The sequence below is a fragment of the Pelmatolapia mariae genome, linkage group LG7, assembly GCF_036321145.2.
Source record: "Pelmatolapia mariae isolate MD_Pm_ZW linkage group LG7, Pm_UMD_F_2, whole genome shotgun sequence".
NCBI lineage: Eukaryota > Metazoa > Chordata > Actinopteri > Cichliformes > Cichlidae > Pelmatolapia > Pelmatolapia mariae.
Window position 1 is genome coordinate 36,748,113 of NC_086233.1, and position 140,586 is coordinate 36,888,698.

At 44.2% G+C, this 140,586-nt stretch overlaps 10 protein-coding genes across 11 annotated transcripts; 6 read left to right on the forward strand and 4 right to left on the reverse strand.

The window, feature by feature from the left end:
• Positions 1-4,418: 4,418 nt before the first annotated feature.
• Positions 4,419-9,930, reverse strand: atp6v1b2 (ATPase H+ transporting V1 subunit B2). Its single transcript, XM_063480882.1, has 14 exons — positions 9,743-9,930; positions 8,878-8,933; positions 8,566-8,664; positions 8,389-8,482; positions 8,199-8,276; positions 7,319-7,458; positions 7,096-7,197; positions 6,861-6,958; positions 6,325-6,448; positions 6,092-6,242; positions 5,905-5,987; positions 5,648-5,752; positions 5,439-5,568; positions 4,419-5,146 (listed from the first exon to the last, which is right to left on the reverse strand). The coding sequence occupies exons 1-14, from the start codon at positions 9,906-9,908 to the stop codon at positions 5,010-5,012; spliced, it is 1,563 nt and encodes a 520-aa protein (XP_063336952.1). The 5' UTR covers positions 9,909-9,930; the 3' UTR covers positions 4,419-5,009.
• A 19,076-nt stretch (positions 9,931-29,006) lies between these two features.
• LOC134631033 (transcription factor 7-like 1-B) lies at positions 29,007-41,494 on the forward strand. The gene is made up of 12 exons (XM_063478935.1): positions 29,007-30,098; positions 30,189-30,258; positions 31,424-31,563; positions 37,049-37,126; positions 37,792-37,909; positions 37,994-38,075; positions 38,717-38,791; positions 39,503-39,646; positions 39,749-39,914; positions 40,610-40,717; positions 40,792-40,840; positions 40,923-41,494. The coding sequence occupies exons 1-12, from the start codon at positions 29,922-29,924 to the stop codon at positions 41,453-41,455; spliced, it is 1,740 nt and encodes a 579-aa protein (XP_063335005.1). The 5' UTR covers positions 29,007-29,921; the 3' UTR covers positions 41,456-41,494.
• Positions 41,495-45,788: 4,294 nt separating this feature from the next.
• On the forward strand, positions 45,789-50,666 carry LOC134631755 (caspase-7-like). The gene is made up of 4 exons (XM_063480308.1): positions 45,789-45,984; positions 48,512-48,675; positions 48,785-48,911; positions 50,410-50,666. The coding sequence occupies exons 1-4, from the start codon at positions 45,789-45,791 to the stop codon at positions 50,664-50,666; spliced, it is 744 nt and encodes a 247-aa protein (XP_063336378.1).
• Positions 50,667-52,636: 1,970 nt separating this feature from the next.
• On the reverse strand, positions 52,637-55,054 carry LOC134632229 (caspase-3-like). Its single transcript, XM_063480883.1, has 4 exons — positions 54,838-55,054; positions 53,808-53,971; positions 53,571-53,697; positions 52,637-52,950 (listed from the first exon to the last, which is right to left on the reverse strand). The coding sequence occupies exons 1-4, from the start codon at positions 55,052-55,054 to the stop codon at positions 52,637-52,639; spliced, it is 822 nt and encodes a 273-aa protein (XP_063336953.1).
• Positions 55,055-59,741: 4,687 nt separating this feature from the next.
• Positions 59,742-65,446, forward strand: dusp11 (dual specificity phosphatase 11 (RNA/RNP complex 1-interacting)). Its single transcript, XM_063478936.2, has 9 exons — positions 59,742-60,026; positions 60,618-60,693; positions 60,783-60,914; positions 61,224-61,347; positions 61,805-61,865; positions 61,944-61,990; positions 63,041-63,116; positions 64,346-64,477; positions 64,780-65,446. The coding sequence occupies exons 1-9, from the start codon at positions 59,989-59,991 to the stop codon at positions 65,126-65,128; spliced, it is 1,035 nt and encodes a 344-aa protein (XP_063335006.2). The 5' UTR covers positions 59,742-59,988; the 3' UTR covers positions 65,129-65,446.
• A 109-nt stretch (positions 65,447-65,555) lies between these two features.
• Positions 65,556-76,296, forward strand: LOC134631035 (drebrin-like protein B). The gene is made up of 15 exons (XM_063478937.2): positions 65,556-66,274; positions 66,349-66,404; positions 67,522-67,634; positions 68,180-68,254; positions 68,324-68,467; positions 68,711-68,788; positions 68,881-69,032; positions 69,105-69,159; positions 69,723-69,788; positions 70,325-70,430; positions 70,505-70,705; positions 71,136-71,198; positions 72,337-72,431; positions 75,170-75,239; positions 76,060-76,296. Exons 1-15 carry the CDS (start codon positions 66,192-66,194, stop codon positions 76,194-76,196), a joined length of 1,494 nt encoding a protein of 497 aa, XP_063335007.1. The 5' UTR covers positions 65,556-66,191; the 3' UTR covers positions 76,197-76,296.
• A 719-nt stretch (positions 76,297-77,015) lies between these two features.
• On the forward strand, positions 77,016-79,149 carry LOC134632230 (cytochrome c oxidase subunit 5B, mitochondrial). Its single transcript, XM_063480884.1, has 4 exons — positions 77,016-77,157; positions 77,961-78,031; positions 78,657-78,756; positions 78,933-79,149. Exons 1-4 carry the CDS (start codon positions 77,061-77,063, stop codon positions 79,043-79,045), a joined length of 381 nt encoding a protein of 126 aa, XP_063336954.1. The 5' UTR covers positions 77,016-77,060; the 3' UTR covers positions 79,046-79,149.
• Positions 79,150-82,188: 3,039 nt separating this feature from the next.
• On the reverse strand, positions 82,189-83,352 carry LOC135933332 (E3 ubiquitin-protein ligase TRIM21-like). Its single transcript, XM_065471487.1, has one exon. The coding sequence runs from the start codon at positions 83,350-83,352 to the stop codon at positions 82,189-82,191; it is 1,164 nt and encodes a 387-aa protein (XP_065327559.1).
• A 7,362-nt stretch (positions 83,353-90,714) lies between these two features.
• On the forward strand, positions 90,715-93,587 carry LOC134632232 (cytochrome c oxidase subunit 5B, mitochondrial-like). The gene is made up of 4 exons (XM_063480885.1): positions 90,715-90,844; positions 92,131-92,201; positions 93,099-93,198; positions 93,369-93,587. The coding sequence occupies exons 1-4, from the start codon at positions 90,748-90,750 to the stop codon at positions 93,479-93,481; spliced, it is 381 nt and encodes a 126-aa protein (XP_063336955.1). The 5' UTR covers positions 90,715-90,747; the 3' UTR covers positions 93,482-93,587.
• An 11,150-nt stretch (positions 93,588-104,737) lies between these two features.
• Positions 104,738-124,975, reverse strand: npy8ar (neuropeptide Y receptor Y8a). 2 transcript variants are annotated; one of them, XM_063480887.1, is made up of 6 exons: positions 124,796-124,975; positions 122,644-122,669; positions 110,454-110,980; positions 109,353-109,594; positions 107,797-107,943; positions 104,738-107,579 (listed from the first exon to the last, which is right to left on the reverse strand). In XM_063480887.1, exons 3-6 carry the CDS (start codon positions 110,760-110,762, stop codon positions 107,129-107,131), a joined length of 1,149 nt encoding a protein of 382 aa, XP_063336957.1. In that variant the 5' UTR covers positions 110,763-110,980; positions 122,644-122,669; positions 124,796-124,975; the 3' UTR covers positions 104,738-107,128. The 2 variants fall into 2 exon arrangements, with proteins under 2 accessions (XP_063336957.1, XP_063336956.1); XM_063480886.1 differs by lacking the exon at positions 122,644-122,669.
• Positions 124,976-140,586: the final 15,611 nt, after the last annotated feature.

Genomic DNA, 140,586 nt, shown 5'->3' on the forward strand with positions numbered 1-140,586 from the left:
CACACACACACAGTGACAGGGTGGCAGGGTTACCAGTCACTGTGAGCAATCAGAGCAGTGTGCAGAGACAGAGATGCCACATACCTGCCACCATCCATCAACATCACAGCCCCACACTCGTCCAATTAAATTCATGTCAACAGCAGCGAGAAGAGAAGAGAAGAGAAGAGAAGAGAAGAGAAGAGAAGAGAAGAGTCAAACTGAAACCATGAAGCAGTTTAATAAAAATGTGGTAATTTAAACAGGAGCTCATGTAGCAAAATCTGATATTGTAGTGGAAAAATAATAAACCCAGTTTTGTTAAAAGCACCAGGATTACAAGCAGGCCTCATTCTGTGCTGGAAATCACTGCAGGTGCTCAGAAATGCTTTTTAAAACCATCGACAGTGAACGCAGCTCATTACTGCATCCACACAGGAAGTTCAAACCCCACCATGCAAAGAACAAACAGACCCCCAGAAACGCTGCCCCCTTTCTCTGAGGTCGTGTCAGATGAGGCTGAGTGGAGACCGTCCCACACTCTTCAGGCTAAATAGAGCAGGAACCATCCAGCCTGGTGTAAGCACACAGGTCAAAACGCTCTGTTAGTACAGTAACCTCACAGCAGCCATAGTGCTGGTCACATGACGTCATTTAAAAATGCTCCAAAAGGCTCCAGAGGTCCAGTTCAGGTGAAGCTAGCAGACAGCTAGCAGCAACAGCTGCCTGTGTCAGCATCCACCTGTCAGTCACAGAGGGCACGCCCCTAATGATGCAACCTCTAAGCATTAATGCAATTTAAACAGGTGAGTTATAAAAACATCCTCCCTCCATAGCACTGTTATGAAGGAGGAAACATTAATTTGACAAAGAAGAATATAATTCATAAGTAAATAAAAAGGAGAGGATTTAAAATAGAGCCCTGTGGGACACCACAATGCCCCATACTAGTTTTTGTTACTCTTGTGATCTCTGATGGTTACTGCTTCCAGGAAAACTCTGGTTTGGGTGTAAAATACTCAGGACGGACTTTTAGAAGCCCTTAATAAACTGTACTGTTGTACTGTACTGTTGTGTTTAACACAAAATCCCCACTGTTTCCATTACTAATACATACAGCAGGTCTGGGGCTCATTGATCCACAACACTTTTGTTTCTCTGTGTGAAACTGAAAAGTGTCTTTAGTATTTTTATCTGACTCTGAACCATATCAAATATCCAGATATTTTACCACAGTTAAAGTACTTATACTACAATGCACTTTAAACAAGTAAGTCATAAAAAACGTTCTCTCCTCCTACAGGTGTTATGAAGGTTTAAATTATCCACAGAGACCAAACAGTTTGTTTATCAGGCTGTAAACATGTTTATTTCTGCTGTAAAGATTTAAAATGGTAGTCTATGGGCACTGACTTCCTGCTGTTTAACGTGTGCTCTGTATTTTCACAGAGAGATAAATGCAGCGCTGACAGAGATGATATTTTATGTCTCTGCCTGCAGTTATTTGCATGTCTCTTTGTCAAAGCAAAGACTCGACTGACCTCAGGGACGAGGAAGCCGGCCTGTTAAAATGTCAGCCCAAAGACTCAGGCTTATTTACATGCAGCTCCCCGTGGGACTAAGCTGACACCTCCCAGTGCCGCAGACAGACGGGTGGAGTTTCTCCAGCCTCTGCCCCCCCCCTCCGCCTGGACTTCCTCCTCCTGTAACCCTCAGTTTGAATATTCTGTTAAATTAAAACATGTGAAGTAACAGAAGATAACAGCGAGTTCCTTTTATCAGAACAAAGCTGGTTTGTGCCTGGAGGGTGGGAAACTGAAGATATGCAGCGGTCATGCAAAGGCACGCTTGAGTCTGCATAAAGAAAAAACCCTACCCTCTAACCCTCTGCTCAGGCTGTCCTCCTGGACATCTGCAGACCTGCAGGGCCACAAACACGCCTACAAACACACAAGCTGATTTTAAATTCCCAAACTTCTAAAGACATGATTATTTCTCACTGATTTGGTGGTAAACATATAAAACAAGGAGATGGAGCAGAGCAGCAGGAAACTTCAGGCGGAAAAAAAAGACAAAGATGTTTTTATAAAAGCCTTAAAGCCACTCACAGGAACTAACGCAGGAGCAATGGTTGCCATCATGTTGATGTTAATGACTGTTTGTCCTGTGAGAGCTGAGAGAGCGCACAGGTGTTGGAGGAAAACACAAACCACTCTCTGTCTGGCTGCAGGAGGATGGAGAAAGATGGAGACCGAGGACAAGAAGGATGATTGACTCAGATTTAAATATACTAAAGGGGCAGGGCCAAGAGATGGCCACTATAGACTGTATATGAAAGATATGTATATGTAGGTAGCTTCCAGGTGCCTGAAACGTTTTCTAATGACCATCAGGGGGCGCCTCCTCTGAAGTCTGACGTTGTAGAGGTCTGTTAACCATCATGTCCAGCTTCCTAACCCCAACACGCAGCAGTTGAAGTGCTAACTGATTGGTGATGTCACAGTGCCGTCTTTTATATACAGTCTGTGTATATTACTTTCTCTCCATGCTGAACGTGAGAAATACAGTCACTGCTCTCTGTCGCCTGCATATTTCCCCATTCGGACAAATGTCAGCATGTGTGCTGTAATGTGAGGTGATTGGTCAGTTAGGACGCCCGTTTCTTCACCGCAGGAAGTGCAGTGTGGTCAGAAGCAGCAGCAGCTTGTGGTGGTTGAAGGTGATGCTCTCAGAGGGATGCAGGCAGTGATACTGGAGGATCACGCACAGGCCAACAGCACCTCCCTGTGGACCCCTGAAGAACTGCAGGGACTGAGTGGAGCACCCGCAGTTGATTCGTGTCTGTCACTGTTTTTAACGTGAGTGTTTGCTGCCGTGACGTCATCCACTTCTCCTGTAGCTGGTCGGCGTCCACAGGGACTCGGTGTGGATTTTTTTAGGCTTTAACTGGAATCTTCTGCTCTGACTCTTTTACAATTTTGCAGCACTTTTGTTCCTGCACTTCAAGCTGTGTGTCTGTCGTGCACGTGCTCACAGAGCTCTGCATGAAGCTCCAGCTGTTCCCCACGCAGTCCTCCACGGCAGCTTCAAGCAGTGCAAAGCATAAAGTTCCTGTTCAGGCTGTGCTGAGACTGAGGTTTAAGTTCAATAAACCATCTGGGCGCTTTGATAAAATCCTAAATTATAATGAAATAAGCAGCACAGCAGGTGATTCTCATTCATTAAGAGAGAGAAATTAACTTTTATGGATTCATAACTTTCCCAGACACTTCCAATAACAGGTTCAAGCATCTGTTGGACTCCTTTAATTAAAGGAGTTCACCTGTTGCCTCCCTAGGTAACCCCGTGTGCCCACACCTGTGTGACATGAAGGAGCCAAGCTTGATTTCATCAGAGTGACTTATTGTGAGCTCATTGATGGATATTTATTAGTGAATAAGTGATGTGATGATGAGTCTCAGGAGCTTCGGTTCATCAGTAAGATGTAAAAACAGTTTGATGGATGTTGATGGAGCTCTGCTTTGGTGGAGGTCTGGGCTCAGAGCTGCTGCTATGCCCTTTGTGTTTTCATGCACTTTACAGGTTTCTGTGAATCTGCAGCATTAATAATGTGCAGCTGTGTGGACCCATGAGTGACGCATCCATAGTAAAGGTGACTCAGGTGTCTCAGCAGACTGAGCTATAATTCTGCTGCTTGTGGTTAAATGCTAGCTCAGTCCTTATAAAACCCACCAAATCAACAAGAAGCTCCTCCCTGCACTCCAGAATCAGCTGATTTTTTTTCTTCTGTAACTTTATTATATTTAATGAAGACATTCAAAGTTTTACTTTCATAGTATGAATAATTTGAGAGCTACAGGAAGTACATGGGGGGGGGGGGGGGGGGGGGGGGGGCATTTTTACTGATTTTTCCAGCATTTGGCCCTCAGAGCTTTCGTTCAGCAGATCTTCACATGAAACTTTGAAAGTCAATCCACCAAAAAAAACAAAAAAAGTTCCACAACAATTTAGGGAAAAACACAAATTACTTCATGAACACAGCAAGACACGCAATGAAGGTGAGTCCACATTATTTTATCCTGCTCTCACTCTGGCTGCAGCTGACACAGGTATGTGGGAAACAGACTCACCTGGGGAGCAGCTGGTAGCAGCACTGGGCTGTCCTCGTGTAAACGTCCTCCCAGCTACTACCTGTGCTCACCCGGTGGTTGAGCTGAGCTGCGTTTGTGTGGATACTGGAACACATATGTAGTGAGAGGAGTTTTCTGGAAGCAGATTCATGAGTTTAAGGATATTTTTAAGAGGATGTAGGTGTTTCCGTGTCACACCATCCTGTGTTCCAGCCGTCCATCCACCACAACCTTCTCGCTGCTCAGACTCCTTCATGTTAACCCACAGCTGTGTTCATACATGGCATTAAACACACGACCGCTCAGGAATGATGACACAGCAGCTTTTATTTCAGACTGCACTTCAGGCACCAACAGGAAACATTCAGCGGCAACGCATGCAGTTTTTACATCCAGCAATGAGCACGCAGCGCCTACAAAGAACACACACATTCATCGTCACGTCAAGCTTTTGGCATGAGAAGAAAAAGAAGAGAACACTGAATCTAAAGGAACCACAAGAACCGCACAGAACCTCACACCTGATTTAAAGACACAATAAAAATGGAATTTACACTTTTCTTTGGACGTGTTTGAATTATTATTTTGACCTTGATCAGAAGACATCAGCATTTCTAATGCAGCATGAAATGAGCATGACAGAACATCTGGATTCAACATCTGTCTCTGATGAAGTTCTGCAGGTCCTCATAAAATAACCTCTGACGTTAAACTGACCACAGAGTGCAAATCATCATCATCATCATCATGAACACGCTGATGTGCAGGCTCCTCCTCCTCGTCTCCTTCCTCTCTGAGTGGAAGCAGGACATGAAGGTCATGAGTGTGAGGACATCACAGCGTCACATCACTACACTGTACGAACACAGCGAGGGCAGGAAGCAGTGTGTGTGTGTCTAGTTAGTGTTTGGCCTCTCGGGGGTAGAACTCGGCCAGTGTGCTCTGGGGGATCCTCTTCAGCATCTCTTTGGGGAAGATCCTCATGAGCTGCCAGCCAATGTCCAGAGTCTCAAACACGCTGCGGTTCTCATAGGCACCTAAACACAAACACAGGGACAGGTGAACATGGTGTCTGACATCACAGCGGTCTGATGTGGGTATCGGGCGGACGAAGAGTCACATGACCCGTGAAATGCTCCTCCTTATGTGAGGGCACTCAGAGCCTGAAGCAGATAACCCGGGTTAACAGAGAAAGCTAATAACCATCATCATCGTACCTGTCATCTCTGACTGGGAGTTTATTAAAGCAAATAACTCAAAGAAAGCTGGATCTGTTCAACGTAGTTACATAAAGGTGAACAAACAAGCAAACAAAGAGTCCAATGGCACCTTGAGAGATGAAGTTTTTCTCAAACTTGGTGAGGAACTCCAGGTACAGCAGATCATCGGCCGTCAGAGCCTCCTCTCCCACCACTGCCTTCATGGCCTGGACATCCTTCCCTATAGCATAACAGGCATACTGCACACACACAGAAACACACACACTTAGATTAAGCAGGAAGACAGGAGCGTGCAGCCTGGAGCAGGTGTATACGTACGAGCTGGTTGGAGACGTCAGAGTGGTCTCTGCGGGTCATTCCCTCCCCGATGGCGGACTTCATGAGACGGGAGAGAGACGGAAGCACGTTGATGGGAGGATAGATCTGAGTGGAGGAAGACGGGAAGGACAGGTCAGGGTCACCTGATGGCTCTGACGTATGCGAGGATGACTGACAGAGCCTGGCATTCCTCTACCTGAGGCCGGCTACAGAGCTCAGAGCTCCACAGGTGACATCTGAAGGCGGAGCTTTGTTACCTGTCTGTTGTGAAGCTGTCTGTCCACGTAGATCTGTCCCTCAGTGATGTACCCGGTCAGGTCAGGGATGGGATGGGTGATGTCTGCGAGAGATGAGAACTCGCTGTGAAATCCACAAAATCCCAATCCTTTGTATGTGAGATGAGCACGTGTGTGTCTGTGTGTGTGTGTGTGTGTGTGTGTGTACCGTCGTTGGGCATGGTGAGGATGGGGATCTGGGTGATGGAGCCGCTGCGTCCCTCAACCCTGCCGGCTCTCTCGTAGATGGTTGCCAGGTCGGTGTACATGTATCCGGGGAAACCTCGGCGTCCTGGCACTTCCTCTCTGGCTGCGGACACCTGGCGGCGGGGAGCAATCACATGATCATTTCCAGTTTCCTGCAGCGATTTGGGGTTAAGTGAGAGTGAAAGAGCAACTGACCTCTCTGAGCGCCTCTGCGTACGAGCTCATATCGGTGAGGATGACAAGCACGTGCTTCTCACACTGATAGGCCAAGTACTCGGCCGCCGTCAGTGCCAAGCGGGGGGTGATGATCCGCTCGATTCTGCAACACAATGGCCCGATAACCTGTGAGTGTGGGCCGACCCCCGGTGCAGGTTAGCCTTAGCCATCACTAACTCTTAGAAGAACACAGCTCGACCTGCAGAGCACACCTGTCTGCACCTGTAACATTACAAAACTGCTGTTTGAGCGCCTGAAGGTGAACCCCCAAACACTTGACCCGCTCCCACGGCCCATACAGCAAATCTGACATCATCTATGAAACACCTGGAAATCTGCCTTCAGCTCTGTCTGTTTGTCTGTGTGTGTGTAAATGTCAGCGTGCCTGTGTGCCTGTGTGTCTGTGTGTGTATGCAAATGTGTGTTTCTGTGTGCACGTGCTTGTGTGTGTGTGTGTGTGTGTGTGTGTGTGTGTGTGTGTGTGTGTGTGTGTGTGTGTGTGAGCTTTGTTCTACGTCGGGTCGTTGGCCAGGTTGAGGAACAAGCAGACATTGTCCATGGAGCCGTTCTCCTCGAAGTCCGACTTGAAGAACCTGGCTGTCTCCATGTTCACCTGAGGGTGGAGAGAAGATCACTGAGCACTGTGAGTGGGAGTTTGCAGGTGCTGAGTGTGTGGGGCAGCTTTAAGACATCAATAAACTCGCTCTCATATTCAGAGGCTTCTGATGAGGAAGCATCTGAAGAACTCACCCCCATGGCGGCAAAAACAATGGCAAAGTTGTCCTCGCTGTAGTCCATCACGTCCTTTGACTTCTTCACCAAACCGGCCTGCCGGCAGATCTGAGCTGCAATCTGAGACAGAAGAAGAAGAAGAAGAGGGATCTGATTTCCTTTTCAGTCATTACATCCCAATAATGAAGAGGAGGTGATGTGTTTACCGACCCTGCCCCCTCTCGGAGTAGGGTGCGAGTACCTCGTTGTGCGGCAGCCCGGCAGCAGAGAAGATGGGGATCTTCTGCCCTCTGGCGATGCTGTTCATGCCATCGATGGCAGAGATGCCAGTCTGGATCATCTCCTCAGGGTAAATGCGGCACTGAGGGTTTATGGGCTGGCCTGAGGAGAACATGGTTACAAACACATGTATGAAGGAACAGAACACGTGATCCACTGCAGCAGATAATAATAACTCCAAGAAGTCAAAGACAAGTACACCGAGATTCACAGGTGCAGTTTATGAGGACTCGAGGAAGTCAGCATGAAAGCTGAAAACTGAATCTATTTTTCTATTTCAAAACTACAATTTTTAGCAAAATAAAGTTCCTAAAGATAAACTCATCATGACCCGCAGCACAAGAGACTCTGCCCACAACTCTACGTCCTAAAACGCATCCTTTAAATTTATTCCAATCACATTTTACTTAAAAACTCATAGAAAGCTGTTTTTATCGTTTCCCTCCTTCTGAAATCTGATTTTTCTCCAATTAATCCTCCAAACTTTTGATTCTGTGGGTCGTTCTTTGACCTGAACCGCAGGTGAGTCCACGCGATCGAGCCCAGCTCGAACCCTGAGTGACGTCAGTGTGTAACCACATGTTCCACACTGAGGTGAGGTTTTAATGAGAAGGTGAGCGTTACTGTGACTGCGAGTCAAACATACAGACAGAGCCTGATTGACCACGTGTGTCTCTATAAAACATTAAAACCGAGATCAGGTTAAATCTGCTGTGTTTTCTCTCATTTCTGACGTTTGTCCTCCAAACAAGTCGAAGAAACTTTACTGCCTGTTTCAGATGTTTGCATCAGACTGCTGCACCAATCAGATCATGGCAAGTCTCCTCGAAGCAGAGACATACCCATGATGTCCAGGAAGTCTTCGGCCAGGACAGCAGGTCCTCGGTCGATGGGTTTACCCGACCCGTTAAACACACGACCTGCAAACACATAAACACGCCTCAGCACACATCTGGGGACCTCATCACACATTCAACAGCGGACGGGGATTTATGAGGACCTTTGTGAACCTCACTCTGTCACGTGACGTACCCAGCATGTCCTCTGAGACCGGCGTCCGTAATATGTCACCTGTGAACTCGCAGCTGGTCTTCTTGGCATCGATGCCTGCAGTCCCCTCAAACACCTGCAGAAGGCAGAGCGGAGGAGGAAACAGTTCATCGGGGTCCTTCTGGAAGTGCCCACATTGTGTCAGACTGATGTGAATACCTGCACCACAGCTTTGGAGCCGGTGACTTCCAGCACCTGGCCGCTCCTCCTGGTTCCATCCGGCAGCGTGAGGTGGACGATCTCGGCGTACCTCGGGAACTGTCGGTGTGAAGGGAGACCACAAGAGTTACCAACCTCCACTATACACGTGTCAGAAAACATAGCACAGTTCACCATTTATTTGAGGGAAACTACATAAACGGATTTAAACGTGGTGTGAGGACGCTCCGACTGCAGGATCTGCTGGTTTTATTGAGAGACGCTTAGTAAAGAGGACGCTGAGACAAACAGCTGAGGAGGTTTTCCTCTTACCTTAACCTGGTCTAGGATCACCAGCGGCCCGTTGACTCCAGACACAGTTTTGTAGGCTGAGGAGACAAAAACAGCATAAGTCAGTACAGCGTGGGTGGAGCACAGGTTGAGCGCTGCACGGCTGCAGATCTCCACATGACAGCACCGTTTCTCCAACATGTGAAATCTTCTTTTATAAGCTCAAAGTCTCCACCTGCTGGAAGTCACATGAACCACAGTCTGACGGGAGATACGAGCCTTAGAGACTCTGCAGTGTGCAGAACCTAAATATGAATAAAAAAGTCTGGATGTTTCTGTTCAACACGAGCCTCTGAAGACCGTTTCCCTCTCACTTTAAATCACATCACACTGAAAGAACGGGCGTAACGAGCTCGCACATGTTCACCTGTGCAGGTGAGCCTCATCGCTAACACTTTAATCCTGCTCTAAACACTCAGTTTATCACGTCTGTGCTCCTCTCAGGTCTATGTGATGTCACAGAGAGGAGGCCCAGGATCAGACACAGGAGCATTATTCTGAACTGTGACTGTGAACTGCTGTGAAAGAGTGCAGAAATAGATATATAGGTGAGCTGTCAGGAACATTTTTAATGCTCAGCATGTAATTTACAAACCGACAAAAGTAACAGATTACAACGCCAGCACCTGAGAGTACTCTGACATTAAACCCATCAATAAATAAAATGCAGTTTTACTGAACAGCTCCATCGATAATCAGCATAATCAGCCTCCATCATCTTTTTTTTTTTTTTTTCAGCCTCCATCATCGCCTGGTTTATTCCATTAACCCTCATCCTCCTCCTCCTGCTGCGGACCTCAGTCTGCCTGATAATGATGATGATGGTGGTGGCGGTGGTGGGACTCACTGAGGCGCGGTTGGGAGATGTAATCCCGTTTCACGGCCATCACATGTTCCCGGGCGGCAGCGGTGGCGGAGGTGGGAGCGGCGGCCGGGGCTCTGCTCCCGCTGACGGCCGAGGACAGCTCGCTCATCGCCCCGTTCACCATCCCTCTGAGCGCCTTCATCGCCATGTTTCCCCGCAGCGGCGTCCGAGTCGTGACAGCAGCGGCGCATGCGCACGAAACTTCAGCTGCATCAGAAAGGACGCCGAGGAGTGTGTCTATGGAACCTCAGTGATGCTAAAACAACATCATTATTATTATTATTATTATTATTATTATTATTATTATTATTATTATTATTATTATTATACAATAATATAACAATGTGAATGAATAAAAGACAAGCTGATGTTTAAAAATATTTCATTTAACTGAGCTTTTTTGTCAATAAATCATTTTTGTAATAATATTACACTTTTGTAATCTAAACTTCTCATTAGAATAAAAAAAATAATGTTATAATTCTAATACATATAAATGTATGAATTTATAAGTTGAATTTGTTGTGGATGTTCTCTGATCCACACAAGCTCAAATATACACACACACACACCTAAATCTTTAATAAGTGGTGCAGAAGGTTCTTACAGTAGCTTTAATTTGACATGGCCTGTTAACTTCTCGTTAGTGATCACCATTGATGCTGGTAGTTTCTGTTTTTTGGAGCATGAAAGGATTTTTTTTGCGCACTGATTGGAGGGACCAACACTCAGACCAACACTGTGGCTGCCCACAAGGACGAGCCAAACACCTTCTGTACAATGTCTGATGATCAGACGAGACAAAGACTGAGCTGTTTGGACACGATGATAAGAGATATATTTGGAGGCGTAAAGGTGAGGCTTCCAAACCTAAGAGCACTGAACCATCTGTCAAGCATGGTGTTGGTAGCATCATGCTCTGGGCTGTTTCGCAGTCAGTGGCTGGAATAATGAAGGAGGAGGACTGCCTTCAAATTCATCAACTTCACCTCAAATCAGCAGCTAGACGTTTAAAACTTGGACACTAAGGGTGTCCAAATTCATAGGCTGCATCCTCCTGAGGCCACATTTGTAGGCCGATTATGTTACAGCGACGTGACGAAGGCTGTCCAAATTCATAGACTCCTCCAAATGCGGCCGATAAATGCGTCCTCCTGTTCCCCAGATTTGAAGGATGGGTCGGGTGTATCCTTCCTGGTCCACCATATCCCAGAATTCATAGCACAGCCCAGCCAATTCCAGTTTCCAACAATGGTGTCAGTTACTTAGTTTTAATATTACTCTTATTACTTTTTCTGGGTCACAAAATAAACTTTTAAGGCGAGAATGTATGTGTGTAAACTTCAAATATCTGCTTGGTTTATCAAGACATCACATATTTGCAAAAGTCCTCCGACTTTTTCTGAGACATCTGTTACCCACCCGCTCGATAGCTAGCCGGGGTGAGAACAGCAAACTCCTGTCACATTGTTTTCAGCCACCACCCCCGCGGTCTTTCGCTACTCAGGTTAAACATGATACATAAGTCACTTAGATAACTTAAAAATGTTTTTGTTTGGCTTTTTTCTGTGTTTTATTTGTTCGTGAGTAAATCAGTTTGGCTGAGATTATAGTTATAGTTTTCACACAGCTGAATAAACGTCAAACAGAAAACTGATTAAACAGAAGTGTGACATGATCGAGAATTTACGCCAGTGTCCTGTTATATTTTACATAGCAAGGAGCAGACGGCTGAGTTTTTATTAAACTCTACCAAGACACAAAACTGAAGGCTAGACTATGAATTTGGACACCCCCACTGTGTTCCAGCAGAACAATGATCCCAAACGCACATCAGAACTGGTTTTGGATAAAGCAGGATAACATTAAGCTTCTGGAATGTTCTTCCCAAAGCTCTGACCTCAACCCTGTGGAAAGTTTGTGGACTCTGGTTAAAAGCTAGGTCTGTGCCATGAAACTAAACAATTATCTTTGTCCTGTCTTCCTCCCCTCACTCCCAACCAGTCGGAGCTTAGCCTAATTCCCTTCCTGTCGAAAAGGGGGTTTTCTTTCCCACTGTCACCAAAGCGCTTGCTCATATAAAGTGCCTTCGGGTGACTGTTGCTGTGATTTCATGCTAAATATATCATTAAAACTGAATTGAAATGAACTCTGCCAAGTATGGTCAGTATGGTCAGATATAAGCCAGAAAGTGTTTGGTCGACATGTAACTCGCTAAGAGACAAAGATATGTGTGCAGGTGGATCTCTGTGTGGATCAGTGAAAATCCAAAATAAAGTCAAACTTGTTCTTTAAAGTCAGTAAAGATGTTGGACAATCATTCCAACCTGGAAACATAGCCACTCAAAGAAATCATTAAAAGCCCAAAATGACCCTGATGTTGATGAGTGAATGGAAACTTTGACCTCAGAACAGCTTCAGACTGTCTCACCCCGCTTTAAAAGTTAGCCTAAACTACGTTTTGTCCAGTTTTACAGTCTTCACTCAGAATTTTAACATGATCACACAGACAGACATTTCTCCATCAGACAGATGGATTATTACACAACAGATTCTTAAATGAGTTTATTTAAAGTGTGACACAATAAATGTTTCGGCACACACTGACAGCTTTCTTCTTCACAGACAGATGCACAGATTTCTTCTACTTGTTCGGGTGCTACAGCCACAGATGTCATGGAACTGACTGGTTATGCACATGTTTGGCCACCAGGGGGAGCTGGAGCATCAGTGATGTAACCTGATGTCTTGACCTGTTGCTGTGGGAATCAAACCATCAACTTTGACATTTCCTGTGCTGTGTCTGCGTCTCTGAGCTCAGAACCCAGCGTATCCTCTGAACGCCTGAAACATGTCTGATGTCACTTCCTGAAAAACTGCTCTGTGGTGAACAGACCAGACGCGCAGCTGCCGGCGACTATTTTAGGTGGCGGGTGTAGATGGGTCTCTTGGGGCAGGCGGTCAGAGTATGTAAGAGTGTTTCCTGTGTGTGACAGCACAGTGGTGCTCACATCGCGGGGCAGAGTCTGACTGCCAGGTGAATAATCCCAGCTAACGTCAGCTTGCTGTGTCTGAGTCTCGCTCGCACAGCCCGCTCACAGCGTGTGCTTAGGGATGAAAAACGACGCGCTTAAACGTTTTCCAGTCTGACTGAAGGAAACATGAAATTGACTCGAGTCCAAATTTGAACCTTTTTAATGTTCAAATTTTGTAAAACATTAAATTTAATGGAATTAGATGAGTACTAAATGTTCAGTTTAATGTGAGCACATTTTTCTTAATGATTGATTATTTGGACAAATTCAGTTCAATTTTAATTCAATTCAATTTTATTTATGCAGCACCAAATCACAACAACAGTCACCTCAAGGCACTTTATATTGTAAGGTAGACCATACAATAATACATACAGACAAAAACCCAACAATCATATGACCCCCTATGAGCAAGTACTCTGGTGACGGTGGAGAGAAAAAACTCCCTTTTAACAGGAAGAAACCTCCGGTAGAACCAGGCTCAGGGAGGAGCGGCCATCTGCTGCAACCGGTTGGGGTGAAAGAAGGAAGACAGGATAAAAGACACGCTGTGGAAGAGAGACAGAGATTAATAACAAGTATAATTCAATGCAGAGAGGTCTATTAACACATAGTGAGTGAGAAAGGTGACTGAAAAAGAAATAGCCAGTGCATCATGGGAATACCCCAGCAGCCTACAACTATTGCAGCATAACTAAGGGAGGATTAAGGGAGGGTCACCTTATCCAGCCCTAACTATATGGTTTAGCAAAAAGTAATCTTAAAAGTAGAGATAGTGTCTGTCTCCTGAATCCAAACTGGAAGCTGGTTCATATAAGAGGGGCCTGAAAACTGAAGGCTCCCCCTCCCATTCTACTTTTAAATACTCTAGGAACAACAAGTAAGCCTGCAGCGTAAGAGCGAAGCGCTCTAATAGGGTGATATGGTACTTTAAGGTCATTAAGACCTTAAGACTTTTAGGTCATTAAGATAAGATGGGGCCTGATTATTTAAGACCTTGTATGTGAGGAGCAGGATTTTGAATTCAATTCTGGATTTAACAGGAAGCCAATGAAGGGAAGCCAATATAGGAGAAATCTGCTCTCTCTTTCTAGTGCCTGTCAGTACTCTTGCTGCAGCATTTTGGATTAACTGAAGGCTTTTCAGGGAGTTTTTACGACATCCTGATAATAATGAATTACAGTAGTCCAGCCTGGAAGTAATAAATGCATGAACTAGTTTTTCAGCGTCACTCTGAGACAGGATATTTCTAATTTTAGAGATATTGCACAAATGGAAGAAAGCAGTCCTACATATTTGTTTAGTATGTGCATTGAAGGACATATCCTGGTCAAAAATGACTCCAAGGTTCCTCACAGTGTTACTGGAGGCCAAGGTAATGCCATCCAGAGTAAGAATCTGATTAGATACCATATTTCTAAGATTTTCTGGGCCGAGTAAAATAACCTCAGTTTTATCTGAATTTAGAAGCAGAAAATTAGAGGTCATCCAGGTCTTTAAAACTTTCCTGAAGTTTAACTAACTGGTGTGTGTTATCTGGCTTCATGGACAGATAGAGCTGGGTGTCATCTGCATAGCAGTGAAAATGTATGTTAGACCTTCTGATGATACTGCCTAAGGGAAGCATGCATAATGTAAACAGAATTGGTCCTAGCACTGAACCATGTGGAACTCCATCATTAACCTTAGTGTGTGAAGAAGACTCTCCATTTACATGAACAAATTGGAGTCTATTAGATAGATATGATACAAACCACTGCATTGCAGTACCTGAAATACCTACAGCGTGCTTTAATCGCACTAATAGAATATTATGGTCAACAGTATCGAACGCTACACTGAGGTCTAGCAGGACAAGCACAGAGATGAGTCCACTGTCAGAGGCCATAAGAAGATCATTTGTAACCTTCACTAAAGCTGTTTCTGTGCTGTGATTAGCTCTGAAACCTGACTGAAACTCTTCAAATAAGAAAGTCTGCAGGTCTCCATGTAATCGGTTTACTGTTCCAATACTTTTAGCCCTCACTGTACTTCCATCTGTGACTTCATCAAACATGTAAGAATAACCAGGAAGTGTGAGTACGCCACCTGTAATAGTGTGGTGAGCACACGAGCAGAGATTTCCTCCTCTTTGTGTGTCCTTGAATTGCATCTGCAGATGATCTGTTAGCTGTTTGACAGCTACTCTTTCAAGAATTTTTGATATGAAAGGAAGGTGAGAGAATGGCCTGTAATTAGCTACAGCTGGCTACAGCTACAGATGGCTTTTTAAGTAACTACTGCCAGCTTGAAGGCCTGTGGTACGTAGCCGATTATTAGAGAGAGGTTGATCATATTTAAGATTGAAGCATTAATTAATGGCAGCATTTCTTTGAGTCAAGTAATTACTGAAGTTACTCAGAGAGATCAATTGGAGAAAAAGACTAGAGCCTCATAAATAAACCTTTAATTTTACATATTTCAGTTTAGTTTCTCTCAGATTTACTGCTTCATGTTTTTCAGTGTCCTCGTGTGTGAAAAATGAGTATTCTTAGAATAAACCACTGGTTCAGTTTCTTTGTGGTCGTCTCCTTCATGGTCACTAAATCCTGCAGAGCCATAAACTGTCCCTGATGCTCACGGAGGATTTATGCTTCAGCAGGAAAACTGTAATCTTATCTTTCACCTCCTGGGAATGCAGTGACACGTCAGGCCGACACAGCTGCAGCTGCTGTGATTGGTCTGTTCAGCATGGTGAATTCCTGTTTTTGAATGTATCAATGAAAATAACATCATCATGTGAGTATGCGGAACAATAATCACAGCATGAACAGAAGGACTCCCAGACTCTTGAGGTCACTGAAACCATGCTGAGAGCATGTTTGTCCTCCTGTTTCATTCAAGCAGATCCAGATGTGATTATCATGTGTCGATGCTGCAGGGTCAGAGGTCAAATGATGGACAACTTTATGCTCATTAGCTGGATTGACCGGCAGCTGGAAAGGCTCTCATTAGAGGAGTTAGAAGGACAAGAACACGTCAGATGATGCATGACCTCACAGAGTCGTCATGTGACATCTCTGAAGCACAAGGTCAACAACACGCTCAGCTGCATGCAGCACTGTGTTCCTCCTCGTCTTCATTACAAAGCTGCTGAGTCCACACAAATAGGTTGTTGTGGTTTGTTCCTCTTCCTGTGCTCTGATTGGACGCTCAGAGCGTTAAAACTATCTGAGGTCACAAATCCGTGAACTATGTTCAGAAATAAAGGCGCTTTTCTCACACTGGCTCACAGCTTTCACTTTCAGCAAGCATCTCTCACACTCACAGATACCTGCTAATCAGTGACATCCAATCAAAACTCTCATTTTTCACTCAGCAAATCTGAAGCTTTGCCTTATTGGACGGTGTGTTAATACAGTAACCTCACAGCAGCCATTTTATTGGTCATATGATGTAATTAAAAATGCTCCAAAAGGCTCCGAGAGCACAAACACGGTCCACAGGTCCAGTTCAGCTAGCAGTGAAGCTAGCAGACAGCTAGCAGCTACAGCCACCTAGGTAATCATCCACCTGTCAGTCACAGAGGCCACGCCCCTAATAATGGAAACAGGTGAGTTATAGAAACATCCTTCCCCCATAAAGGTGTTATGAAGGTTTAAATTAACCACAGGGACCAATCAGTTTGTGTATCAGGCTGTAAACATGTTTATTTCTGCTGTAAGGTTGTAGCATGGGGCTAACTCGCTGCTGCCTCTGCTGGATGTCACAGGAACTGCAGGTTCTTCACTGTCCCAAAGACAGCTGAGAACATTAGCTTTATGTTACAAATATCAGACCTGTCTCTTCATATCTGCTGCTGAGGAACATCATGAGACTCAATCCAAACTTGCCCCCTTTAATCCTTTATATCAGATTTAAACCTAGCTTTAAGCCTGATATAATATTAAACCCAGCTTTAAACCTGATGTGATATTAAAGCCAGCTTTAAGCCTGGGTCATTCATTGTTTAGCACAGCACTCAGATTAGAGCTGCTGCGCTCGTGTCAAAGTTTGAGAAGAGGAGCTGAACTCTGAGATAAGCGCTCTTTTTTGCTCCTTCACGAGGTGCTGAGGTATGGACTCCCGTGTTGGACGAGGGTCTCGTCTTTACTTCGAGCTCCTCAAAAACTCTTTCCTGGTTGCTTTTTATCAGCTTTTTATCAGCTTTGCTTAGGATCAAGAGTTCTTCCAGATGATGGGTCATGATACCTGAAGAGCAGAGGTGTGAGGAAGGCTGCTGAGTCTATGTCTGACTCCAGAGAGGAGCAGAAGAGGCAGGCGGGGATGGGACAGGATGCAGTGATGGGGGTGGCAGCTCATTGCCCCAGGGGCAGGTTGGTCTTCAGTCCATCAATCATTCATTCATTCCTCAGAGGAGAGCCTGCTGGGCCGTCACATTGCCGGGATCAGTGTGTTCATGTTAGATCACATGATGGCGCTCACTTCCTCTGTGTCCAGTTTAAACTTTGTGGATCATTTAGGATAGCATGTTAGTGCGGTGGGTTGGCCTGTGAAAACGGAGCTGTTATCACCTGGTGAAGCTGCGGTGAGGCATCACTAAACTGTTCATGAGCCCCGGCTGGGAACCAGTGAGCCGTCCTGGGTTTCTGTGGGAGTCCCGGGACCTGACGCCCTGTCTCATGGGAAATGTCCTCTAAGAGAGCCAAATGAAACCTTGCTGTACTCACAGCTGACTGATTCTTTATATATATATATATATATATATATATATATATCATATTTTTATTTATTTTTTCCTTTATACAAAATAAAACAAACAAAAAAAACCCAACTACCACAACAATAACAAAAAGAGAAAAAAACAAAAACAAAAACAAAAAATAACACAATAAGCAGTCTGAGACATGTAAACGGAAAACTAATACAGTATAGATAATTCGGTCTACCACGCATTACACATTTGTCCTGACAGACTCAACACGCCATTGGAGTGGGGCTGCCCCTCTCACTATGGTTTTCTTCAGATCATTAGGTAAGTAATCCAATAGCGGGCGCCATATATCCGAAAAAATATCATCATTGCCACTTAATTTTGCACTCAGTCTTTCCATTGGTAAAACTCTAAAGATTTCTTTATACCACTGAGTTATTGTTGGTGGTTTTTCATTAATCCAATTGAAAAGAATACATTTTCTTGCCAAAAACAATAATTTACATAATAGTTTATATTTGTTTTTATCTGGAAATTTGTTCAGAATTGGCAGCCCCAATAAATACTAAGCTGGATCTTTTTGTATTCTGCTTTTAAATATACCTTTTAATTCTTTTGTTACACAGAGCCAGAATTTTGTAATTTTTGAGCAAGTCCGAAGACAGTGCAAGTAGGACCCCGCCGCAGATTTACATTTAGTACATTGTGCTGACCTGCTCGGATCAGTTTTATTCAAAAAAATAGGCGTTCTATACTGTCTATGTAAAATTTTATATTGTATTTCTTTAAATCTGTTACTAAGAAATAAAGAATGCACAGATTGTATGCACTCGCTCCAGGCATGATCATCACAATGACACTGGAGGTCACCCTCCCAACTCCTAATCAGTTTTCCAATATTATATTTGTTTTAACCTTGTAGTGTATTGTAAAACGGTCTTATACTACTATTATCTGCATTTAAGTGTAAAAAGCAATTTTCCATGGGTCCCAGTTGCATTGTATTGTGCAAAGTATCAAAACTTGAAGTAATTAGGTGACGAGCCTGTAAAAATGAAAAAAAAAATTCATTTGATGTATTCCATATTTCTTTTGGACCTGTTAAAAAGACATACAAACATTCCCATTAAACAGATCACCCACCACACGTATTCCTGCACCAAACCATCTCTGAAATACTGCACTTTTCATTCCCAGTGTAAAGTGCTGATTATTTATAAAAGGTGTTAAATAACTCAGTATAGGATTACTTTCAGTGCATTTGTTCATATCACGCCATGTTTTTAAGTAAGTATCAATCATTACTTTGTTATGTTTTTTAGTATATTTACTCACTAGTTCGCTTAGGAGATTAAATGGCGAACATGTCCAGGCTTCTAGGAGATTCTCTGTCTCTTTTAGATATGCGTGGATCCATTCATGTATAACTGTACTATGGCATGACCAGTTATACAGCAAAATGTTAGGAAAGGCAAGACCCCCTTTATCTTTGGGCAGCTGTAACGTTTTCATACTTAATCTGGGTTTCTTACCCCTCCAAATAAGCCTTGACAGATCTTTTTCAATTTCTTTTACAATTTTTTTGGTAAGAGTTATCGGGAGCATTTGTAAGGGATATAAAAGCCGTGGCAACGAATTTATTCTCCCCATCCAGGAGACCGGGAGATCCATCCATCTAGAAAGATCTTGTTTGACGCTTTTATGAACTATGTCTATGTTCTGTTTCAATATACTTTTTATATTAGGTGAAATGTGTATCCCCAAGTACTTAAATCCAGAACCCGACCAGGTAAATGGGATATTGCATGTCATAGGCAAATTTCCCAGTGGCATAGCAATAGTTGGTTCATATTAACCTTATACCCGGACAAATATCCAAAAGTTTCTATAGTAGATAATACAGAGGGTATAGAATCCTGGGGATTGGTGACAAACAGCAAAACATCGTTTGCGTATAGTAAAATTTAAAATTCAAATCCTTGAATTTGGTATCCAGATATACTTTGATTATTTCTAATGGCCTCAGCCAGTGGTTCAATTACTAAAGCGAAAATTAATGGGGAAATCGGGTCCCCCTGTCTTGTTGATCTCTGTAAACAGAATTCTGATGATTTAATACCATTAACTACAACACATGCTCTTGGGGTGACATAACAATCTGATCATGTCTATAAAGCCCCTGCCCAAGCCAAATTTCTCCATTACAGCAAACATATAAGTCCACTCAATGCGGTCAAAAGCTTTTTCCGCATCAAGTGATACAACAAGTCCTTGTGTTTTGGTTACAATGGAGTGTTCTATAATATTCAGTAATTTTCTCATGTTTGTAATTGATTCTCTATTCTTGATAAAGCCCGTCTGATCTGCGTTAATAAGCTTAGGTATAGAATTCTCTAGTCTGCTAGACAATATTTTAGAAAAGATTTTGCTGTCAACATTTATTAAACTAGCTGACTGATTCTGATTCTTGGACCTCACTGGAGCAGCTTTGCATGATTTAGCGTCGAGAATAATCGTTCTTTATGATCCTCTGTCTAAAACAAGCTCCTGAGCAAGGAGTCAGCTTCCTTTTCATGCTGACAGGCTTTTTTTAAATGCTCTTTTTTTCTAGAGTGAATATTGGCCTTGAAAACAATGAACACCTGACAGCAAACATTCAGACAGGAGGCCAACACAGTCACCTGATGATATGGCTGCTGTCCTGTTAACTGCACTATCAGAGCCTCCAAGCTGGCTTAGCTCCAGGTTTGGTGTGCTGTTAAATTCGAGGACTGTGATCGGATGTTATTGATCAGCAGGTCTGTGGGTGCAGATTCTCATGTAAACACCTCCAAAAACAAGAATGAGCTTGTTTCTGGGCAGAACGCTAACACCAAGGCTCAAAGATACTTCCAAAACCAGTGAGTGGAGTCAGGAGAGAAGTCACTGAGAGTTGAGCTCACTGTATCTGTCATTTAAAAGTTATGTGCTTCAACCCTGAACTCTGACCTCTGACCTTCAGCATGGCTGCAGTCACTGGGGAGCCTGATCTGGGGTCCAGCAGAACGGAGGAAAGAAACAGCTCCAGCTGCAGACTCGACCGGCAGCTGTTTCCTCCTCTGCGTCCAGCTGTCGATGACATCATTTCTCAGACACTTCATATATACGCGCACACACACACACACACACACACACACACACACAAATTCTGCTCAGCGTGGTGTCTGAGGCTTCCATGCAGCCACTTACAGAAACCCTCAGAGAGGAAGTTTCTGACTTTCACAGTAAATTAGTCCGGGGGGTGATGGAACGGCTGGAGTTCGGCTGTTACGATTCCTCTGTTTCTGGGCTGTGACGAGCTCAGAGCAGCACAAACACTCACAGATGAGCTGATAAACTCACCTGAGCTCTGCCAGACGTCCTCGCTCTGCTGCAGTTTAATCTGCAGACGGCTGACAGAGGGAACGGGAGCCCACTTACCCCCTGAGTCCGAGGGAGGAAGTGTAGATGTTTAGACTTAAACTTTGGAAAAATTTCAAAGCCCTCAGCTGTGAATTTAAAGAGCTGTGTAATAAATAGGATGAAGCTAAATCTCCACGTGTTGATGTTCTCCAGCTGTTTTTAATCTGCTCCCTGCGAGGCAGACACTCAGGGTTCAGGTGTTTTTTCTACTCTTGGCTCTGTATGATGTCACACAGACAGGATATCCCTATATAAAGTGAGGTTTCCCCTCGCCTGCTACACCTGCTTTATGCCAGCGGCCTCACAAACGCCAGAAGTGACATCACAGCTGAAGATAGGGATCTACGGTTGTGTCTGTCTTGCCACCATCTCGGCGGTACGTGAGGAGCTCAGAGGTTACAGAGGTTCTGCCCTGCTGGAAACCTTCTGCAGAAAACTTCCATAGAAACTTTACATTCAGTTTCTCTCTCGTTTTCTTCTCCTGGATCAATGCTGCTTCACTTATTGTGACATGCTCACAGCCATGAAGCCCCACCAACCTGCAGTCCAACGCTCTGTTTGTGAGGGGGAACCAGTCAAAAGATAGGGGGAGGAGCTAAAACAGCTAGTGTAAGACAGGCTGCACTGAGGCCCAGGATCACATAAAAAAGAATGATTTTGAGCTGCGATCATGCAAAGCTGCCCTGAGGAGCCTGAGAGCAAACATGCATTCTGCTGTCAGTGATGAACGCTGTGGCTGCTTGAGGTTTAGGAAAACATATTTGCAGTACCAAATTCCACGTCTTTGACCTTTTTCAGTTTCACTTCTGTATTTTCACCCACATGCACACTCAGACTTCCCAAATTAAACATTTGTCCTCAGAGCACCAGCAGGATGAGCTCATCTCTGTGTGAGAAACCTTTAGCTTTATTTGTGGGTTTGTATCATGACACTCCACACTGTTCTTTTTCTGGCTTTCAGTAAAAGTCAAAATGTGCTGCTTCCACATTTGACCTCAAATGTCTGGAAAGTTTTATTCATTTATTTAAAGTGACTGTCAGATTAAAGTACACAGCTCCAGACTCTCTCACAGAGCAGCTGTGAATCATGCACACCTCAAATCTGTCATTCTGGCTCTTGGTGTAGCTCTAGTTTAAAACAAGCTGTTTAGACTCCACCCTCTTAAACTCAACTTTCTTCTGATTGGCCGCCACTCACAAACGGAAACCATGAGCTGCATGTGGGCAGAGCCTCTCCCTCTCCTAACAGCTGTGCCTTCCAGCTGTGGGCTGCTCTCTGAAGCTGCTGGTTTGTCTTGTGGTTGAGTTAAACTTCAGCTCTGTTTGTCAGAGTAATCTGTAATCTGGAGTTTTTGGGCTCTCTGCTGAAAGCTGCAGCTGGTAAAACAATGACTTTGAGTGAGAAACCTCAGCAGATGTTTTCAGCCTGTTAGGATCCATTATGTCTGCTCTGTGGATCTGATCGAGAGCTTTAGTTTGAAATAGCAGCAGACACTTCCTTCACTGCATGTCCTCACTAAGCTCCAACACTTTCAGAGTCTTCTTTCTCTGAGGAAGAAGTCAGAGAGCATGAGCACATCTGGAGGGGGGAGGATACACCGGGGTGTCTGCTTTCATCAGCAGGAAGTGGGGTTACGGACCTGAAGCCCTGTAAGGGTTCAGGTCTGATTCCCGGGCCTGTTTGGCTGTAGCAGCTGAAACTCGAGCAGCTGTGCATCAGCAGGAGGATCACAGAGAGGCTCCCCAGGGCTCTGCAGGCCCGCATACCGCCGCTCAGTCGTAACCACAGAGGCTGCCTCCCACTGCAGCCCGCGTCGTGAACCCGGTGACCCCGGGGACCGGGACCAGACACATATGTCTAACTCTACACGGTTGTGGGTGTGTGCTGAGCTTCCAGAGCGTCTCGGTGAGGAGGAAATCCCTCTTTTGTTTCCAAGGAAGTGGAGTGTGTGCTGTGTGTGAAGGAGGGTGAAGTGTGGCTGAGAGACGCTCAATAACGAGCTGCGCTCTGAGAAAGCAGCCACTTCCGCTGGCACAAGCAGGCACACTCAGTGAGGACGAGAGGCTTAATCTGAGTTATGCTAGATGATGAACACATGTTCATTACTGTGTTAGCACATCCTCACGAGCACAGCTTTAACACACACACACACGAGGACTCTTAAATATTTATCAATTATTTATTGAACATTCGATGAATCGGTGTGATTCTGTCAGCAGGCTCAGGACCAGCTGTGAGTGTATGTGTGTGTGCGCGTGTGTGTCTATGTGAGTATGTGTGTGTGTGTGTGTGTGTGTGCGCGTATGTCTATGTGACTGTGTATCCGTGTGTGTGTGAGTGTGTGCATGTGTGTGTGTCTGTGTCTGTGTGAGTGTGTATCCGTGTGTGTGTGTGTCTGTGAGTGTCTGTGTGTCTGTCTGTGTGTGTGTGAGTGTCTGCCTGTGTGTGCGTGTGTGACTGTGAGTGTCTGTCTGTGTGTGTGTGTGACTGTGAGTGTCTGCCTGTGTGTGAGTGTGTGTGTGTGTGTCTGTCTGCTAAGTGATTAAATTATTATTAAAATAATCCAGTGATTAAGAAAAAGATGAAATCAAAAACAACAGGAGCTGCTCAGCTTTGCATGATTCACAGTCCAAAATAATTCTTCTTTGCGTTATTCTGCACCTTCAAACAAGAAGCAACAATTCTGAGTGAAATGCAAAGTCATAGATTATTAATTCATTCATGCATGCTTCATGTAAACTGAATGTATACAAGCCAACATTAAATGTATGGTTTCACTACTACAGGTAATTTTACATGCTGAGCATCTCTGTGATAAGCTGAGTGTTTGGATCACTGCAGCCTCATTGGGACTCCTGAACACACACTGAAGTCAGTATTCGACACTCTGCTCGTGGTTAACGTCACACAGTATTAACGTGTCCAGTCAGAGTCAGGCGTTTTGAGCGATTCGCCTGTAGTCAAAAGGATGCAGATGGAGGGATATGTGTGGTTCAGAGTCCTGTTTGGGAGTTTAAACTATTTAAAGAAGAGAAGAATCCCAGCATGCGTTGTTAAGTCTCCTCAGTGTGTGTGTGTGTGTGTGTGTGTGTGTGTGTGTCCCCAGACTCAGGGATGTGTTTATGATGGAAACAGGCTCTTTGTCTTTAATGAGAGCTGATTTAACAGAGCCAGCCTGTCATTTACGTGAAGGTAGTCTCTGTGAGGCCTCTGTGTCACTCACGTACTCAGTGTGTCTCTGCTTGGTCCTCAGACTTCTGCAGAGAGCTGCTGTAATCTCAACATGCATGACTGTAATCTGCATGGTGCGAGGAGGGGGGACAAAGAGAGCCTAGAAAATGAGGAAAAAACAAACAAAAAGACAGAGGGGGGAGGGGGAGGGGTGGGGGCAGTGGGGCAATACTGCCTAATTGCCACCATGCTGCTCTCCACAGGGAGCACAGCACAACTGTGAGTGGGCAGTAATGAGTGTGTTCAGTGTTTCTGGGAGGGGATAGTACATGCCTCCTGCTCTGCTTCATCAGCACAGACAGACAGGCTGGAAACAATAATCAGCTCCTCAGCCCGGCTCTGCTGATGATAGCTTATTTTCTTTTTCCCATCAAACTCGAAGCTCCAAACCGGCCCTAAACGCATCCCAATGTTTCACAAACACACACGCAGCGCTCGGGCCAAAACGGTTCTGCCTTCTACAACCACAACCCATCACTGTGCTCCTGTGCAGCAGAAACTGATACCGGACAGACGGTATCGGTGTGCCAGCTGTTTTTACCTCGTTTCCACCAATCCAGAGGCAGATCCACACGCTCCCACTGAAACAGAGACCTGTGAGCTGCAGTTCCTCTTCCGTCCAGCAGAGACAGGAGTGAATCCGTCCCAATAGACTCCTAATTTTAAAGCATTTATACAACTTGCGCCATTCACCAATGTATTGTAGCAGGCCAGGGCTGTTCGGGGATTTGTTATTGTCATTTATGTTCTGTTTTGCAGTTATGTTTTGTTGTCATGTTGCCATGGTGACAGGTGACGCCCTCTCGCTGCGACGAGGTGGCCTTCCGGGGTCAGAGGGCGCCCTGTGTGTTGTTGTTGTGCTGTTGCCGCGCTGAGCGTGTGCTCGCGGCAGTGTTCTTGGGGCTAATAAACGGCTGTGCTCCCTGGCTAGCTCGCGGGAAGCAAGACCAAACGAAACCTCTGTCTCCTCCTTGTCTGAGCTCGCCACATTGGTGTCAGAAGTGGGATAGCTCACCCTCGCCGGAATGGAGAGAGACACTCAGAGGCTGGAGCAAGCCGTCGAGGAGAGTATTCGCTGCTTGGGAAGCTGGCGATTGAAGAGAGAGGGAGCGAGCGGCCATGTAAGTCCCCCGACGGGTCCCGACGGCGCGAGCGCACCACGGCGGCGGCCCGTCGCGACAGACGCTAGGGCAATGCTTCATGGGCTGCCTCTGTCAACCGACACACCGGGCCCCCGACAGCGAGCAGTGATGCCTGCAACGCCAGCTAAGGTACCGAAATACAACGGGGAAACCCCGCTAGAGCCCTACCTCTCACAAGTACGGCTAGCCGCGAGGCATAATGGCTGGAGCGACGAAGAGGCTGCTACTCACCTAGCGCTAGCATTGGAAGGAGATGCACTGCAGGTACTCCATGACCTAGCCCCGTCAGAGCAGCATGAGCTCCAGGCCCTCACCACAGCACTCGAGAGGCGATTTGGGCAGCGGCACTCCACTGATGAGAGCAGGGAGCAGCTGACCAACCGGAGCCGTAGGCCGGGGGAGAGCCTGGGCACCTTTGCAGCGGATGTGTTGCTGTATGCTCGTCGTGGCTACCCAGAGTTCCCAGCAGCAGCCCGTGAGGAGCTTAGCCTGCATGCTTTCCTGCGAGGACTTTTTCCAGAGCGACTACGCCAACACGTCCGCCTGGCCATGCCTCAAACTCTCCGTGAGGCGCTCCTTGAGGCTGAAAGGGCCGAGCTGGTGCTCACCTCACCACCTAACCAGCAGGTGCCCCCCCCAAACTACCCTCAAATCAGAGCCGCAGACTACGACAGGGAGGGGGAGGCCCCGGAGGTATGCCAGCTGCAGCCCTCGGTGCCCTGGAGGCGTCCCCGTCGACCGACCGACCGCTGCTTCCGGTGCGATGAGCCTGGCCACGTGGCGCGCGACTGCCTGGCGCCCGCCCCAAAGGCCAGAACTATGTGGCCCCAGGGGGATGAGAGGGGGAGCGGTACAGCGAGGGGACCACCGCTCCAGCTTCCTGCCCCCCTCCAAGAACGATGCACGGTGGCGGGCCTAGTCGGGCACCTCCAGGGACTCTACCTGAGCTGCTGTGTTGAGGACCAGCCCTGCCAGGCCCTGGTGGACACGGGGTCCACCATTTCCCTAATACAACCTGGTGTGTTTCCTGGAACATCCGGGCCGCTTGTGATGGGTTGGTTGCCCACCGGCACCCAGCTGATGACAGTGACGGGGGAGAGAACTGACCTGCGGGGGAAGAAACCGTTGCGGGTCCGAGTGAAGGATCTGGAGCTGGTGCACGACTTCTGGCTTGCTGACATCCAAGACCAGTGCATCATCGGCCTTGATCTGCTGACCCGCTGGGGGGCCTGCGTTGACACCGCGAAGCTGGCTATCACTCTTGGTACAGAGACTCTGGCCCTCCAGTGCGGTCAAAAGCAGGGAACCAGAGACTGCAGGCAGACTCGGCTGATTCAGCACACCATCGACACCGGCTCTGCTAAACCCATCTGTCTGCGACCACGCCAGCTGCCCCTCTCGAAACGGCAGGGAGAGCGGGCCCAGGAGGCACGGGGCGTGGCTACTGCTCGGGCCACAGCCGGCGGAGGGGGATGGCTCTCGTTGACCATGCAGCAGCTGAAGCAGGAGCAGGAGGCTGATGCGACGTTGGTTCAGGTGGGGGCCTGGCTGGAGGCAGCACGACGCCCAGGCTGGACAGGGGTGTCGGGACAGGGGCCCGAAGTGAAGGCCTACTACTCCCAGTACAACGATCTGGAGACCCACGACGGCCTCCTGTACCAGAGATGGCGGGCCCCCGAACGGGGCAAGGATCTCCTGCAGCTGTTGGTGCCTCGGTCGCTGCGGTCGCAGGTGCTCGAGCTTGTCCACGGCTTGGTGGGGGCCAGCCACTATGGGAATGCTAAAACTCTCCGCCATCTCAGGGGACAGTTCTACTGGCCTGGTTGTCGACGGGATGTGGAACTTCATGTGCACTGCTGTGACTCCTGTACGGCACGGAAGGGCCCCACTCAACGCCCCCCTGCCCCCCTGCAGCAGCATCGGGTGGGGGCCCCGATGGAGGGAGTGGGAGGAGACGTCCTAGGGCCTTTCCCCGTCCCCGAGGCAGGGAACCGGCGCGTGTTGGTGGCCACGGACTGCTACAGGAGGCTGAGGGAGCGGCCGCGAGTGGTTCAGGACTACACCCACCAGGCCCAGGTCAGCGCAGGAGTACGACAGGAAAGAGCCTGCGACACCAGGTGCCGAGGGGGAGCTTTCGTGCCTGGCGACAAGGTTTGGGTGTACTGCCCGGTTCGGAAGAGAGGGGTGTCCCCCAGGCTGTGCGGTCACTGGCAAGGGCCGGCGGAAGTCGTGGGGCGGCTAACAGAAGTGGTGTACCGGATCCGCATGCCGGGCCCAGGGCGCATGGCGGTGTTGCACCAGGACAGGCTCTCACCGTACTGCCCCCCGCTCCAGCAGCCGCCAGGGCAGGGGATGCTGGTGGCACCCCAGGTTCTCATCCGAGTGACTCTTCCCCTGCTGGTCGAGATCGGCCTGCGCGCCGAAGGAAGACACATGGACATTTGCAGGACTTTGTGTTGGGTAATGGGGTTGTCGGGGACGACTGACCCCTTAGGTGGGGGCTATGTAGCAGGCCAGGGCTGTTTGGGGATTTGTTATTGTCATTTATGTTCTGTTTTGCAGTTATGTTTTGTTGTCATGTTGCCATGGTGACAGGTGACGCCCTCTCGCTGCGACGAGGTGGCCTTCCGGGGTCAGAGGGCGCCCTGTGTGTTGTTGTTGTGCTGTTGCCGCGCTGAGCGTGTGCTCGCGGCAGTGTTCTTGGGGCTAATAAACGGTTGTGCTCCCTGGCTAGCTCGCGGGAAGCAAGACCAAACGAAACCTCTGTCTCCTCCTTGTCTGAGCTCGCCACAGTATTATTCCTACACTCACCTGTTTAAATTGGATTAAGGCTTAAAGTTTGCATTACTACAGGCGTGGCCCCTTTGGCAGGTTGATGGTGACACAGGTGGCTGTAGCTGCTAGCTCTCTGCTAACTGGACCTCTGGACCATGTTTGTGGCTGTTGGAGCATTTTTAATGACATCATGAGGTCAATAAAATGGCTGCTGTGAGGTTACTGTACTAACAGACCATCCAAGAGCTCCAGCTGGGCTCATAACACTTTTATATATGTGGGGGCGACATATGGACAGGTACAGGTCTACTATCAGCTCTAATTAACAGACTTTCACTCATCCAACCCGGATTTCAGACTCTCTGGAAAGTCTGCTCCCAGTATTGTTTATACAGATACCTGCTGAGATGAAGATAGCAGACAGCTAGCAGCCACAGCCGCCTGTGTCTGTAGTATTTAATGTTTGTAGTTTTTGTCCACAAATAATCACCAACTACTACCTAAACTGGATATGGAGACTTCAACATAAAAAGTTTTGCCTTATGAAAGATGTTAACTGCAACCCTGACTTTTACTTTGAAGGTGAACTTTCTCTATTTCCAGTTTACATCCCATTTTTTACAGTTTTACTACTACTTAGGTAGTAGTTAGTGAATATTTGCAGACAAACAAGAAAAATATATTTTTGAGACTCAAAATGTGGTCTTAGTGTCGGGGTTACAATTAGGTTATGGTTAGGTTATGATATGAAAACAAGTGTGTGTGTGTGTGTGTGTGTTTGCTGTAAACGTGTTTATTTCTGCTGTAAATGTCGGACACGTTAACACGGGAGCGTATGGGGGCTGACCCGCCGCTGGCGCCCCTGCTGGCCGCTGGAGGAGCTGCAGGGTGCGGAGTTTGAGGCCCGGGGTCTGTGTTCGGCATCTGCGGTGGAAGTGTGTCCTGTTTCAGTCCGTGAGGGCACAAAGTGTCGAACTGCTCCTTTAAACTCTGAAAGTCTCCTTTTCTCCGTGTGAACTCCTCCTCCTCCTCATCTGCGCGCAGATAGGATCAACCTGTTGTGCCTGATCCGGGATCAGCTCAGCCCGCGGCCCCGTGCACCCGGCTCCGGTGAACTGATCCGGGGCCAGTGCAGGTCCCCTGCTCCTCCAGCCTCCACCCCCGCAGTCTTTTCCTTCCACTCCACTTGAGTGCAGCCCGTCTCCGTTCCCACGCCTCCAGCGATCGGCTTGAATCAGCAAACTGCGCGATATGCGGAAACGAGCAGAGTAAAACCGCAGCGGTGTGCGGAATTATGCACGTTTCAGAGCGGACTAACGATGCAGGGATCACCGCGGGGAGGCCTTCCACTTTCTCCGCTGGAGTAACTGCACACAGGGGGACATGAACTTTTCGGGCTTGCTTATTATGATGTCGACGGTCCGTCCGTGAGGGATTTAAAATTCTAGTTTCATGTTTGTGGGACGGGGTGTTTTAAAATCATTGAAGAATCTGTGGCTGAGACTTTGTTTTTGTAAGGAGGTTTTTCTTGGAGGAGCTCGGCTGAAGGAGGACCGAGCTCCTCAGGAATTCGACGCCTGAAGCTGAAGTGTCCGTGAACGCCGCACGGAGCTAGCTAGCATGTAAGCTAGCTGTTGGGGGAGTTTTCTGTTTATTTAACGGATTAAACGGAGAGAAGAAGCCGTTAAGTTGGCGTTAACGCTGACTTTGAGGAGGTCCCGCACAGTCGACCTTAGCTAACTACTTTCCCGGGAGAGGGCTTCGGTGTTCCGGGACTTTTGTGTACTAACTGCGAGTTAGCCCTCAAGTCGCTTCTAGTGTTAGCCGTCGTTAGCGTCCAGCCATGCCGCAGCTGAGCCGGGAGGACGGCGACGACCTGGGAGCCAGCGACGAGCTCATCGCCTTCAAAGACGAAGGTGAGCAGGAGGAGAAGCGCAACGTGTCCGCCGAGCGAGATCTGGACGACGTCAAGTCCTCCCTGGTCAACGAGTCAGAGACCAACAGCAGCTCGGACTCAGAGGTGAGTCAAAGCGGGGCCACAGCGGGGCAGCCGGGACCCCAGCGGGCTATCGGCGCTGTGTTTACCCGCCCCGTGTGCTCCTCTGTGCAGGCAGACCGGCGCCCCGAGCCCCGTCCAGGTGTGGCGAGCAGGGCCAGGCAGAGCCAGCTCAGCGAGGAAGGTAAGAGCCTTTATGGAGTTTATGAGCCCGCTGGGAGGGAGATGGTCTCCAGCAGCAGAACACCTGGACACGGAGCTCTGTGTACCTGAGACCAGGTGAAACCTCCAAGAGACACACCTGTAACAGAGTCCAGGTGTTTCTGGGTACTTTATTGACATCATCCTCTATTTTCATTTAGATTGTTTTATTTCCAGCCCTATTTTACACCCATGTTTCTGTATTTGTAAACATGGCTGACCTTTTTTATTAATATTTTAAGCACATTTTTCTGCATTTAAAGGATAATGCCACATTTATGTTTACATTATTTATATAAATATTTCTGGGTGTCTCAGAGAGCTATTAGCAGTTATATTTACAAACACTTATTATGTTTATTTGCTATATATTTTAGTTTATTGCAAGTATTTTGACTGTTTTAATTGTTTTAGAAAATTTTATTGGATTAATGTAATTTCTTGGACAACTTGTCTTGCTTCATGTATTTGCTCCTGACTTTGTTGGAATCTTATTTTAATTATATTGAGTGTGTTTCATGTCTTTTAGACATTTAAGTACATTTGTAATGTAAAAAAATACATTTTTAGAAACTATTTATATTAAATTTAATGTATACAAAATAGTAAATATTAATATTAATTAAAATTATTGTTGAATATTTAAATATTAAAATACTCTTAATATTAATAATATTTCTCATGCATATTTATGTCATATAATGTTTGTTTATTTTTAAAATATTAATAGTTTTGGGTTGTTGTTTTTTTTTTAAATTTTTGCTACAAATACTCAGTATTTTATATCTCTCTCATTGGCTCTTTTAGAACACTTTATTTATTTTAATTAGACATTTTAGTAATGTTAAATTACTTAAAAGAAATTTTTCATTAGCTTGATTTAAATTTTGTTTTTGGTGTTGATTTATTTTAGCCGACATTTTTGTGCTTACACGTGTAAGCTTCCTGCTTCCAGCAGTGCGGTGAGGTCAGAGGGTGTTTGGCGTCGTGAATTCCTGATCTTAATCAGAATGAGGTTTCACTGGAGATGCAGCTGATTAATAATCTGATTCAGGTCTTGGGCTGTAAAAGCTGAACTGAATGTGAGCCTGAACTTGAACTGGTCTCAGGTCAGCGTGCACTGTTGATCCTTTTTATCTGTTTCTCAGCTCTGAGGAAGCAGCAGCGTGATGGAGGCCTCCTCCAGCCCTCGCCCTACGTCGGGTACCCGTTCTTCATGTTCCCTGACCTCGGGAACCTCTGCAGCCCGTACCTCGCCAATGGAGCGCTGACGGCAGGTGCCCGAACGGTAAGATGCAGACACAGAGATGCTGAAAGTGTTTTTTCATTTGGTTTTCATTTTTCGTTTTCATTCAAATTTTAATTTAAAAAATGTATTTTTTATTTTTAGATTTTTGTCAATGTTATCTGAAAAACATAAAATGTTTTCTATAGAATTTTAAATTTTCTTATTGATTTTTTAAAATTGATTTTATGTTTTTCAGATATTTTATCAGTTTGAGCATTTTTTTTATTTATTTGTTTATTTATTTATTTATTTACTTTTTTAGGTGATTTATTTTTAGATGTGTAATTACAGTTGGTACAGCTCAGTCACGCTCGTGCACATGTAGCCATTCACGTGACACACTGTAACCCGACAGAAGGCCGCAGCAGAGACGAAAATCACCCTGACTCACCTGAAGGCTGCGTGCACGAGCGTGTGTGTGTGTGTGTACGCGTGTGTGTGGTTGGGCATGTTGAGCTCAGTGAGGAGCTGCAGATTAGCTGCTGTAGCTTGGGGTTGGCGAGCTGGGATTAGAGGTTAATGCAGTGTGACGGTGAGGGGCTCTGATCTGAAGGCTGCTCTCAGGTAGAGGCGGGGCTTAAAGCAAACCGTGGTTACAGAGCAAAGTGGATGATGACGAGAAAAAGGTGGTTTTACGGTTGTTCAGCCTGATCTGGAAGTTTGTGATGCGGTTTAGAAAGAGCCGATATGACAGACTGGAGGAAAGGTGGATGCTGTTTTAGGGACCACTGTGTTGGGAGGGCAGAGTTGTCCAGTTGTTATCCTGGCACCAGAGTTGGAGGATGATTGGTGCCACTCCCTGAGGTTGTCACAAATAAATCATTTCCCCCCTGAGGCCATATTTCATGTCAGTTTTACAGCCGAGTATTCCCAGGAACTCAGGTCTGGGGTTTCTTTCCTTCTCCTGTGTGTTTAAAGTCTGAAAGCTCTCAGGTGGGTTTGTTATCGTTATCATTACCCGAGAACCCGAGAGCTGGTTCGGCCTCGCAGTTCGGCCTCCGGCTACTGAAACGTCTTTTGACAGAAACACTGAGAAAAGAGCATCAGGATAAAACTGACTCCGCAGTTGATTTCAGGTTCAGAAAAATTACATTTTTGTAATTTCTCTTCAAATTATTTTACATGTGTGATAACCAAAAGTGGGTTATGTTTATCGTTGAGATTACACAAGACAGCAAAGGAAGCCTTTATGCAGCTGCTGAAAGACCAGAGCCGGGTCCAGGTGTCGGGTACGAGCCACACCTGCAGTCTGGTGATGCTGCTCAGGTGTGAAATAGCACAGGTATCCCTGCTCTGCTCACAGTTCAGACCTCCTGCACCCCTCTCAGGCTACGTCCACACTAGCCCAGATAGATTTGAAAACGGCGTTTTCGTCTGAAAACGCTCCGCGTCCACACTAGCGTTTTCAGTCGTTTTCACAGAGTTGTGCGTCCACATTGAAACGGCCCAAGACGCTTACGTTCCAGTCCTGCGCATGCGCAAAAGCGAGTGAGAATTAAAGAATTTGAAGAAAATCTATCTGTAGCATGTACAAACTGCTATTAATCTGTTTTAGGGCTGTCGAGAGCAATCAAAACAACTGCTGTATAATGCCCTCCGCTATCTTTGTTTAGTTGGTCACATGACTGCATCACATGACTAAAATGCGTCATCGTTTTAGAAAGTCTGCGTTTTCCAGTGTCCACACTGCGACTGGACAGCTCCGTCTTCAAATATATGCGTTTTCGAAAGCGTTTTCAAAACGCTGCATTTTTCCTTGAGGAAAACGCCGTCTCAGTGTGGACGGGAGGCCAAAACGGAGAGAAAACGATGCGTTTTCAAACGAAAACACATTAGTGTGGACGTAGCCTCAGTGTTTCGGAGGAGCAGGAGGAGGAGGTGCGCCTGGCAGTCTGAGGGTGGGTCAGAGTAACCAGGCTGTCATTAATCGGGCACTGCAAACATGTGCACGTGCACACACACACACACTGCACACATAGACACTGCAAATACACTAGCTTCAAGGATCTGAAACAAGTTATGCTCGTGTGTGTGTGTGTGTGTGTGTGTTGTAATTTGAGCGTGTCACTCCTGTGTTTTGGTAACACGTGCATGTTGATACATGCGAATGTCTCCATTTAAAGCTGCCCACACACTCAGGCCCTTTGCAGGTTAGTGCATAGACTGTATACAAAAGATTGATGGGGCACTGTGACATCATCATTGATGTTTAAACTGGTGATTTATAAACACCACCTGGCAGACCCAGGACACGCTGGAGAGATTATATCTCTCGGCTGGCCTGGGAACGCCTTGGTGTGGAGAGGGAGGTCTGGGCTTCTCTGCTTGGGCTGCTGCCCACGCAACCCGGTCCCAGATAAGCAGAAGAGGATGGATGGATGGATTTATAAACACGTGACAGGAGAGCAGGTTTGGAAGCGTGTTCATGTCTGCTGTACTGTCTTGATGATGTTCAGTCACCCAGTCCCAAAAAGTTGAATGTGTTCATCTACATATGAATTTTCAGTCACTCATCCAAGTGACCAATCATTTCTCCCAAAGTTGGACATTTCAGTGTGTGCCTCGCCTGCTGGCTGTCAGAGGAACTGCAGCTTTCTGACTTTAATCTTTTAGCCTGAGGTTACAGCTGGTTCTCCACCTGCTCTGTCGGGTGGTGTCTGAACGTCTGCATAGAAGCCTTTGCAGAACAGAAAACAACACGATGATTATATTTTTATTATATCTATATTTTTGTGTGAGCTTTGGATTTAATCCCAACTTGAACCAGTTTAACCAGTCTGATGTGCTGTTTTCAGTGTCTCTGTTTTGAGTTGAACCTCAGACCTGTGGGGACACGCTGGTGAAGTGTTGGTGATTCTTATTTTACACATAGAGCTTCTCGGTTTGTTTGTAGTGCTGTAATCAGCGTCTGACTGATTGGCTGAGCTGGCTTGCAGTCAGTCACACCTGAGCTGTAGTGAATGGAAGCAGGAGGACCGAGGGGGCTGGGCTTTAAAAGGTTGTTGATAAAGCCGGCCGTGTGTGTGTGTGTGTGTGTGTGTGTGTGTGTGTGTGTGTGTGTGTGTGTGTGTGTGTGCTTGTTTAGTTAAAGTTGGTCCCTCTCAGCAGGCCGGACAGTCCCACAGCTCCTTTGTTTTCCTTCATATTGTCTGCAGAGTCTTAAAATACCAGGAGGACAACCTGTTTAAACACCCTCACACACAGAGGGACACACACACACTAACACACACAAACGCACAGTCACACACACACAGTTCTGCTTTCTTCACTGTGTTCCTGTACACAGAACAGAAACAGTTTATTCCCAAACGTGGAGGAAACAGGAAGTGCTTGCTGCTCGCTGCAGATCTGGGTCAGACTGATGGTTCATGACACACGCTCTGACATCATCAAACTGAAGGCGTCTCCTTCATCTGATCCCAAGGCAGAACCCGGACCATCAGGACCAGAACAGGAAGACAAGGCAGCAGCTCGATAGGTGCCTTCACCTCCCAGACTCAGATCAGCAGTCAGGGTGGAGGCATCCTCCTCCCAACCTCGCCCTCCAGGAAACGAAGGCCATTACATCCCTAAGAAAAGACCACAGCACCATAGTTCTGCTCTCAGCCAATCATCGCTCCAGAATAACTTCCAACAGCTGGACAGCGAAAACCACCTCGACCACAATCACTGCCTCCTCCATCCCACAGCGCGGTGTAGGTGGACCCCCAGAGACCTTCAGAAAGGAGCTCCATTCAGGCTGGAACTGCAGGTTGAGGTGGAGCGTCTTCAGGACCCTAAAAGCAGCTGGATGACTGAGCAACTGACGTAGCTGAGCTGTGGACGTAAGTCAGGCCAAACATGTCTGCTGTTTCTGAATCCACCCAGGGCATCCTGCCACCATCAGCACGCCGCTTTTTCACTCAGGGTTACGCAGCACTACTTCCCTGAGAGGTGGGGGGGTCTGCTTTGTTTATTTTGGAGTGCCTCGGTAACCCTGAGGTTGGACTCTGGAAGGAAGCTGCTGCTGGAAATCGCTTCTACCCGGAAATCGCGGCAAGTCATGGAGATGTTCAGACTCTGCTGCTCTGGCTAGTCTGCAACAGAAAGTCCTACTCAGCAACTTCCTGTTACTCTAAATATGTTATGACACTGCCTACCACTAGGTGTTGCACCGCTCTGTGTAAACAAGTGAGGCGGAAAGTGAGACGATGCAAAGGAAGTCATGTCACTGCAGTGTGTGTGTGTGTGTGTGTTTACATGCTTGTTACAGAGCGTGGGAGCAGATAAGAGCTGTGTTCTTATTGGTGGTTCATGGTGTTGTGTGGACTTTGAGCAGGTACTGCTCACCTGCTCAGGTGCTTGGTGGTGATGTCACTGCAGTCCAGAAGGTACATCAGAGCCACAGTGGTCCTGTGGTTAAGGGTCAGGGGTCACAGCTGATTGGAGGACTGAGCACCTGGGGTCTGTTTACATTTGATAAAGTGAGGGGGATGGGGGTGTGTGTTTGTGGAAGGGGTGGGGTCAGAACAACTTCCAGTTTAGATCTAATCTGTCCCTCTTCTTCCTCCCGTGTAAGCCAGGTCATTGGTCCATTCATCAGTGGGTGTGGCCCTGTGTTGGTGTTTCTGGTGTGCAGGAATGTAAACATGCGTCACAAAGTGCGATGTCTCATCTTGGTGTCAGTGTTTCCTGCAACACTGACACACAGAGCTTCAGATCAACACACATGGACAGGCCACACCATCACCCCCATCACTGCACATTATCAGCACTCACCTGAACACCCAGGTGGGTCAGAGTGTTTCAGTGCAGCTGTTAAAGTAAAGATGCACTGTGTGTGTTCAGAGCCCGGACACACACACACACACACACACTTTGGTGCCGCTGCAGCAGTGAGTTTGTTCATCCTGATGTGAGGAAACGAGGTGTCCAGATGGTGTAATATGACTTCCTGTGAGCTGTTCTCCTGCAGACATGAACCTGATCTGTGAACGTGTTCTTGGACACACGTGTTGAAGCTTCACTTGGATGAAAACAGAAGTGGGAGTGTCGGGTTCTCCCTGTGTGGCGTTGCTCAGACGAGGTTTAGGTGAAACGTGTCTGAGCAGCTTTCGTTCCAGCATTGATGGAGTTTGGTCAGTTATGACAGAGCTGCTGAAACACCCGGTGCTCAGCCAGCTTAGCTAAAGTCTGCAAAAGTCTGACCTTTCAGTTCCTCCACCAATAAGTTTGCTTCGTTTTCGTAAGATGGGCAGCCTCAGTGATGAGTTTACATTTCACGGTGAGTTTGAGGCCGGAGGCTGCTCCTGTGGGCGTTCTGTGGATTAGTCCGACCTGCTGGGAGGAAACTCAGACGTGGCCTTCAGAAAAGACTTTATTAGGCTGAGGAAGATGATTTCCTTCAGGCTTTAATCCCTTCATCCAGATTTGTGTCAGTGCTGGGATTACTGGTAAATATTGCAGAGAAATCATGACCAAAGTGTGTGTGTGTGTGTCTCCACAGTACCTGCCCTTTCAGTGGCCGCTGCTCGACGTCCCAGGAAGAGCATCCGTCAGAGACACAGCGACTCCCTCACACCTGGTAAGAGTTTAGAGATGAAACTAACATCAGCTCCGTCCTGATTGGTTCTCAGGCAGGTGGAGGATGATGTTTCTCCAGTTTATCATGTTGTCATGGAGATAGTCACTGATTCAACATGTGAGGTTAAAACAAGCCGGACCGTGCTCCTTCTCATCCTCACCATCACCACGCTGTAAATCAGGGCGATGTGCACAGCCTCTTATGGAGAGTGCACTTATTTATTTACTGCCCCGATCAGCTGCTCGGCCTTTGTAGTTGCAGTGCGCCCTCTGGTGGACAAACACAGCCATTTCATCCATCTCTTCTTCACTTCTTTGAGTTTCATTCTTCTGATGTTGCAGTTTTAATGATGTCCTGGTGGATCTGCACACAGAAGAGCCGTCAGAAAGCTTTAATCCGATCATTCTGTTCTTCCAGCTCTGCGCTAATCCCGCTAACTGGTTCCCTATTACTCAGTCACCCTCACATAGCAGTATTACAGTAATGTCACAGGTAGAGTCAGACCAAGGCCTGGGTTGGGGAGTCGCTCTGAGGGATCAGTAACACGAAGAGCTGTTTATAAGAAAATAATCTGTCCTTCCTCTGATACAATAATCCAGAACCCTGAGATTATAATCTCATATTCATCTTTGCCTCTTAGCTGCTGTCTCTGTGTCCATTTGCAGTCCAGCAGTGTGCCGATGGTGCAGCATCCCCACATGTCCCACCTCCACCCGCTGCTGTCCTATAGCCCCGAGGCCTTCTCCCCACCGAGGGCCTCACCTGGCTTCTCTCCTGAAGCAGGTAAGCGGCATCACTGCCTCCATCTTTAATCCTGTGGGCATGATGGTGAAGCTGAAGCATGAAGCTGAGTTGTCTCTGCAACAGGGGTGTCCCGGTCTCCTCACGCCTCCTGCTACCCGGTCTCCCCTGGAGCCATGCCTCAGATCCCACACCCTCTGGGATGGCTGTGAGTACCCCACACACACACACACACACACACACACACACACACACACACACACACACACACACGGTTCAGGGTTTCCATGGTAATCTCACAATTGCATCACAGCCTTCACAGGAAACAATGATGCTGTTTCTGAGGGCAGAGAAAAAAACTTAGTCACATGGAAGCACAGAGGAAATGTACTGAAGTACCACTGCTGACATGGATCACTGATGCTCTGCAGTGACCCTTTCAGCCAATCAGAGCTGAGCTCTTCTGGCACGGTTATGAATGAGGAAGCGACAGAGTGAGTGCCAGGAGCTGAACTTTCTGTTTGTTGATCCAGTTCAACCTGAAGGCTCCTGCCGACCAGGAAGTCATAAAAACACGGCATCACGACGATTCATGTGAAACCTGCCGTACCTGTACAATCAGCTGCTGAATAACACAGGCTCATGTTTACCTAAAACTGGTAAAAGCTGGAGAATCAGAGTGATGCTTCCAGGAAAACCCCCGGCCTTAAACACTGAGGGGACACGCCCACCTCCTCGGCCGTCCTGATTGGCAGATCCAGTCGTGGGGCCGGCGAGAGGTTTCTGCACACGTTACACGGCTGTCAGGTAACAAGAAGTCCTCACATCTGCTCGTGTTTCTGTCTGCAGGCAGGGCCAGCACATGTACTCCATGGCCGGGGGCTTCTCACCGGCAGCACTCGCCATGAACGCCTCCATGTCGAGGTAAGTGACCGAGACTAAACACGCCGTTTTGATGCTCATCTGTACTTTGAATCAGCTCCACTTGCTCACTGCGACTGAAGTGAAGCGTGATCCTCGCACCTCATCGCCTCATGTCAGAGTTCCTCGTATTACTCCTCAGGCTTCAGGACGCCTTGAGGGATCACGATGTTGTGTTAGCAAAGTAAAAGCTTTACATGTCGAGTCAGTTTGGATTATTGTGGGTTTATTTTGTTAAAATGACAAATAAGCAAAATGAAACAAAACATAAAGAAAAAAATCCAGATCCATATTTTAAAAACAGTTGAGCCAGGCCAGTTTTCTCACATTGTTGAAAGTGTTATAGCTCAAGCTGATTAATTAACAGCATATATTATCCTGGACTCTTCAGGGCAAAGTAGGTGTTAAAATAAACATGTCCATATTTAATGCAGTTTCTTGCTTTTTGTGGTAAAACTGTTCATATTTCCTCAGTTCAGCATGAAAGTTAATGGAAAATAGCATTTTCTTTGTTTTTTGTCTCATTTCCTATTCTGCGTGCTTTATTTCACTGTTGGAATTCAACAATATACCAACTGTATACCATTCATAAACCATCTCTGTCTGTGTGACGTTTTTATTAGTACATGCTCAGATATGGGACGTTGCAGCACTCCTTGAATTGTTGCTTTGTTAATGATCCAGTAGTATTTAACCTGTCCCTGTTCCTTTCAGTCTGGTGTCGAGCAGCTTCTCTCCTCGCTTGGTGCCCACCCCTCAGTCGTCCATCCCCCACCCCGCCATCGTCCGCACCGGAGTCAAGCAGGAGCCTGAAAGTGATAGCTGCGACGGAGGCGGGGCCAGCAGCGTTCAGCCAAGGTAAAAATAAATGGCCTCACAGTTTAATTCCAGCAGCTGCTCCTCCCACCCATTTTGTCACCAAGGTTACACTCACCGCGTCTCACACCTGTGTCCCCACAGGAAGGCGACGCCTGAAACCAAGCGCGAGGGCGACGAGGACAGGAAGCTGCACATCAAGAAGCCGCTGAACGCCTTTATGCTGTACATGAGGGAGGAGCGGCCCAAAGTGGTCGCCATGTGCAAAGTGAAGGAGAGCTCGTCCATCAACCAGATCCTCGGACAGAGGGTACTGCACCAGGGGGCGGAGCTTAATTTTTAGTCTAATGTCTTTACACATTTTACGTCCAAGACACATTTTGTTCACATATTCATGTTCAAATATTCATGTTTTCATATTTACATTTATTTCACGTGTAAAATGTAAAATTATTGACAGTTGTGATGTTTTCAGAATAAATCAAGTTTTTATTCTTGATTCATAAATCAAGACAGTTATGAATAAAATACATTTTAATAATTAACTCGTCATTTGGACAGAAAGTTGGAGGTCAGAGGTCACTCTTAGTGACATTATGGAGAAAGTGATGTCAGGTGTAGCGTCATAAAGCCGTCGGGATGAATTGAAGAATCTGAAGTTCAGAAAGGATCGAATCAGTTTCATGTTTGAGATTTAAACGTTATTAAAATTACATAAAGGAAAGTTGTAAGATTCTCTGAATCATCAAACATTCAAAGTTATGATGACATCATTTCATCACAGCTAAAATAATAGTAAAGTCATGTGATGAGGTAGATTGTCCCTTCTTGATCCTACTTCCTGTTAAAAGAGGGTTCTTCCTCCTCACTGTGGCCTAGTCCTGCAGGGCTATAAAAATAAATAAGTTTAAATTGAATCTCAGTGGTGGGGTTTTTTTTTGTTTGTTTTCCGTATTTGTGGATTCGTCGTTATTCACGCGTCTGCTGTGTTTTTTCCGTCCTCAGTGGCACTCACTGACGAAGGACGAGCAGGCCAAATACTACGAGCTGGCACGCCAAGAGAGGCTCCTGCACTCCAAGCTTTACCCCGGCTGGTCGGCCAGAGACAACTATGTGAGTATGAGAGTCACGTGATCATGTGTCACATGTTCGTGTCAGCTGACGTGCTCACGGCTCGTTTCCTGCAGGGGAAGAAGAAGAAGAGGAAGAGGGCGAGGATGGAGATGAAGCTCGAAGGTGAGGCAATGTTTGCTGTTTTCTTTGTGACGATGTAGAAAATGTCACAATGATGTCACACTTTTGTGCGTCTGCTCCTCAGTTGCCGCGGCGGCACCGTCAGACAACTTTCCCCCGCAGCTGAAGAGGCCTCGTGTCTCCGTGGGAGCCGAGCACCCACCGCCGCCTCCACCGCACACAGAGACTGCACACGCGCGCCATCACCTGACGCAGCCGCACACCGTCTCTCACCTGACGCACACCCACCTGTCACAGGCGAGCCCAGCCTCCTCCTTGGACTCTCCCGCGACTCCCACCACGTCGCTGGCCTCGCCCGCTGCCCCGGCGCCGACGCACACGGAGCACACACACTCGTCGTCCTTCGGTGGGCACACGTCGCCATACCCCGAGCAGCTGCAGCCGCTCTCCCTTACCACCAAGCCCCAGCGGCCGCCACTGTCCCTGAACCGTGCCACCATCACCACGGGCCCCTCCACGCCCTCCTCCAACACCGCCTCGTCCCCGCCACAACGGCCCCCTTCTCTGCGCTCTCAGCCTTTCCTGGCCCCGCCTCCTACCTCTTCGAGCTCTCACGGTGCCTTAACTCAGCAGCTCCGAAGAACCAATCAGCCGTGACGAACGGCGTGAGAAACACAAATAAATTCTGACCTCGTTTTTACCGCCACTGTTTTTTATGCTCTTTTCTATCCGTGTCATGTTTGTATGTTTGTACGAGAATAAAAGGACGTGTAATTGGTCAATATTTGACTGCACCTCGGACTCCAAGGAACTATTTTTACACTTTTTCAGGAAGTAACGGTGAGGGGGCGGGGCTTAGTTTGTTTAACATGCTTTTTTTACCTGGTAGTTTTGAGTGTAAACAGATTTCCTGTTTCCTCCTCTTTGTCAATAAACCTTCACTCAGCTCTCACCTGAAGTTTCAGAGCTCTCTGTGTGCAGCGTTAGACAGGCTCTGACTCTGGGGTCAAAGGTCATCATCGAAACATCACGCCCCATTGTTTTTATCTCATTTACTGTTTGCAGCAAATTATCCGAGTCTCTGTGGAATCAGAGTCAGGAATATTTTGAAAAAATCAAGCCTAGATAATGTCCGAGATTAACGTCATGAATTATAAAGAAAACGAGCTTCATCTCTGAGACTAAACAAGAAAAATAAAGGTGCACACATACACGGTACTTTACTACACGCAGGCTTTTTCTTTGTTGCTTCCAGAGTTTCAGTGTTTTATGTGTGGACGAAGGAAAAAGAAAACTTGGCCTGTGTGCCGTGGATTTGGATCAAGCTGAATTATTTCATGGATATGGTTATGCCACCACCTGCTGCTCTGTCCAGCTCCACAGACCTCGAGGTTGTTTTTTTGTTTTGGTTTCGTTTTATGAGGACAAAAACATTTTCCAAAACTAATTTGGGAAAAATAATAAACTCGTGTACATGTGGTCATAACCTTGATTCCACTGACGTTAATGTCTTGGAAAGATTTAGGAAAAAGGTTTTGAGAAACACTCAGCAAAAGGAAATATACTTGGAAAATCCAACATACAGAAATTTAACACAAAAAAGGGTGACTCTCTCAGGAAGTAACGGTGAGGGGCCCCCCAATAATCTGCCACATTTTAACAGTGGCTGTTAAAGTGTGGCAGGTGACAAAAAAGGTAGATTAAAGTCATCAAAAGTTAAAACCTTGGATAACGTGTAGAGATGATCCATGTTTTCCTTGTAAAATTATAATCTGTACAGAAACTCAAATTTAAAGAGCTCTGCTGTGTTCTGAGATTAAAGTCATTAAAACATTAACATATCTGTAACTGCGTTCACATGAAGGTAAAAAAGGTCATGAATGTTCTTTAGAAATATGGCTCCTCTCCGCGAGGTTGTAAGGAAAAACATGGATGCTTCCTGAAGGTAAGATTCCTGAAAATCCGTGTTTGGTTAGAGGTGGGCAGATGGATCTAAATATTGAGCATATCGATACCAACACTGGTGCCAGTATCGGATCCATGCTTTGTTTCTCAAAGTCCAGTACGTATCCCACCGCCCACCCATACCTACATTGTCTTCTGCAGGTCATGGTCATGGGGGGTGGGGCTTGAGCCAATCACTTACATTCACACCTACAGGCATTTAGAATCACCAGTTAACCCAACCCCACTGTATCCCACTGAGCTGTGTTAAATAAATGTTTTAATCTTTTTATGAAAGCATAAACGTCAATCGTTTACAGCCTTTAGCACATTTAAACAACAGACGCTGCCTTTAAAGACGGGCACATTTACACCTCAGCTCTCCAAAACACACAGCATCAATATGTAAGAAAACTGTTAACTAATTATTGTGAGTAGTAAAAATCACAATGCTGTCGTTGTTTAGTGTTAATTAAAATGTGTTCAGAATTTGGCAAATGTAAAAGAAAAAAAAAGCTCACAAATAATGACACACTGCTCTCCCCTACATAAGCTGGTTAAAAGTATCAGTACCAGAAATACTGCTCTTAGTTTGCTTGGTATTGGATCAATACCAATGTTTGCAGTGTTGCACAGTACTTCCAGATTCAAAAGCTCAACCAGGAAGCAGCTTCTTCCAGCTGTGAGTCTAGCTCGCTTGTTAAAGGCAGAGGAAGACGTGGCAGGGCAGAGACGGAGGCAGCCTCCACCTGCACACACCAGCAGCTTATGGTACAGGACTGATTCCACATTGGAGTAGAAATTACACCAGAACACAGCTGGCAGGTGTTAAACTGGAATGCAAGTCCACACTGGTTCACAGGAACCAGGAATGTGATCCTGATCCCTGCTCCTTCTGGAACCTTTGAGTCGTAGTCAGGCCCCGGGGACACGTTTATCTGAACACCCAGATGAGGACGAAAATGAGTGAGTCCAGTCATGAATACCTGAACCTGCTGGACTGGAATCAACCATGATAAACTTGTTCATTACGTTTCCTCCAAACTCAGAGCCGCTGCTGGACCATTACATGAACATCACTCACCAAATATTTCAGAGGTTTGACTTTCTGCCGTTTTAGGTGCAGTCGTGCCCTGGAAGATGCCCAGTGCTCTCTGAGCAGGTAAGAGTTTCCTGTGTCACCCTGTTCCGACAAAGACCCGGCAGAGGAGCTCGAAGGAAAGACCTTTACTCTAATCTGGGCCTGAACACTGAACACAATCCACACAGCTGAAGGTACATCAGCCGCATCACGCTGCTTCATGCTGTCAGGTAAAAACCCTGTGATCATGGACAGGAAACCCCATATTAGCTACACTTGACAACAACGGGGAGGAAGAGGTCGATTTAAACAGCAAAAGGCCTCCACCCGAAGCACAATCGTGGAGGGCTGAGGGGGTAAGGTCATAAGGCCTTAACGTAAGTTAATAAAGCTCTTCCATCACCTGACCTCTGGAGGGCGCCGTAGATCATGGAGAACAAAGATGTGCAGACGTCCTGGTGAGAGATCAAAGACGTCCTGATAGCAGTAAACCTGATTCTGCTAGACTGAAACTGACTTTCACTTTGTCTTTCAAGGGAAAGACCATCTCTGAACCGAGAAGGGGGCCTAAGGGTTCATTTTTCTTACAATGCTGTGATTGCAGCCAACTCTCTGTGAATGTACTCATGACCAATGATCAATGGTCATGTCAATTTGCATATGAATGACCATAAACTGACCTCATATTGTTAGTCAGTGGTGCTAGTTTCAGTCATTATGCAGATGTACTGTTTATAAGGTTGGAAATCTGCAGTCAGCTGAGACTGAAGAAGTCACCTGGATGATGATGAAACATTTCTCCCACGGATATGGCATGTAGATTCAAGATTCAAGGTCTTTATTGTCAGTACAACAATATACACAATATACAGCATACCAAAATGCCGTTTCACCCCAAGCCCCCCCATTCATTATAATTATGTAAGAAGTATATCTCGAAGAGATATAAAACCAGAAATTACAAATAAAAACAACTCTAATTTGAGGTAAAATTAGGAGCTAAAAAGGTACTATTACGAACTATATCTACAAACAATACACAAAGACAGGACAGAGACAACACAAAGTTATGTTCTATTGTAAGTTATATTGTAGACAAGTCAGGACGAAGACACGTGCAAGATGCAAAAAGTGCAAATAAGCATATTGTTCCCAGTTCCAGTTTGTAGTAGATTTGTGGAAGTTTGTGTTGTTTTTGAGTCTTTTGTTGAGTATTGTATCAAGAAATAACCCCAAATACTTTCTAAGATTAAAGATTTCATAAAAAAAAAAAAAGTAAATAAAAGTAAAAATCAGTTAAAAAACCTGACTGTGTCCCAGTGATTTATGGCAGTTTATACACATTTCCAAAAAGAATAAACTGTCAGTTCAGTGTAAGAATACAGAAAAATGGCTGTTTTTTAATTTTTTGTCTTAGATGATAAAACTGTTAAAAATTAAACCATTGTTTATCAGTCAGTGATTAAAAAAAACCTTAAAATTTGGATTAAAGTTTATATTAAAGTTGAATTTAAAGTTTATAATATCATAAATCTCTGAGGAAAGATGATAAATTGTATTGAGATTTTCATTTCTGCTAATCTCAGATTACAGTGAAACACATCAAATCTGCTATTCTCATCTCCCACATCAAAGGCACTCAGCTCACGCCTTTCATGTGTGAGCTGAGCTGCTCACAGGTCGAAGGACACATCTTGACCTTTGACCTGCAGGTGTTGCTGTTTCCTAGCAGCGTGCTGGGCCACGTCACTGCTGTCAAACTGCTGGATTTATGGTCTGCAGGCGAGTGTTGACTCATTGTGAAACTCAAACAGCTGAGGGCATCGTGGCCAGCATTACCTGCAGGAAAGGAAAAAACATAGTTGTGTAACACCTGTCCAGGGCAGTCCACCACACTGTCAGGTGTGCCAGAAGACGGGGTTGAACCTTCACACCTGCTGCAGGTGGAGAGCTAACAGATGCGTGATGGATGCCAGAGCAGGGAGTAACCGGGCTGTGGTGGTGTCCGTGGCCCAGTTTGACCCCGGCGTGAGTCTGGGGGACAGGGCCGGAGCCCAGAAAGATGCCAAGAGGCTCCACGGTACCCTCAGTAGGCGAGGCTTCGAGGTGGAGCTGCACAGCAACCTGAGCGGTGACGAAATCTACGAGCTGTTTGTGCAAGGTAACATTTCCATGGAAGCATCATGTGTGGTTTGAAGGATAAATCACCTGCAGCGGGCATGGGCTCATGTGCAGGTGGGCGTGAACATGTCCAGCCTCACTCATCTCACAGGTAACCAGGTGCTGCTGATCAGCAGGTGAGAACGCCTGTGTAAATGCAGAGCTCTGAGCAGGTCTGCAGCTTTCACACGTACAAACTTCCCAGCAAAGTCATCTCAGTCAGATGCTTATTGGCCCTGCATGCCTTGGTTATCAGGTCAAAGGTTAAAGTTCACGGCAGCAGAGGTCTAAAGGAGAAAGCCTCTTTTCTCTGTGACAGCGTAGCTTAGGTGTGCAAACCTACATCTGACTCTGGAACAGCAAGCTCTGGACATTTATTTATTGCTCTATGGATTTATGGATTTATTGACTTTCAACTCTGAGCACCATGAGACGAGTGCCGGTTAGCTCTAATACATTAAAGAAAGAAGAAGAATATACTGATGGATGCTTCCATCTTGTATATTATTTCTATTATTACATATTAAAGACCCAAACAGCTGCAGCCCGGAGGGCAAATTGAATCATAGCGTGATGAGGTGAATGATCAGCTGACTGTAGAGTGTCTGTGAGCAGCTCACTGTGCCATTCAGCAGCTCCAGGCTAGAACCTGCTTCTCACAGGACAGGCGAGGTGGGTCATTTATTCGCTCCAACATCAAAACAAAAGTTCATCGTAAGTTTATCTTATCTGAACGATCACATGACTGACTACTGGTCACGTAGCCCAGGTGTGTTGGCTCATTTAACAATTTCCCATGTGGGATCAATAAAGTATCTAATCACTGATCTTACAGTAGCACCAGCTCTGTATTTGGTGCTGTATTTTTATAATCTTCAGAGCTCTTTCACCACTGATAATGCTTGCTTTGTGCAGAGTCACATCATGCATGCCTTAACCAGTAACCACCATCGTGAAGCCGGTCAACTCAGACTGGATTTAATCCAGCTAAAACAGAGAAAGCCTGGCTATGCTGGGCTGCTTTTGCACTTCAGTTAGCTGAGGTGAAGCTAGCAGATAGCTAGCAGCAACAGCCGCCTGTGTCACCATCCACCTGTTAGTCAAAGAGGCCACGGCTCTAATAATGCACACTTTAAGCCTTAATCCAGTTTAAACAGGTATGGGTTACGAAATTATGCCGAGAGACCAAACAATTTGTGTATCAGGCTGTAAAGATGTTTACTAGTTTTAACATGGAAAAGCATGGGGACAGACTCCCTGCTGCTTCTGCTGGATGTCAGATGAACTGCAGTGTAACACCTATTTAATTACTAACAACTTATTAGATGGTAATAAAAAATAAAGACAGACTGGCTTTTGCTTCAGTGTTCCTGTTTCTCATGAGTAACCACTCTGCAGACGAGGCGCATGTGCATTGAGCACGTGCATACCTGCTGTCATGTATCCAGTGTTATGGCTGCTGTGAGAATGCTGACTGAGGGTCACTGACGGCCAGAGTTGGTCAAGTTACTTGAAAAAAGTAATCAGTAACTAATTACTGGTTACTTCCCGAAAAAAGTAATCCCGTTACTTTACTGATTACTTATTTTCAAAAGTAATTAGTTACTTAGTTACTTTTTAAAACATGATTTATCCCCTAAATAGGTAATAAAGCAATAGATCTTTCAGTCCAATTCTACTTTTTCTGCATAATCCATCATATCAAATCAAATGAAAAAGTCTCTTTTTAATACTTGTTTTATTAGTTTTAATCTTTTAACTTTATGCATCAAGCAAACATTAAATTATATGCAACATTCTCTGACTGGAAGAAATTTGTTTAACATTTAAATCTATTTTCTGCACATTCCAGCATATAAAATAAAATTGTTTTTTGTGTTTACACTCACTCTTTCAAATAGATGCACGTAAAACACAGCAGAAAATAAATAAAATCAAAGACTCAGCGGTCCTGTTGCTCTATTTTCACCTGTATAGCAGGAGTGGGGCAGGCGGAGGTTTGCCCTGGTGCAGGTGTGCCGCAGCGGTCAGTGGAAGGATCTGGGAGTTTCTCTGTGAATTTCACATTCCAGCATCAGCGTATTTGGTGCTTGCTCGGACGTTTAGGGGGTTTTTTGCTGTAAAAAGAACTTTTCTTCCCACACAGTGAGCAGCGGACGCTAATGTTTTTGTCACTTTTTATGGAATCAAACTCAAAGTAAGGTCAGTACTTCCACGCTTTAAACGCTGCAGGGTCATACTCTGTCCTGCACTCATTATATTATCCATTGTTGATCTGCACACAGCTGTTGCCACGAACGTCGCACTCGCTTACGTCATTGTCATGAGACACTCTCGCAAAAAAATCACGGTTTTAGTAACGCAGTAACACAGCATGCTTATGGGAAAGTAACAGTAATCTAATTACCTTTTTTGCAATAGTAATCCCTTACTTTACTCGTTGCTCGAAAAAAGTAATCGGATTACAGTAACGTGTTACTGCCCATCTCTGCTGACGGCACTTCTGTCTGTTTGTGTCTGTTCTGCAGAGAGCAGGCGACCAGTGAAGGACTGCTTCCTGGCTGTCTTGTCGTCTCACGGGGAGGAGGACTGCGTGTTCGGAGCCGATGGGAAACCCGTCCGGCTGTCTCGGATCTTTGCATATTTTGACAACGAGTGCATGGAGAAAAAGGCCAAAGTGTTCCTCATACAGGTAAGTGGCAGAAGGGCGAGGACAACATAAGTTTAGGTCGTGTCAAGGGAATGAAACAGTCCGTTTCCTTCTGTATGCTGAGGTCATCCATTTGATGCTGTCTCTGCAGGCGTGTCGGGGAGACGCTCTGGATGATGGAGTGGAGGTGGACTCGGCCGGTGACGCCACCGACTGCAGCTTCTCCCTCCACCTCTCGGTTCCTGTAGATACAGCTGTGATGTATGCCACGCCCCCAGGTAAACACCAAGCCTTCAATAGACCACCACCACTACACTCTAAACCTCCTCAACGGCCACTCAGACCTCCTAAACTACCCTTCAAACCTCCTGACAGGCAGCATAACCATTTTATCCATCCCTAGAACCTCCACAGTTACCATGAAACATAGAACTTAAACCATCTTTATGACAACTACAACACTTGCAATATGATCACATCTCTTCAGGGACTTTTAAAACCTACCAAAGGACTTCTAAACCTCCTTAGTAACCAGAGAAATCTTCTATACTACCCATTAACCTCCTCTATGACTACTGAAATCATTTTAACTGTTCATGGAATCTCCTCACCTGCCACAAAAGTGCCCAACTACCTGTAGACCGTCCCCAATTACTGCAGACCTCTAACTTCCTCTGAGGCCTGTATACCTTTCCAGCTGATCCTGGAGAACCTCCTTCATGACGCCTTCATAACTGTTCATGGAATCTCCTCACCTGCCACAAAAGTGCCCACTTCCTCAATGACTACTAAAATCTGTCAAACAAACTCTCAGAGCTCCTCTATGATCGCTATGGTTTACCTGAAGAACTCTAGAGCATCAACATCCCATAAAACTGCGTTTATGACAACTAAAACAAACCTCACCAGCAACTGTTCCACCCTCCCAAATCATCTCTGGAACAATCAAATAACCAAATGTACCTGCAGAACCTCCTCAGTGACATCTAAAACCATTTTGAACATTTCTTCATACCTGTCCACTGACCTTTGATGAGCTTGACTATTTGGTCTGTTCTATGAAACTCCTCAGTTACCACTAAAACACCCGTAGAAGATTTTATAATATATTTTATAATAGGATTTATAATAGGATCTCTTGAATAAACCTCAAACCACCTGACATGTAAAATCTTCTAAAGAATCTGTTGAACCTTTTTTGTGATCATAAAACTTCCCCAGTGACTGCTACAGCATCCTAAAGACCCCTCAAACATTTTATTGACAACTGAAACCTCGTAAACTACGCTTAGAGGCTCCACAATGACTACAAAGCCCTTGAACCTCTTTAATGACCCCTGCACATTTCTAACTGAATCTAGGTGTCCTTCTTCATCCTAAATATTAAGTTCACTTTTCAAACAGCTGTTTAAATCTCTCTGGCCATAACCAGCCTACCAGAGGACCTTCAACCTTCTCACTGACCAGTCTAATCTCCTCAAGGCTCCCTTTCTCCAGGATCCCTTAAACTTAAAATACCAGTGCAACTTCCTCAGTGAGTCCTACAACTTTGTGAGGACCTCTAGAACCTTTTCCTGACAACTGAAGTAGTAATTGTAGTAGTGTTGTCCAAACCCTACAGAACCTTCTCTGAAAACCATAACACCTTTGAAGAGACCACAGAACCTCTTCATTTATGACACCTGGTGGTGACATTTGTCTGAATCAATAATCTGCAGATTTTTCACCATGGTCCAGAGACCAGTATCTTTGTTTACCTCCTCCTCTCTCCATCAGGTTACGGAGCCTTCATGAGCCCGCTTGGATCCGTCTTCCTGCAGACGTTCTGCACTTTGTTGGAGGACGAGGCCCATCAGAACCTGGAGCTGACTCGCCTGATGACCCGCCTCTCCCACAGGGTGGCCTACACCTTCCAGGCCAAAGGTCGTGAGCTGGGCGGGAAGAAAGAGATGCCATGCTTCCTGACACGATTGACCAGAGAGGTGTTCCTGTCCTCAGAGTCAGAGAGAGAAGCCTGGACTGCAGATCTCTGATCCTGAGAAAGTTTTTCCTAAAGTTCTTGAAGATGTTGTGCCACCATAAGGCTGAACATATCAAGGAGAAGTTTCACAAACTTCTGCTGTTCATTGATCCACTTTAATGCGACTGCAATAAACTGGAGCTTATTTTCTCATTTATGAAGGTTATTTCTTCACTTATTCACTCATTATCCACGTAGTGACAAATTTTTATATCTGCATTTATTTTTCCTTTGATAAATACATCTGAATATGAACAAATAACTATCTGAGTATCAGAAATGAACAGCAGGTAGTTTTTAATAATAAAAAACAGTAATTTGGAGTAGGTGCATAAATCTTTTATAGTGCTTAAAAATTTCTACTCCTGTATTGAGACATTACAAATAAATCTTGAATTGTTGGTTGAAGAAAAAGATTATTCCTAAACTAAAGTGTCAGTCTGAAGAACACCGTCACATGTTTAACAATAAAATCTAAGATTTACTGCATATGTGAGTCTAACAGGTCGGTATAAACATTAATTTAAAAGTTTTAACCTCTTCATCAGCAGTGTGAAGGTACAGCTGCGGATGAATCACATGTTTAAGCATTTAAACCAGAAACCAGGTGAGGGTTTGAACTTTACATCTGTTAACAGATGACCAATCAATCTGCAGGGTCAGGCTGGATTTACATTTCACATATTTTGTCCTCTTACAGCAGTTGTGGGAATCTTAGGTGGAGATGTTTCTGAGTCATCTCCTTGAGTCAGCAGATATGTGCTCATACAGAGACACGTGTGGGAGTACCTGAATGGATCACATAAAGTCTGTCTGTCTGGGTTTGAGTACTTCCTGTCTGGACGTGAACCAGAACTTACAGAGTCCACACCTGTTATCACTGAATGTGTAATAAAGCAGATCATGTGACCTGGAATGAGCAGTCAGCAGGTCGGGAAGTTCACGCTCACAGAGGTGTGGGAGCAGTTTTGTTCTGAGGCCGTCCTTGATCTACTTTCAGTTTAGTACCTGCAACACATTTATGATTTATGTCTGACACACAACACGACATTTCCCAGAACTCAGCTGTTTCACCTCCCCACAACTGCTCCATCACATCACTACACCCTCTTCATTCACAGCTTAGACACGTTACATGGATATTCAGTGGTGTTCTAGAAGCCAAATAGTTCCAGTGTTACATTCACAAAGGTAAAAAAAAAGAAGCTCCTGTCACAAACTGAGTTTATTCTGACCACATGATTAAAATCTGAAGGCGTGAAACAAACATCATCCTCCTTGTTCTCTAACGTCACAAGCTTGGAAAGACAAGCAGAGCAAGTTCACAGACCTCTCCACAAAATCATCTGCAGGTCAGTGCAGAGCTACAGACGGCAGATCAAACTCTGACGCTTTTCAACTATTCCCTGGCTCTCCTGTTTCTGCTTCACAGAGTCCAGATGTTTTCAGATGTCAGAAAGAGCTTCCCTGACCTGCAGATATATTCAGCATTAATGAGCCTCACAGAAGTTACCCCTGCAGTGGCACTGAGAGAACCACCTATCTCACCAACCGCTCTGTAAAAAAGAACGTGTGTGCCAGTGTGTGTGTGTGTATGTGTGTGTTGGTGCGTGGGGGTGTGTGGGTGAAGCGCTGCGTTGGTACTGATGGCCTTCAGGCATGCTCCTGAGCTCGTGCAGGGTTTCCAGCTCAGACTCCAGTGTGTTTACAATGTTGATGTCTGCATCGTCCTATAAACACCCGTTTACCTGGTCAGGCATGATGATTTACGCCTGTTACTGACAGACGTTCAGGAAATAGACCAAGCAGACCCGTGACTGTATCAAACATTGTGTATTTGCAGATAAATAATGAAGTGCATACATATATGCATACATACATATGTACAGGACATGCTAAACATTTTCTTCACACAGTTTCAGAACGACGCCACACAAAAACAAGATCATTTCCATTCCTCCATGTGCTCTGCCGTGATTTGGTCTAACTAATGGAAGGTGTCCGTGTTCTGGTGCTCTCAGTACCAACCAGTAATGTGGCTGAGATTCCCTCTGCTTTTCCGGCTCTCTCCGGCTCTGAGAACAGGAACACCTCTCTGGTCAGTCGTGTCAGGAAGCACGGCATCTCTTTCTTTCCGCCCAGCTCACGACCTTTGGCCTGGAAGGTGTAGGCCACCCTGTGGGAGAGGCGGGTCATCAGACGAGTCAGCTCCAGGTTCTGATGGGCCTTGTCCTCCAACAAAGTGCAGAACGTCTGCAGGAAGATGGATCCAAGCGGGCTCATGAAGGCTCCGTAACCTGATGGAGAGAGGAGGAGGTAAACAGAGAAATCTGTCATGGTTAAACACGTACAACCTCTGAAGAATGCTGAGAGCTCCTGAGGACATAACTGAGAAAGAAAATCACGATTTATCATAAACACAAGTCGGAGTCGGACTTGTGTTGTTGTATCAACCATCATATAAAGGTTTCTGCCAACCAAAAAAGCTCTGAGGTTTTTTTTAATGTGTTTGTGCGTCATGAGGAAGTTAGAGGTCTGCAGTAATTGGGGACGGTCTACAGGTAGTTGGACACTTTTGTGGCAGGTGAGGAGATTCCATGAACAGTTAAAATGATTTTAGTAGTCATAGAGGAGGTTAATGGGTAGTATAGAAGATTTCTCTGGTTACTAAGGAGGTTTAGAAGTCCTTTGGTAGGTTTTAAAAGTCCCTGAAGAGATGTGATCATATTGCAAGTGTTGTAGTTGTCATAAAGATGGTTTAAGTTCTATGTTTCATGGTAACTGTGGAGGTTCTAGGGATGGATAAAATGGTTATGCTGCCTGTCAGGAGGTTTGAAGGGTAGTTTAGGAGGTCTGAGTGGCCGCTGAGGAGGTTTAGAGGGTAGTGGTGGTGGTCTGTTGAATGCTTGGTGTTTACCTGGGGGCGTGGCATACATCACAGCTGTATCTACAGGAACCGAGAGGTGGAGGGAGAAGCTGCAGTCGGTGGCGTCACCGGCCGAGTCCACCTCCACTCCATCATCCAGAGCGTCTCCCCGACACGCCTGCAGAGACAGCATCAAATGGATGACCTCAGCATCACAGAAGAAAACAAATCATTTCATTCCCTCGACACGACCTAAACTTATGTTGTCCTCGCCCTTCTGCCACCTGCCTGTATGAGGAACACTTTGGCCTTATTCTCCATGCACTCGTTGTCAAAATATGTGAAGATCCGAGACAGCCGGACAGGTTTCCCGTCGGCTCCGAACACGCAGTCCTCTTCCCCGTGAGACGACAAGACAGCCAGGAAGCAGTCCTTCACTGGTCGCCTGCTCTCTGCAGAACAGACACAAACAGACAGTAGTGCTGTCAGTGACCCTCAGTCAGCATTCTCACAGCAGCCATAACACTGGATACATGGCAGCAGGTATGCACGTGCTCAATGCGAATACGCCTCTTCTGCAGAGTGGTCACTCATGAGGAACAGGAACACTGAAGCAGGAGCCGGCCTGTGTTTACGTTCACATGCAGAAGATTCAAACTAATGAAACTTTATGTACACTATGCTCGCTGCTGTCGTACTTATTTTAAAAGAGTGTGACCTATGTTTGATCTATGAGTGGAAATCAGTTGTAACAGTGTTTAATCACCATCTCTGTAAAACACACACATATAATCACATCCTCACATGTTATATAATTACAAACGTGTCAGTCAGCGCTGGCATGTCACCAATGAGTGTCAGGGCAGTGTAAGCCTCACCTTTACCTGTAAATAGCACAGAGGTGTGTCTGTGTGTGTGGACACACACACACACACACACACACACATACACATACACATACACACACAGACTGTAATGATAAAGCTGTGTGTCTGTCAGGGAGGTGGAGCTGCAAATCCTTCCAGATGCAATGGTCTGGAACTCAGGTGAGTTATGGAGTCAGAAGGAGCTTCTCTAACCTGCAGGTGTGTTCAGCATTAACTGGGCTCACAGACACAGCCCCTGCTGTGGGTACTGATGCCCCGCCCCCTCTGAGTTTCTGTGACGTCAGCTGTTTTTTTAAATGAATGAGCTCTTGGCTGAAAGCTCTCTCAGTTTAAATACTTTGTCTCTGTGCTCTGTTTAAATAAAGTTTGAATGGTTTGCGTCCTGTTTTTATTGTTGGAAGCGGGTTTTTCGGTGTGATGTGATTGGTTACCTTTCTCAAACAGCTTGTAGATTTCGGCGCCGCTCAGGTCGCTGTGCAACTCCACCTTAAAGCCCCGCCTGCTGAGGGTACTGTGGAGCCTCTTGGCATCCCTCTTGGCTCCGGCCCTGTTCCCCATTTTCACCCCGGGGTAAAATTCGGCCACGGACACCACCACTGCCCGGTTCACCTCAGCCTTCCCACCCACTGGTCGTCTCTGCTGGGACATGGTGATGTAGCTGAGGTCCGCTGAGCTCTGTCTCTGTGAGTGTCTGTCAGACTTTAAGCTCCTGGCTCTGCACTGAAAGTACTTTAAAGCCCCTGAGCTGTAAAGGTGTGACCACACCTCTTTACCTTACCTGGAACTTCCTCTGCTGCCTTATCAGCCTTATGTGCTCAAGTCTTACACAACTTTGTGTTTTTTCTCGCTGTGCCAGAAATCCAGGTGTGTTCCACTCACGGATGACATGTCATAATTTTTCACGGCACACAAACATTTTCCTGCAGTAACAGAAAACAATCGAGGAGTTTTTAAAGCCTTTTATGGTTTTTGATTTTAATAAAAACACTTTACTAAAAATGTGAAGTTTGTGTTTGTCATCTTTACAAATAAAGTTTGTTTCACTCCAAGCAAGACTTTTGCCACCTCTCTGAGTAAAAACCTAAATAAAAGTGAGTGTTTCCACTTTATTCTGCCTTATTCTACTTCACTGGCTGTGGGGTTTGTTTGGTCCTCTGAATCTTTCAGTGTTCCTGAAAACTCCAGACAGATGGTTTAAAATCAGCTGCTCCAAAGGCCACCAGGAAAAAATAGGATTTAACAGGATGACAAACAGACTGTAAATAAAAGATGACTGCGGCTAGCACAATGTAAAACACTCATTTCTGAAGCCCCACCGTTAGCATCTTGGTGCCCACCGTGTTTGGTTTTATTTCCAGAATTTGATCTCGAGTGTGGGTGAAATTCTGAAATCTGTCTCATTAAACGGGAGCTCAGACTTCTGTTAGTACAGGAACCTCACAGCGGACATTAGGGCTGTTTGATATAACAATATATATCGGATGACGATATGAAAACCTCTATCATTTCACATTACACTATCGTTTGTTTCGTGGTGTTGCAAAATAAACAATTTAAGGGAATATTTTTTCATCGTTTTGATGGTCACTGTAGTGGCTATATTAATTTCTTAAAGTTCTCTCTTTCTCTTATATTTAAAATGACCACACTACGCGACTGTTTTTATGCGTTGTCGTTAGCAACAATGATGGTAAACCCATCGTGCGGCTCCGCCTTCCGCTTGTTTATTTTCCACATAAACCTTTCACAATGAAGCTGAAGATCCTGTTGAGATTTTTCAAAATAAACTGAAATGATGACAAACAGAAGGACCATTCAAAACAAATCGAGGACCTTATTTCTAAACGAGGGGCTCCCTCTGTACCATTGACATGGTTTGGTTATGAAAAGTCTGACACGGACCAGAAAACTGTACTATGCAAATTATGCATGAAACCGGTCCCCACCTCGGACTCAAACACGGCAAACCTCTTCTACCACCTACACAAGAATCATGTGAAAGAGTATGGAGAGAGTTTATGGATGAGAAGCAAATAAACCTTAGACTCAAACGTTACAACAGGCTTTTCCCCGTGTAATAAATAATCACAAAGAAAATTGCAGCCGTTATAACTTATGTCTAAAAATGCATTGTTTCACGCATCGGTCAATACACTCAACTCCGGGTGCATGATGCCCACCTGAAAACACTTCACGCAAGTTGAATTGCCCGGGATTCACAGAATTTAAAGAAAATTTAACATTTTTGTCATATATATCGTTGTCGGGATGATAAATGTTTTATATCAGGATATGAGATTTTGGTCATAGCCCTAGCGGACATATTATTGGTCAGATGAAGTCATTAATAATGCTCCAGCAGCACAAACACGGTCAAGGAAGTGTCTATGGGTGTCTGATGGGACTGACTGACTGCTGACTATCTGAGCTTCATGTTTCAGGCAGCAGACGAAATGAGGGGAGGTTAAAGTGTCCCTATGAGATAACAAGGGGTTTTTTGGTTTTATGTTCTGTGTCTTTGTCCTGTCTTCCTCCCCTCACCCCCAGTCACAGCAGATGGCCTCCCCTCTCTGAGTCTGGTTCTCCCAGAGGTTTATTCCACTTTAACCCTAGAACACTATCGCTGGGTGATTTTCACCCGAGCAAATACATTTACATGATTTCTCTCTCCTGCAGCTGTTAGTGTGTCGAGGAGATTGTGCCTTCACCAGGGAAGTCTCAAATGTCCCAGGAATGGGTGTATCAAAGACCAGCTTTCCAGCATCATTTTTTTTCTTTTTTAGGAATTTTTTGTTCTTGAATTCCAGATTTTTCTGTAATTTTGGAGCATTACTTTAGCATCCCCCCATGACACTTTTTTTCATTTTGTTAGACATGGCACAGTTGAAAGTAAAAGCTGACCACTCTGATTTGTCATGTGTTTGATATATTAGTACTTTTTGTTGGTCATATTATATCGGGTAAAAATCACCCGGCATTAGTGATTGTGTTACTATTTATAGTGATAGTGTTCTAGGGTTAAAGGGAGTTTTTCCTTCCCACTGTCGCCAAAGTCTTGCAACAACAACAGTCTCACCTTGATGTGACTGTTGTTGTGATTTAGCACTATATTAAAACAATAATTTAATTTTTTAAGCTTGTTGAGTTTGCATGTTGAGACACACTCTATAAATAAAGGATTTTTCCCTAAAACAGACTGACTCATGCAGATGTACTGTGGTGGAGTCTGAACATGATTGCCTGCTGCAGAGATTGAAGTGAGTGAGGAACGTGGCTGTTTGCGCTGTGCTGTCTGCTGTAGTCACACTCATGAATTAATCTGTCAGCTGCTCGTAAACTTTGATCACAGGTCACACGCCTGACCTGTCAGCATCTCACGCCTCAGAGGAAACCTGCTTTTCCTGCCGCACACGGGAACAAGGCGTCCATAAAAACTAACACGTAAACAAATCAAAGCACTCCAGGAATCCTTGAACACGCTCAAATATGTGCACGTACACCCGTCTTTATTCCATTTTAATTCATCAGACTTCATCCCAAAGGAAATTCTCGATGAGGTCGGCTGCTCCCACACACAACAGAAAAAAACATTAATTCAGTAGAAAAAACAAGAAGTTGATCATTTATAAATACAAAATGTAGTCCTCACTAATAATTACAAAAATAGACATTTGCATATCCCCCCAAAATATTTAAGTAAAATTTATTTATTGTTTCATTTCTGTAGATGTTCACTCTTTGTCTTCTTCTTCCTTCTTTCTCTCTGTATGTCTTTCTTTTAATTCCCGCCTCGATTTCCAAACTGATCCTCTGTGGGAATCTCATCCTCCACCATCCACACATCTGATTTGATTGACCCCTCCATCATGGCCTCTATCTATTTATCTATTCCTCACTATTTAATTAGATCACTCATTCCTAAAGTCAAGAGTGCTGCTGTCCCACACATTTATGACCCAATCATAAATCTTAATTCTGTCACAGTGATTACAAATTTTTTATTTAAAATGACATAAAAATCACACGCTGCTGGCGATAAAGGATTAATACTTCAATGACTTTCAGTTGTTACTGCAGCCCACCTGCAGCACCTTTGGCCCACACTCTGGGAATCCTTAGATATTTAAATGTATCAATTTAATCGTCTATTTGTTATTTTGATTTTTTTTTTTTTAATTTAAATATTTGTTTCAGGCAAAATAAATCAAACAGAAAGGATTGATGGAGGCAGATGATCCACTGTAGCACCACCTAAAGGAAGCAGTTGGAAGAAGAAGAAAAAGATTCATACCTTGATTTGCTTTATTTACATATTTGCAATTGTTTGTATTACATTTATAACGTTTTATTATTCATTTATTCAGGTATTTATTTATTTTAGTATATTTCTTTATTTACTCATTTATTCGGGTAGTTTTATTGTTTCCATTTTTTATTGATCCTTGAATTCCTTTATTATTTGTTATGTATGCATGTGTTATGATGTTTCACTGCTTTAATGATGTAATTTCTTAATCTGGGATAATCTGGGATTAATCCACTCATTAATTTCATTTAACTGTCTTCATTTATACAAACAAATAATGAACAAAAAAACATAAATAAATATATTAAATGAACTTTTTCTTTTCCAGTCGCTTAACAGAATAACAGAATTCGTTTTAGATTATTTAAAAAAACGTTTACATTTATTCAAATAAAACTGATCAAAATGTTATTTGTGTGTTAATACCACAGTGATACCTGTGTGTGAGTACCACAGTGACACTTTGATAGCTGCACATGATCATCAGAAACTTTTAGGAGTCAAAATGACGCCTCAGCCAAAATTTTAAGACACCAGACTTTAGGTATGACTAATCCGGGGAACTAAACCATAACTGCTGCTTATTTTCTATAAATGTCTGAAACTGTTTCAACACTGTCTTTACTTCAAAACCACAAAGATCACATCAGAACTCCTGTTTCTACTATTTGCTTTTGTTTTTTTGTTTTTGTTTTTTTTTCTGAATGAGATGTTTATTAATGTAAAGATATAATGTTCCAAAAAGTATAATGGATTTGCTATAATTTTTAATAAATTTGTCTGATGAAGTGTGTCAAAATTTATTCTGAGATTACAATATTTCCATCTTTGTTAACAAAGGACAAGGAATAGAAATATTCCTCTGAAAACAGCTGTTCCGCATTTCTTTTTTAAAAGAGTAAATCTTATTGTTTTCATCCGGAATAACCTGGATTGATCTGGGATCATTTATTTTTCGTATCCTCTGTCTGTGATTAGTCTCTCAGGTGCGACGTCTGGCGGCAGGCAGGCGGCAGAGCGTCTGTCACTACGTCATCAGTGTGCGCCGGCAGTATTGGTGCTGCGACACTGCTCCGACTTTCCGTGGCGCTTATCCCGCACAGCGTTCAGAGCACAGCATAACCTAATCCAGTTTTTTACCCCGAGCGGAGGGACACAGCGGCGGAGGAGCTGTGGTCCGGCTCCGAGTCGCCGAGGCAGAGACACGTGGTCAGAGACGGGCTTCCGCTGGGTTCAAGCTTTTACTCTTTTATTTCTAACGTCTAGCAGTGGAGACATGTCCAGATCCGCGAAGAAGAACGGCATACCTGACAGGTGCGTGTCAGCCTACAGCTCCGCGCATGCACAGGTATAACTAAGAGTCCGGGGTTTATTACAAAGACAACCGTCTTTGTAATAAACCCCGGACTCTTCATGAACCTGAGAGCCTGCTGTGTGACCTCATGACCAGCGCACGGTCTTACGAGTAACCGCGATTACGTCATCAGACACGTAAACAAATAATGACCCGCAGGTAAATATAAAAAATAAACATCTAGCGCACGATCATAATGACGTCACCGATGTGACGTTTAAAGGGTTTTACACTGAGCGTTCATGTGTAATCTGTGATCATCAAACAGCCACGCCTGCAAAGGAAACACGTGTGGATTATTTCTAAAGATCATTAAAAAAATTCATCTGTGTGTGAAATAAGTAAATAAAGAGTTATTTAAAAGAGCTACACGAAAGCTACATGGAAGTTCACCTTTATTTTGGGAACGTCTTTGAACATTTGTAACCACGTCTCTAAACTGAGATGTTATTGTGAAAGTTCTCTCTCAGGTGAGAGTAACGGTAGTAGAAGTAAGAATCGGGCATCTTCAGGTTTCCATGACAATGCTGACTGACTGTTGTGTCCTGCAGGTGGCTCGATTACTCGCCGGTTGGAAAACGCCTCCGCGGGACTCGATTCATCGCCTTCAAAGTTCCTCTGAAGCAGGTCAGGGTGTCATCTGAGCTTCTTCCCCACAAATGCCTCGCTCAGCGTCACTCATGCCATCATCATCATCTTCTTCTTCTTCTGTGCAGTCTCTGAACCGCCAGTTGCCGCGCCCTGATGTGTTTGGCCCCTGGGAGCTGCTAGATGCTGTCAGCAGCGAGAAGGAGGAGCTTGGGCTGATCATCGACCTCACTTTCACCACACGTTACTACAGGCTCGAGGTGAGCACAAGATCCTGCATTTATAGACAAATCGATTAAGTCTGTGTTTACTGATCAGTGTTATTGATTATGCTGCTATTATTCCACCTGACCACAGACACACACAAACACACAGACAGACGCACTGCTTATCCCACAGAATGTATATAAAAGATGGATTTTCTCCAGGCGTTCACTCTCTTTCAGAGCCTTATCTGGACATTAGAGGAACTGCAGCTTTCTGATGATGATAAAGTAAACTCTGTGTGTGTGTGTGTGTGCGTATGTGTGTGTGTGTGTGTGCGTGCGTGCGTGCGTGTGTGTGTGTAGGACATTCCCAGGTCCCTGCTGTGTGTGAAGATCTTCACGCGAGGTCACGAGGTTCCCAGTGATGACACCATCCTGAGCTTCAAACGCGCCGTCCGCAGCTTCCTGCGGGAGAATAAGGAGAATGGTGAGAGCGAGCTAATGTGAACCTCCCTCGCTGACACAGGTTTAAGTCTGACCTCCTCCTTCACCTCCTGCTGCTCTGCTGCTCCTGCATGACTGCCACATTTTGCAGATTTTTGCTCAGATTTTAGATTTGGGGACTTTTGGGAACGAAAACTCTGAGCATTTTAATCAGCTGCTGTCTCACAGGAGCTCTCCTCCTCTTCCGATGAGGAGGAGGAGGAAGTCTGCTGGGACTTCAGGCTCGCAGGCAGCTGATTAGTCAGATTTCAAGCAGTCACATGACGAGGAGCTGCTGGTTTCCTGCTTCAATCAAACCCGTCATGCTGGCTGTGGTCACATGACTTTTAGGCTTTGGATGAATGAGATCGTGTGCGATTGGCATGGTGTCCTTTAACAGGAAACCACAGTAGAAGAAGAAGTGCGATCTGAGCTCTAACTGTGACTTGTGTCTCCTGCAGATAAGCTGATCGGAGTGCACTGCACCCACGGCCTGAACCGCACCGGGTACCTGATCTGCAGGTATGTACAAACTTAAGCCTGCTGGTTGGCTGGACTCAAGGGTGTGGGTGGGATCTAACTGCCACGTGTCACCTGCAGGTATCTGATTGACGTGGATGGGATGGACCCCAGGGAGGCGGTGCAGCGTGAGTCGGCTTCTCGTGTCCATATTTCATATTCAGTGTTGGGAAGTAACGGAATACATGTAGCGGCGTTACGTATTTAAAATACAACATATGAGTAACTGTATTCTGTTACAGTTACCGTTTAAAAAGGTGGTATTCAGAATACAGTTACTTTGTTGAAGCAAATGGATTACACGCCGGTCTTTTCCTGTTTCATATGTTAGGCTATGCTCTCTCTATTTTTGGTAATTCCACGCCGGTGGAAACCCAAACAAAACACACATTAAGAGGCTCAAATGCCTGTGTCTCTATCTCACGGCCAGTGTCACCATTACTTGCAGCCGCATAATGATGTGAAGAAATATTTTTTTTAATTATTATTCAACAGATGACCTACCAGAAACGGGAAACGGAAGCATGTAAATATAATAATAACCACTGCAGCCAAAAAGAGTGCCTGACGAGCCCAGTTGTAAGTAAGCTATTAAGACTCGACTGTACACCGTGTTCGTGTTTTCCTCCGAAACAATAAGCTCCGTTGGAGCAGCCTTTCAACGCCTCTCTCTGTCTCTCGCTAGCAAAGTTGACCCAGACAACAAAGTAAAGCTAGTTTTCAGCTACGAGCCCGACATGAACCCGACGTATTAGCCAGAGGTCCCTTTACTACTGATCGGAGCCGCGGACCTGTTTTATATACGCCCGGAATAGTTTTCTATACGAGATCGCTGCAAAAAGTGCAGCCTTACCTAATGTCCACCCTACTGTTACTCATTTTATGTTAAGATTTAAAAATCTAGTTGTTATTGGTATGACGAGTAGCCTTCAGTAAAAGTAATAAATCACACAGCAATAGTACATTCATGTAGTTGTAAAAAGCATGATAATATATTAAGTAATCCGAAGTATTCAGAATACGTTACTCTCATTGAGTAACGTAACTGAATACGTTACAAAATACATTTTGGGGCATGTAATCTGTAATCTGTAGTGGAATACATTTGAAGAGTAACCTTCCCAACACTGTTCATATTTCACATGTGAAGCATGTGTAAGCATCGTCTCTCTCTGCAGTGTTTAACTCGTCCCGCGGTCACGCCATCGAGAGGCAGAACTACCTGCATGACCTGCAGCACGGGCGCAGGAGGAGGTGAGGCTCCCCCCCACTCACCGCACCCACCCACACGAATTATTCAAAATCAGCAGACAGACTCTTTAGAAATATCCTAAAGACAAAAATATTTCAACTTTAATTTTTTTGTAGCAAACAAAAAAATCAAATAACAGCAAAAAAAAGAAAAGAATATTAAACAGTCTCAAATATTTTACAGCAGCAGTCCCCAACCCCCGAGAGTTGAGGCTCGGGTGTGAAATGTATGGTTTTTTGGGGGTCTTTATAGTTATTTTTTAAATTGTTTTTATCGTTAACTCGGTTTCCCTGGGCCTTTTCCCGTCTGTTACGAATAAATCTTCTTTTTTTTAATACCGGTACTAGTTTTATTTTGTTGTATTTGTCCGCGACACCTTAAAGGCCGGTCCGTGAAAATATTGTCGGACATAAACTGGTATGTGGGACTTAGACTGTTTTACAGTATAAATTATGAATATAAGGGTTAAAGGAAGTTTAAAATGTTGTAAAATATCAACAGAAAGTCCCTTCATGTGTTTTCATAATCAGAATGATTTCAAAATATTTAAATGGTGCAGAAGTTTTCATAGAATATTTTAAAATATTTGTGTTTAACTGCTATGCGTTTGCGTGGGTTCTCCCCGGGTACTCCGGCTTCCTCCCACAGTCCAAGACATGCAGTTAGTGGGGATAGGTTAATTGAAAAATCTAAATTGCCCATAGGAGTGAATGTGAGTGCGAATGGTTGTCTGTCTCTGTGTGTTAGCCCTGCGACAGACTGGCGACCTGTCCAGGATGTACCCCGCCTCTCGCCCTATGACAGCTGGGATTGGCTCCAGCACCCCCCGCGACCCTGAAAAGGATAAGTGGAAGTGAATGGATGGATGGATGCTATGAAATAATAAAAATATTAAAAATGAAGAGAAAAAAATACTAAAACACGACAAAAACATTTAAAAATGTAAATATCTCAAATTATTCATCAAAGAACAGTCAACACATTTCCATACTCAAAATGTTTGTGAAAGTTTCTTTTGAGGAAAAACGAATGTTCTTCAATTTTATTTGGTTATTTATCACAGTACAAATAAAATATTAGAAATACATATCTGATATATTTTTAACCACAGTCTAAGCTCGCCTTTAGAAATTGTATTTACATTTGTCATTTTCGTCTTGCTCTGAGTCGCCATGCCGACTAACTGCTGCGCTCTGATTGGTTCCTGACTCTTTCTGGTCCATTGTCACAGTAACGAAGGGATGGAGGAGGTGGAGCAGGAGCCAATGAGAGGTCAAGCTGTTCATCGCCCGCTTTCCAGCTTGCCAAGCGATGACTGCGATCAGAAGAGGCGCGCACACGCTCAAAAGTCCCGGCACCACAGGTAGGACAACACACCTGAATATGTTCATCAGTCATAGTTTAATAAACGTCAGAGAATCATCATTACATCCTGCTGCTTTCAAATTCACTCATTACAGAAGTGAATAAAGTTTTTTAAATGATTGAAATATAATCTTTTGTGTGTGTGTGTGTGTGTGTGTGTGTGTGTGTGTGTGTGTGAGAGAGAGAGAGAGAGAGAGTGTGTGTGTGTATATATTCTTAAATAAAACAAAAAAATATAAATTTTCCATATATTTAAGAATATGAATAAAAATATTTTCTTTTCTTTTCAAATGAAAAAAGACCTCCACGAGGAGGGAACGTCCACCTTCATCACCGCCCTCCTCAGCGTGACTTTTTCCCCCCTCCTCCGCCATCGCTCAACCCGTATCGATGGACACGTCCTCAGGCGGATAATCAGTGGAGGAGACCGCCACACTTGGAGGATAGCCGTGTGGGGAACCCTCAGTGGAGGCCAGGCGCCGCAACGCTGGACACGTGGAGAGCTCCTCCTCCGATCCTCCCTCGCTACTCACCACGCTGGACTGCTGAAGGCTATGGGGTGCCTGAAGAGGAGTGGGCGGGGCCAAAAATGAGACACAGCGACAGCAGACACACACACGGAGGCAGAGCAAGCGGATACGACTACTAGATTTTATTTGATAGAAGAAGAATGGACTGAGGTGATGTGGCCTTTTAAGGACGTTAGTGTTTGAATGAGAATATTTAAACAGGTATTAAAATAAAGTAATGCTGCTGAAGTCCACTTCAGCCAATCACAGCGCAATTCAAATGTCGTCATTATTACTTTGATAACCTCGCTCTAGCTTCCAAGACTGACATTCGATGTGCGTGTGTGTGTGCCACATGTCTGAAGGTCAGAGGTCATGGTTCAGGGTGAAGAGTGGAGAGTGATTTAAAGTTTCATGTTTTCATGAGTGAATAAGAAGAAAATGAAACATGTTGTTTGTGTGCTTGTTTTATTAAATGAAAGCTGAAAATGTTGCGTGTCAGTAAATTATAAACTGGTATGAAGTGGTGTGACCTGAGCGCTCTGTCGGGCGTCTGTGAGCTCACTGAACTGTGGACAGTCTGAATCCATGTTTCTACCTTCAGTCTCTCCTGTTTGTGAGATAAATGCCACCCGATTCAAACGAGGAGCTCCTCGGTGTTTACTTGTTGCCATGGTGAATGCTGGTGTCAGAGTTCCATTGACCATGGCTTTCATAACCTGCTGTCTGCCTCTCAGGTGGGAGGGGTCGTACGGGTGAGGTTATAGAAACAGAAAGACGGAGCAGTGGGTTTGTTTGGGGTTTTTTTGAAGAACATTTATCACGTTTCTTCTGGTTTCACTTGTTTTTGTGCTTTTTGAAGGTTTTCAAGTTTTTTTCCTTTCTGTAAAAAAACAAAACAGAAACTCAGGTGAGGCAAGCTCCGCCCCCAATAAGCCAACAATAACACAGATCACACCCTGTTCACTGTAACACACACACACACACTCCCTGCTGCAGAGGGTCACGTGATACACTCACCTGTGTCCTGTTGCTGCTGAGCACAGGTGTGTAGGTGGGAGGAGTCACCTGGGGAGAATGCAGTCAGTCAGGTTTGGGTCCTTCGACCCGCCCGGTTAGTCTCCTCAGAGCTGAGCTGAGTTGGTGCCTGTGGGAGGTTTGCCACAGTACTGCTGGGTCGCTGCTGCCGTGCTGTGGAGGAACATGTCTGTTAATCTGAGCAAGAATGGAGCCGCGCTGATGGCCGCCTACGAGGAGGTGGTGAGCGGCAAGTCTAACACAGACTGGTGAGATAAAGTTCACTTGTGTGTCTGTCCACACCTACATCTGCTGCACACCCACACCTGTCCGTCTGTTTCAGGGCACTGTTCACCTACGAAGGAAACACCAACGACCTCCGAGTGGCACTGAAAGGAGGTAAGCACTTGGATCCAAACTTTTGATCCCTCCGAATTTATTTCCTGTGGATTTCCCCTCACTTCCTGTTTTATTTTGAAGGTCAGATCCTCTGTTCTTTGCGGTCCTTCCTCTCTGACTCTTCTCTCTGCTGGTTTCCTGCTGTGTTTGGACCTGAGGAGATGTTTGAGGTGTTCTTGCACTCCACCCTGTTTCTTGACCTCAGTTTGACTTTTTTCAGCAGTGCTGCAGTCTGTCCCTCTGTGCACATGTAAACCCTACTTCTTAATGTAAGACAACCAAGTTCAGCTTTTTCCACCTGATGATCATCATGACTGTAAGAAATACACTCATCCAGACTGTCCAAGAGTATAAAACAAAGTTGTGTTCATCACAGAAAATGTCCTTTTGTTTGGACCAACTGTAAAATCAGACATTTCTAGAGTCAGCAGCAAAAAACATTTAAGAGTCCAAGCATTTATCTCCTCCTGGGGGCCAGATTGGAGGCTTTACTGGGCTGATTCTGGCCCCCAGGCCTTATGTTTGACTCCTCTGGTCTGCTCCCAGAGTGTTTTCTGTTTCTGAGGGTTTCAGGTTAAAATCCAGGAGCAGACCGACCACATGCAGTGGTGTTTGCCCTAATACACTAAAAACCTATTATTAAATATGAAGCAAACATTAACATCATGGTTATTACAAGCATTCAGCTTCCACAGCTGAGCCACGGCTACATCTTGTGATGTACCAACAAGTTTCAGCAGAATGGAGCAGAGGCTGCAAGCGAAATATAACTCACGGCTGTGAACGCTGGTACAGCTGGCGTGTTGAAGCACACAGATAAGAATGTGCTGCTCTCAGGTGGAAAAAAAAAAGCAAAAGTTGCTCAGTGCTCCAAACTGGTTTGTGCAGCTGAGAAATGATGCAATGACATCACTGGCATTAAGAGTGTCAGAGGAACGTCTCCAACAAGCTGTGGAGGGTTTTTCGTGCAGCACTGACCTCTTTATGTGTTACACAGGACGTGCACACAGGAACACCAGCGTAAGCCACCCTCATAACCTTCTGATCTCCAGTCTGGCCTTCAGGTGTCTGCTGTCTGATCTAAATGAGATCATGTTCTCCTTTGTGTTTTGTGTAGATGGAGGGTTGGAGGAGATGGTGGAGGAGCTGAACAGCGGGAAGGTGATGTACGCTTTCTGTCGAGTCAGGGACCCGAACTCTGGACTGCCCAAATACGTCCTCATAAACTGGGTAAGACCAACTTTAACTCAAAGCTTTTTTCCTGAAGTTTTTCTTTTTTCTGAAAACCACAAACATCTGAAGATTTCAGTGTGGACGTGAAGCTCAGGACTTTTTCACAGTGAGTAATCCAGACCATTAATAAGTGAGCTCGTGCTGTGGACGGATCATCTCAGACCCCTGGGGTGAAGTTTGGCTGGTTTCAGCATCTTCCAGTCACATGACAGGAAGCCCCTCAACATGTACTTTTTTTAACCCCCGTCCTCCATCTTCAGCCTGCTGATGTGTTTATATTAGCCTAGCCACCGAGTAGGTCATCGTTATATGTCCACTTCACTCCATCTTCGATCCTACAGTCAGAACATGGCATGTCATCGTTAGATGGAAACTAGCCCTCCGACTTCCTCCTAAAGTCTGGCAGAGTCTGCGAGGGTAAACAGTCCATATCCAGCTCTGAGATCCTGTAGAGAGGTCTGCAGACTTTACTTTCTATGAGTGTCGAGTGATAGAAGGATGCCACATTCACAGGATTGAATGGATGATTTTTGTTTTCTAAGACAGGTGAAGGTGTGAAGGACTCTCGGAAAGGACAGTGTGCCAATCACGTGAGCACCATAGCAGGTTTCCTGAAGGTGAGTCTTCTCTCTTTTTCCTGTTAATGTGTGTGAAGAGCTGCATCATTAACATGTGTGACATCACAGGGAGCCCATGTGACTGTAAATGCCCGTGCGGAGGACGACGTGGACCCAGAGACCATCTTGGCCAAAGTGGCCAAAGCGTCCGGCGCTAACTTTAACTTCCACAAGCAAACACAGGAGTACAGAGACGTTCCCAGAGGACCCGTGGTGAGATCACGCCGCCTGAATCAGCAGCACAGCCTCGTTTTACCATCCAATAAGCCAATATTTCATCTCATAGTGCATTCCTACCCCTGCATGAACATTAATGTAGATCTTCTTCACAGCTCAAACACTTCTGTCTACAGAGAGAGAACGCTGAAATAAAGAATAAATAATCAGGGTTGCGCACAGAGAAGAAAAACAGGACATTTCTGTTATAATCCCTGAGCCTTTTCTCTCATCACGCAGGGTTCTGTGTACCGCAAAGTCAACGCTGTCGAGGAAATCCAACAAATCAACAAGGACGACTTCTGGGTCAAAGCTCAGGTTCGGTTTCAACTCCGAGTCCTCCAAGATTGTACCACAGGTTTCAGTCAGCAAAGTCACACGACTCTCTATTTCTTCTTCTTCTCCTTCAGCGGGATGAAGAAATGCGTCAAAAGGAGGAAAACATTCGAGTGGAACAGGAGAGGCAGGAGGCGGAGAGGGAGAGGAGGGACATGGAGGAGAGACAGTCGAAGGAGAGGGAGAGGATAGCGAGAGAGAGAGCTCAGCAGATCGAACAGGAGAAGTGAGTCAGACACACAAAACACAAAATCACAGAAACTCATGAAGAAGACACTTCAAGTATTTTGTGTTTCAGGCTCCGGCAGAAGCAGCGGGAGGACGAGGAGCGAGAGCAGGAACAGCAGCGTCGGGTGAGCTCAGCTTCAGCTCATTGATCCTGATTTATTCCCCGTTTCGGCTGAGTTTATGAGCCCAGCCAGCATCACAAAACCAATATTCAACATTACTATTTAACCCCTTTTTAAAAAAAATTATAAAACATAAATAAACAGAAATATAAAGGGGCAAAAATCCTGAAGTACACGTGAATAAATTCAAACATAAAAGCAAACATAAAAGAAGTTATTAAACTGAAAACTATTTCAGATAATGAAAAGTAAATAAACAGGAAATAATGGAAAGGGTAACATTTTTTAAATTACCGAATAATAATGACATAGATATTAGTTAATTAATTAATTTTGAGGGTAAGAGAAAGATGTTTTTAACTTTTAAAGAATAAGCTAACTTATGTATTTAATTCATAAATAAATAAAAAACATATTAAGAAAGTAAAAAATACTGGATTATGAGTCATTTCTTTATTGAAACTTGATTTTAAATCCTTTTGGCAAATCACTGAGGCAGAGAAGTCTGTGTTGTGTGATGTTAAAATTATATTTAACGTGGTGTATGAATGATTTCTGTGTTTCAGAATGAGCAGCTGGAGAACAGGAAGATGACGGGAATTTCCGCTGTTGCCTCGGTGCAGAAAGCTAACGTGAGCGCAATTTTGACCATAAATTCTTGTAACGTAATATCTGCTCCTGTTTCTCCCTCTAAATGTTCATTTTTTTTTTTCACACAGCATCAGAAACATAAAAAAATGATCACACAGGTTTAACTTTTTTGTTATTCCAGTTTTGGTTTTGATCAGCTGGGTCGATGGCTCTGGATACTACATTACCCATGAGCCTCAGCAGCTGACATGATGTTCTCATAGCAAACACATTTTAATTGAGAATTCACAATGATTCAATCTGAAGATGTTAAAACTAGAGAAATGAGGATTTTCTTGGTGATTTGTTCACATTTGTTTGGCTCTGTGATTGGATGTTGCCCACCAAGACGCATCATGGGAACTGTAGTCTGCTTCACATGTTTAGTTCTACAGCCTGGAAGCCTTTACATTTTTTTACTGTAAGCCAGATTGAAATAATGAACAGGAAGAGCTGAATTACAAAGGCTGAAGAGTTGCATTGAGGGAAGTGTAGGATCCTGCCTCTTTACTTTAATGTCACCCAGTTTTATTCACAGGAGGCGAAATCTCTGATTTCTCAGAGAGCGTTTAATCCCAGAGACATCTTCAAGCAGAAGGAGCAGAGCTTTGATGCTGGCGACACACCTGCTGCCTCCAGACCCGGTAAGAAACACGATGATGATAATGATGAGGATGATGAAGATGACGGTGGTTCACCTTCACGTTTCCCCCTGCAGGGAGGCTGCAGAGTCCGTTTCTATCGCAGAAATCGTTTGAGCGAGACGTCCCGGTTCAGCCTCGGTTTCCACCATCCTCTCCTCCAGCAGTGACCCCCCTGTCTCCGATTACATCTGCTTTACCTGTGCTGCCTGTCTCACATGCTGCACCTGCCTCCACTACAGCACCAGAGAGCGCACACTCACCTGTGCAGCCTGCAGGTTAGACATATTGAGGCAGCTTTTCAACTGCAGGAGGTTCCCAGAACGAACCACAGTTCTTTGGTGTAGAACAGAAATAAAAAATAAAGTAAGTTTTGTGGAGTAACCGTTGTTCTCACAGTTCTCACAAAACTGCTGGCCTTCAGCAGGCGTCCAGAAGTTAGCCAGTCAGAACCAAGGTGGCTTTTTATTTTTAAATTTTAAGCTTTGTTAAAAATACTTTCAAATTTAGGAGTGGATTTGTGTGATGAGTAGAAAACTCGTGTTCACATAACACTGATATTTTCTTTGGATATGCTGAATCAGCTGAAAAAGTTGAGTCTGGAAACCTTTTTTTATGTATTAATTTAACTGATTAGTGACCTGAACTGTGAAATACCCGCGTGTTGTGTGTATGAGATGAAATAAGACGTCCCTCCTGCAAACACAGATGCTGGTTATGGTGACGAAGACGAGTGGTCAGATGATTTTGATGAAGATGAAGCTGCACAAGGTGTGAACTTTAAAGTCATTTCATTTTAACTTTTGTTTTGTGCAATTTTGATCATTTATCAATAATCAGAGTAGTTTGAATTAGGGTTGTTGTTTTGTTTTTGTTTTTTTTTTCTTCCTATAAGACCATATTTTATATGATGATCAGTTTGCCACTAACATCAACACCCACAAAAATCACTCCGAGTACATTTACACAATAATTTATACTTCTAGTATACTACATTTCAGAGTTTTCTTAGTCTTATAACTGCAGCTGAGATTTAAACACATGAATTAAAAATAGCTGCAGAACAACACCATATCAATTTAATTCCATTAATTAGTCAATGAATCTAATGTTCAGTAAATTTAAAAATAACAGACATCTCAATAATAATTAAAGCAAACAAAATAAACCTAAAACAATCTGAAACCACAGAAAAGAGTCTGAATACATTAGAAAACATTAGAGTTGAAAATGTCACTTTTATCCATTTTAAATTAAATCTATAACACTGTGAAGTGAATAATTATGAATTTTTCCTCAGTGGTGCTTTTACGTTTGAAACATTAAAGACAAAAGAACAAAAGTAATTAAATATGTTAAATACTGGAAACTTAGCAGTTTAAAGTTTAAACTTTGCTATATTTTCAAATTTTTTGGTTAATAAAATGAATTAATTTAAACTATTTTACATATCGAGTAAGAGTCACTGTCAGAGTTGGTGAGTCAGTGAATTTTTGAGTTTGCAGCAGCAAATGATGGACGTTAGCTGAAATAATTTGTGGTTATTCTGTGTTTGCTCCATCATGTTTACAGCTCACAGCTTGGTTTTTGTTTCGTTGACCTTCATGTTAGTAAAGCTGTTACACCACGATTGTAGCACAGCGCTGGTTAGATAGATAGATTTGTTCACTGGCTATATCAGAATCTCAGACTATGGAAAATAATTCATAGTAACATTTCTGTAACTTCTGTTTTTTGAGGGTTGTAGTGTGGTGATACTTAGTACTTTTCCTGGAATTAATTATTAATTATTAATTAGTATTAATACTTTATCCTGTTGGTACTTTTGTGTCTTTTCTCACTGTCCTGGAAAACAAAGAACACTTTTTCATCTCTAGTATTTAAAACTTGTGATTTTTATAATGTGCAGAGGGAAGTTCAGCTCAAGATGATCCATACATGTCACCGCATTCAGCCCGGAGTAACGAGGACCTGTATCAAAACGTTTCCCAGCATGCACCAGCAGTAAGTCCACTTCATCATAAGTACATTTACATGTACAACACTCCCAGTAAATATTTTCCTTAGAAATTAACAACGTATTTTGATTCTAATTCCTCCCTTAACGTCTTACTAACAGTTTGAGAAATGTGTCTAACTCAAAAACTGACCAATAGACCTGAGACTTAGTGGGTTTATCTCTGTGGTCTCGAGTAAGTGCAGTGCTGAGTTTGAGGTTGTTTGGATGACTAGATCTCAGACTTTGGCTAAAATTTGTTCTCTGTTAGAATAAACTGATACATGGGGAGGCGTGTTTGTTCTGATAATTTTCTGAAGATGTTATACCCAAGTTTAATCATAGCAAAACACTAACCTAAACCACAGCATCTAATTCTATGTTTAACCCTGACACCAAGATTGAACCTTCAGTCAATCCTTTTAATGTGTCCCAACTCGACCAAAGAAATCAAAAACAGGATTGTGTTTTGTAAAATGATGCAAAATCCCTAAAATTTGCTTACTATGACTGAAAGTGCTCTGCACAAGAATTCCAGTGTGCCTTGACTGCTAGTTTTATGCACAAATGGCAAATAAAGAACCTTGAAATGGGAAACATACTGTGAACATGCCTCAATCAGAAAATGTTTCATTTAGCATAAGAAATAATTCTGAATTTCCAGTGAAGCAATATTTAAATAAATACTCTTCCAGCTGTTTCTGTTTACTTTTCCAGACGTTTGTTTTCTCATTCCAACTTTTTTCAGATATATTGGTACCATTAGATTCAGAATGAGCTCATATTTGTCATGAAATAAAATACACATACAGTGGCTTGCAAAAGTATTCGGCCCCCTTGAACTTTCCCACATTTTGTCACATTACAGCCACAAATATGAATCAATTTTATTGGAATTCCACGTGAAATAAGTAATTGCAATTGAGAGCATGAGGGTGGGAGTGGATGTTTGTATCTGTGTGTGCCTGTATGTCTGTGTCTATATGTCAGGTTGGGTATCAGACGCCACCTCTCTGGGGACATCTCAGGTCCTCCAAGGTTTGGAGGCCTATCTCCCCCCACCACTTCCCCTGCCGGTGGCGGACGCCCCCAGGCATCGGTGCGTTGGTGGTTCTTTGTGTCCGGGGGTGGGCGTCCAGATACACACCGGCTCACTCCTTGGCGGCTGCTTATCGGGGCCTGGAGCCTGGGGCTCGCTCGGGCCACTTCGGAGGTGGGGTGCCCTCGGCCTCTCGGCCTGGGGCTCGGTCACTCTGGCGCGGCCGGCTGCCGGCGGAGCTCACGGGCACGCCACTGCAACCCCCCCTGGCCTCTGCTCCGCGGCTGCTGAGTGACCCCTCATCTGGGACTCTCCTCAGCTCTTTCTGGGACAGTGGCGCGGCTGCCCCTCTGTTGGTCTTCCTTGGTCTCTTGTGTTCTGGGGGCCTCTGGATGTCTGGAGTTTTGATCTCCTCCACACCTGCTTCATGCCCTGGAGGACGGGGCAGTGGCCCCCCACACCTTCTAGCAGACCATTACATGAAGGAACCTTTTAAAAAAATCAAGCGCGTCCATGTCCACAGGTGTACACACGGGTGATCACACACACAAACTACACCCTTTTTGGCTCCTACCTCAAAGCACACTGTGCGCTGTCGATCTTACGTGCTGCACAACAATGTTTAACATTTAATATTTACTGCCATATTCCCATATATCATTGTGATGTTGTTTATTCTATTACTCTTGTTTTCTCCTGCTTGTTTTCTTTTTTCTTTTTCAACAGGTGATCCAGGTGGTCAATATGTATTTTTTTTTTTTTGTCTGCTTATTCTGTTGGTTTTTGTTTTTTTTGCCCTTTTTCCCCGTCCTTCTTCCCATCTGTTTTTCTTTCCCTCTTTCTTTCTCCCCTTTCTTTCCCCCAGTAAAGTCTGTCCCGCATACAACAAGTAAAAATAAAATAAACAATTAAAGGTGAATCAAATAGACCATTACGGCATGGCTGGGATGGTCCATTTGGTAAAGTAAATCCGTTGGGCATCTTTCTTCACCTTTAGACAATAATTCTAATGGCAAAAGATCCAAACGGGACAGGCGCAAAAAAAAAAAAAAAAAGGAATTCCACATGAAAGACCAATACAAAGTGGTGTACACGTGAGAAGTGGAACGAAAATCATACATGATTCCAAACATTTTTTACAAATAAATAACTGAAAAGTGGGGTGTTCACAAACGCTGTCCATCTAATCTGACTGAGCTGGAGCTGTTTTGCAAAGAAGAATGGGCAAGGATTTCAGTCTGTAGATGTGCAAAGCTGGTAGAGACATACCCTAAATGACTGGCAGCTGTAATTGCAGCAAAAGTATTGACTCAGGGGGCTGAATAATTACGCACACCCCACTTTGCAGTTATTTATTTGTAAAAAATGTTTGGAATCATGTATGATTTTCGTTCCACTTCTCACGTGTACACCACTTTGTATTGGTCTTTCACGTGGAATTCCAATAAAATTGATTCATATTTGTGGCTGTAATGTGACAAAATGTGGAAAAGTTCAAGGGGGCCGAATACTTTTGCAAGCCACTGTAAGTTCTTGGCTTCTAAGTTAATGAATACCTACATTTTGTAGGCGCATTTATTGAGGTGATTCATGTATTTATTTAATCTCTTTTGGCAGATTTGATCCTCCAGTGTTTGAGTAAAAAGTTATTGAATGAAATGATTTAAAATACTGTTTAAATGTTAATTAGCTGTTTTTGAATTTCAGGCTGATAGTATTAATTGGGATGGCAGTGGACAAGGTATCTGTGCCAGAGCTCTGTACGACTACCAGGCCGGTACGTACACACACACACACACATACATTCATGTTTTTCGTAGTTGTGGGGTCTGCCGCCTTCTCTGTGACTACTGAGGACCATCGTGTCTTGTGGTCTAACATGCCTGAATGACATTGGAAAGAATCCCGAGTGTTGTTCACCATACTGATATCATGAAAATAAAACTTCTGTGATATCACAACAACATTATTGTAACTGAGTTTGCACTGGGGCCTCTAGTGGCCTGTGAAGGTACAGCAGATCATTCACAGTAAATATATGACATGTTTTTATTTATCCATTTATTTGGTTTGATTATCAAATAATTATCAGTTATAGAATATTAATGATTAAATTTTTAACTTGTTAAGTTTCCACATTTTTTATAAATTTACCTGCAAATATTTGACCAAAATGTATTCTGTATTCTTCAATTGAGGAAAAGTGTTTAAATGAACCATTGACTGTCACAGGGGAAAAGCTGTTAAAGAAGGATGAATCTCAATAAATGAACCAAGAAGATCAAATCAAATCTGTAAAAACAGGATAATACTTTTTCTTGGATGTAAAATAAGCTTGCAGCAGTCTTACATTTGGAAAGAGCTGTTGTACCTCGACAGTGCAGTAAGCCATCCAGTTTGGTTATTATTTATCACATTTACCTGGTGAAACACTGAAATGTTGTTGTTTTACATACAGATCTAAAGTCGAGTATACAGAACAGTTTCTTTCATTTCTTTTTTTAAATGCTTGTAATTTGAAACTTGAAACTCTTGAAAGGTGTTTCTAGATAAACCTTTAGTTTAACTGAGTTTTCTCTCTTTCCTCTTCCTCACAGCGGATGACACTGAGATCACCTTTGACCCCGATGACATTATTACTCGGATAGAAATGCTGGATGAGGGTTGGTGGAGAGGTGTTGGACCTGATGGGGAATACGGCATGTTTCCGGCTAATTATGTGGAGCTTATCTAGTTGTCATTGGCTCATTGTCCTGTTAATTTTAATAAAGCTGTAGGTGTTTCAGATGGATGTTTTACTCACATTAACTTGTTCAGTATCACTGAGTTAATAAACCTTTGTAAAAACCAGTAAACAATGAATACAGTCATTTTCAAGTGCAGTTTGGATATTGCTCTTATTTTTCTTTTCTTCTGTTTGGGCAGTCTTACTAATTAATAAGAAGAATAAATTAGGTTCATATAGAGCCTTTTAATAAACTCAAGGTTGCTTTACACACAAAACTCAAAGGCCTCAGTGAACAGGTGGCATTTCAGCCGAGACTGGGACTATGGACCTCAGAGGGGGCCTGCAGAGCATCTCAAGGAGGACACACAGCATGTGGTGATGCTCCTGTGTTCTTCAGGCAGTCACTGACTTTCTTACAAAACAGTTCTTATATTAAAAAAAAAAAGTTATTTTGTCCAGATAGTTTTGGAGTCTTTTGTCTTTTGTGTTTTATTACCTGATTTGAGCAGACTGTACTGTAGGAAGGAGTATCAGGGCCACATTAAGAAAAGAAAAATCAAGTATTTTGAGAATAAAGTTGAAATGTGGAGATGATCATTGTTGTTTCAAGACAAACTGCCATGTTTGCTGTAATCTCTACAAACGCCTAGATGAGATAGATAAAACAAACTGATCAGCCGTCCTGTGATCCATCATCCATCCTCTTTATAGTACGAGGCTGTGACCATCGATAACCATCTGTCCGTGACCAGCTGTTTCCTTGTTACTTTATTTGTGCTGAATAAAGCTTGTTTGATTTTTTAAAGCAGCACGCTGCGACTCTGACGTCATTTCCGTGCGCCCGGCCTCCCTGACAGTGAAGAAGGAGAAATGGCTGCAAGGTTACTGCTCCGCTCCGCCGTTAGAGCCGCGGCAGCCTGCCGCTCTGCCCGGACCCCCGCTCTGAGCCGCGGCATGGCGGCAGGAGGTGAGCCACGAGCCGGCACAGAACACCCGGAACCCGCCGGGAACAGGCGGCTTAGAGAGGGTCTAATCCGCGGGGAGGTCGGAGGACGCCGAGCGCTTCCTATCCTGGTGACGGCTCCTCTCGGACCAGACTTCATTTTAATATCCTGCGATTTATTAAAAACCGTGTGTTGGCTGATTGTTTGACTTGTAGATTTAAAAAGTCTTAATATATCAGAATTTAGTAATCATGACGGTCAATACGGTGAGATTTAAAACCTAAAATATATTTTATATCTGAAACAATTAACGTGTCATATTTTAACCTTCTCCATGAAGGTCCCTGAACGTCTCATCGGTATGGAGATTAAACACATGAGAGAGTAGCGGAAGTTGTCATTGGTTTGGTTTGCCGATCGAAGTGATCAGTAAGATTGTAATGGTATCGATAAACATACCATTTTAACTTGCAGAGTTTCCCAGAAACCTGAATAGTTTGTATGTAGTCTGGAACAGCTAAAGGCAGTGATCAGTGCATTTTTAAGGTGCTGTGTGTGACCATGACTGACGATGATCAATGAAGTGAATCAGAGTGACGTGAATGAAAACATCAGATCAAACGTTTCAGTTTTACACTGAGATGTTTTCATGTCTGTGAGAGAAACACGTGCTGCATTATGTTTCACAAACTCAGCAACTCACTGAGGTCATAACCTGTAATAACGTGTGCTGTAGTCACGTGACCCACAGGAAGTCCACACATTAGCCTGTTCTGATGATCAGTGTTTGCTTTGAAGCTCGTTAATCACACTGTGCTGTTCACAGGGATTCCCACTGATGAGGAGCAGGCCACCGGGCTGGAAAAGGTCATCATGAAGGCCATGAAACAGGGCGAGGTAAGACGGCATACCGACGCACAGGAATAATGACATCATGTGCTCCAGAAACATGAAAAACGTAGTGTTTAAAAAAAACAGCAGTAGAAAAAGAAGAGCGTGATGCGGATTCATCTTAACACAATATTTCACACAGACCAGAAATTAAATCAAGATTAAAATCATTAAAAATCTAATCTGAGTAGAAACGAGCAGACTCAAGCCGTCGGTGTGTCGAAATATTTCAGCAAAACTATAAAACATTTTTATTTTGAGTAGTTACTGATTTTGTTACTCATAATAATATTTCTTTTTAGTATTTTTGGGCTTGTTTAAGTTTGTATTAATATTTGTTAATGTATTCTCGATTATTTGTTTATTTTCATATAGCAGTTATTTGATTAACATTAGTTTTCTGTGTTTTGCCTTTTTATTAATGATTAATAATTATTTTGTGGTATATTCGCTGCTCGGCTCATTTTCAAATATTAATATAAATTATTCTGTGTCTGCAGCTCAGCCTCAGCTGATCTGAGGTCAGCCTCTGAGTCGTGTGAATCGTTCTTGATGAACAATGAATTTTGAAATGAAACTGATGTTGAATACTGTCACGCCCCGACTCACCTGACTCCTCCCCCTCCTGTAGGACCCTTACAACATGATGAAGCCAAAGCACTATGCAGGCTCCAAGGCCGACCCCCACCTGGTTCCCTCCATCACGAACAAGAGGATTGTGGGATGCGTGTGTGAGTTGTTGTTTCCTGTTTATAAGCGTGTGTGAGTGTCGGCCACGGCTTTCTCAGGCGAGGGTTAAACTTGGCCCCGGGCTCAAAGATGGGCGGGGCATAATCCTCACTGGGGAAACCTGAGCATGCGTGTGACGTGCAGGTGGCACCGCTCTCACCCAGTTTCCTGTGTGCAGGTGAGGAGGACAACACGGCCGTGGTCTGGTTCTGGCTCCACGAGGGTGAGGCCCAGCGCTGCCCATCCTGCGGTGCCCACTACAAGCTGGTTCCCCACGAACTCCCCCATTGACTCACCACCACCACCTCCTTCTGCGGAGCAAGCGGCACTGTCCGCTTCTCGCCGTCTCCTACTTGACGTACCTGCTGACCTCATCAGTCATTGCTTACACGTTACATGTACTCGGGATCAGACACGTTCGGGGAACAAAGAGTTTCTTCAGACATTTCCATTCAGTCAGTTTACACACACACAATTGTACTGCACACGTTACACTCCTCCCATCTCCCAGGAGCAGCAATAAACTTAACTTCCTGTTTGTGGGCATCTCTGAGTCTTCTTCCTGTTTTTCATAGTTAACTATGATTAATGTGTTTTACATCGAACTTCTAGACTTGTGCTTGTAGTTTGAGTGAACTGTTCCTTTAAAAATAAAGATCTGTTTATCCTGAATCAGCTGACTCAGTCTTTTTATTACCATATTTATGATGTCACGGATACAGCAGCAGCTGCTGTTAGTAATCGACATGCTGTCATAATAATGACCAGAACGGCAGCATGTGGTAGTGATGACGCTGTGATGACGGGACTGCAGTGTACGTCCCACTGAGCCTGAAAAACAAGGTCACACTATATAATGCAGCACATGACTGAAGGCCTAATTCCTCTGATTAAATAAGAAACTTATTTTATATTAAGTTACTGTGTAATCATATTTACCTACAAATACTTAATACTAGAATAAGGAGGTGAGCAGTCAGGTTACACAGGAAATTCATCATTACACTAAGTATATTTAAGCAGTGCATACATTCAGCATGTTTACAGAAACACAGTTTTTAGATATTACTTCATAAGTAAGCTGTATTTTTCAGGGCGTGGGCCATATCAGTGGATTAACCTGGCCTAACTTCCAGGTGTTTTACTTTGCTGTACATGCCTTTTGAAAGTTAACAGTGATGGTGATTGTGGAAGATTTAGTCAGACTTGTCTCCATCATTATAACCTCACATACGCCCTGCACTTATATAATTATTTCTTTTCTTCCTGTAAAAATGTGGCCATGTTATTCCCGCGAGTCTATCTTTAATGATGTGACATCATCACACTGTAATTTCAAAACACACTGAAATCCTGTGTAACTGCCTCTCACCCATGCGCCTCATACAACAATAATTAAAAGACTAAAACACTGAAATATTAAAAACTGAAGGTCCACCTGTGTGGATGATATCACTGATGGTGGATGTTCTGAGCTACTGGTGCAAACATGTCTGGCGGTGGTGGAGGTGTGGTCTGGATCAGCAGGCTTGAGGGGCAGTTCCAGGGAGGCTGGCATGCCAGCTGCAGCTTGTCAAATGTTCACGCTTTTCCTGTGTGGTGTGATATGGAGACAGTTGGAAAGCTGTCTGGAACAGTACTGATCAACAATTAAAGCGGTTAACAAGCACACTTGTTGCGAGTGGTGACTGAGGTTCATACTGGTTCTCTAAAATGCAACTGACTGACAGGTCAGAAAACTGATCAGTGATGTTCATGAGCTCTTCATCAGGCCTATCTGAACACACAGATGACCTTTGACCTTTTAGTGTGAGCGGTTTAAAGTTTCTGTGTGAGAAACACAGACCTTATAGTACCATATCGCCCCATTAGAGCACTTCACTCTCAGACTGCAGCCTTGTTGTTCCTAGAGTATTTAAGAATAGAATGGGAGGGAGAGCCTTCAGTTTTCAGGCCCCTCTTCTATGGAACCAGCTCCCAGTTTGGATTCAGGAGACAGACACTATCTCTATTTTTAAGATTAGACTTCAAACTTTACTTTTTCATAAAGCATATAGTTAGGGCTGGACCAGGTGACCCTGAATCCTCCCTTAGTTATGTTGCAATAGACATAGGCTGCTGGGGGATTCCCATAATGCACTGGGAGTGTTTGTTCTTCACTCACTGTTGTTTAGACACCTCTCTGCATTTAATCATTAGTTATTATTAATCTCTGGCTCACTTCCAGAGCATGTCTTTGTCCTGTCTTCCTCCCTTCACTACCAGCCAGTCGCAGCTAAGCTTGGTTCTGCTGGAGGTTTCTTCCTGTTAATAGGGACTTCCCACTGTCGCTGTTCAAGTGCTTGCTCATAGGGGGCCATATGATTGTTGGGTTTTCTGTGTATTATTGTACAGTCTTTATCTTACAGTATAAAGCACCTTGAGGTGACTGTTGTTGTGATTTTGTGATATATAAATAAAAGTGAATTAAATATTTCTGTTTAGCCTGAATTCTTTTACATTTTTTCAACAAATAAAAGGAACAAACACATTTTTTCTAACTGGACACGCTCCAAATCAGTGATTGTAAGTAAAGCTCTCTGAGATTTAAATGTGCTTTAATTGTTGCTTCGACAGTCATCAGGGAGCGCAACTGTGAACAAGAACAAGAGGCAGGAGGGAGAGAGGAGAAAACAACAGGTGTGTGTATGATTTATTTCATCCCATCACATATCACAGGTTAAACATGTAAAAATGAAGAGCATGATACTGGACATGCAGTGAGCATCATAGAGAATTCATAACAGTCAGCTTATTTCCATAGTGGAAACTCTGAAGAGCTCAGCTGGAGAAGAGGTGAAGAACATGGATGTATGAATATTTACAAAGTTCTTTGAATATTGTCCTGTCTTATCAGTTTTCAGTGAACAGACCAAAACCCCTCACAGACCCAAAATAACCAAATCACATTTTGTATTCACCCAAAGCATTTAACAACCTTTATTCTGAAATGAAGCTTTTTGACATTTATTCTCTGATATTTGGTCTTCAGCTCGAGTCTCCATTAATGGGAATATTTCTTGATTCAGCTTTTCTTCTGTTTGCATCAAATTCCATGAAAATCAAATCAAAGTGTTAATCAGAGTCCTGATAATCAGATTCTACAGAAAACACTGAGACTGTAGAGCAGGGGTCCCTAATCCCAGTCCACGAGGGCCAGTGTCCCTGCAGGTTTTAGATGTGTCCTTGACCCATCACAGCTGATTTAAATGGATAAATTACCTTCTCAACATGTCTTGAAGTTCTCCAGAGGCCTGGTAATGAACTAATCATGTGATTCAGGTGCGTTGACCCAGGGTGAGCTCTAAAACCTGCAGGGACACCGGCCCTTGTGGACTTAGGATTGGGGACCCCTGCTCAATATGTTCATTTGTTCCCTTCAATCAATCTGTTCATCAAATAAAATCAGTTGTTGATTCAGTTTGATTGACAGGACAGATGATCAGAGGTGCAGAGTTTTTACCACCATGATTCAGACAGGGACAGAAGAATGGGTGGAGTTTGTGATTGAAGGAGCAGCCAGTAAAGGAGTGGATAAGAACTGCAGCACCTACATCATAAAAGGAGACCAGACCCTCCTCGTAATCCACAAACACCCCCACCATCTCAGGGCCAGACTGAAGACAGAGGGGGACTGGAGGACCAGCACAAGCACTGTACTCATTTCTATTTCTCAGCCACACAGTCCAGAAACCATTCTGAGGACACAGTGTGATTTCTCCCTTCCTGTTGATCGACTCTCTGGCCACTCCTAAAGTCCACTCAGTCTTTCCTTTAACCTGAACCTCAAAGTAAAATGTGCCTGAAAAGAAACTCTGCTTTCCTAAAAGACCAGCACACTGAGAAAATCTCGCTGGGTTGTCTGGAAGTTTCTTCTTCACATCACTACAGTACACTTGCTTTCCATCATCAGACAGGGTGAGATTAGGATGTGCTGTATCAGGATCCAGAGTCACATCCACTGCATACTGCTCGAAATTCTTCAAAAACTTCTTCCTGAGTTTCCTGAGTGTCTCCTCCAGCTGAGCCACAGCTCTCACCACAGTCCCCTCATATGATGGTGGATGGACGCTGACCTCTGTCCAGTCCTTGGTGGGTGGAGCAGAGAGTGAGAGCTGCTCCACCTCAGAGCTTCTCTTCTTCAGCTCAAAGATTTCCTGTTCCAGATCTTTGATCAGACCTTCAGCCTGTTTCTCTGTTGCTTCCTGTTTGTCTTCAATATCCTTTATGAGCTCCTTCAGGCGTCTCTCAGCAGACTCCTTCAGAGCAATGAAGACCTGAACACCTTCTGCTTTCTGTCTGTCTGCAGCACCTTTACTCATCTTCACTGACTCTTTGATCTGCTGAATCTTATGTTGTCTCTTCTGGATCATCTGCTGAATTTCAGCCTCTGTCTTCTCCAGCTCTGCCTTCTGTCCTTCATATTCTTCTCTCAGAGGAACAAACTCCTGGTTCTTGTGGTCGGGAATCTCGCCCTGCTGCAAGCGGCACTTAAAGCCTTCCAACTCGATGTCGGTTAAATGTTCCGTAATGTTTAAGAGCTCCTCTGGTGTAGTCATGGCTCCCTGATGAAGTCAGAATATTTTATTAGTTATGTAGTTATGAATATCCTTTAAAAGCAGCAATGAGCAATCAGACTGCAGCCTCTACCTGTTCATGTTTCTACAGTAGAATCACCATGCTGACAACTTTAAAGTCTCTGTGCTGGTTTAATGTTTGATGCTACCAGGTTTGTGTTCATCACTATCACTGAGAGAAAGATCGAGTTTGTGCTCAGTAGTGGGATCTGTGCTGGTGTTGGGCTGTAGCCTCAGGTGTATGTTGATAAATGCTAACTATGACACAGACTTAGCTCATTTTACAGAGTAACATGAACATAACGTAACGAGTAGTGTGAAGGATTGCCGATAAGTGATATTGATAATGGAATCAGAACAGCTACATGATGATAAATCCTCATCCCTACATAAAAATTATTCACACAGTCTCAAATCCATCTCAGGATCATCTGCAATTACATTATTAAAATGTTTGGATTTTAGAAGCAACAAATTTATCAAAATGATGATGAACACTTTGACTTGTCATTCTGAAATGTAAGCTGCTGCTGATGACCAGTCATGGCACAGATTCATACAACATTTTGTTTCCACGCTCTTCATTCACATCTCATACCATCTATTAGATTTTGTCATTCTTGGTTAAAGTGGGGTGGCTGTACTATGAGGAAGGCCACTGATATTTGCTCACTTGTGTAACCTTTAACGTGGAGTTTTATTTTAAAATTGTTTAAAACATTAAAGGAAATCTAGTCCTCATCATTATGACCGATGTCAGCGTGGCAGTGAAAGCTGTTAACAGTGATCATTTTATCAGTTTTGGGGGCTTCGCCTCAACCGATGAAAGACAAGAAATGAAATGAAACCTCTTCTTGGTGAGGCACTTGTTCTGGCTGGTATACAATGGTTGAAGGTTCAGATCCCAGAATCAAAAACTTCATGTCCTCATTGAGATCAGCAAAAAGCATCTCATCATTTTTGTCTACTCTTCTCTCCACATTTTGAAGCTTCTTCAGTTCTAGTTCCTTGTTTGAATTTCTGGATATTTTCAGCTTTATTTTGAAAACCCTTTTGTTGATTTATATGTGTGTGTGTGTGTGTGTGTGTGTGTGTGTGTGTGTGTGTGTGTGTGTGTGTGTGTGTGTGTGTGTGTGTGTGTCCTGCTGTCTCAGATTTGTATGTTTGAGTCTAGTTTAGTTACTTCCTGTTTTACTTTGGTAGTCTGTTGTCACCTGTGCTCTAGTTTGAATTCTGCTGGGCTTGTCTGGTCACCCCTTGTTTGTCCCCCCCTTTGTTCCCCATCTGTTGCTCTCCTTATCTTGTATTTATCATCTCCCCTGATCTTTGTTGAGTTGATCATTCTGGTGTGTGCCACCTGGTGCTTTAGTGATTCCTCTCCCTGAGTTCCTGCAATGTTTTCCTCAAGGTTCCTGCTTTTGCTTTCTGTTTTATGTTCCCATCCATCTTCTGCGTTCTTCATTTAGGTCCCCAAACTAAAAACTTCATTCCACACAGCTAATCATCACACCTGTATGTATTTAATGCCAGGTTTGTTAGAAGTGACAGAGCTAACAAGAGACAGGAAATAAATGCTATGATATGTGGCACTGGCTCATGCTACAAGTAACAATAAACTGAATAAAAATACACAAACAGGTTTTTAATTCTGGTTTAAAACACAGCAAATCTCAGCTGTACTCACCAGTTTTCAGATTCAGGTACAATGCTGAGAAATAAAATATGAATTTCCTTCAGCGCGAAGCACAGAGGTTTCTCCCAACTGCAGTTCTGCCGACCACAAACTTTTAGTAATCTTGTTTTTCTGGTCTTGCTTTGCGTCATACTGTCAAGTCAAATCAAATCAAGTTGCTTTATTGTCATTTCAACCATGTGCAGTGGTACAATACACAGTGAAGCAAGGCAACATACCTCCAAGACCATGGTGCTACATACAGTCCTGATCAAAAGCTTAAGACCAGTTGAAAAATGGCAAAAAAAAAAAATTATATTTTGCATGGTTGGATCTTAACAAGGTTTCAAGTAGAGCTTCAACATGCAACAAGAAGAAATGGGAGTGACACAAAACATTTTTTTGAGCATACAGTTTATTGAAATAAACTGAAACACGCTGTTTTACAGCTGATCAAAATTTTAGGACCACACCTCCAAAGAGACCTGTAAACCCCCCAAAATACAAATCAACGTTCCAAACATCAACTCAGTAATGAGTAGCTCCACCATTATTGTTGATCACTTCAAAAATTTGTTGCGGCATGCTTGATACAAAAGTTTTTATGAGGTGGTGAAGACGGTCGCACGAGGGGTACCTACTATCTGGAACTGTTGTCCATTTGTGTAAACTTCCCTTGCTATCCATCCACAAAAGTTCTCAATTGGATTTAGATCAGGGGAACATGCAGGATGGTCCAAAAGAGTGATGTTATTCACCTGGCAGAAGTCCCTTGTCCTGCAGGCATTGTAGACTGTAGTGTTGTCCTGTTGAAAAATCCAGTCGTCACCACACAGACAAGGGCCCTCAGTCATGAGGGATGCTCTCTGCAACACCTGGACATAGCCAGCGGCCGTTTGACGGCCCTGCACCTCCTGAAGCTCCATTGTTCCACTGAAGGAAAAAGCACCCCAGATCATCATGGTTCCCCTTCCTCTGTGGTGCATAGAAAACGTCTCAGGTGGGATCTGCTTTGACTGCCTGCTCAACCATTTGGTTTAGCATATTTTGAGAGACTATATATAATGAACTGGAGTACTTAGCTTAACTCAACCTTATTGAGCCATCTCTACCACTTGGTTGAGTTATGTTATCCTAAAAAAAACACTAGATGGCACTGTGTCAGGATATGGCAGGCCTCATCTGCCACCCTCCAACCAGGAAATCAGAAAGCAAAAAATCACTCTGGACACATGGACTGTTTTGGCTAAAAGTTTTAAAGGTAAGTACATTTTTCTGCAGTATAAACATGTCAGAGTCTTTACTGAACATGATTATGTCATTTGATACCAGAAAATAGCTGTAATAAATCCATAATATTTTTTTAAAAACATGCTCAACCAAACGGTTGATTTGTCAATTGATGGTAAGAGTAGCAAAACTTAGCTAATGTTTAGAACTGTTGTTTTAACATATGAAATTGACTATTTACTATTGAATATAAATAATTTAATGAAGTTTAATGAATGCTTGAAGTTCTAAAACATTAGAGATTCGATATAAGGCTTGCAGGGTTTTCACTGGCTCTGAAAAAGAAGATGCAATTCTTCTAGGAAGGCTTAAACAGTCTTTACGGGGTCCAAGTAATCCTCAAGGAGGTCTGACAAGTTGTGACAGTTTTTGAGAAGGGACCACAGGTCTTTGAGAAGATTTAGGGAGTCCTGTGGCAGGTCCTTGAGGAGGTTCTGTATGTTAGAAGGAGGCCCTTGTTGAGAAATCTTGATAAGAGAAAACAGGAACCACCAAGGAGTACCGGAATGATAAAGAGACCATCCTGATTCTTGAGGTGCTTCTGCTGGTCCTTGATATGAACCTGAAGAAGCTTGGTAGTTCTTACTGGGGTCCCAGAAGTTCTTGGTAGGTAGTGGTCCTTGACCACGCAGACGACATCTGTGGCAGCTTCAGTGGGTCATTGCTAATGTTCCAGTGATTCAAGCTGCTCTTGTATGTTGAGGGCATAATAAATGTCCAGCACCTAGACACCTCATTGGGTGTCAAGTGCATTGGCACTGTTCGACCAAATCGCACAGGTGGAGCCACTTTGATGACAGACAAAGAGCTGATGAAGAGAGGGCGTGGAGCTTTTGACTACAGGTCTGCTGAAGGTGTGATCTCAGTTAAATGGTTTGACAACAAATGTGTGAACCTGCTAAGTAATGCTTCTGGGATCATGCCACTTTCAACTGTCAAACGCTGGAGCAAAGAGTCCAAGGCGAAAGTTATGATCCCATGCCCATCACTCATCCCTGCATACAATGAGCATATGGGAGGGATAGATCTCTCTGACATGCTGGTACACCTGTACAAGACCCCAGTCAAGTCTAAAAGATGGTACCTGTTACTCTTTGGTTACATGCTTGATCTGTCCATTGCAAATTCCTGGCTGGTCTACAAGAGGGAATGTGGACAACTAAACCAGAAACCAATCACACTCAAAAGATTCCGCCTGGCAGTTGCGCATAGCTTGAAACAAGTCAACAAGCCAGCATCCAAAGTTGGCCGACCATCATCCAGCTCTCCACCACCACCAAAGAAACGATACACCCCAAGACCCTCACAACTACAGCCAGATGTGCGATATGACTGCTTTGGGCATTGGCCACTTCACTGTGACAAGCGAGGCCGATGCAATTACTGTCCAAAGGGCGTCTCAAGATGGAAATGCCAAAAATGCAATGTTTTCTTGTGCTTGAATGCCAGTCAGGAATGCTTTGCAGTGTACCACCAGAAGATCTAATCATCAAGGGGTATTGGTGAAGTTGCATGAACGGCAAAAGAAAAGAGCCAGAACTGTTTCAGTGTGTTCTCAAATTTTTCCAGTGCAAAATGGTAATGGTATATAATATACCACCAGAATTTTCTGGAAAATAAAATAAAAAATGTTAGTGCTGTTCCAACACTACAGTGAAAAGTTTATGTTAACAACAGGTCAAAAGTGAATATGTATGTTTATGAATTTTCGGTAATTGCAGATCAAGTTTTTGATCAAATTTACAATATTTTTGTGTTTTATACATTTTGTGGTTTGTTATTATAATGGCCACTGTTGAAATGGAATCCAACAATGTTTGATGTTTTACTACCACAATGAAGTGGGTCAAATACAAATTTGGGTAGTTATTGTTTTGCAAAATGAGTATAACCTTTACTTTTTTCTGCTAGTTATGTCTGTAGAACTTTATGTAGTTGTACCATAGAGAGACATCTCAACCGTTTGGTAGAGGGTAATATTTAAAAAACTATAAGGTGTGTATGAATTTTTTTTTTTGATTGTGATCATTATTGACCTAAAGGAATAGAAAATATGGACAAATAATTTTTTCATTGTATTTTTCTTGGTGAGGCAGTCAAAGGGTTAAATATTTTTCATCAAAGAATAAAACTTTCTTCCACACTTATATTGTCCAATGTTTGGTCCTCTCTTGGAGAAGAGGTCTTGAAGACGATTTTTGTTTTTCAAGCTCTTCAGTCTTAGCTTGCCGTCTGGTGGTTATGGGGCTGCAGTTGGCACCAGTAACGGCCTTAATTTGAGTCGATGATCACCCAGTTTCTTGACTGACAGTCAACTGGAGCTCAGTGCTGGTGAAATTATTTTGGTCTTCCACTTGACTTTTTTGTTCAATAACACTCAGGATCATTTAAGAAATTCCAAATGACTGTCTTACTGCGTATCACCTCAGCAGCGATGGCGTGCTGAGAGAGACCCTGCTTATGCAGTTCAACAACCCGACCACGTTCAAAAAGGGAGCGGTTTTTTTGCCTTTGCCATCAGAATGTCATGACAGTGTGACTACCTGACAGAAAATAACAATGACTCAACATTTTTGCACAGTTTTGGCCTTTTAAAGGCATGTTGTCCTAAACTTTTGATCAGCTGTAAAACAGCCTGTTTCAATTTAAGCATTGTTTTCAATAAACTGCATGCTGAAAAAAATGTTTTGTCTCACTCCCAGTGTCTTCTACCAAGTCTGGCGGCTTGGTAGAAGACACTGTTTTGCAGTCTGGCAGTGAGGGCCCAACTGCCCTGCTGCCTGAAGAGTGTGTGTGAGGGGTGCGTGGGGTCCTCCGCAATGCTGGTGGGTTTGCGGTGCAGCGGGTGCAATAAGTGTTTGTGATGGAGGGAACAGTGGCTCTGTTCATCTTCTCAGCAGTTCTTACTATCCGTTGTAGGGTATTGCAATCCGATACGTTAAAGCTTGATCAGCTGTTGTTAGAAGTTATTTAATATTAATTTCTAGTATCAACTGATGTTTGCTGGAGCCACAGCTGTAAAACTGCTGGTCATGATATCGGTTTGGATATGGGGTGAGAGGGAAACATGAAGATGAAACCAGGAGATGTCCTTACTGAATCATCAGAGCTGAACAGGTGATGGACAAACAGGTTTACCTTTGAGGTGACATGAATGAGTTGAAGGGAAGTTATGAACTGTTTCTAAGAAACAAATGACACCAGGATCCTTTTCTAAGTATCTGACAGCTGGTAACTGTGCAGGGGCGGGTCTAGCAAAGTTTTGCCAGGGGGCCAGGTAGGGCATTAGCAGAGAAAGGGGGACACAAAGACATGCTTTTCTTTCTTATTCTCATTTAAAATGTCTAGCTTTTAATAAATAATCTGGATCTTACAACTAAAGTTTTTATCTGATGTAAAATGTATAGAAATCATACATATATACCAACAAGACAGTGTACATCACTGTCACTGTCAGCGGTTGTTTTCATTCAAAGGCTTTATGGCTTTTCCTGTAATACCTGGTGGGCCGGTCTCTAGTCAAAATGCCCGGGCCAATTTTTTGTTCCAGTCCAGCCCTGGCCTGCACAGTCTTGTGTCTGTATTGATCTGTTCTGTCTGGTGTTGTACTGTCTGTGTTTTGTTTTTTGCAATTTTTGCAATTTTGCACATTGCACTTTATGTAGTCCTGTGTTGATTGTCTTTTATATGTCAAATATAGCACCATGTACTGCAGTGGTACAGCACTGTGTACATGTTTGGAATGACAATAAAGCCACTTGTCTTGTCAAGCTGAAGCAGATCATTGTCACTATTAACTCCTGTGTATAGAGTGTGATCCTCAGATGTCGTTCTGGGTTCTTCTGTGACCTCCTCAATGAGTCACTGATGTCCAGGTTGTTCCAGGTTTCATCCATGTGTGGCTCATGGCCTGACTGATGATGTGAGTAGTTGTGTGTCTTATTTTGAAAGAAATATTTACACGTTACCATAGCGACCAGAGAGCATAAAAGGTCAGAGAGGAGGACGATACTCTCAATGGTGTTGGCGCATTTCAGGGGGAAGCTGCTAATAAAGTTACACAATTACATAGTGAATTCGCGTTATTATACTTACAAAATACCACAATTTTTGCCTTGTCGTATCCTTTTTTTTGTTATATTAATCCGCGACACCTTTTAGCCTTAAGGCTTTGTCGGGCTTTCTTTGTAGTGCACCCTGAGGCATGCACCTGAGGACAGGTGGGCTGTAACACACACGTCACATTATGAACCGTGATGCTGATGTCACATATTGTAACTTCTCCTGAATCTGGAGATCCACAGGTGGCGCTAGTGCACCTCAAAGCTGCCAATAAACAAAGAAGAAGAAGAAGAACCGCTCCACAAATATGACGTCATCACCAATCGACCTAAGTGATCGCTGAAGAAGGAGAAATGGCTGCAAGGTTACTGCTCCGCTCCGCCGTCAGAGCCGCGGCGGCCTGCCGCTCCGTCCGGGCCCCCGCTCTGAGCCGCAGCATGGCAGCAGGAGGTGAGCTCCAAGCCGGCACAGAACACCTGGAACTCGGCGGGAACAGGCGGCTTAGAGAGGGTTTAATCCGCGGGGAAGACGGAGAACGCCGATCGCTTCCTGTCCCGGTGACAGCGCCGCTCAGACAAGACTTCATTCAGAACCAATATAAATGACGGATCGGCTCATTTTAAAACGATTAAACGGTCCAATCAGTAGATTTTAATAAACCCATGTTCAGATCGGCACACTTTAAAGGACGGAACACCGGAAATAGCCGCGGACAATTGGCTGTTAATAGCTTAGCAGCGTTAGCAGTTTGTTAGCTTCGGGAGGTCAGAGTTCAATTTAACAATTAATTATTAGTCAATTATTCAATTATACAAAACGCTCGGTTAATCGATTACATTACTGCTTTCGGATAGTAATGAATATCTTCTCTGGTTATAATTATCTAATCTGATTGATTGATTGATCTTTTATTCGGGAAAAATCTGCTATAAAACAAAGTAAACTTTCACCCAAAGACAGAATCTCACATAAATGTGTCTGAATATGAAATGTAAAGAAGACATGAACAGGACGAGAAGAGCTCAGACTGGCTTAAATTAAATGTTTAAAGAAGTCCCCAAAGTTTGATTCTGTTCATCTGGACGTAGCGTTTTCAGTGGGAGAAACGTTTCGTCACTCGTCCAAGTGACTTCTTCAGTCTCAGCTGACTGCAGGTTTCCCCAGTCTTATAAACAGTGCATTTGCATAATGACTGAAACGGTCATTATGCAAATGCACTTGGATGAGTGACTAAACGTTTCTCCCACTGAAAACGCTACGTCCAGATGAACAGAATCAAACTTTGGGGATTTACTTACCTGGATGATTGAGCATGCATCAAGATGTTTAAAGAAGTCATTGTGTTTCTGAGCATGAAGTCTGCAGACAGCCATGTGTTTTTCCACCTGTGTGTATGTGTGTGTGCGGCAGCATGAGCTTACTGTAAACTCAGATCAAAATGAACAATAAAGTATGTTATCAGTTATTATTTTCTAAATAAAATAAAGCAGAAACATTTAAACTTTGAGTTTTCCCTCATAAGTAAAGTATAATCTGAATTTTCTCCACTTTAACGGTTTTCTTGGCACGCTGTGAGGAACGTTTGATGCTTTATTTCTCATTTTTGTTAGTATCTTGTGAAACGACGTAAATGTAAACACTAAAAAAATATCCTCTGTTTTTCTTTTAAACAAAGTATTGGTTTATGTGTATGAATGAAAATGAGGTGAAGATGAAGGCTGGTTTTGTGTTCACAGGGATTCCCACTGATGAAGAGCAGGCCACAGGGCTGGAGAAGGTCATCATGAAGGCCATGAAGCAGGGCGAGGTAAGATCGCTGAGTTCATTCAGCCCCGTTTGACCTGACGGGTCTCTGGGGTATCTGAGGGTATCTAAGGCTACGTTCACACTGCAGCCGAAAGCGCATCCGACTTTTTTGACCCTATGCGACCCATATCCGATGATGGTGTGACAGTGTGAACAGCACAAATCCGATATTTTCAAATCTGATCTGGGTCACTTTCGTATGTGGTACTGAATCCGATACATATCTGATGTTTTAGAAAGCGACTGCTGTTTGAATGGTCAGGTCGCATTAAATCCGTCTTTTACGTCACTGACATAAGACAGACGCCAATTATCAGTGCTGGAGAAGCGCCCGATAAGACATCGCGAACGCTTCCTGGCCATCCAGTGAAACTGTTTGGAAGACAACGTTGGAGAAACGTGAACATTTTATTTGTACTGTATAATCTGCAGATTCTGACAGAAATCTGCAACTATCCTTTGAAGAACCGCTCCTCTCTAAAACAGCAATAAGAATAATTATTAGGCCATATGTACCGTAACAAAATAACTTTAACTTAAAGCAAAATTGGGAAACGTAAAGTCCGAAACAAGTCTTTATATTAAGGGCCATCAGTCAAACAATACTGTTGGGTCTGGGTCTAAACAGAGCGCGTTGTGTGTGACGTCTTCTTTTGCGCATGCGGGCCGCTTTGAGGGTTCACACTAGAGCGCGTTTGCTGTCACATTTTATTTGTAGTGTGAACAAGCAGACAAAAAAAATCGGATTTGGTCAACAAATCGGAATTGAGCATTAAGACCTGCAGTGTGAACGTAGCCTAAGTTGTCCTCCTCCTGCACATGAAGATGATGAAAGATAAACTTTGAGATGAAACTGATGTTGAATACTGATTCCATCTGATTCCTCCCCCTCCTGTAGGACCCCTACAACATGATGAAGCCGAAGCACTATGCGGGTTCCAAGGCCGACCCCCACCTGGTTCCCTCCATCACGAACAAGAGGATTGTGGGATGCGTGTGTGAGTTGTTGTTTCCTGTGTGAAAGCGTATGTGAGCAGCGGCAGCTTTCTCAGACGAGGGTTAAATTCGCCTCCGGGCTTAAAGGGGGTGGGGCTTATTCCTCACTGGGGAAACCTGAGCATGTGTGTGAGCTGCAGGTTAGGGTTCTCACCCAGTTTCCTGTGTGCAGGTGAGGAGGACAACACAGCCGTGGTCTGGTTCTGGCTCCACGAGGGTGAGGCCCAGCGCTGCCCGTCCTGCGGCGCCCACTACAAGCTGGTTCCCCATGAGCTCCCCCACTGACCTGCCTCCTCTTCCTCCTGCGGAGGAAGCGGCACTGTCCGCTTCCCACCTTCTTCTACTTGACATACCTGTTGACCTCATCAGTCGTTGCTTACACGTTACATGTACTCGGGATCAGACACGTTCGGGGAACAAAGAGTTTCTTCAGACATTTCCATTCAGTCAGTTTACACACAAAATTGTACTGCACACGTTACACTCCTCCCACCTCCTGGGAGCAGCCAATAAACTTTAACTTCCTGTCAACCCGCTGTCTGTGTCATCTGTTCCACCTGAACGTGGAAGTGTAGCTGTGAAGTTCTCACCCAGCATCAGAATAGCAAACTGAGGATGAAAGAATGAAGTGTACCTGTATTCACTGTCAGCTCCTAGTTTATTTATACAATTTAAATATTAACAGACGCCTGTGGTTGTTTCTGTGTTGTCACATTAATGAATGTGTCAGATTACACACAGGTTAATTATAGTGTTAGTGTTTTATTTTTGGACCACAGCTGCTGAATATATCAAGAAAAAGAAAGTTAAGATCAGAAAGTTATTGGTGCTAAATATGATGTACATAAAACTAATACATCAGACTGTTTACATCAAAATTTTAATTTAATTTATTCCAGCTCAGCTGGGATTAGTAATTGAGTCTTTTAAATAAAGCGTTAACATGAAAATGAAAAACTGAGTGAACATGAAGCAGTGAGAGCATAAACCTTCAGTGTTCAGCTCGCTCTATTATTATCGAAATGTAGTGTAGAAGGTTTGTATTGAAGTAGGAATCAGAAATGTTTGATCACACGGTGATGTGTAATGACAACATGGATGATTATTAGATCAATCTGCAGTGTATTTCTGAAAAAGACTTCTTAAAGCTGTCGTGCATGCTGGGGTCAACTTGACAGAGAGGCAGATGTGACATCACAATAATCAGATATTCATAATCCCCTTATACCAGTATATCATTTCCTAAATGTTGACAAGGCATCAAGAAACAGTTTTAAACAGCATCAGCATCACTCTGACCTTCAGATCAATCTGTTGACCCTGACAGAGAGGTCAGAGGTAATGTGACTTATTTATGTCACATGAACTGGAGCCCTCAGACGATGGAAGCCAGATCACAAACAATTTTATCAGAATCATTCAAAACTGCTCAGTGGGATTAATGAAATTTAGGATGAACTTTGAAGTTATAGATTATTTACAGTTTGTGTTGATCATCTGATTTACTGTGATGCTGATAATTTCCTAACAGGTGATATGTATTGTAGATGGATAAAGTACAGATTATAGATGGATTATAGATTAAATATAGTTTATAGATTGATTAAATGTAATTGAAATGTAATCTCAGAAGTCTGTAGTCACTGCTGAGCCTCTGGCAGCAGGGGGCGCTTCTTGCTAATAGAATCTAAAGTGTTTCGTACATGATGCTATGAAGACACGGAGTCCTGTTCACAGTAGTGATGAAGTGGATTAAGGAGCCTGCTGGCGTGAGGCGAGGAGGTGAAAGGTCTGTTTGGTCTGAGACGTCAGCACAGTCACTGGCGAGTCTTGTCACAGGTCAGGTCACCCCGCCACCACAGGCGGAAACAGCTGTCTGCAGCTTCCTGTGACAGGAGTGTAGGTTCATAGATGGTGTGAAATGGTTCACACTGTTTCTTAAAACTGTCATCACAGCTTTTTAAAGCACGCATCACGCAGCACCCCTGCTTTGCTTCCTTTAGTTTCCGCTCAGAGCTGCACACGAATAAGAAAATGAGCTGAAAGGGACTGAAGGAGCCCAAAGAGCTCACTCAGAACTTTGTTAACGATGATCTCCATTTCCGTAAGAGCGAAGCTGCTGTGTTGGTGTGTGTCAGCTCTTCCTCTTTTATTTTGGTGACAGGTTTTTCTTTTACTTCCTGTGTTTCTTTCCTGGATTCATGTCAACTTTCGTCCTGGTCCTCTACTCGGTGCATGTATATCTGCTGTGAGTGTCCCTTTGCCCTCGATGCTGTGCTCCCTCGGTCAGTGATTCTGGGTATTTTACTTTTCAATGAATTTTCATTTCATTTCCTAATGGATTAATGGATTAGAGGCGTGTCAGCCTCCTGACTCAAGTCTGAGAGGATGATACAAGTGAGATGAGGTCAAGAAGAGCATACAGGTAACACCTGGAGTTGTGGCATGAATGTGGAGGAACACATTAAATACCTGATGTGGTAGAGCAGACATAAATGTTGGTATTACAGCAGTTCTGCAGCGAGGAGCTTAGTTCAGGTGATCTTGTCCTCCATGTTGGCTCCTGAGAGCTCAGATTTCAGGTGAAGCTTTAAAGTTCACAGGAAACAGCAAAGGTCACAAAAACTGAGGTCTGAGGAAGCAGCCAGACCTGTTTGAGTCAGAAGGTCCAGTCTCACCTGCACTGAACGGACCAGCATCACAGAGGAGAAGGTTACAGGCGAAAGCAGGACGTCTGACGGTGCCAGCGATGCAGCGCTGGGGAGCCTCGAACGAGCTGAGCTCACACTGAGAGTTTGTGAAAGTTGCTGGTGCTGACACTCACTTGTGCTTATTTTTCTTGTATGAACATTTCACAGAGGTTAAATTTAAGAGGTCAGGGTTCTTCACACTGACAGAAAGGAGACCGGTATGACCAGGGCCGTGCAGAGACATTTAAAGGGGCGGGTGCTCAAAGTTAAAAAAGGGGCAGATAGAACAGGCTGAATAACAACTCACATTCATGACGAATCTAATATGGAATCGCATCATACTATATGACTGTCACCAGGTGGGGACAATGCAAAGCAAATGTAGCCTATGTTCTACCTGATGGTGTACAATGTTGCTGTTGAGGGATTACTGCTGCTCCTGTTACTGATAGTGCTGGAGGGCAGGGCTGTGTTGTTCTGAGACTGTAGACATTAAAAAGTCCATAGGTAGCTAAGTAAACAAGTGCTTTGAGATAAAAATAAAATGTAAAAAGATTGATGACAATGCTTGGAACCATAAGGCAACAGATTTTAAAAACTGGGAAATAAACTGAAACCAGAATATTAGTAGTACAAAAGACAGGGGTGGTCATGGTAGGGTGAAAATGTATTTTTAAAAAATCTATACAGACAGCGTGTGTGTCCTGTTAGCACCTTCTAAACATCACAGAGCACAGAACATCACAGCATCAACTTTACCATGGGAGGGATTAGATTGTAGAACCGTAAAATCTTCTTTCTTTCTTTCTTTCTTTCTTTCATTCATTCAAATATTAAAATTAACAATACAACAGGAGGATAAATCAAACATTTTATTAATCAGAAAACAAAAACAAACACAGGGTATGTTTTGGAAAGAGCAGGAAGAAATAAGATGCTTTTCATGTCCTGTCCCAAATGATAACAGTAACTTTGTGTTTGCCATGTCCCGAAAAATGTCAATGACATCACTGTGGTTGACTGGAACATCCTTCTCAACTGCCAATAAAAGAAGGTCTGACAACCTCTCCTCTGAGCAAAGGGTGCAGAGTTTGTTTTTAACTAGTTTTAGTTTTGAGAAAGAACGCTCCCCAGTTGCTGTGGACACTGGGAGTGTTCCATATGTCTTCAGCAGCTCAGTCATGTTGGGGAAGATCAGATGTGCATTGTTTTCTTTGACCACTGAAAGAATGGATGCCACACTGACTGGTGGGGGGCATGAGTATGAAGCATGAAAGACCTTAAGTACTGTCTGTAATTTGTCTTCCTCCTAAATGTCATAGAACTGGCAGAGTTTCTTTACAGCTCGATGTGCCTCTGTTGAGATTATTTTCCAGTTCTCTGGGACTGTCAGGGTATGCAAGGCATTCAAGATTTCCCATGTGGAATTATCTCCTCCTCCTAACGTGTCTCAGAAGCTCCTGTGTCAACGTGTCAACAAAAACACAGAACTCTTTAACACGGTAGTATTCTTGGGGAGTTGTGAAAGCATGGTCATCAGCAGTAGCTGTTGTTGTGGCAGCAAACTTAAACTTTGCTGGCACTTTCCTCCTCCGAGCTTGTCCAGGGACCTCAGATGGAGTGTCCAGGCCCACTGATGCAGTCTTCTCTCTAGCCTGTTCATAAATTTTCTCAAACCCTTCATCTGTTTTGCTGTGTTCCAGGCTCTGCAAAACATCATCAACAATCTTGTATGCTGCAGCCAGGTCAATGTCTTTCTTCTGCAATGCATCAGATGCAGTAGCAGTCACTTGGAAGATGGGACAGGTGATCTCTAGACACAGGATGAATTCAAAACTGATGCTTTTGAGAAGGATCATTGCATCACCTGCTGAAGAGTCTGGAGGATCTTGCTGTAGTATTTCAGCTGGGAGGATCTTCCTCATTGTCTTGAGGGCAGCTTCTCTGCAGGCTCACATAGTGTCTGACAGCTTCTACAGCTCCAGTGGGCGCTGCTCGGGGTACAACTTCTCCTGCATTTTAATAAATGCAGAGTGTCGTTTAGATGAATTGGCCACAAAAGTGTAAAGCTTTTTGATTAGGTTGAAAAAGCTGACAAAACACATGTTGGACTTTGCACTCTCTACTAAAACCAGATTAAGGCAGTGTGCCTGACAGTGGACAATTAAGGGCTTTGGATTTATTTATTTTTTGTATTCTTGACTGAAGTCCCTTAAAGCCCGCTCATGTTTGCAGCCCCATCATAACCTTGACCCCGGATGTTGTCAATCTTCAGATTATTGCATTTCTGCTTGGATGACACGTCTTACTGATGTGGCCAAAACTTTGATTCTGACTTCGTTCTGACTTCTGTTAGAGAGAAGCGAAACGAGAGGTCTTTTTCCAGGTCCCTGTCGCTCTTTTATGGCATCAAGGTGTAATTTAATTACACTGCCATACTTGCTGAACAACTCAACTAACTCTGAGAAATTTCCTCGATTTTGGCTTGACAAGGTCTCATCATCTCCCCTGAAAGGCATACCCTGTCTTGCCAGGTAAAGAGTGATGTCTATAAAACAAGACAAAATTTTCTGTTTCTCTCTCTTTGTCTTTTGCAGCTTGTGACACTTGGTCAGCTACTTCAAAAGCTGCCTCCAAGGTTGTTTTTTTTTAATGAGTTCCACCTCACCATACCACACATGTGAGACTCTGAGGCACTGTGCACTTTAGTCTAAGGAGCTTGGAGAGAAAAGCGTCTGGACTTCTTTAAGTTGCTTGAAGACGTTTCACCTCTCATCCAAGAAGCTTCTTCAGTTCTAAGGTCAAATGGTGGAGAGTCCCAGATTTAAGCCCTGTGGGAGTTTCCCCCCAAAGAGGGACAAAAGGACCCCCTGATGATCCTCTACTTAATCACATGAGCCAAGGTGTGAAAACGGGTGTGGGTCACAATCAGCCAGGGTTTCGGGTGAGCTCATTGTGAAACCTGGCCCCACCCTATCATGTGATTTCCTGAGGTCAGATGGCCCAGGATGTCCGTGGGCGTTAAGGCGTCTGGGAAGGGATCTCAAAACTGGATTATAGATGGCAGACAGTTGGTGTCGTAAGCCACCGCCTCTGTTCAAAGATGGTCGCTCACAGTGGACATAAATGGCTTCTTTCACTCCTCTTTCAAACCATCTGTCCTCTCTGTCCAAAATGTGAACATTGGCATCCTCGAAAGAGTGACCTTTGTCCTTTAGATGCAAATGGACTGCCGAGTCTTGTCCCGTGGAGGTGGCTCTCCACGTCCAAGTCCAGACGCTTTTCTCTCCAAGCTCCTTAGACTACGATGACCTGGATGACTGAGAACCTTCACAGACATACGTGCTCTTTAATCCTTTCTAAAGCCCTTCTCCACCGACTGAACCCTTCCGTTTTCCAGGTTTTGTGACTTGTGTACTTTTCATCATTTAAGAAAAGACGGCAGGTGAAACAAAACATGGCATCAGCAGTTGGAGAATACTCTAGCCATGGATTATTCTCATACCACTTCTTTTGAAACGATCGTCCCTCTTCATTCTTTGGATATGATGACAGTACTGGTTGGCAGGGTCCAATATTATCACACATTTGAATAAAGGCCTCATCATACTGTATGTGGAATTGTATGACATGGACAGGATCAGTTGGGTGTGTCCAAGTCCAAGTAGGTTTGAGAATGTCCTCTCTATGGCTTCACTGGCTTCACTCTCCTACTCTATGGGCTCTGTCTCACTCTCTGACTTTCTCACTCCAGTCTCTTTCTCCTGGCTTGCCCTTTCCTCTACATTCTCTCTAGGCTCTGCCTGTGACTCAGTCTTTGCCTCGCTTCCTCCTTCCATCTCCTCATCTGAACTATCACCCTCCACTTGCTGTTTATCTGAGAACAACACACAATTTAATATCGCATTAATCTATTATTTAATTATCTACACATAACAACTTTTGCACCTAGTCCATGGTAAAGTAATGATAGAAAATGTTGTAGAACCAAAACATTGCAACTGTTATTATTGTTTTTATCCTTGAATACGTCTACAACAACTGGTACATGTGTTATTTTTACCTGTGCTCTTTTTAATCCATCTGGTGAGGGATCCACTGCCTTTAGCAGCCTCACACAGCTCCTTTTGTAGCTGTTTCTTTCACCTCTCCTTACGAGGCATGTCTGGAATATTTTTATATTGTTAGTAATAATTTTTAAAAATCTATACACATAAAACACACACACATGCACATGCAGTGCTTATTAAATGTTTAAACTGAAGAGATACAATAATTTTACTGCTGTAAAATCAGCATTTTATCTAATTTGAAATATAAACCTAATATCATCTGTTACTTAATATATTTTCTTTAAAAACAGTGGGTTTTTTTTGAATATCATAATTATAATAATCCATAATTATGTGGATATCCATATTAGATCGTTTTTAGTGAAATAAAAGTCCTCCAGAAAAGAAGGGAAAAGTCCTGTAACTTACTTTAAAACAAAACATGTTTCCTAAAACGGTGGACAGAGCTACAGACCCCCTTGTAACACCCCTACCCAGTTAGCTAGCAGTTAATGACCACCACTACTTGTGCAGTTCATAAAAGGACATGTAATGTTTGTCGCGCTGTTGCACAAACAGCACGCTCATTTATTTCAGTTCATTAGTTGTTATAGACTATAGTGTGCGCTGTACACCCTACTTACTGTTTTTTGTTTCAGTCTGCACCTTCCAATTAATTTGCCTGCTTCTCCTCCACCACCTAGCCTGTAGAAAATGCGCGTGTACTTTGCGAGCTCGTTCCAGGTGTTGTGCCAAAAAGTGATTGTCTGCCAAAAACTGATTTCCGGTATTTGCCAAAAACTGACTGCTTGTGTTTAAACTGCTATAAATAACTTGTTGGTCTATAATATGTGAAACATATGTCAAATGTATCCCTCATGAATGATATCAAGTCATCTTGAGCAACAAACAACATTCCTGTAACAAGGTAGAAGCCGCAATCAGTTTTTGGCAGTGACTTTTATGTATCCTTTATTTATGCAGTTAAAAAAAATTCTTGTTGACTTTGAAAATGTCTCTTTTAAGAGTAATCTAGCCACGAGGACAGCTGAAATTGCAACAAATGCAAAAAAAATAGTTCTGTAAACATATTTTAAGTGGACAAAAGGAAGCTGATTGATTATAATGTAAGTACAATAACACAGTTACAAAGATGCTTGAGAAACAGGTAATTTTTTAATTTTATATATAACCCCTTTGTAATACCTGTTCACCAAAGTCTATTTAGCAACATACGGAACGATATTACACATAAAAAACAGTTTTTGGCAGTCAATCCGCTCGTAACGAACGCGCCCTGCCCTCAAGGGCGAGCATTGGTTAATGGTAGTCATGTGACTGATGCAAGCCAGATCCTTTTATTTAGCAAAATTGAGATTAATAGTTACATTTTATTGTTGAGGGGCAAAGACAGGGCTCCATACGCACATACACATTAAAAAAACAAAAAACAAAAAAACCCTTCCCTCCTCCTGCCTGTGCAAACAAGCAGCACCGTCTCCATACATCTGCTGTTTCCTTGGTTACCTGTAATGGTGCACATGCACACACACTCACGCACACTCTCTTCGCTCCGGCGCTGCTGTAATACCAACATGTGTGTGTATGTGTTTGTGAGTGCGTGTCTTTGTGTTTGTGAAAGTGTGTGTGTGTGTGTGTGTGTGTGCGCGCGCGCGCTCTTTCTTGTGGTGTTTGGGGTCTTCCTGCTGTCTGTGCTGTTCACTTAAAAAAAGGTTTAAGATCCAGATGTTAAAGAGTTCTGCACAGCTTCCAGGACACCACTGTTGTTACTGACACCGTGGTCATTATGTGAACTTCAGGTGAGCTCACCTGTGCAGGTTTCCTTCAGTGTCTGATGGCAGCAGCCTGACTGCACAGCAGTGAGATGTGTGGGGATAAACGAGAGAGCTCTCTAGCCTCCAATGCCACCTCCTCAGCCTCCTGAAGGGGCCCACTCAGCAGGAGGCCTGGTTCATTTCTTCTCTCTGAGATCCACCGAGCCACCGAGCAGAGGTGTGAGCAGTCTGAAGGAGCTGTGCGCTTTGATTTCACTGCAGGTTACAAGTTCAGCTTAGATCAAAACATAAGAATGGTCATCAGTGGGGCCACAGTCTGGAACTTTACAGCTAATGACTTCATTATTTATCAGTCATCAGATTACACAGATATTTTTCTAACACTGTCTCTGGGGGGAAAAAATTATTAAAGTCAAGTTTTGAATTTATTTGTCTTGTGCACAGGCTGCGGCTCAGCTTAAAAAAAATAAGACATGAACATAAATATGACTTGTAATTAGAATAATTCGCACAACTGGCAATGCCCCTAACAATAAACACATTAAACAAGTGAGTTATAAAAAGCTTCCAACCATACAGCTGTTATGAAGGAGGAAATTATATACAGGGTGGGCCATTTATATGGATACACTGTAATAAAATGGGAATGGTTGGTGATATTAAAGTCCTGTTTGTGGCACATTAGTATATGTGAGGGGGCAAACTCCTCAAGATGGGTGGTGACCATGGTGGCCATTTAGAAGTCGGCCATCTTGGATACAACTTTTGTTTTTTCAATAGGAAGAGGGCCATGTGACACATCAAACTTATTGGTAATGTCACAAGAAAAACAATGGTGTGCTTGGTTTCAACGTAACTTTATTCTTTCATGAGTTATTTACAAGTTTCTGACCACTTATAAAATGTGTTCAATGTGCTGCCCATTGTGTTGGATTGTCAATGCAACCCTCTTCTCCCACTCTTCACACACTGATAGCAACACCGCAGGAGAAATGCCAGCACAGGCATCCAGTATCCGTAGTTTCAGGTGCTGCACATCTCGTATCTTCACACCATAGACAATTGCCTTCAGATGACCCCAAAGATAAAAGTCTAAGGGGGTCGGATTGGGAGACCTTGGGGGCCATTCAACTGGCCCACGACGACCAATCCACTTTCCAGGAAAGTGTTCATCTAGGAATGCTCGGACCTGGCACCCATAATGTGGGTTAGGGTTAGCTTCAGTGCATAAAGAGGGAAACACATCATCATGTAGCAATTTCAAATATCCAGTGGCCTTGAGGTTTCCATTGATGAAGAATGGACCCACTATCGTTGTACCCCATATACCACACCAAACCATCACTTTTGTTGTTCCAACAGTCTTGGAGGGATCCATCCAATGTGGGTTAGTGTCAGACCAATAGCGGTGGTTTTGTTTGTTAACTTCACCATTCACATAAAAGTTTGCCTCATCACTGAACAAAATCTTCTGCGTGAACTGAGGGTCCTGTTCCATTTTTTGTTTTGCCCATTCTGCAAATTCTGTGCGCCGATCTGGGTCATCCTCGTTGAGATGCTGCAGTAGCTGGAGTTTGTAAGGGTGCCATTTGTGAGTAGCTAATATCCGCCGACGGGATGTTCGACTAATGCCACTCTCCAGCGACATGCGGCGAGTGCTACGCTGTGGGCTCTTGCTGAATGAAGCTAGGACAGCCACTGATGTTTCTTCATTAGTGACAGTTTTCTTGCGTCCATATTTTGGCAAATCCAACACTGAACCAGTTTCACGAAACTTAGAAAGCAGTTTGCTAACTGTAGCATGGGAGATGGGTGGTCTCGTAGGGTGTCTTGCATTGAAATCTGCTGCAATGACCAGGTTACTGCGTTCACCAGATATCAACACAATTTCGATACGCTCCTCACGTGTTAACCTCTTCGACATGTCAATGGCTGTGAACAAAGAGAAACTTGTAAATAACTCATGAAAGAATAAAGTTACGTTGAAACCAAGCACACCATTGTTTTTCTTGTGACATTACCAATAGGTTTGATGTGTCACATGGCCCTCTTCCTATTGAAAAAACAAAAGTTGTATCCAAGATGGCCGACTTCTAAATGGCCACCATGGTCACCACCCATCTTGAGGAGTTTGCCCCCTCACATATACTAATGTGCCACAAACAGGACTTTAATATCACCAACCATTCCCATTTTATTACAGTGTATCCATATAAATGGCCCACCCTGTATATCGTTTGTGTATCAGACTGTAAACCCTGCTGCCTCTGCTGGACATCAGAAGAACTGCAGTGTTCTTCAGCCATAGAGACTGATGCCTGAGCAGTTAAAAGAGCAAATACTAATAACTCTAACCTGTAAAAAGCCTCTTCAATCCATCGTTACCCCATCCAGTTCTGCCAGCCATCCACTCTCATTCCCTCTGGACCAATCATCTCTCAGCTGGAGAAACTCATATGCCACAAGCAGCCAGCATTAAAGCCTGGTGTCCCAGTGAGGTTCATACCATACCAACCCTCTGCACCCAGAGATGTTCTGGGTGCAGATCGTGTTGTTACTGTTAGGTTAGTGTTAGTGTTGCTAGCGAGCAGCTCGCTTCCTCTTCCAAAATCCATTCTGTAAAAATCTGAAAACATCCACCTGGATTGTTATGTTGAGGAAAACCGCAGTTTTGAGAAATTCAGCATTTGCTTGAACTAACAGGAAGAAGGTATGTGAGCTAGGATGAAACCTTTCCTGCTTTTAATTTGGGCAGTCTGCCTTCAAGACTCTTCTCGTGCTCTTCTGGTAGTAATATTGGGATTTACATGAAGCCCTTTAAGAAGAAGAAGCATACTGACAGCCATCCAGAGGTGCAGAAGAAGGTCTTGAAGGGAGATTGGCAAAAAGTGTTCTATGTTTTCTATGGGCAGGATCCCACAAAAGTTTCTTGCCTGAGAAGGAAAGAACAGCAAAGACACTTTTCAACTTTAAACTTAGTGTTTTTAATGAAAACATTCTGCACTACATTACCCAACAGCCCCACACAGACTACACCTTTCTCACTTTAATGGCATGAAGAAGCTGACAGAGGAAACTCATCCCCAGTTATACGAGAAAGAAGAGTTTGGTCCCACGTTTGGTAATTTGAACCAAAAACGAAATCATGAGTTTAAAACAGAAATGACTCCACAGAGAGAACAAACATGCACAGCCAGATAGGTTTTATTTTTTAAGAAGGAGATTAGAAACTGGGTCTTTTAACATTTGTTATAATTTGGATGTATGGAAAATTTATAGCTTCTAAAATTGCTCAAATGTTGAACAAATTGAAAACCCGTACTGGAGAGAATCCCAAAAACAGGGCATTATTTTCCATCTGCAAAAGACAGGAGGAGATTTTAGAGATATAAGAAATAAAATTTATGCTTTAACAAAAAGGAAGAAAGACAGGGTTCGATAACTGTAAGTGTAATAGTAACTGTAACTATAACAGTTCGTCTGACATGAACAGTAGAATAGTGTAAGAGTGTGTGAAGCTGCTACAAACTGAGTGTGAAACATTCCTACAGTTTCTTTTCATTCAGCACAGAATAAGGCTAAACGGCATCTTTAAAAACGTTATTTAAGATGCAGTCACTGAAATTAGGACAAAATCGGCTCAAGTATGTAAACACTAACATTAGCACAGAGTCACTCACTCAGTGGATTTTATTAACAACTTCTGCAATTGTTAACCATATGACCATATAACCTGCAACCATATTGTTTTCCACTGCATGTAAGTTACTAATCTTCTCCTGTGAGCTGGAAAGCTGCAGCGTGAGTATTGTTATGAACAGTAATCGCAATAAAGAAAAGTGTACGCAGAAAAGTGCTGAGATGTGGTCGGGTCTGTTGCACATCGTTTACACTAACCTAACCTAACCCAACTCAACCAAACTCACTTCAACCCAACCCAACTCATCAATTCAACCTCGCCCAACCGCACCCCACCTCACCGAACTCATCAACTGAACTTAACTGAACCTAACCCAACCCAACCCAACTCAACTGAACCTAACCTAACTTAACTCAACTAAACCCCAAACCGTTAATACAAGGCATGTCTATACTAAGAGATTAAATTGATTTCTGTGTTGAAAGGGTCCTCTTATGCTAATTCTGAGTTCTGTATTATTAATCTTGAGCCAGAGTAGCTCAAACGAACCACTATTAATTAAACATTAGGCCTTCACTTCATCCCTTGTAATGTAAACCAACTTTCATTTAATTTCTGCCCCCCTTTAGCAGAAGTGGGTGAAATGAGATGACCATTCAAGGACATCATCTCTGTCTGTGGCATCAAATACAGTTCCAAGAATAGAGAAAAAAGATTTAATTAATTTAGAGCTGTGCACAGCCTGAGGTTTGGACTCTCAGTGATTATTTCTACATACTCTGAGCACAATATTTGACATTTGATATTTTGGTGATGTTTAAAATGAAAAGGATATATGTGACAGACAATAAGAGAGAACAGGACAGATCTACTTTAACTGCTTTAAAACAGCCTGCAACACTGGCATGCTTGGCAGCTACACTGTGACAGAGCTCTGGTTTTATTTCTATGCTGTTCAAGATGCTGACACTTTACCCGGGACCTACTACTAACTTTTACAGCTTTTACTCAGCTACTTAAAAGTGTCTCAAATGTTAACCCGATTGCTAGGTGATTTTATACAACTGTCAGTCACAGTCATCATTTCATTTCATCAAATCAACACCTGTGTGCAACACTAAACAATTTGCTTGTGTCTGAAAGTAAACTGAAGAACTGCAAAAGAATTTTGGCAGTAAATGTTGGCAGAGACAGCCAGAGATCTCACATTGGCTTCGGTAATAGAACCATTTTTTAAACTTGATTTTGTTAGTTTCCTTCAGTTTTTAGTACATTTTTCAGCAGCAGTAACAGTTTGTGCTCCTGCTGAGCTCTTTGCACAAAGAATCTTCAAAGCAGTGTAACCTGGTTCCACCAACATCCCCTGCTTCATTGCAGAGTGGGAGGGGCCACTGGTTCTCTCTGTAGAAAAATTAGAAGAAAATATGGCGCTGCAGCTGCTGACGCTCTGTTAGGTGAGCTGATTTCAGTTCTCTCAACACCAAAGTCTTTGGTTGGACGATCTTTTGGTCAGCTGGTCTGTTAGTCTGTTGGTTGTATGGTGTTTTGGTTAGCTGTTTGTTCTGTCGGTCACCAAACATTTGGTGACAGGTCAAATCAGCTATTTATCTCTGGCAGTGAAGTGATGGAACCCAAGCCAAGATGAAGCACCATTTGACTTACGCAGTCATCCCAGACAGCTGTTAGCACACTGTCTCCAGCTGTGAACCGCTGATGAACCACCTGTCAGAAGACAGTTCTCATAGTCCTTGATTTTAGGTTGCAGCTGGTAATGTCTTGGCGAGTATTGCTGAACCGATCTCAGGTCTAGGTGAGGGGATGCACATCGAGCCCATCCTGTTGAGTGACGTTGCTTTGGTCATGCCCTCACTGCCCACGGTGGATAGAGGGAAGCTCTCGTAGCTCTCTGTAGCCCGGTTACCGCACTGGCAGCGCTGCAGCGTCAACTTCAGCTCCCTCTGGAAGTTGCTGTTGAGGAAGCCGTAAACGATGGGGTTAATGCAGGTAGAGGCCATCGCCGTCAGGTGGCAGGCAGAGAAGACTGTGTCGTGCTGACAGTCTGGGAGGGCCTGGTGGTGCCAGTCAAACAGAGTGTTGAAGACATTCAGTGGCAGCCAGCACAGAGCAAAGGCTATGACGATGGCCAGCAGCATTACGTTTATCCTCTGGGCTCCTCGAGTCCTCCTGCTGCGCTCCAGCATGTCCCTGTACAACACAGCATGACATCCATCACCAGACAATCAACCAGGAAATGTCACAGCAAACCTCAAGAAGCATTAACTCACAGCGTAACCACACACAGTGTCCACACAGAGCTCTAATCTGACACGATAACACAAACATGCTGTCACACAGCGTACAGTTAAAGATGATGTGGATGAACCGAGTTATCACAGAGTGAGTGAACGGAAAGCTGTGTGACCTGCGACGTCTCAGGCGTAGAAAGATCCGGAGGTAGCAGAGGAGCACCAGCAGAAGGGGGAGGCAGTACTGGAAGATAAGCAGCGAGGTCGTGTAGGCGAGGCGATGCTTGTCTGACGGCCACAGCTCCATACAGATCAAATGATCCCTTAAACAAGACAGACATGGATAATGAAAAGGGAAACACTTATTTAACTTTTAGAAGCACTGATTTAGGCAGTTGAAGATCTCATGTAACTTCTGCACTAAGCAATATCCCAAAACATCTGTGCCTCAAAGTAATATCCCACTGAGCACAACTTTACTGAGGCTGGTGTCCAACCTCTGGTGACAGTTCTGAACATTACTTCACTCCTGACCCAGGAGTTTACCCAATTTCGCTGTGCAAGAAACTGCACAATGACAATAAAAAGCTCTAAGTCTAAGTCTAAGTCTGACCCGTTTGATGGCATTTTCACCTGCTTGGCATCCAGCGCTAATCTCAGAGGTATAAATATGTAACAGAATTTTCACTTAGAGATCGGAAACTAACAGATGAAACTGCCCAGAGGTTCATGAGAGCAAGGCTCTGAAAAAGAGGCTTTTTTCATTTTGTTGACTGAACCTCGTATGAACCGCTTGCTTCTCTGGAACATACATGTTTGGGAATGCACTGAGGATGTACAGGGGTTTACTGGTACTACATTAGTGGCTTTTTTTGAATTTTTACCTGCCTGCACACCAGAATCAATAAAACCAGGTCCCTTCATATCTAAATCATACTCTGTACTCTCACCTTAGAGCAAAGCTGTCTTTGTCTCAGTCCTGTTATCAGAGTCTGAAATCGGCAGGTCCACTCACCTTCTTGCATTAATGTTTTCAGGTTTTAGACGTGCTGATAAGCAGATACACTGCTGTTCCCTGACTGTCTGAGCCAACAGAAATGCATCTTCAGTTTTCTTGTTAAATGAAGTAAATACAAACTCTTCAGCATCCAGATATGAACCCTGAAGTCTCAGACAGCATCAGGCTCTGTGGATGAAACACTCTCTGCGTCTCTATCACCAGGCACCAGAGCAGAATTTAAAGAAACTCAAACAAATGCTGACATTCTTCTTCCACACAATCAGAACTGTAAATAAACACCTCCTTCAGTGACTCTGATGGCCCTGAACTGGTTCTAAAGACTTCGGTTGGTACAGGAATCTCCGAGGATAAAGGTCTTTCTTAAAGTGTTCATTAAGTATTTCTGACAGGCTAATGTCCAGACGGTCGGATTGAGACACGTTCAGGTTCATTTCTTGTGCTGCAGTAGACTTTATTCCCCTGATGAGTTCTGCTGCTGAACTTCTTAGGGCTACGCTGCTTTTAGCTAAATGCAAAACAAGCCCAAGGTGTTTTGGGCTGTGTGACTGAGGCCTAAACAAATACCAAACATTTCCAAAGAATAAAAATAAACTCTGGGCTTTGAGAAAATCAGTTATGTGTCCTCATAGCTCAGCTCAGGTCGCTCCCCAGTTCAAAATGAAACAGCATCTCTGGACTGAAGCTAAGACACACCTGTATCCCAGATCTCACCTGAAGGGGTTGGCAGGGAGGCTAATGTTCTGGAATGGGTCATTGGTGAGGATGTTGAAGGAGAGGAAAGGCAGCGAAATGAAGCAGGCAACCAGCCATGTCAGCCCCACAGCCAGATAGGAGTGTCCGGCGGCGGGGGACCAGCCGGTGGGATGGAGGATCAGCTGATGGCGCTCCAAAGCGATCAACACCAGGGAGAAGACCGACACTGTCACCGACATGCACTGAACAAAGGGCGTCACCTGGACGGGCACGAAACACAGCAGAGGTCAAACTGAAGGTGTGGTTATCGAGCTGGCGGTACAGTCTGAGAGCGCGGCCCCATGGTCATGACCAGCTCCACCTTCACGCTGTGACATCACACTTTTATCCATTCATCCAAATGTATTCAGTTTCCTCTGTTACATCAGCTGACAGCTTCATGATGACCTCAAAGTGAGCAAATGAAGGCAAGTTTTTTTTCTCTTTTAAAATGTGAATGAACACACCTACAGGTGAGCAGGGCAGGCGGTACCTGGTCTGCAGGTAAAGTGCTGCTCAGCCTGTTGGGCACATGAAACACTGCCATGTATGGCTCTCACTTCTGTGTCAGTGTTGTTCTTCATCTCTGCTCCATCAGATCTGGTGCTGTTGAACTTTTAGATCTGTAACGTCAGCGGCTCTGAGTTGCTGCTGTTTGCTGTCTAATTTCAGATTTTTATTAAATGAGGTGACAGACTTGTAATTAAAACCGATCTGTTATCTGTGAAGCAAGAGGCTGCTCAGGCTTTCAGGTGGTCGGTCACTCAGACTGAGAAGCATCACGTTCCTGTGTGGAGCCTACCACCACTAATCCCTCTGCTCCCACAGACATGCTTCCAGAGGAAGAACAAACACAGGCTTGTATCATCCTCTGGTCTCACCTGCGTACCTGACTCACCTGCATCACTAAGCAGAGGAAAGCTAACGGTCTTCATTTATCAACACAACTTTGGAGGATAAAAGGAGTATGCAATCCATGTTCAGGGTGGGCAGAGTCAGTACCTGGACTGCACTGGAAATGTGAAGGTTATGGTTTTATTTTTTATTTAACCAGGAAAAACACACTTGAGGCGCACTGACCTTGCACAGGGCCTCCCCCAGCACCCAGCGATCCATCAGTGTGTAGATGACGGTGACGGGCAGGCACACGATGCACATAAGGATGTCGGAGCACGACAGGTTGGCGATCAGGATGTTGGTGACGTTGCGCAACTCCTGTTGCCGGGCAATGATGAACACCAGACCTGCGTTGCCTAGCAACCCGATGGCAATGACAGCGCTGTACGCCACGATGAGGAATGTTGCCCCGCCTACTGAGGGAGGGCACTGAGAGGTGTCTGCCCAATCGGAGGCCTCCCAGACGTGGAGGAGGCTGCTGTCGTTGGACATGGCAGGGAGGGAGAGGAGGAGGAAGTAGGGAGCGGGCAACCCAGCGGCGGCGACTCAACTTCCCACAATAAAGAGGATCAGAACACAATGAGGGGCGAGGAGGAAGAGGAGGAGGAGGAGAACAGCACCCAGCTACGTGCTGTGAGGAGTTGGATGATGGAGTCAAATATGGCGTCCTGTGTTTCTTTCCCCGGGGATCAGCTCTGCAGCAGCGTTTTCTGCAAAGAACACAAAACAGCAGCGAGTAATAAGATGGAGGTGAGGAGCTCTCAGCGGACAGGCAGAGGAGGAGAAAGGTGAAGAGGAGGAGTGAATGAATACATCAGCACATGCTGCTATCTCATGCTGAGCTGCACTCCATCATCCAGAGACACTCGTTAGCGTACACCGCCAGTGTGGGTGTAATGGCACATTATGCAGCCCAGCTCACTGGGACACACTCGGCAGAAAAACCACTCTCTAACTATCTGACTGTCGGCGTTTGCTAAAGCGTCGCAGCGTGAGGGCTGCACTTCAAACAGGAAGCCTAAAAACACTCCTCACAGCCCGACAGTCGCTCCATGTGCACAACTAGCAGAAACAAACCAAATCCCAGCTCAGCTCTCCAACAGTCAGACCTTCCAAATCATCAGACTGTAGTTTGCTCTCACCATAACTCATGCAACGATTTAATTTCATTCAGTTTTATTTGTATGGCATCAAATCACAAGAAGAACCCTCCAGCAGAACCAGTCTCAGGGACGGGCAGCCATGTGCACTGACCGGCCAATAACAGCATAACTAAGGAAAGGACTCAGGGTAACCTGATACAGCCCTAACTATATGCTTTAGCAAAAAAGAAACTTTGAAGCCTAATTTTAAAAGTAGAGATAGTGTCTGTCTCCTGAATCCAAACTAGAAGCTGGTTCTACAGTAGAGGGGCTGGAAAGCTGAAGGCTCTGCCTTCCATTCTACTTTTAAATACTCTAGAAACAACAACTAACAGTCTGCGAGTGAAGTACTCTAATAGGGTGATACAGTACTATAAGGTCCTTAAGATAAGATGGGGCCTGATTATTTATTGATTATTCTTGTATGTAAAGAGCAGGATTTTAAATTCAATTCTCGATTTAACAGGGAGCCAATGAAGGCAAGTCAGTATAGGAGAAATATGCTCTCTCTTTTTAGTCTCTGTCAGTACTCTTGCTGCAGCATTTTGGATTAACTGAAGGATTTTCAGGGAGTTGTTTGGACATCCTGATAATAATGAATCATAGTAGTCCAGCCTAGAAGTAATAAATGCATGAACAACTTTTTCAGTGTTAATCTGAGACAGGATATTTCTAATTTCAGAGATACTGATCAGATGACAGAAAACAGTGATGAACCGCTCTGTTCTGCAGCTCCACAAAGCCCCCCTCATTCCGGAGCAGCTCGAGAGCTCCCCCTGTGGAGCAGGGAGTCTAGAAAGGTTCTGATGCTAACAACTATAAGCTGAGATCAGCTGCTGGTATGCTGTAGCCCTCTGAGGTTTTAAAGAATATCAGAGTTTGAACTGTCATGTATGATATATGTAATGTTCTTACACATGTGCACACAAACTATACACACACCCACACTCACCATCGTTTTATCGACCCGTGTTCTCACTTATCTGCGGCGTGCTGACTTAACGGTTTAATTAAGATACAGCTTTTAGAGCATCAGCTGCTGCAGGCGGCGCGCGTCCTCTGATCACATGCACATGGACACCATCAGCTGTCTGCCTCGCCCACTCTTTCATTTCGCTCTCCACTGACAGCCTTCATCAGCCCCGAGGGCCAAATGAGACACACTCGCAGGTGTTTGTGCACAGCCACGCACTGACTCACTCGCAGCAGCCACCTGCTTGTCATAGCAGCCATCACAGAGCTCCATATCTGCCGCTCCCTCGCTCCTGCACAAGAACACTCAGAGATCCACACTGTTTTTAAAATATGCACACGTAAAGCTCCAATACAGGACAGCAGCTTGACAGATGTTGACGAGACAACAACACCAGTAACATCTGGAAACAATGCTTTTCCTCTGCTGTGCAGAAAAACATCACAAAACATGGCATGTTTATTACATCATCGCCTGAGAACAAATCTTCTGTAGGTCATTATTCACCTGTCTCCAGGCAGGTGTTCCTTCATTCTGTCTAATGGCCAGCAGGGGGCGACTCGTCCAGCTGCAAAATGTAGTTGGTCATATAGAAAAGCCCAACAGAGACCCAAGAGCTGAAAACATCCAAAAGGTGGAACCCAGATCTATCAGTTCCTCTGACATCTGCTGGATGTCAGTTCAGCAAAGACAGTGCCCACAGGTCTCTGCGGATTTAATCTTTCATGCAGGAGATTATCGGAAAACCCGACAGGGTTACTGTTAATGTTCCAACAATGAATTTTGCAATGTCTCGATTTGACTCCGCCCACTGTCTGCTCAGCTATATGCTACTACATTTACTGTGTCCAAAACCAGCTACAGCTGTGGTTTGACAGAAATAGAGAAAATCTTTATTTTATGTCATTTTTTTGACTTTTGCTGAAGAAAATTGTGTTGTTTCATCTCCGTGTGATGTATCTGGGTGAACATTACAGCCATGTGCTGAGCCAATTATGCTAAGTTTAGCTAGTAAAATAGTTTGCTAGTGTAGCTCTTGAAATGAGTCTCATTTCATTTTGATGGTACAAATGTAATATGATTTACATTATTGATATTTTACTATATATACTTCATTTTTTGAAAAAAAAATCCTCAGAGGTGAAATTTAACTCAGCTGTCTCAAATATTATATGTCAGTTAAAATTCAAGGTATATATTTCTATTTCGTATCATTTATAACTTGTGACTGTCTAACAGACAAATATTAATATACAGTGACCACTGGCTGAAATCTTTAGTTATATTTAAGGGCAATATCCCAAAAATTAACTAAAACGATTTGATCCTTGTACGTTTCGCATAAAATGGAAGTCAAACTGATGCAGTAAATATTCTTTTATTGATGAGAAAACTGGGCAATATAATTTATTTAAGATGTTGAAGATATCAGAGCATTAAACAGGCTGATGTTTGGGTAAAAGGGTCTAACAGGATAGAGATGATACAGAAACATAACATCGTTATAAAATATTGTATTTTACAAACATATACAGCTTTTCACAGCTCTTTGAACCTCTTACTTGCATACTTTCCCCACTGAAACCAGCACAATCCCACTGTGATGAAAACAATATTTTAACTAAATATATTCTGGATAAATCAGATCATTATCAAAGTTGTCTATGGTTACCTTTATTTTCACTTCTTTCCCTGTCAGATCCTGTCCTGCAGGATAAACATCAGTCAGTGGTTCCCTGTATGCAGCTGTTATAGTTTGTGTTGGAGATACTTCTGCAAATACACGAAGCAAATATCTGAAAACTGTTTTAAATATTTTCACCCATCCCTCATGTACAGAGAACAGCTGTCTGTCCTCCCCCTGTTCTCCTCTGCATCTCTCAGCTGCTGCTGGCTCCTTTTTCTCCTCCTCTTCCTCACACGCTGCTGAACCTGTGCTGGTGTTTCATCAGGGATGAAGAGCCTCTGTCCCTTCTCAGTCTCTCCTTACTCTGGACGCTTGCAGAAGAAAATCAGCCATGGCAGTTAACAACAAAAGCAGGAGAAGTTTATCAAATATCTGTTAACTTGCAAGATGAAAACAAAATTTTCTAATAGAATCACATGGACATATTTTATGTATTTAAATCACACAATCATTTAAAATCCTTCATGCATCGCATGAAGGAGTGTTTCCGCAGGTCCTTCCTCCCTGCAGCTGTCAGACTATACAATCAAAACTGCTCCCAACAATCATAGATGTTTACCTCTGTGCTGTAACTGCAATAATTTAATCAACCGATTCGCACTACAACCTGGGTTGCCTCTTATCTGTAGTTAATTTAATTTAATTTAATAACTGTACAGTACTCTGTTTATAGTAACCATTGTCCTTGATGTAAATATGTAAGAAAAAAAAATTGTGTATGTTTCTGTTCTGTGTCCTGTGTCCTGTTTGTTTGTATATGTGTCTTTCTGGCTGCTGTTACAACCAAATTTCCCCGTGTGGGACAATTAAAGGATTATTCTAGAGAGGGAAAAAAAGAGAAAGGAGAAACAGGACATACGATCCTGCAGAAATGTTGGGCTTTATGACAAAAGTGACATGCTCAAACTGTATGATATAAGCATGACAAACAGCACAGACACAGGAGGAGGACTTCTCCATTTACTGCCTGTCTTATTTATTAGTGGTTTATACAGGACGAGAGCTCATTTAACCATAAACTTCAGCACAGCACGGTTGAGTCTGTTTCCTTACCACAGTTCACGGGCCAGACATTTGGTGAACCGTCTGCTTGGTTTGTCCTAAAACAACCGAATGTTAGCTAAATTGAATTTTTTAAGACTTTTCATTATGCTAAATTTGTTCCGCTGGACATTTTTACTGAGATAAAAAAAACAGTACTTACTTTTAAAAGTTTATTTCTGGATCGCTTCACTTCGACCATCCGCCGTTTTCCTCAAAAGATTTTCTTCAACCCTGTTTCGCAATGAATCCTGGGATATGGTGGGCCACGAACGATACACCCGGCCCATGCTTCAAATCTGGGGAAAAGGAGGACGCATTTCTGGGCCACATTTGAAGCAGCCTTCAAATTTGGACAGCCTTTGTCACCTGCTGTGACGTAATCGGCCTACAAATGTGACCTCCGAAGGATGCGGCCCCTGAATTTCGACACAGCCTAAGACGGGGTGGCCAACTCCAGGCCTCGAGAGCCGGTGTCCTGCAGGTTTTAGATATCACCCTGGGTCAACACACCTGAATCAAATGATTAGTTCATTACCAGGCCTCTGGAGAACTTCAAGACATGTTGAGGAGGTAATTTATCCATTTAAATCAGCTGTGTTGGATCAAGGACACATCTAAAACCTGCAGGACACCGGCTCTCAAGGCCCGGAGTTGGACACCCCTGGCCTAAGGCTTCAGGTCACAGAGTCCAGAATCCAGTGACATTGTGGTGGCTGCATCCATGTTTCCCACACAGTCTGTCATGGATGTGAAAAAATGGCCACCTCTCTCTGAGCCTGGTTCTGTCTGACTTTTCTTGCTGTTAAAAGGGAGGGGGTTTTTTAGATGTGGGTGGGGAGAATCATGTGACTGCTGGAGTTTCTCTGTATTATTGTAGCATCTTTACCTCACAGTATTAATATTGTGATTTATATAAATATATATAAATGTAAATGAACTGAGTATAAATGAAACTGAATTGAAGTTAATTGCAGAACAGCCTGCTGGACTCTGTTTTCACAGTAAGAGTCCAGCAGTTTTTCAGTGCAAAAGCAGAGCTTAATGGCTCCAACTCTGAAAGGAAAAAGGGATTCAAATTTCCTACAGCAACTGAAATTTGATTTTTCAGGCTTTATGATAAATTTCTGCCTCATTTCTACCCATAAGTGAAAGCGTGTTGCTTTGAGTGCCGACTTAAAACAAGTCCTCCAACACACTCGTCAGATGGCTGAACAATGTCTGAACTTCCTCCCTCCCACATCTTCCCATCTGTGACTGACAGCTCACTTTCTGCTGCTGACAGGCTGACGTTCACCCACTGCTTTGAATTCCTCTGTGAAACACTGTTAATGGGAACAGTGTGAGAGGCGGCTCTGTCGTATCCCACAGCACAGATTCAGAGCAGATTCTGCAGTACAATTTCGACCTGATCACCGTCTCCATCACACATGCCTTCATGTGACTATGAAGAGCTGGTCCATGGAGATAAAAGAAGCCTGGTGGCTCTGGTTCTTCTGTCCACACACAGGATCAAACATGTTGGGTAACTCAGTCCAGAAAAAGGCACAAGTGGGTTCATCTGGCTGCTGTTGGTACTTCAGCTACTTCAGCTGGACTCCTGCAGGCGTGAAGCTGATGGGGCTCAAGTTTAGGACAGCCTGAGACGCTCATAGTGTGCACTGATTAAAGCGTGATGGAAGATCGGGGTGACATCATCGTGGTGAATTTAAGAAGGAGAACCAGAATTCCACTCGGGCCATGCATGTGCTGTTTCTGAGCGCATGCCTGAACCTTCGGTGAAGTTATGAAGTCTGGTGCATGACCAGAATCTGTGAAGACGTGGAGGTGCTGCTACTCCGCCTGCAGTTGCCCATTTACCCCTGATGACCTTGCTGATCTTTGATATTTCATTTCTTCTTCCTTATATCTTTCCTCAGAACACATTACCTAAGCCGACCTCACCGAGCGGCGGCTGTGCAGAGAATCAGAGCACTCAGACTCTTTGAGTTTACTGAATGTGCACAGTGTAATCTGTGGGCTGCAGAGGAAAGCTGTGCAGCAGGGTTGTTCCATCAGAAACTAATCACAGTCAGCTGCTCTTTGTTTAATCAATGATGCATTATGTCCCCTTCACACTGTGAACATGTTCAGCCTCACAGACCCTTCAGGTTCACTTGCATAGGTCCACATTTTGGGCTTTTTGCTGCATGTTTGAGTTTCATCAGTCCAGCAGATCTCCACATGAAACTCTGGGTTAAAAAACACATTAAAGCTTTGTGAGAAACTGAACCCAGGTCAGTTTTAATACCACTGCAGGCGTCACAGTCTGAAGACTTAATCTGTTTGTTATAGGAGTGATGATCTCCATAAAAACATCTGAAATGTGTTCATCACTTCCAAACATTTCACGAACTAAAGAAGTGGACACAGCTCACTGTGTGTCGATGTGAGAGGGAACATCTTGCAGGAAGGAGGTCACCTGCAGCACAGCGTCGAGCCCGTCATATTTGTGGTCTGTGCAGCAGAGGGGGAGCACATACACATTAACCCAACAACTTGAATGTGTTTGAGCTTCGAATGTTCAGCACTGAGATGTTCGTGTTGGCTGGGAGCTCTCGGCGCTCTGCGGCTGCTTTCTGCTGGAAGAGCGTGTTCTGGCTGCACGGATATAAATAACTTGTGTTTCTCTGAGTGTGGAAGTGGGACAGCCACGCAGCAGAGCCAATCTGAGATGGATAAAACTATGAAGGTTTCCTTTGTGCGGAGGCGGGTGAGGACGGCCATCACAGAGGTCACGTCCTCCACGTTTGATATCAGTTCGATGTGGCAGATGATTCCAGAGGGCTGATGCTTTCGTCTTAGCGCTGGCTTCGTGCCATCGAGTTTGCATGTATGCAGACGGTGGTGCCTGCGGGCCGGCGAGCTGTCTGTCTCCGCCACGTCGCAGAGCTCAGATTGTTGGCGTGACCGGGCAGTCAGTGGGGGTGAAATGATCCTTCAGGTTTAATGTCTGTTAGGATTGAAAGTGTCTTCAAAGCTAAGGGAAAAAAAAACTTCTCACAATGAATATGAAGCTGGGAAGGGAAGGGTGGGATGCAATTCAAGGACACACAAAGAGGAGGAAATCTCTGCTCGTGTGCTCACCACACTATTACAGGTGGCGTACTCACACTTCCTGGTTATTCTTACATGTTTGATGAAGTCACAGATGGAAGTACAGTGAGGGCTAAAAGTATTGGAAAAGTAAACCGATTACACGGGGAGCTGCAGACTTTCTTATTTGAAAAGTGTCAGTCAGGTTTCAGAGCTCATCACAGCACAGAAACAGCTTTAGTGAAGGTTAAAAATGATCTTCTTATGGCCTCTGACAGCTGACTCGTGTCTGTGCTTGTCCTGCTAGACCTTAGTGCAGCGTTCGATAGATCGATAGATCGTTAGAACGATTAGAACACGCTGTAGGTGCTAGGACCAATTCTGTTTACATTATACATGCTTCCCTTAGGCAGCATCATCAGAAGGTATGGCATACATTTCACTGCTATGCTTATGACACCCAACTTTATCTATCCATGAAGCCAGATAACACACACCAATTAGTTAAACTGCAGGAATGTCTTAAAGACATAAAAGACCTGGATGACCTCTAATTTTCTGCTTCTAAATTCAGATAAAACTGAAAATCCCTGAAAATCTTAGAAACATGGTATCTAAACAAACTCTTACTTTAGATGGCATTACCTTGGCCTCCAATAACACCATGAGAAACCCTGGAGTCATTTTTGACCAGGATATGTCCTTCGATGTGCATATTAAACAAATATGTAGGACTGCTTTCTTCTATCTGCGCAATATCTCTAAAATTAGAAATATCCTGTCTCAGAGTGATGCTGAAAAACTAGTTCATGCATTTATTACTTCTACTGTAATTCACTGCTATCAGGATGTCCTAAAAACTCTCTGAAAAGCCTTCAGTTAATACAAAAAACTGCAGCAAGAGTACTGACAGGGACTCGAAAGAGATTTTTCTCTTTCTTTGTCTTTCTATTTCTCCTATATTGGCTTCCCTTCATTGGCTCCCTGTTAAATCCAGAATTATATTAAAAATCCTGCTCCTCGCATACAAGGTCTTAAATAATCAGGCCCCATCTTATCCTAATGACCATATCACCCCATTAGAGCGCTTCTCTCTCACACTGCAGGCTTACTTGTTGTTCCTAGAGTATTTAAAGTAGAATCGGTGGCAGAGCCTTCAGTATTTCAGGCCCCTCTTCAATGGAACCAGGTTCCAGTTTGGATTCGGCAGACAGACACCCGCTCTACTTTTAAGATTAGGCTTAAAAGGCAGGTGACCCTGAATCCTTCCTTTAGTTATGCTGCAGTAGGTTTAGGTTGCTGGGGGATTCCCATAATGCATTGAGTATTTCTTCTTAGGTCACCTTTCTCACTCACTATGCGTTAATAGACCTCTCTGCATTGAATCATTAGTTGTTATTAATCTCTGTCTCTCTTCCACAGCATGTCTTCTATCCTGTCTTCCTTCTTTCAACCCAACCGGTCGCAGCAGATGGCCGCCCCTCCCTGAGCCTGGTTCTGCCGGAGGTTTCTTCTTTTTGAAAGGGAGTTTTTCCTTCCCACTGTCGCCAAAGTGCTTGCTCATAGGGCGTCATATGATTGTTGGGTTTTTCTCTGTATGTATTATTGTGGGGTCTACCTTACAATATAAAGCACCTTGAATCAGCTGTTGCTGTGATTTGGTGCTATATAAATAAAACTGAATTGAGCTGAATTGAGAGCTCTGCAGCACCAAATGGACGGATGGATGTACAGACAAGTGGAGGTTCCACATACCGGTGATGAGTAGGTGAACATGTCCTGCAGCCCGCGGGTCATGCTCACGGCTGAGAATCAGAACGGCACTCTGTTGGTAATCCGCCCCAACAGAAGATTTCTAGTCAAGCCCAATTCCATCAGAGCCAACGCCCGTCAGTCCAGCCCCTCTAATGCTTTTATAACAGAACAATTCAGGAACAGGGACGCTAAAAGACACAAAGACAGCCCGCTGCTTTCTCATTCACTGCTGTAATTACGTCTTGGGTTGGGCTGAGGGGTGGCGAGGGTGACCGTTACACCCCTAAAGGCAGCAGGAAGGTGCTAATCTGCTCACTTCCACCAGCAGCTGAGAGATAAATACAATTAGCATGATGATGAAAATGATTCCAGAGATGTTCTCATCCCGAACGAACGATCCTACTCTCAATAGCTCAGCGTGCACACAGTAAGAGTGATCACTGAACAGAATCAACTTTTAGGGATTTACTTACCTGGATAATGCATCAAGACGTGATGATTCATCTTAATCACTTAGAAATTAAAAATAAATATAAATCAAAGCAGGCACCCCCTGTTGGATAGTAGACACACCTCTATCATGATGAAATCCATGCAGGTGTTTAGACTTTGAAGACCGTTTTTATTTTCTTCAGCTTCTCATTTTGGGACGACGGCGTGATTAACAAGCCCGATGGCGTCCTGGTTACCGAGGGACGAGGGGCAGGATGATTAATGGTGTTTCCATCAAGTGCCATGTTCCACTGACTCACAGCATGTGGCTCAGCTCTCACAGACACCTCACGGTGAGGTGATCTACATCAGGTGTTATCCTGGAGGCATAAATCCTCAGAAACCAAAGACAGATCCTCCAGAGCCGGACAGAACACCCATGGGGGATCTCATCACTAAAACCATTAGTGAGTGAATCAGGAGTGCGAGGCGTGTTTCACGTGTTTTTCACTGAAGATGTCTCTAAACACAATTGTGTTTTATTGAGGCAATGTTGATGCCACCACATCATCGTTCACCGACATTTCACTGATGTAAAGATGGCCGGCTGAGAAACGATCAGACTTTTACTAACGAGAGAACGAGAAGGTCCCCCGGCTGTGACAGCACCCCAACATACCGACTGTGACAGCGAAGTCATGGAAGCTCACCTGTCACCAGTCACATGGCAGGATAACAGGAAGTCTGCTTCTCTGAAAATGTGACTAGAAGACGTTTTCACTTCCTGGATTTCACTTCCTGGTTTATACTTCCTGGTTTTGGTGAGTTTGGTGTCTTTGGTGTTTTGAGCTTCTCGTTAGAGTTGTTTTTTTCTGTGATATTTCCTCTGAATCATGTTTCACAGCTGTCTTTTGTTGCTTTGACCTTCTGTCTGTATAATTATCTTCTCTAGTGTGTCGTTCACGTTATCCCCGTCAGTCTCCAGAGGACATGCATTTGTAGTTTGGACTTTCTCCTCTGGACTTTCAAACAAGCCAATGATAAGCCTCCAGTGTTCAGGTCCTCTTTACACCACATTTGAACCTGACCTCCAAAATAAAAGCAGAACAGACAAATCATCACAGCACATTCAGCTACCGAGACATTTCACTGAGAACCACAAATTTCCGCAGACTTCAGAGAGCTGCAGGTCTGAGGAGCTCAGATGTTCCTGAGCAGCCCTGAGTGACTCAGCAGTGAGCAGACTGTGGCTTCTAACAGATTTCATGCCTGTTTTCTTTGTGTCATCGGTGAGTGGCCGTGGGCCGGCGTAAAACACCAGTCCAGCGGGCCGAGCTGACGCTGATGTCAGCTGACAGGAGGATGTAACGCTCAGAGCACTCGCTGACGCTCAGGCTGCCGTGACTCTATCGCTGTGTGCAGAACGGATTCTTTCAGTTTATTTCTGGAGAATTCACTTCTGTGATAAAGTCACTGCATCACTGTGATGTCACATCCTTCCCTGTAGGGAAACAGCGTAGGGTCTGAGGCTTGAAGTGCATTATTGGATGAGTCTTTGTTTCACTGTTAAAAGCATTTACACATAGTCTGTCTTTCTTTTTGCTTTTCGATCCAAATCAAATCATTTGGTCAGCTCCAAACTCTTCATAGGGACAGGAGCAGGAAGTCCGAGACAGGAACAGGAAGTCCTGGAGATCAAGTGCAAACGCTCACTGCATGAGCTCAGGTGAAGCCGGGCGTCACACCGCGTCCTGGATGTTTATTTCCACTGTGTCAGTCTGATGCCATGTCTTCCTTCATTCATAATCACTGCTGTGCTGCAGTTCAAAGGTCAAATAGAATCTGTGGCAGCAACCGAGCAGCTGAAGTTCCTAACATGGTGAATGCTCGCCGAGAGGACGGGTGCAGCTCAATGGGACAAACAGGCGACCCACAGCTGTAAGGATAAAGCTGCAAAAACTGCAAAACACACACACACACCTTACTGTTCATGTTTGCAGGATCAGGACTCAAATTCAAACATGAACCTTTTTACTTAAACAGTCCAAAGAAGAGAAATCTGAAAACACAGAAATTGAACTCAAAGAGCACATGCGGAGGATCCACAGGAGGACAGGACTATTCATACACACCAAGGGCCGATCGGGGGACGGGCAAACAGGAGACGAATGAGCCACTGCTGAACAGTAAGTAAAAGTTCAACCTAGACATAGCAGACAGAAACTACCACAGTAAAATGTGAAAAATCAAGAAAACTAAAGTACTTACACAGACTCTGAACAGATGATCAGAAACTGAAATCATAAAACCCACAGACCATCACTACTGAGTGCTCAGTAACATCCACATAAAACCCTAGAATTTAAATCTGACATGGAGCTTCACCTTCTTGAACGCTCTGTTAATACAGTAATCTCACAGCAGTCATATTATTGGTCACATGATGTCATTAATATTACTCTAAAATGCTCCAACAACAGAAACACAGTCCAGAGATCCCTGCCTGTGTTACCATCCACCTGTCAGTGAAAGAGGCCACGCCCCTAATGTTGTAGACTTGAATACAGTGTACAATACTGTGGTAGAGTGGATTACAAGTCCTCATTCACAGCAAGGAGTTTAACGGCAGTCAGTCCGTTGTTCTCCACCCGTCCATCCACTCGGCAGCCTCCCTCTGTCTGAGCCTCGCAGCTTCATCAGTCCAGCAGATCTCCACATGAAACTTTCAGGCCTGAAACACTCAGTTCAGCTCTGATAGAAACTGAACCCAGATCAGTTAAATACTCAGTTTTAGGACTGAACCTGGTCTCTGAACAAATGTGTGATCATCTGTCCGAGTCTGAACGACCTGCAGCACTTTGACCCGTTTCTGATCACTCACAGAGTGCATTCTGGGTAAACCTCTAGGGTCAGATCAGCAGGTGGGACAGGTGTCAGCTCTGGTGGGAGCAGGTCAAAAGTCATTTAGAGTCCAGGATCACCTTCCAGCTGTGATTATTATGGACTCTACGGTGGTGCTGTTCTGCTACTGACGCTACAAACTTAGAAAAGTGCAGAAAGACGTCAACGAGTCCAAGCCAGCCGGAGCTTCACGCTCCCCGTCCCCCGTTCCTCTTGGAGTCTGCTGCCCTGACAGGCAGGACTTTACCACTCGCTTCCAGCCTGAAGACAGAAGCCTGACACCACCCTCCAGCTCCACCCACCTGCAACACCTGAACCAAGGGTGTTTCGAACCTCAGCTTCATGTAAATAAGAAGTGTGACTGTTTTTAAACTGAAATCACTGTAAATGTGGAAGAAAAGCAGAGTGAGGTAGGCGGTCATAGGCTCATAGGAGGTCACATGACTGTCAGGGTTTTCTCTGTGTTCTCTGTATGATTGCAGTCTTTACAGTACAAAGTGCCCTGCGGGGAGCGCTGTTGTAATTTGGCGTTGTATAAATAAAACTGAATGAATTGAAGTGTGCAGAACAAACGTGTGGATCAGTCTGGTCGCTGCTTCATTTCCTCACATGGGTGCGGCGTTCTCTCAAAATCAAACCGTGACATTGAACTGATGATTAAAATGATGCTGATTATGTTAACAAGATGAGGGAAGCACTCCACAGACATCAATGCCTTTAATGTGGAAGCACAAACACGTTCTGCACACAAACACATAAAGTTAAATGTCATCATTAAGAGACAAAAAAGAGAAAGAAGCCTATCAACGTGTGGCATATTTACAAGTATAATAAATAAATAATTATTGTTTGAGCCATTTAATATCCTCTCCAACTGACTATTATGACGAGGATGCTGATGCCAGAAAATATTAAATACATTTTTAAATCTTATAAAATACACACCAACGAACAAAGGCAGAAATGAAGTGCAGGCACTGAATGTAAGAAATGGGACTAAAGCAATGTTGTTTTACCTTCCCTTTAACCTTCTATTTTAATAAATTTATTCATTATGAAAAATGTCTGTTTTGTACTGTAGTCACTGTTTGCTCACTATTAATTAATTAATTTATTTGTTTGTTTGTCTGTTTCCTCCTTCAGTGAGTGAACTACAGGGGTGTCACTACATAAACTTTATTCTTCATTTGTGTCACATTTTACAGTGGATGTTACGGTTATTTTCAGTGTGGTTTCTGGTGCCTGTAAAAGCATTTTAATCATTTTAATCAGTAATTTGTTGACGTCATGATTTTTTGGGGCACTTTCGGTCTTCCATATTTTAACTTTTGAGATGAATTTCTGTCCGTGCACGTGAGCCTTTATGTCTCACGCTTTGATTGGAAGGTGAACACACAGCGCATCTCTGAGATCACTTCTCTGGGTGCACGCGCGAAAAGCCAACACGTTCACATGACTCACATTTAAATGGACGCAGCTGCAGTCTTGCACAGAGACACAAAGCGTCAAAGATCCTCACCTGAGCTGAGCTTACACCTGGAGCGCGGTTCCCGTCAGTCCTGCCTCTGTGCTCGGCGCAGGGGCTGCTGCTGCCTGCGGTACACAGCTGGAACAGCTGCCGCCGTGTTTGGGAGGAGAAGAGCGGAAGAAGAGGAGCAGTCACCCATCTGCGGAGAGGCGGCTGTGAGGTCCGCACGGAGAGGCGGCCGCTCGGAGAGTGAGCAGGAGGAGCTCCAACCAGTGTGGAGTCAGAGGGAGGGAGGGAGCAGTGACAACAGAGCAGCTTTACCCAGGGTCGTAAACACGTTTAAGGAGGCCTGAGTCTGAGGGGGCCCTCAGCATCCAAACACCAGGACCAGATGCTGAGGGGGAAGCTGAACATTCACGGCATCCATGCAGTCATTTCATGGATTAATCCCACATTTTACTAGCCTGACAAATACACAAACTTTATTCTGAAAAACTGGAACACATGATCTGAAGGCATGTTTCCTTTACCCACCCCGTCAGTAAAACACTCACTCCACGCACCACAGTCAGTTTCAACCCATCTGCAGTGCTGGGGACGTTAAGTAATCCATCACCTTTCCTAAAGTAATGCACGATATTACTTAATTACTTGGCAGGGAAGTAATTAGTTACACTTCTACAATAGCTTACTTTCTCATTACTGTTGGGATTAAATAATTTGCAGTGCCTCAATAATGCTATGCTTTTTATTAATAAGTGTTATAAAGTTATATACTGTAGTATTAAGTGGACACAGCCCTGAAAAATAAAGGCGTTAGACCATGTGTCCTTGGGGATTAGAAAGCTGCAGACTCTCGCTCACGCTTGCCTGGGAAAAGTAGATAACAGGGGACCATCTCTAGTGGAAAGTTACTGAGACACTGTTGTTTAGACTAGAATGAGAGAGCATCTGTAATAAAACTATTAGGGGTACACCACCATTTTGAGATACGCGGCAACGTGTCATGCAGGACGCATCTCCCTTCTAGAAGTAATGTGAAAGTGAAATAAAGGGTTAAATGGTCTACTGAGCAGTGTTTTGTCTTCCATCGAATGCCTCTGAGGAATCAAAAGAACTCGGTGAAGTGTTGATATTTACATTACTCCATAAAATGACCTGAAACACTGTCTCATAATTACAATATAAACTTGAGGCACACAAAGCTTAGCATTGGCATACTAGCACAGGTAGTGGCTGTAGCTCAGGAGGTAGAGAAGGCTATCTATTAATTGGAGGGTCGGTAGTTTGATCCCTGGTAGGGGCGGATCTAGTGAAATTTTCCTAGGGTAGCATGGAAATCAAATGGTGTGGCAAAATCAAAGCCATGTTTTTACACATGCTAGTGTTACATCCTGTAATATGCATATAAAATATTATAGTCTATAACTTTATTTTCTTTAGCCCAGATAATTAAAAATTTAGTTACATAAAACATGTGAATTTTGATTTTATGTAGCCAGTAAAATAAATAAGTATAAAATCCAGAAAGCAACATGGGGTTGAAACTTAAGTTTAAGTTTACACTTAAGTTAATTTAACTTAAGTGTAAATCTCCAAAAGTTGATTCTGTTCATCTGGACGTAGCGTTTTGTGGGAGAAACGTTTCGTCACTCATCCAAGTGACTTCTTCAGTCTCAGCAGACTGCAGGTTTCCCCAATCTTATAAACAGTACATTTGCACAATGACTGAAACCAGCCCACTGAAGGAACAATGGGCTGTGAGGTCAGTTCCTTCATCATGATTATGCAAATTCTCATGACCACTGATCAACAACTACTGATCAACAACCACTGATCAATGGCCATGAATACCATTTACAGAGAGTTGGGGAATGGCTGTGAGATGGCGAAAGATGTACCCTTAGGCCCCCTCCTCGATTCAGAAATGGTCTTTCCCCTTCCACGTAAATGGCCTCCTTGACTCCACGCTCAAACCAGCGTTCCTCCCTGTCCAGGATGTGTACATCCTCATCACTGACAGAGTGTCCACTGGCCTGTAGGTGTAAATAGACAACCCGTTCTCACTCCCAAATCGTAACATTTTACGCTAGGTGACAAATCGTCAACATATTACGTTTTCGGGCACCCAAGGCGTTCCTACGTCACGACATCGGAAAACTGCGGACACATGAGAACCGTTTGGACTCAATCTACACATCTTCGCTTTTTCCCTTAAAATCGCTTTAGAAAACACTATTTCACCTCATTAAAGTGCTGGTTAAGGTTAGGAATAAGGTTATGGTTAGGTTTAGCGATAAGGTTAGGTTTAGGCTTAGGTATACGGTTATGGTTAGGTTTAGGCATAAGGTTATGGTTAGGTTTAGGGATAAGGTTAGGTTTAGGCGTAGGGATACGGTTATGGTTAAGGTTAGGAATAAGGTTATGGTTAGGCATAAGGTTATGGTTAAGGTTAGGCATAAGGTTATGGTTAGGCTTAGTGATAAGGTTAAGTTTAGGCCTGCAGTACAGGGCTGGAAACCGCCGCGTACCATAACAACGTGGAAGGTCACCTTTCGCGTTCCTCAGGAACGCCGCAGGACGTGACAAAACGTCGGGATGTTACGCCTCGGGAGTGAGAACGGGCTCAAATAGACTGCAGAGCCCTGGCCTGACGAGGTAGCTCTTTTGAAACTTAAGTGTAAACTTAAGTTAACGCAGTTAGCTCGTTAACGCGTTAGCGCCGTGCAGCCATTCGCACGGGGCGATCCGTGTTAACTCGCTAACGGAGATTTGCCGCGTCAATGCAGTTATGGTGTTAACGTCATTTTAATGAGATTAACTCTGACAGCACTAGTTTATAAGTAACATAGGCAACCCCAAAATGTTTCTTATGATTCAACTGTGTAATTCAACTTATTTGTTTAGAGGGATAAGCTAAATTACTTTATTTTCAACTATAAAGCCAACCTAGGCTTTAACCATTTAACAGGCCACTATTCTGGTTTATGGCTTTGGACTTTCACAACAAAACCTGTCTAAACACAACAAAACAAATACTATTATTATTATTATTATTATTATTATTAATAATAATAATAATAATAATAATAATAATAATAATAATAATAATAATAATATTTAAAATGTAATTAAACAGAAATGTTCATTAAATCAAAGAAAGGCTAGATTTGACATTAATAGATGTCACAGATATTTAAAAGCAACCACAAAGCATTAAAATAAATACAGAGGTTAAGAATATACGGTTCATATATTATAGGAGTTCATATGGATTGAAAACAAGCCCCCACCTTTAACGACTGCACCTTCCGAAAAAGTTACGTCTGGGCTCATTTTTCTATTTCAAATAATCAACAGAAAATTTCACGGAGAGATTTTTGTATTAGACTTTTAAAACTGTGGGGTTAATTTTTAAGTAACATGAGCCGAGAGGCAGCAGCATGCACCCATCGGTAACACAAAAGCTAGTCTAACACTGGCTAGCTGGCACGTTTATAAACCTGGTGTTAAACTGAGAGAAGGCACAAAAACAGTTTGAATAAAAGAAAACATTTACTCACCAAATCAGTGTATCACGTAACAAATCACAGCAATGCCAATAATGATCTCTCGAGCTGAAGCTTCTCCAGGTTTGCTCAACATATTCCGGAAAAAAATGTGGGCACCATGAACATGCAGACTGATCCGTGCGAGGGAGGAGGAAAGCAGTGAAATGGCATTTTCAAACCATATTGTTTTGTCCTTCCACACTGAGAAGCAAAATTTCCAGCTTAGTAACTTTGGACTGAGTACGTTTTTCTTTAACTGGTTTATTTATTTAAATTAATAACCTTATTTGTTTGTAACCAGGTTAAACTATAAGTTATTAAAATGTGTTGAAATATTAAAAATGTTGAAATCCATGTTAATATGTAAAATAATGATGAAGTACTTAGAAAATGTTGTAGAATTCCTTTTAAAAGGACTACAATGTGTTTAATATGTTTAGAAGACCATTCTCACAATATATGGTTTATTTGTACAAGTATCCGGTTTATTCTTGTGATTCCGCCATGCCACCTCCTGGGATTCAGGAGGTGACAACAATGATGGACTCGACCATGTTTCAACACTCTTTAACATTTTATTATGGTTGCTTGTTCGTTACACTTACGGCTTCAGCTTTCCAGCTGCCAGCCGTGAGTGGCACACACCAACAACAACAATGCCTTTCAGGACCCAGTTCCTGACGAACTGGGTGACGAGCTGATGCATCCAAGGTGTCTCAGCCTCCCCCGCAGGCGCGCCACGAACCATGCCCCGCTTTGTAAGAAGAAGTGAGTGTGGTTGTGATCGGTAGCTGGACTGAGAGAAGTTTGTACCAGTGTGTATGAACTGGACTATCTGCTTGACAGTCTTTTCGATGCGCACATTTTGAAACTAACTGTGAGAAGCTGGGGACATTTCTGCTCCACAGCTGCTCACTTTTGTTTTAGCTCAGGAGCCTGCAACGGTCACTCTGCATTCCTTCACACATAACTGTTTCTGCACAGAAAACATGCCCTCCACCCTCTGGAAACATGGGACTACAGAGGTAGAAGCAGAATAAAACTCTATAATGAGTCAAAGTTTGACATTAAAAAGACATTCACAATAATGTTCCCTCTAAGCTGCGCACGTGCGCAATTGCGCACTGCTGGCACGGTCTCTGCGCACAGAAAATCTCTGTTGCGCACAAAAAAAAAATCTAACCTGAATTGAAATTAAAATTAATACTTTAACAATTCTGTTTTGCAGTGTTAGTCAGTAAGTGACTGGCTGCTCCTGTATGGGTTTAGAACGATGCCACCTTATCCCATAGTCCAACCAATCACGCGATTCACATTCATGTATATGCGCAGCTAATCAACGTGGTTGACAGGCTATGACAGCGTCCTTATGTGCCGACACCGGTGTTTGAGCTGTCAAAGCGGCGTGGCTGATGTGGAGTGAAGCCACATTAATGACAACGTGTACAACCATTGGAGAGGTGAGCAGGACAGAGGGAACAATTGACGGAAAAAGTGTGGACTTTATACCAGTTTTTAAATTGTGTTGATAGGCCACGTAAAACCAGAGTTATGATAAAAATATATGCAATGTTTGGTTTTCTTCCTGAATACTATCGTTGTTTATATTTACTGTGGCAAGAAACGGTAAAAACAGCGTTTTATAAGGAAAACGCTCGAAAGCACTCTCCGCCTGTGAGCAAAAACAAACCCCACCCCCCTCTTCCTTTCCTATTCGTCCACAAAAGTACCATGTCGACCAATCAAAAAATGATATGGCAACGTGGCATCTAGTTGTTAAGAAACGGGGGGAAGTTTTAGGAGTGACGGCGGTGTTTTGAGATGTGAGAGATTTGCAACGTTTAGCGCAAATCTTGTGTAGTTAGTGTGTAGTGTAGTCAATAGTTTTGTTGTGTGTGTCAGAACAATGAGGCCACTGCTGAATGTTACAGGTGTTACAGGAGTGATACATCTCCTGTTGTCAGGCCTGCAGGTATCAGGCTGTTGTTCTCCTTTATCTCATAGTGGACACAAATTATTTTTTGGAGTGGCGCAAATAATTTGTGTGGCATCAGATTTGATGCAGAACAGCTGATTGTTCTGTAAACAGTGCATTAAAAAAAAAAAAAAAAGCTGCAAAAAACTTTGTTTGCCAAACTCGGTTACTTTTTTGAAGAAGTAACTATATAATTAATTGCCCAGCATTGGTCATTATATACTATATTTTGCAGACAGAGTTACAGGACTCTCTCCCAGACCACAGACTCACAATACAAGTCAGAGCTTTATAAAAAAAAAAAAAGAAAAAAAAAAAAGAAAGTTGTGTTTTCGAAATTGGAGTTCAAGTTGTTTTTACTTCCAATAGTGTTAACATACTACACAGGTCAATGACTAGATTTTTTTAAATTTTCATTGTAAGTGGGCTAAAGCAGTTAATTAAATGTAGTCTAACATAAATGTAAATGCTGTAATTTGATTATATTAATAAACCATGTCACTTGGATTGATTAGATGCTGGCGTGACCACAGTGCACACGTCTGATGTCGCTCACAGTGGTCCAAGGGTTCGCTCAGGGAGTTTGTGTGTTCGCTCAGACACATGAAAAATTAGAGGGAACATTGACAATGACCACATTTTAGCCCGTATGCAGATATCATATGGATGTCAACACTAGACTTTCAGTAGACGTTGAAAAAAGACATTACCTGGCGTTACAAAACAACTCCTTTAGTGGACCAAAATTGGACGTCCAAAAAAGACATCAAAGACGTCACTCCGACAACACTTTGCACAGCGGGATAGATCACTCCTTTCCTTATTGAACTACAATGAGCTGATTGTAGCAGGAAGAAAAATACCTGAAGGACCTCTGTAGCATGAGTGAGTAACAACATAACTGTAACTGTAATGCGATTAATGAGCAATACTGAAAAAAGTGATTACAGCAAAGATTTACTGTATAGCAGTACAGTTGCAGCAACACACCTGCCAACTTAATTGGCCATCATATGACCTGATCTGAGCCCTGTGGGCAGTCTGAGGGAATCAGCTGATTACCTGCAGGAACACAGGAAGTAACGACACCCAGCCCAGCTGGACTGGCTGAGGAAGATCCATCAAGAGGAGAGTGCAGCTCTGGGAAAACAAACCATTTGAATTGGCTTGTATCTGACCTCCTGCAGGTCCTGTCAATTATTGGCAAGGCTTTTATTGTGAAACATTTGCAGGAAGTGGTGGTCAGATTATCTTTGGCTGGGTCTGCAATGGTTTCACCTGCAGAAGAAGCTCAGATATGGAAATGAGGCTCAGGTCATAAATTATCATTGATTCTTGTTGCTGTGGTTACATCACTGTGGAAACAACAACACAGGAAGCCTGAGTGAAGATTATTAAGCATCTTTTTTTTTTACAGTCAGTCTTTAAAACCCGTCAGACATCCATGACTGTTTTAAGCACAGTGCATTCTGGGTAACTCCTGGTCCCAACCTCTGGACCTCTGATATACCTGACATACCTGTTGTACCTGTCTGCTAAACTATAAAGTGTCTGTACTTTGTTACTTCCCACCTTTTAATGGCTTCTCATGGTGGGTTCATCATATTTTACAGCGTCTGTGATCAAATATGAATCAAAGAATCAAAGATTTTTCAAACAATGACTTCATTTCTGTAAATAAGTCAGTTAAAAAGGAAATAATGAAGATGTGAAACAAACTAAATGTTTTATTTCTGTATTCAGATTACTCCTTGCACTGAGGCAGCTTTGGTGTTTTCCTCATGCTTTGCACTGATGGTCTAGTCAGGAGCATCTCTGAGCTCTGCAGTCTGTGAGTGCTCCCACTGAGAGCTGCAGATTAATGAAAGAGAAGAAGAATGGGACCTCCCACTGATGTCTGTGTGAAGATCAGGAGGAATTTCTCTGTGAAAATAAAAAGGATGTTTTTCTGCAGAGAGCACAGAGAGAAAACCAGGCTCCACCTCCCCCTCCACAAGGGGAGAAAGACTCTAAACTGATGGAGCATTGCACAGAGAGCGTCAGAGAGCAGGAGAAATGCAGGACAGGTAAGGGTTAGGGTTAGACACTCACAGATCGTCCAGCACGCTAACAGGTGCAGAGACTGAGCACCTGTATGAGAACCCTGCTTCACAGGCTAAATATCCAGTCATTTTTAATACTACTCATCTCTCTGATATGATTTTGCATAATCCCCCCACCCCCGTGCCCCCAGGCTCACTGTTTCCTGTCTTTGTTTCCCTCTCCTGCCCTCAATGGATTGCAGGTGTTAAACGAAGTGGCAGAGGATTTCCCACCTCTGTCACGGGCTGCGTGGCAGACCGTGGGGATATGTGGGAATGAGGACCCAAAACGCAGACTCTGCGATGCAAACAGTGCACTTTATTTACAGTGAATGCTGTAAACACAATAAATCCCCGTAGCTCCCTTGACTCCCGTGTGTGTGTGTGCTCCCCTCCGACGTCAGTGCTCGCGCTCCCCGCTGTTGTGTTCTCGCACACCCCGTGCGTGCTGCCGTTCAGGTCCACTCTTCCACCTGGGGGGGGGAAACCACAAAGAAACAGCCATCAACACCAACCCCGGCAGGCATACACGAACTGCACCGTCGTAAGCTGACACACACTAACTTGGGAAGACAACTCAATGATCCCGCGCCGGTGGGAGCTCCAACACTCTCCTAAGTAGCTCCCCCGACGAGCCCTGATCACCAACAGGTGTGTGGCAGGAACTTCAGGTGTGGCCAGTCCTCCTGCAGGGCCACACCCATCAGGCCTGCATGTGGCTTTGCTCCATCCTCCAGCCACACCCGCAGACACACACACGTACACACCCACACCCTGCCTATACATATGGGTGGAACACAGACTAACACAGCATTGTGCAGAAACACACACATCACCAAATAATAACGATAATAATAATAATAATGATAATAATAATAACGGTCCATCCTGCTCACGGACCCCCGAGTCCTCCAGAGCAGGGTCCGTGACAACCTGAGTCCTGGCCTAGAGGCAACAGCTGTCCAGTACATTCATTAAATACAAAGAATAAGAAGCACAGTGGCTAACGCATGTGGGCATTTCCGGCAACTGCAGGTACACCATCAGTGTTTTCATAAAAAGCCTGTTATGCTTGGCTCATGTAAACCCAAATCAGGTACCAGCGTGAGAAACTCGACTCACAGCGACACCAGACAGGACTGCTGCTCGGCTTCGCTCTGACTGGCTCAGAGGCCTTTACTGTCATAAAGAGTTTGAAAGTCTCTGAAAAACAACAAGCAGGGGTCAGAGTGTTCCTCCGCTTCTCCAGGGCACTAATGAGTCGTTGTTTGACTTCTGACCTTCAGCATCAATCAGCATCCAAACCTTGAGCCAAAAACAAGGACACAGTCCAAACTGTGCACCATAATTACTTTCACACTGCTCAGCCTGCCCTTCTTCTTGTTCCTCCACCCTAATTCCTTCCTCTGCTGGGAGGAACGATTCATTTTTCTTCTGTCCACACCATTTTGACTGGATATCATCCATCAGCTCCATCAAAGCTGCCCTTTTTTCTGTGGTGTTGCTCAGTAATCCAAACTGAAGTTCAGTCAAACTCAGACTTCTGTGCTTGAGGGTCCTTAAACTTCCCTGTGGTCACATCCACCCTACTTCACCTCCTCCTGTTTTCCACCTGAAAGCTCTTCAGAGATGTGGTCAGTGCCTGGATCAGTGTTTCTGTGGTCACATCCTGTGATATTCTTCATGCCAGAACACACACGTTCTGGTGAATTTTTTAAAGGACAGCACTTCATTTTAAAGGAGTGGTAGGAAAATCAAACTGAGTCATCAAAGATTCATCACAGCTATGACAAACAAAGCAGTAAGTAATGCGAGGTGTGTGATAATTAAACTGGAGCCAAGCGGCCAGGGGTCTGCAGTGAGCTGGGATCTGTGTGGCTGTTGGAACGATGTCAGCAGGGCAGTGAGTTCAGGACACTTACACTGAGCTGGGGGAGGAACAAGGGTTAAAAACACTCTGATGTGCATCAGAAAGCAAAGTGATTGCACCAGGTTGGTGGGCCGGCTCACAGTAGTTAAAGTCCCGCTGCCTGCAGCTCTCACAAGTTTGTTAAAGCTGCTGATTGTGATGCACAGGAGGGAAATCAGCCTACCGCCCTCTGACATGAGGAGGAAATAGCGTTTACTTTCTCTGAAGGGGCAGGACTTATGTCTGTACATGGAGGGGAGCTGATGAAACAGCCCCGTCTGGACTCCACATTGTTAATTATTTATCTCCTGCTGTGGTAATACAGCTGAACTCCCTCCTCCTGTAGTTTCTACTCTACCCTGATGATTTTCAGTTCATTCAGCTTGAACCAACCAACCAACAAATCAATCACCCAACCAAACATCCCATCAATCAACCGACCAACGGATCAACCGACCAACCGATTGATCGATTGATCAATCGGTTGGTCGGTTGATCAATCAATCAATCAATCAATCAATCAATCAATCAATCAATCAATCAATCAATCAATCGACCATGTTTGGTTGGTTGGTTGGTTTTGGTTTTTACACACACACAGCTCTGGTGACATCAGGGCCCACGAGTCATGTGTGGAGTAATATCACCTCCACAAACATGTATGTAGAGTCCGGGAGCTGCTGTGAGATCACCACAACCTCACCTCAGAGAAGGATGAGCAGAACATGAAGAGGTGGAACTGCTGTGTGAGCTCAGTTTGAAGAAACACGTATGTGTGTCCCTGAGATCTCCTGAAGATGAATCCTTCAGTGTTTCACACCAAGCATAGAGTAATTGAGGTTTCAGGTTTGTGAGAACTCCTCACCCAAAAACTCCCAGCATGAAGAAGCTGTGTGATGACTGTAGGGTGCACACACAAACACCCACACCCACACACACACGCATACACACACACACTTCCACAGAGTGTATCTCACTGACTATATCTCGCCGAAAACCTACCAACTCAGACCTCAGCAGGACCACTGCTGCCTCACACCTCGTGGATGATTGAAGGTGATAAAAATCCTCTGATCATGGAGGCTCGTCACAGAAACACCTGCTGCAGGTGAATGAAATCTGCTGCTAACATGAACTTATGAAAGATTTGAATTTAAACAAAACTACAGTCTCATCTGCCACTGTGGTAACGCAGGAAATATGGGAGCGAGCTGCTGGTCGTTCTCTGGATGGAGAGGATTACCTGCACATTCACGCCCTTTGTTGTATATCTTATTTGAAAAAACAGCTGTTCTTCAGCACAGGGTCCTGCTGACCCACACGCTGCCACAACATCTGCATAACATCCTCGTCCAGCTGTGCAGACACTTCCAGCTGCTCACGACTGCCATTCAGGCAGCTTTCCTCTGCACTCAGGCAAGCTAACACAGTGCAAAATGTTTTGGATGGAGAAGCAGTGACGGAGGTCTGAGGGAGAAGCAGGAGGAGTTTGGACTTTAGAAAACATCCAGGCAGCATCTGCAGGACAGACAGCTGAGATTTCAACTGCTTGATCATGTGACCTCTGCTGAATACATCCATATCTTTGACCCTCAGCAGTCTCTCAGGGGTCACATGGTGGTGCTGGAGGTGCTGTGATTGGTCAGTGAGACTGGACAGGTGCAACACAGTCCAGATAAAACGAGAAGTGGTGTTAAAGGTCTGAGAGTCAAGGACAAAAATACCTCAAAGCAGTGAGTGAGCGTCAAGTTTAATGTAAGAGCCACAAGTGTAAAATTTATGATGTTATATTCAGTGTTGGGAAGGTTACTTTTAAAATGTATTCCTCTACAGATTACAGAATACATGCCCCAAAATGTATTTTGTAATGTATTCCGTTAAGTTACTCAATGAGAGTAACGTATTCTGAATACTTTGGATTACTAGATATATATTTTCATGCTTTTCGTAAATGTAAAAACAAATGTACTATTGCTGTGTGATTTATTACTATTACTGAAGGTTACTCGCTATACCAATACCAACTAGATTTTTAAATCTTAATATAAAATGAGTAACAGTAGTGTCATGGTCCTGAGTCTGTGGACTCAGTGGTTTTGGTTTTGATTATTATTTCACTAGCAGGGACCACTTCCTTGGTGACGATGGGCGATGAGGGATGAGGAAGTGTGAATAGTGCTGCGGTTTGGGGAAGGCCTTGAAGGGGACTGGCGACGGCTCTTGGGCCGGGCAGAACCCCCGAAGAAGGCATCCCCTACAGGAGCGAAGACTGGGCATTACGGAGGTCTTGGAGATTGTTGTGAATGTATAACAGGTAGGCTTGTGATGACCATCGACCCGAGAGCTTGATTAAGTGGTCGGGGATTCCTTTGCGGGAGGCAGAAGTCACAGCGCCAATGCGGAAGGAATGGCCAGAGAAGAGATTTGGAGGAATCCCAGAAGACGAGAGCACTTGGCGAAAGTGTGAGAGGAACCATGTCCTGGTTGGGGCGTGGCCAGATTCGGTGATGAACAGAGGATCTGAAGGTAAGGCGTGCTGAGATTTTCTGAGGTCGAGGTAATGGGTTAGTGATTCGAAGGGACTTAAAGGTGAGTTTATTTTGAAGTAGTATATAGGCGTGGGGCTGCCCGATTGACTGGTTTTGCTTCGTTTGAGGGTGAAAATGAGGCAGTCTTCGGAGACTGGGTGGATGTCACTCAAGCACGGGTGAAGAGTCGAATGGGACTTCGAAGATGAGGAGGTGAATTCGGAACAGCGTAAGAAGCCAAAGAAGGCGAGCAGGAACATGGCTTCGAGTGCGCGTGCCAGGAAGTAGTCGCTATACTTCAGCCGGAGGGTAGAGATGCAGCGATGTAGAAGATCTGAAGTTAGGGGTAAGCGGTGTAGGGTCGTGGCAGGTGACTGACGCTGGAAACCTTTGGTGAGTGGTGATATCTGGGATGACGTAATGGTTAAGCATGGTGAACCTGTGAGCAGTTTGACAAAGAAGTTGATGCCACTGAGGTATGTCTTTATGGTGGGAATTTTGATGCTCAGGAACCGGAAGGCATGAGATATGAAGCTGGAAACTGTTGCGATGTCAAATGACAGGAAGGGCAGGTTGAAGTTATGATGGAATGAACGGAACATGTTCCAAGCGGTCCAATAGGAGGACAATGTGCTTGCTGCAAGGCTATTTATAATCTCTTCTTGGGAGATGCTGATAAGTTCTGCGATCTTGGGTTTTAGGTCTCGAACGTTGTGGCTGAAAATGGAGGAACTGGGGTCGGAGCTGCCTCTACGTAGGGCGCCAAGGCTCTGAATGTCTTCGGCCGTAATAGCCCCCAAAGCCGGCAGAAGGGGCTGCATCTATGAAGAGCTGAACGCCGTCGGGGTGGGACAGCTGATCATTGTAGAAGAAGGTGATGCCGTTCCAGTTAGCGAGCAGAAGTTGCCAGAGACGCAGTTCGGCCCTGGAAGAGCTATCCAGCATGGCGGAGTTAAGGAGTGACGGTTTGGGTGCAGCGAGTGAAAGCAAGTGAGAGATAAGTTTAAGTGTCCCAACGGGGAGAGCAGCTGTCGCTTGGAGCAAGTGAGAGCGAGGAGAAAGTTTTGGAGGAGAAGGGTGATGCGATTGAGCTTTTCGATGGGCAGGGAGGCCTGGAAACGTTCAGTGTTGAGGGTTATCCCGAGGAACTCCAGGGATGTTGAAGGTCCCTCCGTTTTCTCTTCCGACAAAGGGACGCCGAGTTCGGAGAAGACTGACCTCGGGGTTGATAATCTGTGAGCTGGTGGTGACGTGGGAGGGGGGATGACTAGGAAGTCATCAAGGAGGTGAACCATCTATTTTTTTTTCTCTCTTTCTTCTTTTCTCTCTCTTTTCTCTCGCTCTCTCTTTATTTATTTTTTTGTTCTTCTTCTTTCTTTCCTTCTCTTGTTTTGTTTTGGTTCTTTGACTGCAGGTTTTTGCGAGTGCAAGAAACCGATGGCTGGGCGACGATCCCTGGGTGGAAGCTTTCTGAGAAACCTTTTACTAAGAAGTTGACAAAGTCTGGGTTAGGGTGATTTTTTTTTTTTTTTTTTCATATAAGGCGTCTTCTAGTGCCAGAATATGTGGATGGGTGTGGAGGCTGACAGAGCTAGTCGTGGCTTGGTGGGGTTGTGGGGGCATGCGGGGCAGGAATGGCCACCGCCGCAAAAGAAGCAGCAGTGAAGATAGTGGCATTGAGACAAGGAACAGCCGGCGTCGTTGAAGTTATTGCAAATGGTACAAATGTACTATTGCTGTGTGATTTATTACTATTACTGAAGGTTACGCGCTATACCAATACCAACTAGATTTTTAAATCTTAATATAAAATGAGTAACAGTAGTGTCATGGTCCTGAGTCTGTGGACTCAGTGGTTTTGGTTTTGATTATTATTTCACTAGCAGGGACCACTTCCTTGGTGACGATGGGCGATGAGGGATGAGGAAGTGTGAATAGTGCTGCGGTTTGGGGAAGGCCTTGAAGGGGACTGGCGATGGCTCTCGGGCCGGGCAGAACCCCATGTACTAACGGGTTAGGGTGATTTTTTTTTTTTTTTCATATAAGGCGTCTTCTAGTGCCGGAATGTGGATGGGTGTGGAGGCTGACAGAGCTAGTCATGGCTTGGTGGGGTTGTGGGGGCATGCGGGGTGGGAATGGCCGCCACCGCAAAAGGAGCAGGAGTGAAGATAGCGGCATTGAGACAAGGAACAGCCGGAGTCATTGAAGTTATTGCAAATGGTACGGCCTTCGAGGTGCATGATGGGTGCCGGTGCCGACAAATCGTAACGCAAGGTCGAGGATAATGGTCAGATAGGAGTCAAACTCTTGTCTTCGGGAGGGAAAAGCGGTGCAGAGGACGTTTCTGTATAACGAGAAGGCCAGAGCAAACTTGACCGGGGTGAGCGCTTTCGACCGAGAAGGGGCCACACCACGTATAATAATGGAACCGTCGTGGCCATCAATCACCCTAGGAAGAGCAGGTTGCGTGTGAGGAGGAAGAATGAGCTCAGCTAAATATATGTATTTACCAGCGATGATGTGTTGGCGAAGGTTAGCAGATACAGGAGAAGGCTTTGGGGCCGGTGGGTTGGGAGGAGGAATTGCCGTGGTCAGCGAAAACTGGGCGGTGTTAGCTTGGAGAAATGGAGCCTGGGCGAAAAGGCTAGGCCAGGTGCAGCTCTAAACTTCACCGATGGGAGGAGGAAAGGCTGCTGGGTAAGAGGGAGGAACAGTCAGACGGCTGGTTGTAGGAATGTTAGCTGAAATATGGTAGGAAGGAGCGGAGGTGAGAGGACCTGGCAACGCTGTGCTGATGTTAGCTGTGGTGTTTAACAGAGGAGGAATGAGTGGCTGAGAACCTAGCATCCCGGTGCTGAGGTTACCTGTAGTGTTTAGCAGAGGAGGAAAAGGTGGCTGAAAACCTGGCATCCCAGTGCCGAGGTTGGTGGCAGAGTTTATCAATGGAGGAATATGTGGCTGAGGGCCTGGCAACTCGGCACCGAGAGGGTTTGTTGAGGCAAGCTGCGAAGGGGGGATTGGGGCACGCAGAACTGGCAACCCTAGACGAGTGTCAGGCTGGGTGGCAGGAGCAGCTGAGGAGGGCGCATGCGGAGTGGTGGCGAACTGCGGCTGTAGCTGGCTGGGTGAGGCTGAAAGGAGCGAGTTGTTAATGGAGGCGCTAGCTTCATTTGTGCTCGGAAGAGAATTAACTCTGTTCGGTGAATGAGAGCAGGAGCGCTGAGATGTTAAGAAGAAACGGAATAATGTAGCCTTGTTATCGGATCGACGAAAGTGGATGCCTCTCTCTTTCAGAACTCTTTGGAGACGGGCGACGGTCCAGTCGGAGATCTTTGAGGGCAAAGAAACTTCGGGAGACCTCACCGGAGCGTGGGAATGGCAGCGCGACCTCGGAGTTGAACGCTGAGATCGATCACATTTCCGGGAAGCTCCGCAGGGCTGGAGACGCGCCTCAGGGTGATCCGGAGTGGAGCTCTGCTGAGAACTTTTACTGGGAGGTGATCGTCCTCTAGTAGCAGATCGGAGGTTGTAGTTTTGCGGGGAAGGGGAGCGACCCGAGCCGCTGTGTTGTTGAATGGAGCGGAGAGAGGAGTTCCGGGGAATGCGAATGGCAGACCTGACGGCTGCGCGGCGAGGACGGCTGCTGGAAGGCATGCTGGACGGGCCGGCTGTAATAGGGCACTCCGCGGCGGCTCCACTAGGAGATCAGTTTGCAGATCCCATACTGCCAGGGGAAAATCAGGCGGAGAAGGAGTGAGGTCTTGGTCCGATGGGCTGAGCGACGGGGAATTCATGGTG

Bases quoted from the DNA above. Each gene is read 5' to 3' on its own strand.
- atp6v1b2 (XM_063480882.1), bottom strand. From the start codon at position 9,908: ATGGCGATGAAGGCGCTCAGAGGGATGGTGAACGGGGCGATGAGCGAG. The intron at 8,665-8,877 runs GTAAGAGGAAAA...TCACACCGACAG, and splicing joins TGATCCTAGACCAGGTTAAG to TTCCCGAGGTACGCCGAGAT. The intron at 6,959-7,095 runs GTGAGTTCTTCA...CTCCACCCTCAG, and splicing joins TTGTTTTTGCCGCCATGGGG to GTGAACATGGAGACAGCCAG.
- LOC134631033 (XM_063478935.1), top strand. From the start codon at position 29,922: ATGCCGCAGCTGAGCCGGGAGGACGGCGACGACCTGGGAGCCAGCGAC. The intron at 30,099-30,188 runs GTGAGTCAAAGC...TCCTCTGTGCAG, and splicing joins ACAGCAGCTCGGACTCAGAG to GCAGACCGGCGCCCCGAGCC. The intron at 39,915-40,609 runs GTACTGCACCAG...TTCCGTCCTCAG, and splicing joins ACCAGATCCTCGGACAGAGG to TGGCACTCACTGACGAAGGA.
- LOC134631755 (XM_063480308.1), top strand. From the start codon at position 45,789: ATGGATGCCAGAGCAGGGAGTAACCGGGCTGTGGTGGTGTCCGTGGCC. The intron at 48,676-48,784 runs GTAAGTGGCAGA...CTGTCTCTGCAG, and splicing joins CCAAAGTGTTCCTCATACAG to GCGTGTCGGGGAGACGCTCT. The intron at 48,912-50,409 runs GTAAACACCAAG...TCTCTCCATCAG, and splicing joins GATGTATGCCACGCCCCCAG to GTTACGGAGCCTTCATGAGC.
- LOC134632229 (XM_063480883.1), bottom strand. From the start codon at position 55,054: ATGTCCCAGCAGAGACGACCAGTGGGTGGGAAGGCTGAGGTGAACCGG. The intron at 53,972-54,837 runs GTAACCAATCAC...TCTGTTCTGCAG, and splicing joins CTACAAGCTGTTTGAGAAAG to AGAGCAGGCGACCAGTGAAG. The intron at 52,951-53,570 runs GTAAACACCAAG...TCTCTCCATCAG, and splicing joins GATGTATGCCACGCCCCCAG to GTTACGGAGCCTTCATGAGC.
- dusp11 (XM_063478936.2), top strand. From the start codon at position 59,989: ATGTCCAGATCCGCGAAGAAGAACGGCATACCTGACAG. The intron at 60,694-60,782 runs GTCAGGGTGTCA...TCTTCTGTGCAG, and splicing joins TCAAAGTTCCTCTGAAGCAG to TCTCTGAACCGCCAGTTGCC. The intron at 61,991-63,040 runs GTGAGTCGGCTT...CTCTCTCTGCAG, and splicing joins CCCCAGGGAGGCGGTGCAGC to TGTTTAACTCGTCCCGCGGT.
- LOC134631035 (XM_063478937.2), top strand. From the start codon at position 66,192: ATGTCTGTTAATCTGAGCAAGAATGGAGCCGCGCTGATGGCCGCCTAC. The intron at 70,431-70,504 runs GTAAGAAACACG...TTCCCCCTGCAG, and splicing joins ACCTGCTGCCTCCAGACCCG to GGAGGCTGCAGAGTCCGTTT. The intron at 70,706-71,135 runs GTTAGACATATT...CTGCAAACACAG, and splicing joins CTCACCTGTGCAGCCTGCAG to ATGCTGGTTATGGTGACGAA.
- LOC134632230 (XM_063480884.1), top strand. From the start codon at position 77,061: ATGGCTGCAAGGTTACTGCTCCGCTCCGCCGTTAGAGCCGCGGCAGCC. The intron at 78,032-78,656 runs GTAAGACGGCAT...CCCCTCCTGTAG, and splicing joins AGGCCATGAAACAGGGCGAG to GACCCTTACAACATGATGAA. The intron at 78,757-78,932 runs GTGAGTTGTTGT...TCCTGTGTGCAG, and splicing joins GAGGATTGTGGGATGCGTGT to GTGAGGAGGACAACACGGCC.
- LOC135933332 (XM_065471487.1), bottom strand. From the start codon at position 83,352: ATGACTACACCAGAGGAGCTCTTAAACATTACGGAACATTTAACCGAC.
- LOC134632232 (XM_063480885.1), top strand. From the start codon at position 90,748: ATGGCTGCAAGGTTACTGCTCCGCTCCGCCGTCAGAGCCGCGGCGGCC. The intron at 92,202-93,098 runs GTAAGATCGCTG...CCCCTCCTGTAG, and splicing joins AGGCCATGAAGCAGGGCGAG to GACCCCTACAACATGATGAA. The intron at 93,199-93,368 runs GTGAGTTGTTGT...TCCTGTGTGCAG, and splicing joins GAGGATTGTGGGATGCGTGT to GTGAGGAGGACAACACAGCC.
- npy8ar (XM_063480886.1), bottom strand. From the start codon at position 110,762: ATGTCCAACGACAGCAGCCTCCTCCACGTCTGGGAGGCCTCCGATTGG. The intron at 109,595-110,453 runs GTCAGTGCGCCT...GTGCCCGTCCAG, and splicing joins TGGGGGAGGCCCTGTGCAAG to GTGACGCCCTTTGTTCAGTG. The intron at 107,580-107,796 runs GTCACACAGCTT...TGTGTTGTACAG, and splicing joins CTACGCCTGAGACGTCGCAG to GGACATGCTGGAGCGCAGCA.